The 144,179-nt window shown below is 39.9% G+C and overlaps 1 protein-coding gene and 1 pseudogene across 6 annotated transcripts; both read right to left on the reverse strand.

Moving 5' to 3' along the window:
* Positions 1–16,554: 16,554 nt before the first annotated feature.
* B4GALT6 (beta-1,4-galactosyltransferase 6) lies at positions 16,555–80,573 on the reverse strand. Of its 6 annotated transcripts, none has more exons than XM_016933489.4 (9): positions 80,166–80,573; positions 60,682–60,798; positions 52,386–52,499; positions 39,735–39,859; positions 33,022–33,138; positions 25,336–25,523; positions 21,314–21,436; positions 20,601–20,702; positions 16,555–20,079 (listed from the first exon to the last, which is right to left on the reverse strand). In XM_016933489.4, the coding sequence occupies exons 2-9, from the start codon at positions 60,779–60,781 to the stop codon at positions 19,932–19,934; spliced, it is 1,017 nt and encodes a 338-aa protein (XP_016788978.3). In that variant the 5' UTR covers positions 60,782–60,798; positions 80,166–80,573; the 3' UTR covers positions 16,555–19,931. The 6 variants fall into 6 exon arrangements, with proteins under 6 accessions (XP_016788978.3, XP_523901.4, XP_009432111.1 ...); XM_523901.7 differs by lacking the exon at positions 80,166–80,573 and adding an exon at positions 78,741–79,333; XM_009433836.5 differs by lacking the exons at positions 52,386–52,499; positions 80,166–80,573 and adding an exon at positions 78,741–79,211.
* On the reverse strand, positions 63,724–63,813 carry LOC112206358 (U6 spliceosomal RNA; annotated as a pseudogene).
* Positions 80,574–144,179: the final 63,606 nt, after the last annotated feature.

Genomic DNA, 144,179 nt, shown 5'->3' on the forward strand with positions numbered 1-144,179 from the left:
TAAGATCCAGTCATTTGGAACAAGGTAGATGGAACTGAAGATTATTATGTTAAATGAAATAAGCCAGGCACAGAAAGACAAACATTGCATGTTCTCACTTATTTGTGAGATCTAAAAATCAAAACAAGTGAACTCATGAACATAGAGAATAGAAGGATAGTTACCAGAGGCTGTGAAGGACAGTGGGGGGCTGGGGGGAGACAGGGATGGTTAATGGGTACAAAACACAGAAAGAATAAATAAGACCCACTATTTGATAGTATAACAGGGTGACTATAGTCAATAATAACTTAACTGTATGTTTTAAAATAACCTAAAGAAGGTAATTGGATTATTTGTGACTCAGAGGATAAATGCTTGAGGGGATGAATTTAAAAAGGAAAACAAAGTTTGTAGGAATGAACATCATAGGACTGATTGGGAGAAGGTAGAGGAATCATACTGACATATTTGTAGCAATGAAGATTTGAGGTGATGTGACGTTGCATTAGGGAGGCAGACATGGAAATGCAAGAAAAGGAATGCATGTCAGATCTTAAAATGTATATGTGATGTGAAGAGGTTTGATTTGCATTCCTCAGGGAAAAATCATGAGGTAGATTAAAAAGCAACCAATGCCTTGCAGGGGGATGAATGATGAGGCTCTGATCCCATTTACCTGTCTGGACTTTCTACCTTGTGAATCAATCATTTGTATCCCAATATGAAAACATAAAGTCAGTCTTTGTAAAGAAGCTGTGTGTGCTGTGGGTTTGGTTGACGGTAAATGTTTAACTGGCTCTTTGGAGAAAAAAAGCTAGCTCAAGTTTGTAATGTTTGCCAATTTTCATGGTAAAAACAATCTCACCATGGCAATTTCAAACTACCACCATGATGTCACTAAATGCACAGTTGGGAAGAGTTATACAGTAGTCTGGTGTAGTATTTCTACCATGCAGATACAATAGATAGAAACAGCCTCAAGAGGACAGGTAAGGTAGTTAGGAAGTAATACGATTTGACTATTTGTTACCTTTGTTTGAATGTAAGTTAATGCTAACTTCAATAATCAGCTTACAAAATTTCTGAAAATTTAAAATAAGCCATTAGTTGCTGATTCCAGCACACTACTGCATATATCCTCTGTGTTACAACTCCTTTCTATAACGGTGTGAGTGGGTATGTGTGTGAATATTGAGGGGGAGAGTTTAAACAACAGCGTCATTTAAAAGAAGGGTATTCATTCTCATAAAATGTCCCTGCCCTTTTTAATAAGATGAAAAAGCTACATATGATGTCTATGTAAGGCACACTCAAATAAACATAATATTTGAATGGGACATTAATATGTGAGAGGCTATTTCACAATTACCTCTTCTAAAGGCTCTCCTTTGCCACATATTCTATCTTGAGGGAACCAGGAATCCCCGTTGAAATCAGTGGATGCCCTGAGACTATGAACCTAGACATTACAGGTAAAAATTATTGGTCTGGTCACATATAGAAGTTGATTAGTGATTTTTTCCCATTAACCTTCCTGATATTTCAAGATGCTAGATTGCTAAAGCCGGGAAAATCATTTCTGATATAAGAACAGATATTCAGCAGTTTTGGAGATGGAAGCAATGCCAGAGATGGGACTATTTCTTCTTATTGTTTTAGATGTAAACATTAAAAAAAAAAAACAGGATGCACACTTAGTCCCTACCTCTAAGTGTATTTGTCTCTCTCTCTAGTCATCTTCTCCTCTCCCTTCCCAGAGCCCAGGGCTGTGTTTTGGGAGCTGAGTTAGAAGCAGCTGCGGAGTGGTGCTGCCTAAGGACAAAAGAGAAATTATTGGAGACGATATAATAAATGAATGGAGTCATGTGAAATAGGGGAGGCATGGAAATGAGCACGTGTGGTCAGCACTGCTGGAGAACCCAGGTCAGAGAGCAGAGGGCAGCTTGATGGATGTGGATAGCTCATGCACCTTGCCCCTTGTATGTCAGGCCAGGCACTTTGTTAGTGAAAGCAACGTAGAGGAGTTGTTTCTCCCACATCAATCGCAGGTTTTTAAGCAGAGATGCATCATGTTTAGATTAGTATTCCAAATCAGTGTTTCTTATTTTTAAAAAAATCTATACAATGTGCTATGGTTTGATTGTATCCCCTCCAAAATTCAGGTGTTGCCAATGTGATGGTACTATTTGAATAACCCTTATTTAAAATACTGGGGACCAGAAGTGTTTCAGATTTCAGATTTTTTTCCAGTTTCTGAGTATTTGCATTATTGGTTGAACATCCCTAACCCGAAAATTTGAAGTCCAAAGTGCTCTGCTCAGCATTTCCTGTGAGCATTCTGTTGGAGTTCAAAATGTTTTGGCTTTTGGAGCATTTCAGCTTTCAGATTTTCAGACTGGGGATGCCTGTATTAAGAGGTGGAACTTTTAAGAGGTGATTAGGCCATAAGGACTCTTCCCTCAGGAATGTGATTAAGGCCCTTGTATAAGACAATTCACACAGGCTTCAGCTCTCTTGCCCTTCCCCCCTCCAAAATGTGAGGGCACAGTGTCTCTCCCTTTTCGGAGGACACAACACCAAAGTACCATCTTGGAAGCAGACGCTGGGCCCTTACCAGCTGGCACCTTGATCTTGGACTTCATAGTCCCCAGAACTATGATTTCTGTTCTTTATAAGTTACCTAGCCTAAAGTATTTTGTTATAGCAGCACAAAGAGCCTAAGACACCGTGTTTATTTAATTTTTCATTTTCAACTAGTTTTAGCCTTTCAAAGAAGTTAGAAAAAATAGTACATAGAGCTCTTTACCAAACTTCTCTTAATGTTAACCACTTACATGACCATAGTGCAATTATCAAAATCAGGAAAAGAACACTGATAGAAATACATTTTAGTTTTATCCAACCTGTAACAGCTTCTCAGTCTTTCTTTGCTGTAGTAGTTTTCTAGAGCTGCTGTAATAAGTAACAACAAACAGCGTGGCTTAAAACAACAAGAATTTATTGTCTCACAGTTCTAGAGGCCAGAAGTCCAAACTCAAAATGTTGGCAGAGCTGTGCTGTCTCTGAAATCTGCAGAGAATTCTTCCTTGCCTCTTCAAAGCTTCCTGGGCTTGCAGCTACATCACTCCAGTCTCTGCCTCTGTTGTCACAGGGCAGTCTCCCTGTGTGTCTTTGCCTTCGCATGGCTATCTTTTTATAAAGACACTAGCCACATTGGACTAGAGGCCACCCCAACCAGCATGATATCATCTTTTAAAATCAATATGTATTTATACATATGTATATGTATGCATCTAATTTTTAAAATGTAACAAGAAATTTACCATCTTAATTTTTCAGTGTACAGTAGTGTTAAGTATATTTACATGCTAGCGAAACAGATTTCCAGGACTTTGTCATCTTGCAAATCTGAAACTCTATACCCATTAAACAACAACTCGCCTTTACCCCCTCCCCTCAGCCCCTGGTAACCTCCGTTTTCCTGTTTCCATAAATTTGACTACTTCAGTTGCACGTAAGTGGAATCATGTAGTATCTGTTTTTTTGTGACATATATGACTGTCTTGATGAACTACATCTGCAACAGCCCTACTTCCGAATAAGGTCACACACCGAGTTACTAGGGGTTAGGATGTGTTTATCTGTTTTGGGGGATCACAATTCAACTTACCACACTTGTCTTTCATGACTGACATTTTTGAAGAGTACTGATCAGTTATTTTGAGAATATCCCTCAATTTGGATTTGCCTGATGTTTTTCTTGTGATTGAAATGGGATTATGCATTTTTGGTAAGAATATTATAGAAATGATATTGTGTTTGTTCTTCTCAGTGCGTTACATCTAGGAGTTTATGTTGTCGATACATTATATTCTGTGGCCCATTTTTGATAAACAAAAAGTTTCACACAATCCACTGGTGGGGGTGGGTGAGGTAATCTCATGGTAGCATGAAAAAGGCTGAGAGGGGAATAACACTGGAACTTGGAAAACTACACATGATGTTGTTGCTGATGATAATAAAGGCTGGTGATGATGAAAAACAGGACTTAACTAGAAATGGAAAGGAGAGAATGGTGTCAATACGCTACACAGTCCACATCCCCCAGGAATACACCTATGCGGTTGAATCAGTTGGGTTTATTACTCCTTCCAGCAAGAGAAAACATATTCCATGGGAAACCATGGGCCATCTAACTAAGAGGGTGTTAGAAAAAACCTATTCGAGGACTTGGGCTTTGGTTGGGTGACTTTGGGGAGAATCTAAGGAACTGGGGATAATTCTATGATGGGGTATCTCAAGCACTTCTATAGGAAGGGCAGACCAGAGTAGAGATAAAGGTATGATTTGCAAAGCAGCAGCAGTTACTCATTTTAGTGGGAGGATGACATTTGGTATTTTATGGGTTTCACAGTGATTTCTGTTTTTGTCTTATGCTGTCATGGTCTCAGAGCGACCTTGTTTGGTGTTGATGTCCTGTGAGATTACGTCCAAGGGATCAACACAGCTCAGCTAGGAGAGAGCCAGATTAGCTTGTAATAACATTGAGGCCACTTCTCAGATACCAGGATGTTTAAATATTTCCTTCTTTTCCTTGATGTCTATAGGGGTATTTAGAATAGAAAATCAGCAGATGAGTGATGATAGCTTTGTTGTGGGCTGTGAGAGAACTAGAGGAGTCTAGGAAGCCTCAGGCTTCCGTCCTGGCTAACCGTGTGAATGGATGAGAGAGTAACTGAGCTCAGGGATATGGGCAGAAGAACAGATTTGCAGTCACAGATAATGAGTCCAATTTTAGCCACACTGAGCCTGGGGTAATCAGGCCAGTTTCCAATCTCATAGCTTCAAAGCTGGCACTGTATGCACACACACAACCTGAAAACAAAAGCCACTAATATTGAGATATCTTCTGAAAACAAAAATCACAAAGCCTAATCACAAATCACAAATACCTCCTGAAACATTTTGATAGCACCTGTCAAACAAGAAAATTTAGAGTATTTATGCCTCCAACTGTATTTTGAGCTACAGCAGAGGCAGCACTTTCTAAGACTGTTTATTTCCCACCCAAACACTTAGTTTTACAGCCAATTCCTTCCTCTGACTTCACACTTCATAGAACACACCCCTCCCTGAGCCCCATTACATCTTCTTACTGCCTTTCAAAATGGAAATAAGCTTAGAATCAATTCCATTTTCCTGGCTCCCCATTCTCTCTGGGTTAGAACTGCCCCAGTTAATTTAAAGCCAAAGCAGATGGTAATTCATCTTTGGCAATCAATGCAAGTGCCGAAGGAGAGGCGGGTCACACGCAGGCTTTCTTAAATCAACACTTGTGTGGAGCCTCCCTCCAGGCTCAGCAGTCATCTACCTGCTGTTGCTGCCATTACTTTCACTCCCCAGGAGGGGGAGGGTGGTGGAACTGGGTATAAGGCCTGGTGTGGAAGCGCAGTAACAGGCTTCAGGAGAGAATGCTGAGACTGACCTCAGAGCCTGGGCTGCTGCCTGAAGGACTTGTGCTGAGCTCAATGAACACTACTCTTGGCTTCATTAGGAAAGTGTATTTGGAAAAGATATGGGAATATATTTCTAAGTCTCTGGAGGACAGTGCCTAGCACACAGTCCGTGCTCAATAAATATTTGAGCAGGATGGAGCAGCATTCTTGGAAGGAAGGAATGAGAGGTTTGACTCTAGGTAGGCAAATAGCTCTCATCTAAACCCTTCCTGAGCCCATGAGCTTTATGAGGGTGTTGTTTTTCCTCTTGCTCAGATGTGAGAAATGGCATCATGACCCACCAGTATATGAGAAACTGACCATTTTGTTGGGAAACACTAGAAAACTACCAGCTCTTGTGGGTAACCTTGTTCAAATATCGACTGGCAGTTTCTGCATCTGTGGATTGATTTCAACAACTTAGTTATTCGGAATATTTAAAAATAGAACCAGTCTATTTAAAGTGTCCTTCTGACTAGGGCCAGAATCAAAACAACAAGGGTTGCCTCTTTCAAAACAACAACCAAAACCTGCTAAGAAGGTGTTGATTGAGGGAGTTGAAAGACAGACACCCTCTGCTCTTCTAGGCCTCTTCACAGAGCAGCAGCGAGGGATGGAAGAACTGCCTGGATCCAGGCATTGCTAGGGTAGTTGGGGCCTGCACAGGGAATGGGGGTCCTACATGGGGATTTGGGACCCTCACAGAGAGTCAGCGCCTTGCCTGGGATTCATCTGTAAAAAGGTAAACACAAAAAAAGGGAAATTCACAAATGCTCCATAATGGACGTTATAGCTACACCACCAGCATCCATCCCATTCATTCTTCTCCCACAGAGTAGGAATGAAAATGATCTCAGCCATAGCTCCATGAGGAGGGGAGTGGGAGTGAGGAACTCATTGGTCTAAATCAGTGAAGTCTCATCATCTTTGCCATGCACTTGGTTTAGGGATGGCAGGGATCTAAAATGGCCCAATCACAGGGAAACCCAGGGCTTCTCTTTTATGAATAGATAAAAACGTGGTAAGTCCCCGGGCAAAGGCAGCCCTGGCAGGTGCTGGCAGCCATCCTAGGACTGCGAGGGGAGCCATCCTCGGGAGAGGGGGCAGTTCCAGGAAGGGAGAAAGTCAGTCTTGATGACACTGCTGAGTGGCTGAAGCAGTATTTCTGGAATGTTCACCACATTAACTAAAGAGTTTCCTTTTTAAAGTGAGTTTGATTCAGTTATTTCATTATTTATGACCAAGAATGTCTTAACTGATACAGCTATAAAAATATTCATCATCTTCTCTGTGGTAAGATAAAAGGAAGTACAAAGAAATCAGTAATGGATCTAAAATAGGCTTTCTCCTCACACATAATGTTAAATTGAAAGAGTCAATCCTATGATATATTGAGAATAAAATTGTCAGAATTTTTTCAAAGGTAATTATTTTATTATACTCTTCTTGAAAATAATTTAATGTTAAAGAAATTAAAATTATAGTAACCCATGGTTTTGCCAAAGTAGAATGTTTTTTTATTAATAGATTATAAAAAATGTTTAAAGTTGCAATCATAACTGAGATTATTTTTTATGCTTTAATGATTTTATCATAACCAATTTCCCATGTTTCTCGTACTCTTTACAATCATTTTCATTTTTTGAAAAAATTACCATCTTGTTTATATACTATAATTAGACCACCCCCGTAATGTGATACATACTTAGTTTCAACTTAGTTTTTTGTATTTGTAATTAGTGCTGCAATTAACAGATTTACGAAGCATAAAGCTCTTTCCTTCTGTTGAATTTGAATTATTAAGTGAATGACCTAACATTTCTAGGAGTATATAACTCCTAGACTAAGCAAGGCCTTGGGTATCAAACTACTTGGGAAGAATTCTTGGCTCCATTCTCGCAAATAGTACTATCTTGTCATTGTCTTGTACAGATTACATAAGCTTTCTTTCCTTGTTTGTTTTTTCTTTTTCCATTTGTAAAATGGGAATAATCATAGCACCTACTCCAGAGAGTTACTTTGGAAACCAGTTGTCATAATACATGTCAAGGGACTTAAAACAATGTATGGTACATAATAAGCTCTCAAGAGCTCTATTACTGTTTGGAGTAATATTAGCATATGAACACATTAATATAATAAGTTCTATGGCATTACGGCCTTACCAGTGCTGCTTATTGATAATATTTTGTCATTTTAACAGACATAACATTATATCTCATAATTATCTTAACTTTCATTTAATTACTGAAGGTGGCCATTTCTCCATGTCTTTTATTTTTTGTGTGTATTGTCTATGTCCTTTAATAGACGATTTTATAAAGTATGTCTAATAGTCCAAAGGGACTGGGACTTGTTAATTTGTATAGGTATGTGTATTAGTTTCCTATTGTTACCGTAACAAGTTACCACAAATTCAGTAGCTTAAAGCAACACAAAATGATCATCTTACACCTCTGGAGGTGTAATTTTGGACTTCTGACCAGAAGTCTAAAATTAAAGCGTTGGCAGGGCTGTGTTCATTCTGGATGCTTTAGGGAGAATCAATATCCCTGCCTTTTCCAGCTTCTAGAGGCAACTTACATTCCTTGGTTTATGACCCCTTCTTATAGGAACCCTTGTAATTATATTGGGTCACCTAAAAAATCCAAGATTATCTCCCCAGTTCATGATCCTTAATTTAATCACATATACAAAATCCCTTTTATCATGTAAGGTAACGTATTCACAGGTTCTGAGAATTCGAATGTGGACAGCTCTGAGGGGCAATTATTCAGCCTACAATGGCATAGATGTATTGATTCATTCAACCTACATTAATTGAGCACCTACTCTGTTCCAGGTGCTGGAGCTATAAAGGTATATGGAGACACACAGCCTGTTGGCAAGGAACACTCTTAGCAATGGAAAGAAGGAATGGAAGGAAGGAAGGAAGGAAAAAAAGAGAGAAAGGGAAGGAAGGATGGGAGGGAGGGAGGGAAGGGAGAGAAAAGAGTGAAGGGAGGAAGGGAGCGATGGGAGGGAAGGGAAGGAAGGGAGGAAGGGATTAAAGAAAGAAAAAGAAAGAGAAAGGTGGGGGAGGGAGGGAAAAAGGAAAGAAGGGAGAGAGAGGAAAGAGAAAGGAAGGAGGAAGAGAGGAAAGGAGGGAGGGAGGAGGAAAGCATTGCCATGGAAATACTTAAAATGCTATGGTAGCATAATAGAAAAATGTGTTCTAATTCCTGCGGGCCTGGAGGCTTCACAGAGGAGGGGACAATTGTGTTAGTTCTTAAAAACTAAGTAGGAGGCACCAGGCAAATAACTAGGAAAAAGCCATTCCTGGAGCGAAGAAACTGCAGAGGGACTAAGATTTGAAACAAAACGGCAATATTCAGAGAAAGGTGAGCCAATTCGGTTTAGTTAGAGGCTCGGGTATTTCCTAGCGAATGGCAGAAGACTGAAGGGCTATGCTAAGAAATTAAAGAGCTTGTGTGTCATGGGGAAGCTGGTGAAGGTTAAGAAGGGTAATGATCAGATCTGATCGATGCTTTCTCAAGTGCAGTCTTGTGGCTGGGGGAGACTGAATGAGTGGAGCCGAAAGGCTGTTACAATCGCCCAGTGAAGGGGTGGTAAATTTCCCTTATATTTCTTCTGGTTTTTACTAATATCTAATAAAAAGTAAGGGAAATAAACTAGATGACTTTAAAGTTCCCTCTTGATCTGTGATTTCATGATTTCTACTCAATTTGTTCCCCCAGTGAGATTAATAATTAAAATACTTTAGCTTCTGGGCCTGGAGGGAAAAAATTACATTTACTCCCAGGAAATGACTTTTAAAAGAAGTTTTTAGATAAGTAGCTACTAAAAATCATTATTAAAAAATTACTCCATCATTTCCCCCAATGAGTCCTAATATGCATTTGGATAGCTTTTATTTCCTTATAAAAATATACTATAAAATTAATGCCATATTCTTTTCACTTAGAAGCAATGAAGCCCTTCAGGCTGCGGACAGAAAGGTCAATGCATGTGTGTGTTTAAAACTTTAATGCCCCCCAGCCCTCTACATGGCTTCAAAGTGCTCCACTGTGTGGGTAAACAGAGTTTATTCAACCAGTCCTCAATGGATAAACATTCAGGTGCTTCCAATCTTTTGCTAAACAATGCGTCCATCAACTTGAACATTTGTTGTTTCATATCTATAGAGACGTTTCTTTAGGGTACGTGCCTGAAAGAAGATTTCTGGGACAAAAGGTAAATGCTTTAGTAATTTTGTTGGATATTGCCAACTTTCCCTCCACAGAGGTGGTGACGATACCAGGCAATGTATGACCAGCAATGTGTGACAATACCAGACTCTCCACAGCCTCATCAACAGTGTTCATGAAACATTTGGATTTTTGCCAATCTGACAGGTCAGAATTGATACTTGCAAGTAATTCAAATCTGCATCTCTCTTACTGTAAGTGGAGTTGGTCATCTTTCATACAGGACCATTAACCTCTTTTTAAAATAAATTTTTAATTGAGATGATTGTGGATTCACATGCAGTTGTAAGAAATAATAGAGAGAGATCCTGGACACCCTTTACCTAGTCCCCCTCCTCATGGCAACATCTTGCCAAATTATAGTAAGATGTCACAACCACACTATCGACATTGATACAGTCAAGATACAGAATAGATCCTGACCTTTCTTTTTATGACATTTTTATGTGAGTTGAATAAGATGGGGAAATTCCATTTACTCTTCCCAGTAATGACAAAAAAAAAAAAAAAACCCTACACCCTGTACAAAATGCATAAGTAACCTACCAGAAGACTCTGAAAGGTGCAGTGAAGAAGCACACTGACTAGGAACATATGAACTGGAGGAACCCAGCTGTGAGCAACTTGAGTTTCTTCCGGCCTCCTTAACATCCCAGCCTGGGTGCCAGAGACATCTATCACTTAATAGAACAGCCACACCCCAGAAATGCCAATAAGGCAGGTTTTTTAAAATCCCCCAAGAAAAATATGCTCTAAGTATAAGGACTTAAAACATGATCTAAGAACTTAAAAAAGAGCAGCCCCTTTTTAAAATATATACATATTTTAAGTTATAGAATACATGTGCAGAACGTGCAGGTTTGTTACATAGGTATACCTGTGCCATGGTGGTTTGCTGCACCTATCAACCTGTCATCTAGGTTTTAAGCCCCGCATGCATTAGGTATTTGTTCTAATGCTCTCCCTTCCTCTCATCCCCCAACCCCAACCCCCAACAGGCCCAAGTGTGTGTTGTTCCCCTCCCTGTGTCCACGTGTTCTCATTGTTCAACTTCCACTGCAGTGTTTAGTTTTCTGTTCCTCTGTTAGTTTGCTGAGAATGGTTTCCAGCTTCATCCTTGTCCCTGCAAAGGACATGAACTCACTCTGTTTTATGGCTGCGTAGTATTCCATGGTATATATGTGCCACATATTCTTTATCCAATCTATCATTGATGGGCACCTGGGTTGCTTCCAAGTCTTTGCTATTGTGAATAGTGAAGAGCATCCCTTTTATCCATACCTGTCTGCTCTCCAGAGGGGCACCAGCAAAGAAGCTATGCCCCTCCTCTGCCCCAACCAGCACTGCTGTGGACAATCTGTTTCCCATCCTCACTCACACCCTCTCTGCGGTAACCAGACGAGGCCCCTCCCTTACACAGCCTAAGGTAGAACTCTGGAAGCTTTCCTTCTTTTATGGGACTTGTCCAAGACTTTTGCCCAATTTTCCATCAGGTTTACAAGTAGGCTGTAAAATTTTAGAGGAAAAGGGGGTTGGCCCTTTTGAGAAGCCCGTGGCAAGCAGCTCCCTTTCTTGGTTATGGGCTGCTTGGAAAAAATTGTATCTAATTTACCCCCATTCCCCCAGCACTAAGCACAATGCTGAGACATAGTGTGTTAATAAATGACAAAAAATTATTGGTGTTAGAGAGAATAAAGACAAGGCTACCCGAGTTGCTAAACAGGCTAAAAGACTGCATAATTACCCTATGCAAAATGACATTCATACCAAGGGCAAGGGAAAAAGAGTATAATAAAAGGGGAATCTAGTGACCATAGTGACCCTGTTCTGCTGAAACAAAAACACTCAACAGGATTTAACGAAGAATTAATAACCATCATGATTGTTCCTGATTCTGACAAAGACGGTGGTGGAAGAGAAGGGAGAAGGAAAAGCAGGCAACAGAGGGGTGGAAAGCGGGGGAGAACTGTGTCAAGAACATCTAATAATCCTTGGAAATTAACTAGATACATTGCTAAAACTACCTCAGATGAAAATTACGCTCCAGAGATAAGTTAACACTTTCTCTTTCATAAGCCAAATTAGGTGTTTTCACAGTCTGCTCTGATGTGCTTTCCATGTCATCTAAAATCACACAAACCTGTGAGGAAAGGGACCCTGATTCCTATTTGCTACATTTCTTCTTATGACTATTACTGACAAATTTCAATTGTACACTTTTGCCAGTTTTACTAATTGTTCACATACATAATCACATATAGGGTAATCACTGACTTCATTTTCTAGTTGAATTAAAGAATGCAGTATCATTCTTTAATCTTTCATCAAAATATTAGGGTCATATAACACTGTATATTTTGTGGGAAGGGCGACTTCACTTTTCACGTTTTTTTAAAAAAACAATAAAAATGATCTTGGCAATGAATTGCTATTTTTTCTCTTACATACTAACCTCTATTAACTGACTTAGAAGATACCTTTTAATTTAAAAAAAATATTGAGTATAAAAGAGCCGGGCTCTCTATTCAGATACATTCATAGGTGTGTCACACATTTTGACAATGGACCTTAATAGTCCTAATGAAGGCACTGATCCTACCTAACACAATCAAGTATGAGGTATATGTTTTCTGTTTTCTTTTTCTTTTTTTTTTTTTCTGAGACAGAGTCTCGCTCTGTCGCCCAGGCTGGAGTGCAGTGGCGCGATCTTGGCTCAATGCAAGCTCCACCTCCCAGGTTCCCGCCATTCTCCTGCCTCAGCCTCCCAAGTAGCTGGGACTACAGGCGCCTGCCACCACGCCCGGCTAATTTTTTGTATTTTTAGTAGAGACAGGGTTTCACCGTGTTACCTAGGATGGTCTCGATCTCCTGATGAGGTATATGTTTTAATAGAACAGTAATTTAGAATGCCGTTTAGTTCTTCCCTAATTAGATGGCAAAGTGTTCCCCTGACAGACTCACTCATTCATTGAGCACTATGCCAGATGCTAGAAGTACAAAAATAAATAAGACACTGCTACTCTCAGATAGTTAGCAGTCTTTGGGAGGAAAGAAAATTTGTTAATCAAACACATGCAACAGTATAAGCCATGCTTTTAATAGAGTTTAGGTACTGTGGGCAGAGGTGAAAGGAGTGAGTGGCAAACTGGTTGGCCAGAGAAGGCTTCCAGAGGAGCTTATTGAGTCAAAGAGATATGTAGGCCAAGGTCGGTGGCTTACACATGTAATCCTAGCACTTTGGGAGGCCGAGGCAGGCAATCACTTGAGCTGAGGAGTTTGAGACCAGCCTGGGCAACATAGTGAAACTCTTTCTCTACAAAAAAAAAAAAAACACAAAAATTAGCTGGGTGCGGTGGCATGTGCCTGTAATCCCAGCTACTTAGGAGGCTGAAGCAGGAGAATCGCTTGAACCCAGGAGGAGGAGGTTGCAGTGAGCCAAGATGGTAGTACTGCACTCCAGCCTGGGCAAGAGAGCCAGATCCACCAGATTCTCTGGTGGATAAGATAGGAAAGATTGTGTACAAAGGCAACGGTTAAGAGGCCAATCGGAGCAGCTCATAGGTAGCTAAGGAATGGAAAGAAGGGAATAGGAGTGAGAGGTGAGATACCCGTCTTGGAGAGGCAAGGAGAATTCAGATCATGAAGAGCCTGGTATGAGAAGCAGAAACACTTGGACCTTATCTGTAAGCGGTGGGAAGCCCCAGAAAGATTTTCAGCAAGGTGGCATTTCAAAAGAGACAATTTTTGTGGCAACATGGAAAATGGAGTCAAAGAAGATATATCCTTGCAGTGAGAAAAGATGGAGTGAGGTAGGTGGATCACTTGAGTCCAGGAGATTGAGTCCAGCTTGGGCAATATGGTGAGACCCTATCTCAAAAAAAAGGGGGGGGGGGGGAAGGTTTGGGCAGCTGTTGAAGAAACAAAAGACCCTGGCAGATTGACGACAGAATTAAAAGGTAATGTTGACTGTGGGGAGGAGAAAAAGGGAGGATGACTCAGATTCATGCCTTGACTTGCTAAGGGGATGGGAATACAGGAAAAGACTAGGTTTTGAAGAGGAATTTGATACATTTACCTAAGGACCTGGTGAATTAAGTTTCTGTGAACAAACAGGTGGGGATGACCAATAAATTGATAATGAGTCAGATGCTAATAATAATTCCAAGCTGGAGATAAGGGCTTGGGAATTTCCTGTATATATCTAGTGGGTCCATGGAGTTAAAGCTCTAGAAGTACAAGAGATTGCCTGCTGCGTTTGACTGATTAAAATTTAACAATATCAAAAATTGAGTTCCTTACCCTTACTACTGACATCTCAAATGCTTGAGAGCCACATGTGGCTAGTGACTACTACATCGGACAGCATGGACGTAAAACATCTTCATCATCACAAAACGTTCTACTGGACACTATTAGAAGTGAGTATTGATAGAAAGAGAGGGCGAGTGGAAGGCAGAGGACCTTCCAAGGAAACTGCAGATATGTGTGAAAAGCCAAACCCAAAAGCCAAGGTTGGAGAGAGAGAGAGCAGGGACTCCGGCACATCGGGGATATTTTACTTCCTCCGGTATGATACTGGGAGAAGCTGAGTTACTAAATGCCGTCCATGAACTACATATTGTAATGTGTGCTTCCCATGCCATCTAAAACCACACAACCCAGTGAGGAAAGGGACCCTGATTCATATCTGCTACATTTCTTCTTATGACTATTACTGACAAATTTTTTTTTTTTTTTTTTTTTTTTTTGAGATGGAGTCTCGCTCTGTCGCCCAGGCTGGAGTGCAGTGGCGCGATCTCCGCTCACTGCAAGCTCCGCCTCCCGGGTTCGCACCATTCTCCTGCCTCAGCCTCCCGAGTAGCTGGGACCACAGGCGCCCGCCACCATGCCCGGATAATATTTCGTATTTTTAGTAGAGACAGGGTTTCACCGTGTTAGCCAGGATGGTCTCCCATCTCCTGAACTCATGATCCGCCCGCCTCGGCCTCCCAAAGTGCTGGGATTACAGGCGTCAGCCACTGTGCCCGGCCGACAAATTTCAATTGCATACTTTGCGCCTGGCCGACGAATTTCAATTGTACACTTTTACCAGTTTTACTAATTGTTCACATACATGATCACATGTAGGGTAATCACTGACTTCATTTTCTATTTGAATTAAAGAATGCAGTATCATTCTTTAAATATAAGCCAAGAATGTGCATGAAAGAAAAGCTTGTTAATCTAAAGCTGAAAAACTGACTTAATATGAGCCAAGTTTTTGTTCCCTGTGTCAGGTACTGACACAGTGGCACTCAGTGCTCTACTACAGTTAGCTTATTTTTAATCATTTCAATTATCCTCGGGTAGAACATCATCCTTGATTGAGAGAACAGGAAACTGAGGACAACAGACGTTTGAAAATGTGTTAATGTTTCACAGATAATGGCAGAGGACCCCTGGATTCAAACTCAGATCAGTCTAAGTTATAAGTAAAAATTCTACACTATTTGCTTATAACCCCCACCTTCCACAGAGCCCACCTTATGCAAAATCCTTAAGCAAATTTTTAAGGTCTATTGCAGAAGAACAATTATCTCAACATCTCCTTCTGAAGTACATGTTTACAGCTGAGAAATACGTGCTGAAGAAAAGCTGCTCCTGCAAAGATGCTCAATTAGTTAAACACACAATCAACGTTTGCAAAGGACAGAAATGAGCCCCTCATTTGATAGCATGTGATTCTTCAGGTATTTCTGCTACATCAGTTTTACACAGAGAGGATGTAAACTCCTTGAGGGTAGGTAATGTCTGATACCTCTCAAGATCCTCCAGAGCACATACTTAAACTGATAAAATTGGGAAGATTGTATTAGCAAGGGCATGCAACCAAAATCTGTTAGCGGAATGTGTTGAGAAAGATGCAAGTTTTATTTTTCACACCATTTTTTTTTTTTCTTTTCATTGTATAGTTGAGTGGCAAATCACTTTTCTGAAGTCGCTTAAATCAAGAGCAATACAGTACATGCTCCTTAAGAACAGACTTCTCTAAATAAAATTTTGGTCCAGAACATACCCAACCACCTTAAATCTTTGTCTAAAGATAGCACAAAAAGTGTGTGTGTGTACAGTGTGTGTATATATACAGAATATCAAGGAGGTATATATGATCATATATACACACACATACACACACACATATATATATGATCATTAAATGGAGTTACTATGTTTTCACCAGAGGGCACATTAGTACCATAGTGGGGCAGACTAAGCTGACTAAATTTCACGGCTTTAAATGATTATGATTTTAATGATTGGTTTTAGTTGTGACATGCAGTGACAATATCCCTATAGATCATATTATACATAGAGTAATTACAACTCATTTCACAAATAGTAAGTTGATAAAACTCATGATCTTACAATCTAGTCTCAAATACAAATCTAGTCCCTAGGTATTTTTGAGATTTGGCTCTTTGCCTTAAAAATCATCGATACCTGAAAAACAAGTAGTAAATTGAGCATAACACACCAGCTTAGTTTATTGAAGTTGTGCAGGAAAAAGAAAATTTATGCTAAAATGAATTCTTAAATATTTATCTTGATATAATAGATTACTAATTGTTGTACTAACGAAAAATACTTAAATACTACTTTTTGAGATAAAAGGAATAAGGTGATCTCCACCTGTATTTAAGCTGTGGTTACCTTATGCTTATATTGCAACCCTATTGTCAACCAAGATATTCATCAATAATTCATTTAAAATTTAGGATAACAAACAAACAAAAATCCCAGGTAACCCAAAAAAGTTCCTGAGAGGAAAATAATTACATCTTCACACAAAGTCTTTAGAACATTATATTTCATAAAAGACAATGATAAAAAAGTACAAACATTTCCATGAGAAGCAAAAAAAGAAGAAAAGTGGGATACAAGAAATTACTAGCATTTATTTCAGTGCATTTATGTAGAAGCCTTTCATCTAAATAAATAAAATAATCTTAAGTACACTTCCTCTTTCTGATAAACAATACTATAACCATTTTAGTTCTCTCAACCGGCATACTTGCAAATACAAGACAATAAATCTACAACAGTATGTATTTGAAAAACACATAAAGAAATATATCAAAGACAAGCAAAGGCCAAATAAAATGACAAAATCTGCTTTCACTTGTAGGAAGCCTCCAGAAAGAGAATATTGTATTGGACATTTTTCCATTTTGTTTTAAAATATCAGTATCTTGGCTGGCAAAAGGGTATATAAGGAAATTTTTAATACATAACTGTATCTACTTAATATTATAAAGTTTTCTTACTGAATAACTTTTCACAAAAACAAAAACTTAAATGTAGATTTAAAAAATACTCATAAAACCCTAGTTTTGGCAAAGAATTAACTATCTCCACTGTGAATTATATATAGTTCCAGCAAATGTGTACTCTTCTCCTTTTCTTCTCTACAGACAGGACCATTAGTCATTACTTATTTCTGTAGTTGAAAAGCACCATGTAATTTTCCCAGTTAGTGCCATAGGGACCTCCTATTAGCCCTAGGTCCACATATACGGGTTTCTTGACTTTGAGACTAGGAAATACAACAGATAAGTTATCAGAAGATGTCTTCATAATTTCAGAAAGATCTCAATTTGCTTGACTTCACTTGTTTAGAAATGAAGTAATAATACTCCTTCCATAGACATACCTAGCATTGCACTGGATATGGAATAGGCAATCAATATATGCTCATTAATAAATCCTCCAAACATCCTATAATTTGCATTTGCAATGTATTTGTTAATCTTTATGTAATAATTAATACAATGAAGATAAACGGGGACAGCTCTGTCACTCTTAAAGAAACATATTAAGTTCACTGTTTATAGGCAAAAATAATTTTAGGTCTACACTAAAAAAGCAAAACAAACAAACAAAAAGCAAACTAGGTGGTTTTCACAGGATGACAAACCATATTTCAAAACTGAAAAAAAGGAAAATGTTTATATCTCACTCCTGAAACAAAAATTAACATCAGACTTAAGAAAATAAGGCAGATACTAGTAGTACTAAGTTTTCTTGAAACTGTAAAATATATATAAAAATGAAAAGATACCGAATGTGGACAGCTCCACATTGATCAACAAATGTTAACATTCTCAATCTCTTTCACTGACTTTAAAAATTATGTAATAGAAACAGAAAATGAACTAATACACAAATGAAGTACAAATATCATAATTTTCAGAAGGTTTGATTTTTCATCGAGTACCATAAAAAAACTGAAATATAAATATTTTGGAAATAGTTCTAAGAAATAAATATGAAAATATTTTGTTTGGTATCATAACAGAGAAGCTATCCATTTTCTCAAAATGTAAGGATTCAATTATTTTATGATTTAGTTTGTGGTCATTTGTGTTATCAATATTGCCATAAAAATGACACTTCAAAATAAAACTCACAATCTGAGATAAATAACCATAGTTCTGTTTTAGGTAAACAATCCTTGAGGCAAATATTATCCAAACGTTTCTCATATATAGATTTCTATTGCTCATCATTGTTGTTGAACATTCACTTTATAGATATTTAATTTTTTGTTTAAAATTTGTGAAAATATCAAGATATTTTAAAGAATCTTTATAATTGCTAATTTTCAAAAAATAATACTGTTTGGCTTTACTGTGGAAAAATTCATCCAAAATTAAGATATGTACTTGATATCAGGTAGTAAGACCTTTTTTCAGAGAACAGTCATATGAAGATAACTGGATAAAGCCCTGACACTCATGCAAACATGTAAGATATTACATATAGAAGACATTATGGCATCAGTGCACCAAATAACTCATCATGTATTTTAAGATAATTCTATTAAATTATGCTTTTAGATACTATATATAGAAGACATTATAATATCAGCACACTGAATAACTGATCATGTATTTTAAGATAATTCTATTAAATTATACTTTTAGAAAGAAAATTTTAGTAATTAACACCAGAGATATAATCTCTTAAAAGTGAAAAAAACAAAATATAGTTTGAATGAAACTAACATTCAAGGGTCCCCTCCAAAAGTGAAATTCTACGTCTGAGAACTAAACTTAAAATTTGTTTTTATCTACTAAGTATTTATCTTCATAAAAATAGAATATTTAATTCTTATCTAATAGTATAATTCATTTGTATATTATAAGTACTATTGGGTTTTCTTCCATAGATCATTCTTTTAAAAAAACTGACTTGATATCTTTTTAAATGAAGATACTTTTTTTTGGCTCTTCTGAACTGGAAATAATAAAAGTGCTGTTCACCGTGAATTTAAAAAAAATACAGAGTATAAACACACAACCTTGGAAACATTTTTTGAGGCACAAAATCCCTGACACACCAGAGGTACATGAAAGACATTTAACATAAAGAGATCCTTTATATCATGTCACATCACAACTTTTAAGATTTTTCTTGGTAATACTCATGCAATATGCATAAACAATATGGTTGTGATTTCTAGCAAAATCAGATGAGATTGCAAGCAAGGAAAAACATAGGTAATCCCGGTAGGAAGAAAAGCTATTTAAGTCCTTTCTTCTTTTCCTTTAAAGCCTAAGAAAGCTATGACTTCTTCCACACAAAAGGCTGAGGTCTAAAGCTCAAAACTAGTATAACAGTTTACTGTATTAGTTGGCTGTCAATTATTGACAGTTCCTTCATTTCACACAAGGGTTAACCTTTGTTTAGTGATGTAAATTTAGTGAGTTTTTTTTCATGCAAATAAAAAATGTCTATAAAAGTCCAATAAAGGTATAACCGATTACATGCAAAACTGCAACACATCTAATTTTTCAACAATTTGCACACATTAATTTATATCACATATATACAAAATATGTTTAAACGGAAATAAAAGCATTCTCTTGAATTAAATTATAGATTTTAGTATAAAAATTTTCTCTTCGGAGGGAGCTCTCTTAACTTCCGATCTTAAGTAGTGGCTTCCCGTTTCTGCGGTGCTCGCCACAGGGGTGTGTCTCAGAGCAGGGAGGACGGGTGAGAGAAGGGTGACTGTATATAGTCCCACTCTGTAAACACTGTGGACTGCTGGCTCTTCTCAGAGAAAAGGGCACTGTGACACAGCCAATCACTGACCTCCACTAAGAGTGCGCTCCAAGTTTATGATCCAGCATTGTGGTCTACCTTGCCACGACAGCCACTTCTTTTAATAGTCTTCGACTGGAGCTAACTCTGGCATGAGGTTTACAGATATGTTTGTATACAACCTATCAACCAGTATTTTTGGCCTATATATTAAATTGTTCAATCCATCGATGTACTGACGCTCCTTGGAATACCTTAGTAATTTATACCTACAGTTTTAGAGGAAAAAACAAAAAAGCAACAAAACATGTTCAAAAAGGAAAACTGATAAGGACTGTGTTCAAGGTCATCTTATAATTAAAGCACTTAATGCCCTTTACAATTTCTGGTTCTTGTGCATAATTTAAGAATCTCTAAACCATTATTCTAAATTAGCAATTTTACTACTCAAAAAATGCCACCTGAAAAAATTATTTTGCACTTTTACAATTAGACATCTTTAATAAATAAAACATTATGCTTTATGTTATGTAAATACTTTTACATAAATAGTTAACCGGGCTCTTTAATGTAAATATGTGTATTTATTAATGTATATATACGTATATCTCTTAAAAACAAGCATCAAAAATGCTTCCTTTTGTAAAGATTCCCTTCAGCAAAAAATACTTCCCTTCCATTATGAAAATTCCCTTCAGCAGCTTTTTTGGGGTTCAATGCATTTTTATTTACCTTTCATTTATTCAACAGCTTTGGAAACCTTGGTATCTGAAGATGACATTCAACTTACCGTCCTAAAAACTGGACTTCACCTCTATGGTGATGAGGAATTGACTTGTATTTTCCTAAGTCTCCCTCTGGTCTGGTTACATTATATCCAGCATAGTGAACTCTACAATGCCATATATGGAAATGAAAATATAGAGAAATAAAATATGAAAATGGGTTATGAGTTCAATTTTAAAACACAAAAGAATGCTCTAATCCAGGGTTCCCCAACCCCTGGGCCACAAACCAGTATAGGTCCATGGCCTGTTAAAAACTGGGCCGCACAGCAGGAGGTGAGCAATCATTACTGCTTGAGCTCCACCTCCTGTCGGATCAGCGAATGGCATTAGATTTTCAGAGGAACACAAACCCTATTGTAAACTGCACATGTGAGGGATCTAGGTTGTATGCTCCTTATGAGAATCTAATGCCTGATGATCTGAGGTGGAATGGTTTCCTCCCGAAACCATCCTCCTGGGTCCTTGGAAAAATTATCTTCCAGGAGACTGGTCCCTGGTGCCAAAAAAGTTGGGGACCGCTGCTCTAATTATATGCTGCCAATAATTTCAGAAAGCAGACTTAATGAAAAAAAAGAGAAATATAAAATAGGGTTTAGAAACCTTAAACATAACCCATCCCAAAGAATCTTCTTGGAATGGATAAGTACTACAATTTACCTAATATAAATAAGATTTATAAAAATTCTATTAGTGAACAATTTGTACCTCAACATACCTGTTCCAAAGGTCATCATCTTCTCCTCCCCATCCCCAGAAGGCATTAGGAAAACCATTGATCTTTCTAAATTGTTCCACTGTCAGCCCACTTACACCACCAAAAAATTCTTTATATGGAAGACTAGAAAAGAAAGACACAGTATTCTAAAAATAAAATCATAATAGTTTCCCATGTGAAATGAAGGTTTCAGTCTTTCGTGTGCTTTGCAAAATATGCCCTTATATTCTATATTGACAATTATGTTAGAAAATGTAAAGTACACCAAGACATAAAACATTTTTATATTCTAGTGAAACAAGTACATGTACATGTGTTATGTTAAATGTAAAGCACTTATGGAAACCTAAATTTAATATTTAGTATACAAATAAGACTCAAAATAAAATCTGTAAGGCTCAAAACCCAGTGCCCCAAAATTGCATATTTTCACAACAAAAGTAAACATGATTAAATATATTTATAATGGTCAATGCATGTCAGATGTTCCTAAACTAGTAACACTTAAAAAATTAACTGAATTATAAATGCATTATTTATTACATAGAGCAGGATAAATATCAATTACAAAAGACAATTCTAGCATTTAATTTTCTAGCTACCTACTTTTATAATGATCTTATCTGTTGGAATTATACTCTCAAAATATTCATGGATATTTACAAATATATTCATTTTCAATGCATTGATATTTACAGAAATAACTATATTTTTATTTGGATTTTATTTTCCTTACCCTTCCCTAACTCATACTCCAAGGAATGTGTCAAACGATGCAATGTTTTTAAACTTTTCTAAACTACATTTTTACTTAGCTAAACTGTGTGTTTAGGTATAGATTGGCTTTCTGACATTTAGGCAGCGTCCCTAGACCTGCAATCCTGAATATATTCCCATGGACTGAAACATGCCCCTGGGGAGCAGATGCCAGAGCAGAGAAAACGTGACCACGCACAGCACCCAAAAATCAAGCTGAGGGAAACCTGGCTGCAACCACAGCAAAGCTGTCTCAGAGGAGGGAGCTTTTTGTTAGACACTCGCCTCACATTCTGAGAAGGACGTGCTGTTTGCCAGCTGGGGTCTTGTGTGGCACACAGACCAGGGAAGACTGGTTCCTTCATGGAAGCCTAGGGTTGTAGGAGAAAGCAGTCTTGCCCTCATCCTAGGTCAAAGGTACTCCAAGATGGTAACAGCAACACTGATCCTAAAGACAACCATACTCTCCTGAGACCTCTCAAGGCTCACACTTGGGAGCTTAGTGTTCTGGTATTACAGTAAGACTAGCTGGGGGTTCCACAGGGCCAATAAGCATTCTTGGCACCGTGTACTTCCCACATCAGATGGATTATTCTTGCCCAGGCTAGTAGTTTAGGAAAAACCTGAGATCGTCAGATAGGGAAACATGAATAAATGTGTCTGTGTGTTTATTGACATGTATAAATCAGCAAGCCTATCAATTCCATTTACTGCTCTAAGTGGAAATAATCAATTGTGCTATACGAATAATGGAAAGTTATTAGGTAAAATGAAGGTATAACAGATAAACTAAAGAAGAGAAAACAAAACCCAACAAGTCAAACTCTTGCAGTGTTTATCTTACACTGTAAAAGTGGGAGAGACACTACACCTGAGGGTCTGAGTTCTCTGGTCAGCAGTAGTGTGGCCATCACTGTGGGGCAGGGATGCTTCACCAGGCTTCATCATCCCACAGCTGAAGTCTATGCACTGCCCAGACCAGGCCTTGATCTACTGCCATTCTCCCAGAGCTACATTCTAATTTCTCTACAAACGTCCAAGATGCCTAACCAATCCAGGGACTAGTCTAGATGGATATGAATACAGCTGACGCTTGAACAACACAGGTTTGAGCTGCACAAGTCCACTGATACACAATTTCTTTTTCAATAAAAGTTACATAGAATGTGCCTCTCCTGCCTCGTTTTCCATCTTCAACTCTTGCACCTTGCCACCCTTGAGACCCCAAGACCAACCCCTCCTCTTCCTTAGCCTACTCCACGTGAGGACGATGAGGATGAAGACCTTCAGGATGATCCACTTCCACTTAATGGACAGTAAATATATTTTCCCTCCCTTATGATTTTCTTAATAACATCTTTTCTCTAGCTTACTTTATGGTAAGAATATGGTATACAATACATATAACATACAAAATATGTGTTACTCAATTGTTTATATTATTGGTAAGGCTTTTGGCTAACAGTAGGCTATTAGTAGTTAAGCTTTTGGGGAGTCAAAAGTTATACTAGATTTTCAACTGCATTCCAGTGGCTGGGGGAGGCGGTCACCACTGTAACCCCTGCATTACTCAAGGGTCAACTGTATTTTATTAGAAATTGATATTTTCAAGTTAACAACAAATTATTTAGACAAGAAATTCATTTAGAATTTAACAATAAATTAATTTAGAATTCTTAGTTTATATGCCCTTTATGTTTTTTTTTGTTTTTTTTGTTTTTTTTTTGTGAAAATCGGCTACCCTGGATGTAATGTGATTCTAGCAAACTGACTGAAATCAAGTTTCCAGAAGTGGTAAGAACCAGATTGTTGCCGGGCACGGTGGCTCATGCCTATAATCCCAGCACTTTGGGAGGCTGAGGCGGGTAGATCACAAGGTCAGGAGATCAAGACTATCTTGGCTAACACAGTGAAACCTCGTCTCTACTAAAAATACAAAAAAATTAGCCAGGCGTGGTGGCAGGCGCCTGTAGTCCCAGCTACTCGGGAAGCTGAGGCAGGAGAATGGCGTGACCCCGGGAGGCAGAGCTTGCAGTGAGCCGAGATCGCACCACTGCACTCCAGCATGGGCGACAAAGCGAGACTCTGTCTCAAAAAAAAAAAAAAAGAAAAAGAGAACCAGATTGTGAACCTTGATGGCGTTCTTCAAGGTAACCCCATATTCAAAGTTCAGATATAGAGGTAATAAAGAAAAAGGTTTTCTAATGATAACAATGACCAGCAAAAAAAAAGGAAGGAGGAGGAGGAGAAGGATGAGGTGGAGAAGGAGAAGCAGGAAGGAAGGAAGGAAGAGGAAGAAGGGGGGAGGGGGAAGAAGGGGAGCGGAAGCGGGGAGGGGGAAGGAGGGGAGCGGGAGTGGGGAGGAGGAAGAAGGGGAGCGGAAGCGGGGAGGGGGAAGGAGGGGAGCGGGAGTGGGGAGGAGGAGTGGGGAGGAGGAAGAGGAAGAAGAAGAAAGAAACAAGCATTCTTTTCCTGCTTGTGTCAGACTTTTTGCTTCTCTGTACTCTAGATTAGCACCAGGCAAAATTGTGACACAGGCAACATCTTCCTGCCCTAAGCAAAAAACAGCTTTATTTTCTCTCTACTCCCATTAGGCCAATGAAAACTGTGATCCTTTCCCCATATTAGACTTGCATTCTTTCGCGTCCTTTTAAGTTACTATCTCAGCTCTGATAACTGTTCACATTTTAAATTATCTCCAATTGGAGAAGGAAAAGATTTGTTTTTTGTTTTTTTTATTATTAAAGGGCAGGTCAAGAATGCACACCTTAGGAAGAAGATAAACAGCAGAAGAGAGGGCTTTGTGGCCCTCCAAACCATCACTGGGGGAGAGCAGGCAGGAGTCAAGATGAGTTATGCACCTACCACACAGCAGGCACAGAGCACATGTGATCTCACAGCAGCTCTATGGATGGAATCTATTATCCCAGTGAACAAGGAATACACCTTCAGAGATGCAAGTGACTAACCTATAAGTCCTGGAACTGTAAGTGTGAGAACCCAAGTTTAAATCTGTGTGTGCTTGACCGCAGAAACCAGCCTCTCTTTCCCACCACACCACATTCAAACCTCTGTGTAAGGAAGCACCCAGGGGAACGAAAAGCCACTCTGTGTCCTGGCTCCCCAGGAGGACACAATGGAGTTAACGATGATATTCTTGGGGTTCTTGAGTTCTCTCAGATTTAGGGACATAACGCTGCTACCATTTCAATGCTATGACTGTGCAATTATATCGTACAATATCAGGAATAGTGCACACTACTTACATATACATGTATTTATCCAGCTTTGCAGCAAAATGACGTGGCATTTCTCCACATCCGTAATAGTTCCGGTCATTTTCAGGTAGATGATCCACATCGTGGAAGATTACACAGTCCCAGACACTGTCTTTCATGGCCTCTTTGAAGCCCACATTGAAAAGCATCGCACGGTTAAAAGGTTGTGTGCCAGTCTTCATGGAGCAGACCGAGAGAAAAAAAATAGAAATGTACTCACACTTCATCATCTGACTTTTTTCTTTTTTTTTTTTTTTTTGGTATTTTTAGTAGAGATGGGGTTTCACCATGTTGGCCAGGCTGGTCTCGAACTACTGACCTCGTGATCCACCCACCTCAGCCTCCCAAGGTGCTGGGATTGCAGGTGTGAGCCACCGCGCCCGGCCCCCATCTGACTTTTTTCTATTATTTTTCAAACTTGTTGCATTATGGTCAAATGATTACAATAATTAGACCCAAATGAAATAGACAAATAATAAATATACTTCAGGATTTTCAAATACACTGTTTAAATTTACTTACTATATTATTTTATAATTTAATAACATAGAAGAAAACAGTATCTAGTCCATTGGTACATCAGCACATTTAAATAATTTGTATTTCTGCTCTACTTCAAATACATCAGGATATAGATTACTTGTGGCGAGAAAAAAAAGTCATTAAAAATAATATAGGTTTTATTTTGTTAGTGGAGCTTTCCATATGCTGTCAAGACTAAGAGAAGAGGAAACTGGAAGTGACTCAACAGTGACCCTTCTCTAAAGTACCAACACCAAGGAGGTCTAACTTTCTATTATTAATGCTTATAATAAATACCAAGAACATTTTAGACAAAAAACAATTGGAACTTACTACACAAAGCCCAACTTCCTTTATTACAACCATTTTCCTTTATTATTACAGAAAATACATTAAAGTACATGGGCAATAAATAGTTTCTATTATTGCTTATGATAAAGATTAAGGGCATTTTTAAGGGACAAAAAATAGAATTTTATTACACAGAACCCAACTCCCTATATTACAACCATTTTCCTTTATTTATCAGTGAACATATATTAAGGTGCACCAGCAATAAAAAACCTTCATTCTGCATATAAAGAAAATTAAAGAGCATTTACCAGTGTTTTAGCAACATTTAAAAAAACCATTTCTAAAATATATTTTTAAAAAAAGGATTACGATAGAAGTAAATGAGACACACATTGTAGTCATCATCAGAGCACTGCCTCAAGAGTGAAAAATTACTAATTTTTAGTCCTAGGCCTTGCACTAACTTGAGGTAATAGAAGTCACTTTATTTTTTACAGCCTCTTTTTTCACCAGTGAAATAAAATAAAAAGAAAAGGGAGTTAAATTATAATGTTATGACTAGTACATCAACATCAGCTTTAACAAACTACTTTTAAGGTTTTAAAAATTGTTTTTATTAAATGTTTTATTAAATGTGGACATAATACTCAAAGGCTTATAAAAGAAATAAGAAGTTCCATATCTAATCCATCTCCATCCAAGAGCAATACATTTCAACTCTTCCCATTTATTCTGGTATTTATCTACATATTTTGAGGAAATGAGAGTTCTGATATTTCTTGCTTCTTTCACTTTAAGACACTGTCTCTTGACTTCTTATCATGGTAGTGGAGGAGTTAAACCACCACACCTCCTGCCCCTACCTCTATTCTCCCAATATAGTTTTATCATAATTTTTGGTTAAATCAAGACTTTACATTATTAGGACTATGTAAATATTTAATATTTCTTCAGTGCTGAGTAAACTGTTTTCTTTTGCAAACTGGGAGTAACTACAGTTTTCTATATAACTATTATATTATTACTTTGTACTAAAGGCCCAAGAAATATGCCCTACACCTATTAATAATTGATGTAATCATTCAAACACATCAAATCATCTATCAATTCTTTCTCCATCTCTCAAGCCCAACTCTCCCTTGCCCTCTCCAGACCATGTGTGAATATCACCTGGGTCGTCTTCATTCCCTAAATCACCCACGCCTTTTCCTTGGCTTTCTCAATTTCCTGAGGCACATTCTTCAAGAGCTTGCTAAGTAAAGACCCATGGAAAATAGACTTTTAGCCAATTAAGGACTGAAAATGCCATTAGTCTACTCTCACATTTGTCATTTTGGCTGGGTAAAAAATTCCAGGAAAAAAAAATTTCCCAGTATTGCTGAGAATGTTCATAGGTTTCTGATTCATAATCATTTGTCATTTTTCCTAGAATTCCCAGTACCCCTCATCCTGTGCCTATGAAAGCCCTGAGATCCTGGCAGGAAGAGACACAAGCAGGTGGACGTCGAGAGGAACACACCAGCGATTAAGTTGCTCCTCTACTTAAGAACCTCCAGAAGGCAGTGGGGGGTTTTAAGCGGAGGAGAGACTTACATTAGGTCAGCATACATTAATATAAAACTACCACCTATCACATACATTTAAATGTGAAATATGAGGTAACAATACCAAAAGTGGTACAAGCTGGCATGGAGAACTGGTCTTCAAGTGTTACCAGACCTTCTTTCGGTTTCTAAAACATCACTTTATCCAGTGTCATCTGAAGGTTTTATGTAGAGGAGTGACTTAATCTACCTAACACAGGATAATCCAAGCCCTCACCCTGCACTTCCTTATTTGCTTCTCTGATTTCCTCCCCAGAATGTTCCTCAGCCGGCTGCTCTGGCAACATCGACCTCTTTGCTCAAACACACCAAGTATTCTCCTGCCTTCTCCAGAGTGCACAGCCTCTACAACAGCATGGCGTGCTCCTTTACATCATTCCAGGATGCTCTGATCTCACCTCCCCAGAGAGGCCTTCCCCAAATGCTCTGCATAAAAGAGCACCACTACCTGCCCTTACCACTCTCTACCCTGAGTGCCATGGAGACACTGCAGAATGATTTACTACTGACTGTCCTTCTGGGCCAGCAAAAGAAGGGGACTTGTCTGGTTTGTTCACTGCCATATCCCTTTTGTTGAATAAATGAAACCGGGCTGCAGGGACCTGATAAAGTGACAGGCCGGCCTTTTCCTTTGGAGACCTTCAAATATCAGATCTGGACTCTTTTTCCTGGAGATAATTCATTTCTCTAGCGAAGACACCATTATGCCCTGCCACAGCTGGAGGGGTGGGGAGATTCACACCTGGCTGTTGGCTTCAAAAGGCCAGACGGGGAAAGGCCTGGGGTCCCTAAGGTCAGCATGCAGATTTACTCAATCCCCCCGGTTTTATGCCCTACCACACAGGTGCGTCAGCACTCTCAGCAGCTTCCTGCTACACTTTTTCCACAGGATAAACTGGAAAAAGTTTCTACAAGATACAACAGAGTAATGACCTGGCAGTACAAGTAAAGATGAGCAACTGGGAATGTGGCTGTTTTGTAGTCAAACTTTTAAACAATCTCCTTACTTTAGTGCAGTGCTTCAGCCTACCTTCTGCACTGAGACAGAGGTGTGTCCAGCAAATTGACTCTAGTCTTGTCACATCACCATCTACAAGCATGTGGGTTTGCACATCCTCTGTTCTGCTAGGCATCAGCACTCCATCTGCTTCCTGACTTAACCGAAACGTGTGAAAATCTCTCACCCACGACTTTCTGTCCTTGAGGTTTAATAACTTTTCAAAAGTTTTTTTCTTTCACTCTCATTTTAGGAGTTTGGAAAGAAGCAGTGAACCCATGTCCATCCTCCGTATTTAACTAGAATTCCTGAGCTGCTCTTCAACTGCTTAGCACTCCCTGGGTACCTGTCTAGCAGAAAAATTACTTTTCTATTTCAAATATGGTGAAGATGTTTCTAGCTCAAAATCTCACTCTATCAAATACACGGTCCTGAATTAATATTGATCAAGCCTGAGATTAAGACTTAAAAGGTTTGAAAATAAAAACGCAGACCTTAGTTGCCTTGCAAAGATTGTTTCATCACATACACCAAATAACTGGTGCTGAATTCTCAGGATAATATGCCTTTAAAAACAGAGACAGGCTGCAGTGACTCATGCCTGTAGTCCCAGCACTTTGGGAGGCCGAGGCGGGTGGATCACAAGGTCAGGAGATCGAGACCATTCTGGCCAACCCTGTCTCTACTAAAAATACAAAAATTAGCTGGGTGTGGTGGCACGTGCCTGTAATCCCAGTTACTCGGGAGGCTGAGGCACGAGAATCACTTGAACCCAGGAGGCAGAGGTTGCAGTGAGCCGAGATCACGCCACTGCACTCCAGCCTGGCGACAGAGCAAGACTCCATCACAAAACAAACAAACAAACAAACAAAAAAAACCAGAGACAGCTCTCTCACCTCTCCACACATTATGGGGAATTGAAGTTTACACAAAGGCAACTAGCACTTTCCTAGATCAGTAAAACTGATCTAGAAATCTACAACTACAGCTCCATGAAAGTAGATAAGAATTTTCACTTGTTAGGTAAAACAAGTCACATTTCACAGTACAGATTGTTACATTAAAAAGTACATAAGGCACAAAACTTAAAGAATGATTTACACACACAGAAGTATGGTATGTTATATTAAATACCAAGCATTTCCACGGAGAAAAAGCAGAGGTAAACAGCTGAGAGTGAGAAACAAAACAAAAAACAAAACAAAACAAAAAGGCAGATTTAGAATAAAGGAACTGGAGAAACTATAACCATTTTAGGAATAAAAATTTGAGTATTTTCCAAAAATGAGCCAGGCATGATGGTGGGTGCCTGTAATTCCAGCTACTCGAGAGGCTGAGGCAGGAGAATCGCTTGAACCTGGGAGGCAGAAGTTGCAGTGAGCTGAGATCGTGCTATTGCATTCCAGCCTGGGCGACAGAGGGAGACTCTGTCTCAAAAAAAATTTTTTTTTGAGTATTTTCTATCAAAAGAGAAAAGTATCTAATAATACAAGCCAGGTAACTTTGTCTATCATTTATACTGTTACTTACCTATTCAAAACTAAGGAAATAAAGCCTAGCAGACTTTTTAGTAGAAACTGACAAGCAGAGTCAATGGAACGCAGAGACCAGAAAAAGACCTGCATACATATGACGTGTATATATTAAGTGATTTTCAACAAAGATGCTAAAGCAATTCAATGGCGAAGACAGTCTTTGCAACAAGTGGTGATGAAACAACTAAACGAAACTTCACTCTTAGCTCATATCATATCTAAAGATTAACTCAATGATTAGCCTAAGTGTAAGAGCTAAAACTATTAAGCTTCTGGAAGAAGAGAAAATCATACAGAACAATTTCTCAAATATAATACAAAAAGCCCAAGCTATAAAAACAAAAATCAATAAATTGGACTTCATCAAAATTTAAAACTTTTCAAAAAACAGTCAAAAGAATAAAAAGGCAAGCCATAAACTATATTTGCAAAACTTATGTCTTACAAAAGACTTGTATTTAAAATACATAAATAATTCTTACAACTCAGTAAAAACAAAGACAACCCAATTAAAATATGAGAAAAATATCTGAACAGAAACTTCACTGTAGAAGGTATGTGGGAAGCAAATAAGTGCATGAAAAGATCATCAACATTAATCATCAGGGAAATAAGATACTACCACAGACCCACTGGCTAAAATTAAAAAGACGAACCATACCAAGTGCTGGCAATGATGTAAAGCAATTGGAAAGGTCAGTATACATTAACAGAAAATTACCATCTATCACATACACTTAAATATGAGGTGACAATACCAAAAGTGATACAAGCTGCCATGGAGAACTGGTCTTTAAGTGTTATCAGATCTTTTTTAGGTTTCCAAAACATCACTCTATCCATGTTTAGAAATAATGTAGAAAATTAAATTCTTTTTTTCAATTTATTTTTATTTTTATTTTTATTTTTTGAGATACAGTCTCGCTCTGCCGCCCAGGCTGAAGCACAGTGGCGCAATCTTGGCTCACTGCAACCTCCATCTCCCGGGTTCAAGCACTTCCCTGCCTCAGCCTCCCAAGTAGCTGGGATTACAGGTGCCCGCCACCATGCCCGGCTAATTTTTGTATTTTTAGTAGAGACGAGGTTTCACCATCTTGGCCAGGCTGGTCTTGAACTCCTGACCATGTGGTCCACCCACGTCAGCCTCCCAAAGTGCTGGGATTACAGGTGTGAGCCACCATGCCAGGCCAAATTCTTTCTTTATATTTACACTTTATAGCCTTTAAACAAAGACTACAAAAAGTAAGTCAAGGTCATTTCAACTCTATTTAAATTAAATATGTTAAAGAATTATGATTTATTCAGCTTTGATAGCATCTGTTCAGAAACAAAACGAATAAGCTTTTTTTGACAATATTTTAAAATTCCATTCTCCACCTGGTTATCTCTTCTAAAAGAATCATAGAATCTCAAATTTGGAAGGGATCTTGGGCATCACATAGTTTAGTCTTCCATGCAGTGTATGCTTTTTTTTTTTTTTTTTTTTGACCTGTCAGTTCACTGGATGCATATTTACGTACCAACTGTAGAGCTGGGTCTATATCCTACAACAAAAACAGTCAAGGTTCCTCTACCAAGAAAGATGACTTTGAAAATGAAAAACTGAAAACAGGACAGAAAATGTTTAATGTATACTACTTTTTGTTTTTAGGTTTACTAACTGGCTGTCATTCAGGTGTCTCTGATTACCTAATAAAGTTAATCCAATATTGATTTTCAGGGATAGCCAGCAACTACTCGACAGTACAAAGAAATCCTCAATCGAGAATTAACTATGCTTTGCTATTGTGTTAAAAAAAGAAAAAAACTTTCCTTCCTTTTCTGTAGTTAAATTCATGGGTCATAAACTGAAATGTTTTTTCAAATTAAACACTGAGAATATAACCGAGGTAACTGTAGGGTGCTTTGGTATAATTTAGAAAAGAACTTTGAGTTGTACCAGTTATGAGTCCAGATGTCTGTACATGAGTCTAAATGCTGCCAAGTAGCCTAAATTAGAAAATAAACAGTTTCTCAATTAAATGAAACTTTACAGAGGTTTTCAAAAATAAACATCATAAGCCTAATGAAAACATAAAAAGTAATAATACTACAAGCCAAAGACACATTTAATCCTGTAAGGTAAATATCAGCTGTACGGTTATTTTAAAAACCATAGATTGACAATCCAATATTTAGAATATCATTAAAATATAACGATGCTGTCATACTAAAGTGAAACATGATTGCTGATTAAGTCATTTGACCAAATTACAATTGTTATAAAAGAAATATATGGGCCCAATCCAAAATGTAATTTCACCCAAGTATAAAACTAAGAATTTGGCCGGGCACAATGGCTCATACCTGTAATCCCAGCACTTTGGGAGGCCGAGTGGGGCGGATCACGAGATCAGGAGATCAAGACCATCCTGGCTAACATGGTGAAACCCTGCCTCTACTAAAAATATAAAAAATTAGCCGGGCGTGGTGATGGGTGCCTGTAGTCCCAGCTACTTGGGAGGCTGAGGCAGGAGAATGGCGTGAACCTGGGAGGCGGAGCTTGCAGTGAGCCGAGATCGTGCCACTGCACTCCAGCCTGGGCAACACAGCAAGACTCCGTCTCAAAAAAACTAAACTAAGAATTAGACTTACCTTATTAATCCTAAATATGTTTAATCTAACCATATCTAAGAGTTTAGATTCTAGTATACTTAGTGACCACTATGAAAAGTATTCTCACCTGTTCAATGACATAAAAGGCAAATTCCAGCCGCTGTTTCTGGAGCATTGGAATCAGATGTAAGAAAAAAATTGGAAGATGTTCATGGCGATTACGGAAAGGAATGAGAACTGCCACCTTTAAAACAAAATAGTCATGTATGTAAATAAATATATCTAGCACATCCTAGAGGTAAGGATAAAAATCAATCCTTGAAAACTTCTGATGGTTTTAAAGCCACGCCCTTATGAATTTTCTCATCAGAGATACAACAGGAAGCAAACACGGAAAAAGCCCTTCCTGCATGCTGCTATGGTCTTATAAAGCTGAGAGGTAGAAGGGGCTCTGAAGGGTTTTCTAAAGATTGTGGTCTTTAACCTATGAACATCATGAGAAATTGAGAGTGATAAATCAGATGTGGTGACTGCAAAGACTACTTTGGTGGCGATATGGAGGGCAGACTGGAGAAGACCAAAAATTGACTCAGGGAGCTAGTTAGGCAATTAGTACAGTCGTTGAGAAAACAGGTAATGGTAGCTTAAACTAAGAGGAGGATAAAGGAGAAAAGAAGTACATGGGTTTTCAACACATCTAAGAGGTAAGCTAGCAGGGTTTGGCTATCATTTGGGCATGAAAAGTAAGGGAGGGGAATGTATCATAAGAGTAACGTCTCGGTTTTAGAGTAGATCCTAAATAATAACTTTCTGGATTTTGAATTGAATTTAAAAGACATTTCACTTGAATATCTATTATCTTACACATGGTTTCTCTGTCCTAGAGATATTTTCAGAAATATAATAGAAACCAAAATCTTCACACTCCAGCCACAGCATACAAAAAACCTCAATCATACATGATATTGTCCCAAAATACACATGAAGTTTGATAATTAATATATTTTTCATTTAGTCAAAATGCAGAATTAAGTTTTTGATACATTTTAAAATTTATTTCAGTGGTAGGATAATATTCAGTTTAAAATGAAACTGGTAACAAACCATAACAAGAAAAGATGATGTAAGCAGCACAGACATTTGTCCTTTATCAACCAGAGAAATTTGTTCTCATACAAAAAGTAAAAGAAAAAACATGTATATGGAAATGAAAATAGTTTCTTAGTACGTTAATCTTTCTTCTAATATGAAATAAAAAATCTAATGGAACTCTCAAACCCAACACTTAAAAACACCATTTATATAAAATGTTTTAGTGTAATACAAGAATAAATGGATGATCATCAATCATCACTAATTCAAATCCTCTATTTCTTGGATCCAAACTTTGTCATGTAATCTAGATCTCCTTACAATTTAGATTTTGCCCTTGAAAAACCTAAAGTGTTTTCAAAATTACTTTTCTCAGCAACTTCCTAGCTGAGCTAGCTTTATTATTATTGTGAATTTTCTAATAAAATTGAAATTAAAGCAAGTTTTCTACAGATCATAAATTCCAAAATCATTAGATTTTCAAAAAAACACAACAGTGAAAGTATATCTAACCAAAATACCTCTGTGTTACTCTATAATCTGGATTTTTTAAATATACAATCTAAACTGGTTGTAACAGAATATTGTGAAAGAATATTAAATCCATGATTTACTAAAATTTTACCTATACCAAACAAAGTTTATTAATAAATGAATAAATGCAAATAATTGAGAATACTTAAGTTTTGCACCTAATCCTTTTAAAATCAGGACATATTAGATATCATCAAACGAAAATAATATTTAACCATGTATTTTACGTTACCAGGATCATAGATGGCAGAAATTTTTAAATTATTCAAACAGTTTCATTTATAAAGAGAACAAAAAATGATTTAGTAAAATTGAAGATGTCTAAACTATGAACTCCACCATTCATTTTCCCTTAATGCTGATGGGATAGCAAAAACAAGAGACAATGGCTGCCATGAGGCTGATGTTTTCATGATAATAATTAATCACGGCATATCTATCTGGCAAATGGTAGGAACTAAAGAGGTCTGGTGCCCCTGCCAGCCCAACTTTGGGTCCCATTCCTTTTTGGTTTCCCCATAACGTCTCTCTTGGCTCAGAAGCCTGAGGACCATGAGGCTACCCCAGCAATACCGACCCAACACCCAAGACCTCCTTCCTGCCCCTGCACAATGGCTGCCAACTGTACTGGAACTATATACTGAGGGGGACTTACTGCTGGGCTTCAGCGCCAATGGCTGGCATATTCAAGGAATTCCCGAATCAAAACAACTGCCAAACCAGCTCAGGGGTTTACTTTTAGGATGGGAAAGTGCTATGAAAAGCAAAAGGAGCACAAGAGGTTAGATGGTGAGTACATATCCCACCACTGACCTTACCTAAAGCATATCCATGTGATAACATGTAGCTTAATAAGTCAAGCCTGCCCTTCTTGATTTTGAATTTGGCCACGAGTTGGCCACCTATGACATAATGTCAATGAGCTGTAAAAGCAGTTAAGGCCAATTACAGATATTTGAGGGAAGAAATTATTAAATGGCTGCAGAGTCCCGATTAAAGACAGTGCATATTAATTAAAGACAATTAGACTGAGTGATGAGCTGAACATATAAGGATAAATAAAAGGTAAAGTTCTAGCTCCTAATACAATAATCTCTTCAATGAAGTATTTAAATATCAAGTGTTTTTTCTTTTAATCTCATAAGGAAACTGAGACGGTAATAAAAGAAATTACCAGTGTCTTGGCAAATTCAAATAAGCTAACCTAATGTGCTAACAGCAAATAGATGTCCAAATTTTAATGAGAGGGTTATTAAATATTGTGAATATGTGATAAACCTAAGGCAAAGCTTTTATTAAAATAAAGCTAAACAATATCTTAAAAGTTCATCTGGCACATCAGTTCTTGTGTTTGTGGAAGAATGTCCTCCATAGTTTACAATTTTTTTGTCTAGAAAAGATCTCAGTGTTCTGTGATCATTTATTTTAAGGCTTAATAGCCTGTTTCAGGACATTCTTCTATGTGCCCTAATTTGCTGTTTGAGCCACTCTCTTGCTGATACACCTCCAGTGGAGACCGAGAATATCTGGTCATTATCTTCTGATAAAACAACACTTCATCCTCCTGAATCTCTCCTCACCACCTCTTGATCAAGCAAAATTATTCCATTCAGTTTGCTCCTACTTTAAAACCACAAATCTTGCTGAACATATGCACCATTTTTTCCCTTGCTTATTTTCTCCTATATACACCATGAGGAGATCATCAAGAAAAATGTGTATCACATCAATTTCTCCCACCAAGTTTCTGTCCTGCTTTCAAATTTTCAGCACACCACCAGCTACAGTGTCCCTAAATGACATGGCTTTAGGCTTGGTAACCTTAAGGTGAATCTAGTTATCTGCCACTGAGTAAGCAGAAGCTAGTAAGCCCTCATTCTCCTTCAGTGTTTTTAGTTTCATCTTCCTATTCCTCCTCATTTCCAGTACCTCCAGGAGCAGTTCTCAAACTGGAGGCACTTGGTTAAAAATGCAAGTTCTTGTTCCTTCCCACCAATAGAATCAGAATGTTTGAGGACTGAGTTCAAGAATCTGCATTTTTTTTCTTTTAGAGATGGAGTCTCATTCTATAGCCCAGGCTGGAGTACAGTGGTGTGATCACACCTCACTGCAGCCTCAAACTCCTGGGCTCAAGTGATCCTTCTGCCACAGTCTTTCAAAGCACTGGGATTACGGGTTTGAACTACTACACCTGGCCAAGAATCAGCATTTTCACCATATGCCTCAAGTAGTTCTGAAACAGGGAGGCCAAGACTCATCTTTGAGGTACATTGGACTATAAATGAAACTCCAGGCCTCTGGGTAGACAAGAAGATCAAGCAGCTGCCTGGTTCTTTAAGCCTGGAAGTTATAGACCAAAGTTGTTCATCAAGCCCTCCATCTGAAATCTGAATGGAAAGTCAATGTCACAGGTAAACACTTCACTTTTAATGACCTGCATAGCATTCTCATGTTCTTCTTTAGATACAAGCTTGCCCCAGAAGGTGTCCAACCTGCGCAGATCTTCTACTTAAACCTGCAGCATTCAGGAATACCTAGGAATTGCTGAAATTACTAGTGGTTTTTTGTTTGTTTGTGTTGCCCAGTCTGGAGCGCAGTGGGCACGATCTTGGCTCACTGCAACCTCTGCCTCCCAGGTTCAAGCAATTCTCCTGCCTCAGCCTCCCAAGTAGCTGGGATTACAAGCCTGCACCACCACGCCCGGCTAATTTTTTGTATTTTTAGTAGAAACGGGGTCTCAACAGGTTGGCCAGCCAAAATTACTAGTTTTGAAAGATCTCAGTTCTAATAAATTTGCCATCAACTAACTGCATTGGTATTTTTCTCATTTAAAAAAGGGGCCTCAAATATTAAGAATCAAGTTGATGACAGATGTTTAACATAAATCTAGTTATTTCTTATTTCCCTCTCTCTCCACTGTTCCAATATGAGAATGGAACATTATCAGTAAGCAGGCAGGGACGGGTAGGGGGAGCAACCATTTAACTAAATATTTAGTGAGATGATAGTTATATAATATTTATACGAGTACAGCTCACTTCTGAATCATCTCCAAAATTCCTTTCATACCTGTAGTTGTGTAATTCTGAACTAGAGACTATATTCTGAGAAGGATTTGCTAAAAGTTGAAATAAAAGCAGCATTATCATATAGTTCCTAAATAAAATAATTTATTTTGAGACAGCTTGCCCCCTCACCCAGGCTAGAGCACAGTGGTGCGATCTCGGCTCACTGCAGCCTCCACATCCCAGGTTCAAGCAAATCTCACGCCTCAGCCTCCGGAGTAGCTGGGATTACAGGCATGTTCCACCATGCCTGGCTAATTTTTGTATTTTTAGTAGGGATGAGGTTTCACCATGTTGGCCAGGCTGGTCTCAAACTCCTGGCCTCAAGTGATCTGCCCACCTCAGCCTCCCAAAGTGCTGGGATTACAGGTATGAACCTTAGATCCCTGAATTAGTTTGTTCCCAGGAACTCTTTTCCATACTGTTACCTACTGAATCATATGTAGTTTATAGTCAGTCTACTAATATCTTTAAGTAGGAAATACTCATGTGATACACCTGTCTCCTGGAAAATGAGAAGAAAACAAACAAAAAATTTAAAATCCATCTGGTATAGATCACTGGAAACAGGAGAAGAATACTTCATTTTTCCTATCCTAAACTGTTCTACTAGTATGCTACCCAGAGCACACCTGAGGGGTGTGCTATATTCTGTACAAACAACTATCTGAGCATCAACCTCCATGCTATCCCACAGCCTCGGTGACTGAGTGTGCTTCTTTTTCTATTAGCATTCAATATACACACTCAGCACCCAAGTGTTAAAAATAATTTATGTGCCCAGGCTATTTTTAAAAGGTGGAATGTATGTAAATTGGGCCGCATTTCATATAGCTACAAATGTGAGGAAAATCAATCAAGAAATATGAAGAGATTCATTTGTTAAGTGAATCTGATCTGGGAAATAGTGTAAGGTAATTATAAAATTAAATGTTTTGCTAAAATTGGTACTGGAATCCATTTAAGCAGCTTCACAACTTGTTCAAGGCAATAAGAAAGCTGACCATTTATTGAATCATTTGTAACAAGACCAAAAAGGCTTTTATTTGCCTTATAGAGTCAATTCAACAAAACTGTGTTTAGTGCTTACCTTACACAAGACAATGTGCTCTGTGTTGGGAATACAGATACAAATAATACACATCTTCAAACACGAAGAGTTCATGGTAGATGAAGTCAGAGGGTCTTTTTCATGAGTTTAACAGCATATGATTTTCCTTCCTACTAGTGGTTTTTTTTGGGGGGGGGGGAGGTGAAAATACAAATATTCCAGAAGTATACTAATGTTTTAAAAGATAAAACTGAAACTGTTTCCAGATCAAGGTTATATCACAATCCTTTAGGAAATAACACTTGATTTATCAGTTGTAGTTTTCACTGGAATTACATAAATGTTATTTCTTACTCAAACGTAGTAACATTGGATGAATATGCACTTCTTAACCAATTTCACAGCTTTGAGGGCAAGTCTGGTTTAAATTATGGCTTTCAATTTTTTTAAAGCAGCAGAGGCAAACCCACCCCCTTACAGTTTTTCAAACAAAACACTGAATAGAATTCTGACATATCAAAAAGACTGAAAGCTTGGGCTGTGCCTTCTGAAGCCAAGAAGAGCCCAAAGTCCAACTTTTCAAGTCCCACAGTGATCTCTGAGCAGCCTCTTTATAATCTTGGATTCTGAGAAACAGAGCTTGAAGACCCCAATGTCAGAACAAACTGAAAATCGGGATATTAATATCCTCCCAGTGAGTTCTCACAATTCAGAAACTGGTGAGGCTATGCTTGCAGGTGTCAGTAATCATTAGGGACAGCTGCAGGAGGCAGGGAACTCACAGCCTCTCTTCCAAACAGAACAGAACAACAAAAAAATCTATTTTCCAAGCCAAACTCAAGTCACGTATTTATTACCAGGAACTCAAAGAGAATGAACCGAGCATCTATTTTGTATCTACACAGGTGCATTTACAGTCTTCACACATAACACTTAAATCACATTTGAATTATAAATAGTAAACATTAAAGACAAAACTTTTGATGTTTTAAATTTATCAAGACTTAAAGACATTTGTCTCTGTATTTTGAATCAAGCACATTCTTTCCTCAAATGCTTAGTAACAATCAAATTGCTTATGAAAAGAATTTACCTCACCTTCCATCTGGGTTTACAGTCTTTTGGCCTCCAATGACCCCCTGGCTCAATATCTAAATCCTTGGAGAAGAGTTGATGAATTTCATCAAAACTGACTTCGCTTACATTGACATTGAGGAATCCTCCTAGAAATTAAAAATGTAAAGAATTGTTTTAATATTTTTTGCCTCAAAGATCTAGTAGAACAAATAATAATCAGCAGGGTGATGGCATATCTTAGTTGCCAGGACAATACAGTTTACTCCTGTTACCACCACAAAATTATGAATAGCGCTCCCTTTCACTTTTAGTTTCAATGATAATACATATGGTCACCCTACTATGTTTGGTAAATCGGCCAAAGAAAATCAAATTCTTTTTAAAAACCTTTTTGCTTTTGGGTAATATATTGAATAATTTAGTATTATTTGGAAAATGTCTGCATGTCATTATAACTTAACACTGCAATTTAACAACTATTCAAATATTTTAATACCATTTTTAATTTTAACATTTTCAACACAGGGGACACAATGGCACAGTACTTAACAATGAAATAAGCAGTCAGATTGGCTGGGAACTGATTCCTAGCTTCTGTCTATTGGGAAAATGATTTAACCTCTCCGTGCCTCAGCCTCCTCCCCTGTAAAAAGGACAGTGATGTCTGCCTCCCAAGGTGGTTGTATCCATTCCAAGAAAGGGCATCTGTGTGAAGGATCACATGCCGTGTCAGGCATTAGGTACAACCAACAAATGTTAGCTACTATTACTGTTACCTACTGACATTTCTTAAGAGAGGGAATTTGCAAACACAATTCAAAGCACTGATTCTGAGCACTTACCATATACTAGGCCCCTTGGCATACAAAACTGAAAAACCACTTCTGAGGTATTCCTGGTCTAACAGGCACTCGTTCTCCAAATTAACAAATATATGACGTTACTGGAGGTGTTCTTACTAGTAGCTTTTCTAATGTATACCATTGAAACAGGAATGAATCTTGAATGGAAAACCACTTCCGTTAACCCCAAAAGAGAACTAAGAATCAGGAAGCCTCTTTATCTCCCCCTGAATTAAAATAGCTGCATGATCACTAACATCCCTTCAAAGCAATGCTATCTTCAATGACTTCACTGTTAGAACAGGATGTAAAAGGCTATTGAAACTACAGATCATCTTTTAGCAGTTTTAATGTCATCCGTTAACTTCCAAATAGGTACAAATTGCTCTGGAGCGCCCTCCAGCCAAATTCTTCTCTCTGACCTCATCTCATAAAATACAAACCAACAAATGTTGAGGTTTCCCATTTCGAGTCTTCTGAGTTTCATGTGGCCACAATTTCACATAAAAACACTCAGTTCCTCTCTAGAGAGTCTCTCTGCTCCTGCTATTCTATATTTTAGGAGTTTTCACAATGGCCTCTCTTCCTGTCCCCACTTCATCCTAACCAGGCAGAGCTGTCAGTAGCCTCCACGTAGGCATGCTAGAGTATTTTACATCGAAATACCTGCTTCCCAGAATAAGTGAGAAAAAGAATTGCAATCTTCTAATGCCTGCCTGTTCTACTGACAACATAAGCAGTCTTTTATAACCAAACACTCAGCCTTCAGCGTGACAAGATACACAAACTAGCTAATCTTAGAAAGGTCACATTCATCTAAAAGAAAGAGAAACCTATGAACTTGCAGAGAAAGAGTAAGTAAAATGTAAGATTGATCAGTAAACATAAGTACAGACTATCATGACTCAGCTGACAAAGAACAGAATCTAACATTGTAATCAAATAAAATTTACACAAATAAATCTGATACATTTAATAGTATGCATGATTGCTAAAATGATAGTAATTAGGCTAAATAATAAGCAGTTCATATAAGTAACTGAAGCTGGTATTCTTTCTGCACTGTTAAACCACATTTTTTGTCTTTTTTCCAGCTTTATTGCTTCAACAGCTGTAATCATCATTATTGTCAGCAGTTTTCTCCAGCATCATTTGCAGTTTAATTTCCATCTCCAACGCATATGTGCTGGCAAGAGACAGGCTTTATTTCTTTCCCTCAATAGAGAGGGCTTCCTCTGTCCATCACTAACCCCATGCCTGAGGTATTCTAAGTTCACACTCCTCGGGGTTGTGCGCCTCCCCCACCCCATCCACACCCCTCACAGAGTCCATCAGGAGCTTTCCTATGTGCTTGTTGCCCTTTGCTCCGAAATCCTAGTAATTTGCTCATTGAAGGCTAAAGATTGACCTGGTGGCATGCTACCCATGATAAGAGCAACATCGCTATACTGGGGAGTGTAGGGGACAGGCCTCCCAGGACAGGTATTGCCACCACTGAGAACAGCGAAAGTGTGATCAAAGAGAGAGGAAGAACAAACATTCATCATTGTGGGGAGTGGTATTAGGGAGAAGATCCTGTACACAGGAAGGGAAAGGAAAAGGGCATGTTATAAAAAGAGTGGCCGGGAAGAAGTATGCTGCAGATAAACTAATGATGGTGTGGTTTCCAAACCGTCCTTGGGAAGGACCTCTCTCAGGGATCCTGTGGTTGGAGGAGGGAGGACTCAGGCTCCCCCAACACAGCCACTTTCATCTCTTTCGCGTACTCTTTTGTCCCCTTTAGGTTTCACTCAAGAAAGCCTTCCACTGCTTTAAAAACAAAACAAAAGGCATCGGAAAACCACCTGCTATGAATGAAGCTAGAGAGGGAATGTCCTTCTTGTAAAGAAGGACGCCATCAACTGGGCCAGTCCCCTTTATTTCACTCGCTGAGATTGCAAGGGCAACTGAAGAGATCCACTGAACTCCATGGAGAGCCAATCTTCACTCTCCTCTGTGGTGAATCTGAGATTGGTTGTTGTTGTTCTTAATCCCAGATGTAACAGTATAAATCTGAGATTTTTAACTGGCACAAGTGGTTTCTTTCCCAGTTAGAGATTTAAAGATCAGAAAATAAATATGTTGACTGAAATCCATTTACCCAGCAGTGTAATCACAATCAGCAAATGTAAATAATATAATTTACCAAATACTGAATTTCACTATTTTGAAGGTGGCACTGGGGTTAGAAAGGAAAGAGCAGGAGAACTGAGTGTCTGAAGAGTGGAGGGGCTGCCAAGTACCTAGAGGGTCAAGGTGAAGGACAGGGAACTCAAGTCAGCTGGAAGCTACCTTCCAGTCGTGTGTGCCAAACTGCTTCTGTCATGTGTGAGGGTAACTCAGTTGCACCATTGGTTATGTAGGACATTTACTATAATTTCCTAACGCTGAATTTGCAAGATATGCAGCAATGCTGCCCATCTGGGAAAGCCAGGCATGCATGGGCCCAAACAACAGGCTTATTGTGCTGTGGGTGATAATGTATCACATGACATGATTTAGGATTTTATTTTTTCTATTAAAATATAATTCTTAAAATAACAAATATTCAAAACCTATGAAATACCTACATTTATATTTTTCTAACATTTCAAGTAAAATTTAAGGCATATAATCTCCAGAGAGTTGTTTGCTCTATAAATCAATAGTTTTAAATAACTATTTCATTTTGCTTGGAGCCTATATCTATTTTTTGGTATCTAAAACCTAATTCTGGATATGTTGGCTTTTGTCTGTTTTACCCTCAGGGTTTTAAATGTTCACAGCTCAAAGAGCTGATGACAGTGTCAGAGAAAGACCTGAATTTCCCCTAGAAATGTCCCTTAGGGTAAATTCCTCTCCAAAGCTAGAAAAGCATTTTTATGATAAGATGGGACATTCCCTCCCACAGCCTCTGTGCTGCCTCCTAAGCACAGCTCTGAGGCTGAACAGTTATGAGTCATCCAGCCATTGGTCACCTCCTGTCCTTTCTGAAGCCAACACTAGACACTGCCTATTTCAAATGCTTTACTTAAGCTTCTCGACTTCTAAAATTTTACAACCTCTGCTTAACAAACGATTTCTTACTCAAGTTTTCTTGAAGCAACCAAACCTGAGCATTCTAAACATAAGACAGAGCATTAGTCACACATCCCCACTGCCAAGGGCAATGCCTGGACACAGAATGAATGAATGAATGAATGAATGAGTAGGAAGATTCCTGTCTCATCCCTGCTTCCACCTACCTGCATTTCTACTCCCTGGCTCCATCAGGTGCTAAAATATTTCTTTAAGACATTTATGCAAAACTGTGCATCCAACAAAGGCCTAATATCCAGAATCTATAAGGAATTTAAACAATTCAACAAGAAAAAACAACCCCATTAAAAAATGAGCAAAAGATACTAACTTCTTAAAAGGAAACATTCAAGTAGCCAACAAACATAAAAAAAATGCTCCAAATTACTAATCATCAGAGAAATGCATATTAAAACCACGATAAGACAGCATCAAATACCAATAGGAAAAGCCACTATTGAAAAGTGAAAAAACAACAGATGCTGGCGAGGCTTGGGAAGAAAAGGAGATGCTTATACACTGTTGGTGAGAATGTAAGTTAGTTCAGCCACTGTGGAAAGCAGTTTGGAGATTTCTCAAAAAACATAAAACAGAACTACCATTTGATCCAGCAATCCTATTACTGTGTAAATATCCAAAAGAAAATAAATCATTCTACCAAAAAGGCACATGCACTATTATGTTCATTGCCGCAATATTCACAATAGTGAATTCACAGTGACACCCAGCTCTGTGTCCAGACCCTGAATCACAGTCACCTAGAAATGACTGGCTTTCAACTCTGACACTGCACCCTCTCATTAAAGCCTCTTTCTCCTTCACCTTCTCCCACTCCCCTCCCACGAAGTCCCTCTTCAATTCCATGAAGACTTGAAGTCCTCTCTGCTATATCCACACTGGCCTCCGAATAAAGTGGTTTGCTAATTTTGATGTGTGCCTAAGAATTACCAGCTGTGCTTGTTTAAAATGCAGCTGACTGGCCACACTGTCAAAGTTTCTGTGTCAGTTGAAGCTCATGGGTCACGTTTATGGCCACTGGCTTTAACTGAACACATTTCAACGGCTTGAACTACCCACCATTGAGTCCTGCCTTTCAAAGGAAAAAGCTCGAACCCACTCTCCAAACCCCTCTAGCAGGTAGGAGTGGTCATATGACCAAATGCACCCAAAGTGGTGGCAAAAGCTTCTAGCTTTACAGGAACCAAGAAGTGGCACTTCTGGTCTCCAGACCTGAGCAATGCTGGTAGGAGGTTTAAGCCCTGACAAGTGGCAGCAGGAGATGCTTCAAAGCGGTCTGAGCCTTGTTCTGGCTGCTCAATTTCTCAACCTAATTCTCTAGCCACCCAGGTTGTCTCTGGGCTCTCTAATATATTTTCATGAATTCTTTTTTCTCTTAAATCAGATAAAGTATATTCTGTGGTTTGCAACCAAGAACCCTGACTTTTGCAGTCTAGGGTTTAGCTCAGAGGCTGCATTTTTAACAGGTATCCCAGCTGCATTTTTTTTGAGACGGAGTCTTGCTCTGTCACCCAGGCTGGAATGCAGTAGCGCCATCTCGGCTCACTACAAGCTCTGCCTCCCGGGTTCACGCCATTCTCCTGCCTCAGCCCCGAGTAGCTGGGACTACAGGCGCCTGCCACCATACCCGGCTAATTTTTTGTATTTTTAGTAGAGACGGGGTTTCACCGTGTTAGACAGGATGGTCTCAATCTCCTGAGCTTGTGATCCACCCACCTCGGCCTCCCAAAGTGCTGGGATTACAGGCGTGAGCCACCGCGCCCAGCCCCCCAGCTGCCTTTTTAACAAGTGTAGGTCATCTGAATCACACTTAAGAGAAATGCAGCTCTATGACCTTCACCCGATCACAGCACCTACACACTGACAAACACCTTATCTACCACCCCCTCAACCTGCCACACCTGAGCTACAGGTCCCATCCTTGCAGCGACAATTATCCATGCTCCAATTCTTTACCTAATAAACAGCACTAAAGAAAGCACGTAAGCATATAGATTAATCCCATCATTTGGGTGGCAATACCTAACATATTGCCTCAAGCATAGTAAGTTTTCAGCAAAAACAAGTGTCACTTTTTTTTGTATTGTGACTCCACCAGGGTGGGGTGGGGGGCTCTCTAGGATAATCTGTTAGTCACCTTTTAATTTATGATTAGTTGACTTCACTTTTCATTCCCTATGACAACTTTTTAAATACTTACTCCTCCCTTTCAAGCTGCTCAATCCTTCCTGGCCATCCCCTCAGGGACACACGGCCTCCTGCTTTACTAGGAAAACAGACACAGCAGGCACGAGCACCCTACCTCTCCACCTCATCTCCAAATAAACCGCGGGCTTCCTCAGGGGAGGAGGCATTCCTGAGGCTTTCCATGCTCACTCTTCAACCTGAGGCATTGTCTCCATTCACTTTCTAACCTGGCTCTATGGAGACCTCCCTTGTGCTTCTCCCTCATCTTTCCCAGTTCTCTTCTCTTCATCTTTTTCTTTTTTTGAGATGGAGTCTCCCTCTGTTTCCCAGGCTGAAGTGCAGTGGCGTGATCTCAGCTCACTGCCAGCTCCACCTCCTGGGTTCACGCCATTCTCCTGCCTCAGCCTCCCCAGTAGCTGGGGTTACAGGCGCCCGCCACCACGCCCAGCTAATTTTTTGTATTTTTGGTAGAGACGGGGTTTCACTGTGTTAGCCAGGATGGTCTCAATCTCCTGACCTCGTTATCTGCCCGCCTCGGCCTCTCAAAGTGCTGGGATTACAGGCGTGAGCCACGGCGCCCGGCCTCTTCTCTCCATCCTTTCTTTCCATGATGCCTGCAACATGCTCAAGTCCATCTCTTCCTAAAGAGCTCTTCCCTTACCTCCACCTCCTCCAGATCCTTTACCCCAATCTCCTTCCCTTTGCCGCCAAACTTCTCTCATTTCACCTACAGTCTACATACACATCTGACTCACTTCTCAAGAGTCTACTTTGCTTCTTTCCCAATCATTTTACTGAAATCGTGCTTGCTGTGTTCTCCATTCGTTTTCTGCACCAAATTCAGTGGCCCTTTCACAGTTCCTCACTCTCCCTGCTGTCTGGAGGTGTGTGACAAGACACAGCAGTCTCTCTCTGGGATGTGTTCCTCCCTGGCCCCCCAGACACCACCCTCTGGCTTCTCTAGGTTCCTGTCTCCCCTTCTTCTGTTAACTGCCACTCACCTCCCAAGTACGGATTTTTCTCAGGGACCCACTCTCGGCCTTCTTCCCATCTCACTTCCTCTAATGTTCAGTCCAGATCTCTTACGAAAGGCAGACCCCAAGTTAACCCTCTTGAACTTCAAACAAAACAGCCCAAACGGAACCCACTAACTTCCCCATCCTCCAAATGCGACGGTTACTCTGTATCACACTTCAGTTCATGGTCACCAAGTCAGAAACCTGGAAATTAACCCTCACCCCTCAACTGGTCGCCACATCTGGCCAATGGCACCCTGTAGGTTCTTTTTTGTGCCTTCTCCTCTCTCCAACGCCACAGCCTTGGCACTTGCCCTTGTTGTTGCCCGTCGGCTTCCTGCAGCAAGCTCCTCATTTGGTCTCCTGCTGATCCCAGTATTTCTCCATTCTCACCCATTGTTCAGCTTCTCATCTGAATAATCTTCCTAAAATACAATCCTAGTCCATCATTCACCTGCCTAAAGCCTTCGATGGTTCTCCATTTCCCTAAAGCAGTGGTGTTTTTTGTTTATTTTTGCTTTACTTTTTTTTTTTTTTTTTTTTTTGCCCCTAGACCCTTTGAAAATCATGCACTGTCACCTGAGAGAAATGCATACAGGCTCATAAATCAACTGTCTGCATGTAAGCTCACAGGCTCTTCTCCCTCTGAAGCTCACCTCATGGATGCCTAGGAATGATGGAACCCACGAGGCCCTCAGATTCCTCAGTCCTTTACACAAGACCCTTGTAGCCAGCTTCATTTCCCATACACGCCACTTAACACACCCTCTCTGGGCAGAGCCGACCACTCTCCAGTCCGGGAATACACAGAGCCTCCCTTGTGGTGATGCTGTTCTCTCCCAGCTATCTTGCAAGACCCAGTTCTGATGACACCTCTCTCTGACATCGTCCTTTCCCTTCCAGAATAAACTGCTGTCTCCCTTTTGTCACATTCATAACCTTTTTTCTTTTCTTTTTCTTTCTTTTTTTTTTTTTTGAGACAAAGTCTCGCTCTGTTGCCTGGGCTGGAGTGCAGTGGTGCGATCTCGGCTCACTGCAACCTCCGCCTCCAAGGTTCAAGCGATACTCCACCTCAGCCTCCCAAGTAGCTGGGACTACAGGCACGCACCACTGCACTTGGCTAATTTTTGTGTGTGTTTTTTTGGTAGAGACAGGTTTCACCATGTTGGCCAGGCTGGTCTTGAACTCCTGACCTCAAGTAACCCACCTGCCTCAGCCTCCCAAACTGCTAGGAAACAGGCATGAGCCACCACGCCCAGCCTCATAACCTTTTCATAGCATGCCTTTCTCCAAGTGTGTTACCTGCTCCGAGCTGCCACACACATGACCATGTTCAGTCTTGTCTCTCCCGTGCCTGCTTCTATGAACAACACAGGGACCGCTGCACAGCGGCTGTTCATCAATGACTTGTTGACTCTAAAATGGCTCCCATCTCATTTTTTTTTTTTACAATAAACATATGCATGACAGTTTGTTACATTAGCATTATTTGAGCTTTGCTGACGTTTGTTTGCTTATCTTTTCCTTCTTTGCTGATTTTCATTTGAATTATTTAAATCCATCTCAAGAAGTCCTTGGAGCTTTTGTTATATTCATAAGGTTAGCAACTATAGAAACTATCAGGGTTAAACCATAAAGGGAACTATTCCACAAATAGTAAGAACAGAATATATAAAGGTCACTGCAAACGTATTCTATTTGAATAAGAATTAAAAGATAGGAAAACTAAAGGTAAGTCTATTTTCAGTCTAATGCAGAGTATGCAATTGACATTTTCCATTTCTACCTCACCCATAAAAATTAAAATCAAAACATCCACACTAAGCACTTATTAATTTTTAGCCTTAGACAAGGTGAAACTTCTATTTTACTTTGTTAGCACAAAGAATCTTACATAAATGCAATAAAGCTGAATGTGGATTTGCCCTTTGGAAAATCTATAAATACTAACAAACAAGAAAGAAGTATTCACTCATACTCTTCATATAAAATATACACATTAAAATAGGCTTTATAGTGTAATTGGCCACTATTGAATATGAAACACTGCTGAAATGTATGAAACACATTTTATCTGTATTCTAGTTTGAAAAATTCACTTTATCTTTACAGAAATCCAGTGCCAGTGTTTCCATTGCTATACTAAGTAAAAATCAAAGAAGTTTACAACAGAATAATCAAATACACCAGTGTTAAGCCTTAACTTCACTTTTAGTGACTATAAGTAAATATTACTTGTACTTGAATGGTTTTCATCTAAGTAGATCTAATTCTTACACAAATCCCTTCTAATTATTATTTGGGAAAGAATCATATTCAATTATTTTGTGTAACTATTATAAGATTTTATACTTCTGTATTTTATTGCATTGTTCTCTATTATCAATGAAAACTATCTTTTTAAGTAAAAAAATGTAAGGATACATAGCTAATAATAAAACTTCTAAACTCCACACATTTCTCCTAGGTGTCTCATTTCCTTGACCATTGTAAAGTCTGGCTCTATTATTCAAAGAAGGAGGGAGAAGGAAAGGGAGAATCAAATTAATACCTATCAAACTTTAAGCACTGTGTGCTTCATTCTATCCTTACCACACTCTGCAGATGGTACTGGAATCCCAGGTTTTACAGGTAGGTAAACTAAGCCTCCACTTTGCGGAGGTCACAGGACAAGTGAAGTGCTCTGTCGGGCAGCTCGTGCAAGGCTCTCTTGGCAGAAGCCTCGTTATGTTGGCTGTACCCATGGCTCCTTTCTAAAGCCTTATCTGTATGTGGCTGTATTTTCTACCAAATCACCTTGCCACCATGGCCACCACGGCCACCACTAATTGGGCACAAAATTGGGACAGGACCCAAAGTTGGCAGCCCATGAGAGGGACTGCTGTGAAAAGATGGCTGGCCACACCAGTGTGATCCTCTCTTATAAAAGAATGCAAGGATCCCAGGGAAGCAGAGAGAAGGGGCAGTAGTGCTGAGACCCCTCCCCACCCCCAGTGAAAAGGCAGTGCACAGCAGCCACGCACGACGCAATCTCTCAGGCACCACAACAGAGATGGTACAATGGGCTGTGGGGCGGGAGGAGAGGAGTACCAGAATGAGGAAGTGGCAGACAGATGCTTTGAAATAGAGTTTAATTAGTACTCATAAAGCACTAATTAAAGAAAATGGCAACTAAACCAAGAACAGAAAGATTTCCTGAAACTATAAACCTTGAATATGAAAATTATGAAGATGAAATTATTGTAATCAATATTTCAACAGAACATTACCCAGTGGTTTCAGTATTACACAGACAAAAGTATTCATTTTTAGGAAAACAAGGCTGCAATAACAAAGTAATGACAACCACAAAAATCACTGAGTTCCATTCTTTATTATGGTACAGCAAAGAGACAGCAAGATTAGAATCACCTGAGAATTTTTTTTTTTTCTTAAATACCAGGGACCAGGCCCACTACTCTAGATCAGTGGGTCTCAATACGTGGCCCAAGGCTCAGCGGCAACAGCATCACCTTCCGGGATTTGTTAGAAATGCAGATTCTCAGGCCCGCTCCAAACCTGCTGAGTCTGAAACTCTTGAGAGCTGGACCAGCAATGGGGCTTGACAAGATGATCTGGGTGATTCTGATGTACCCCCAAGACTGAAAGCCATGGCCTTAGATGATACTAGAAGGTCAATCTTTCTATTATTGATATATAATATCTATCCACAATAAACTAAAACAAATCCTACAAATATGATAGGCAAAGGCTAATTTCCTCAATTAAAAAAGCTCGTGTCAAGAATAAAAAACACAGATACAAAATACCTCAGAATATGGATAAATAAGCAATTCAAAAAGATGTTTATTTAAATCTTTATATCAAATCCAAGATACAAACCTATATGTACAAAGTATGCTTAAAAATCATGGGGCAGGGGTAGAAGATACACACAAAAAAAAGCTAAAATAATAGCCGTGTGGCTTCTGAGTGTTGACAGTACAGTATAGTGTTTTTTTTAAAATAATGATAATGTATTATCTTCATAATTTAAAAAATATATATTTAAAGTACAGTAGCTTTATCACTACCACATATTACACACAAAGGTTAAAAACAAAATAGTAAAATCATTAGAAGGAAATAAAGGTATTTATCTGTATGGCCTCTGGGTAAGAAAAGGTTTAAGACCAAAAAAAAGCAAAACACCTAAGTAAAGTTATTAAAAAATTTGAAAAGGTCATAATTTTAAACTTCCATAAAATAAAAGACAAAATAAAACAAGAAGCCTGGGAATGTGAAAAGATACTTACAAAACACATAGCAGACAACAGGCCACTGCCAGAATATAAAGAATTTCTACAGATCAATACCAACACACAATAACCAACCAGGAACTGATAAAGCCCATGATGCAGCAAGTCACAGGAGAGAAAATTTAAAAACACAAACATCGGAAAACTTACTCAAACCCACCAGGAATGAGGGAAGTGAAAATTGAAACAACGAGAAACCATTTGTTAATCTTTCAGATTAGCAAGAATTTAAAAGTCCATCAATATCAAAGTGGTACATTCATGCTTTGCTGTTAGGGATATAAATTGGTATAGCTGCTTTTGAGAGCAATTGACAAAATCTGGAAAACTTGAGCCAACCTACCCAGCAATTCCACCACTAGCCATCAACCCTCAAGTACACATGCATATACGCACAGGAAAACTCACACTCTGTTGTTCTTTATACATTATATATATATATATATATATATATATATATATATTTTGCTATTTTGTGATAGCAAAAATGTTGAAACCACCTAAATGTTCATCAGTGGGGAAACAGGTAAATGAGATGTGATACATTTATACAAAGACGTACCACACAGTAATAGTTAAGGGAAAAAAATTAGATCTATATGTAACAACATGGGTAGTTCTCAAAAAAGTATGTAAAAAAGCAAGTTACAAGAATGAAATGTACTTTATAGACCAATTTACATAATTTCTCCTTTGAAACAATATCTATTTTCTATACAGACATCTATCTATGTAAAAAACAATTTTCATAACTGGAAAGAATACTCAGCAAACTCTCAGTAGAGGTGAGGTTACTTCTGAGGAAGGAATGGGGAGCCAGCACTGGGGATGGTGGTCAAAAAGGACTGGCTTAATCAGGAACATTATAACATATTCAAAAGGAGACTACACATTAATTGCTCTCTTAAGCACTGTTTTAAAAGAACTTGGACATAGGTAAGCCGAAGTATTAGTTTTTAAAACTGGTTGGGAACAATATGGGTATTTGTCATTTTCCCCCTTTGTATTTTTCTTCAGCTTTTCAATCATCCCCCTTCAAAAAGCACTTTGCCAAAAAATAAATAAATAAATAAAAGTTCAAATAACATGCTGCATAATATAAACATTTGCACCCAGGTGCACATGACCTGCTCCTGCTGCACTCAAATCATGTGGTTTTTATGACTGTATTGTAACACAAGTAAACAGTTAAGTCAAAATTAGATGACGACTTACGCATATAAGGCAGCTTTTCTGGACAGGGGAGGTATGGTGAGTATGTGAAGTTTTCCGGGAGATACGTTGTTGTTTGAACAAGATAATCACTTGAATTATTGCCTTCGGGATAATCTTGGAAAGAGAGAAAAGAGTTACAAAAAAAAAAAAAGGCCTTTTGCTTTCTCCCTGGAATGAAATACGTCACTATCACTGGGAGAAAACTACAATATACAATCTACAGAAGTACTTAAAATCAATTATCTTTAAGGAACTAGAGAACAGCAAACTGCTGTGGGGAACAGACCTCTCAGCATGATTTCCCAAGAGACATCTAGAGAGCGGCACACCCTTATCCTTGCACACAGACGTAGCAGTCCCATTTGCAACCATGTGAGAACACCTGCTCCCGTCCCTCCCCTGGCTGAGCCCGATCTAAAGGGAGTGTGAAAGTACACCAGGGAATCCCCTCCACTATGGCACAGCCAGGGGTGTTCCAAACCGCTGCGTGCTGCTACTAGCATCCACAGAGCAGAGGGGTGGGAGTAATGTTTTCTTACCACCTCACACTGTAGAAACTGAGATTTACCCACTCAACTTACTTTTGTAATACAGCTCATTCTAAACCTTTAAGTTAGTCATTCCCAGCTTGTGGGCTGCAGCCCCGGGGGAGCCCTGGAGCTATTATTACATTAGGTCCATTATCTTTAGAGTCAGCAAATTAAACTGCATACAGGGCACCAAAGTCAAATGCCTGAGTTCAAATCCTTGCTCTAACACACTGTAGCTGTGTGATACAGGGCAGGACACGATGTAGCTTGCCATCTATGCCTACTTCATACTGTCATTTTTAAACTTCAATAAGACAAAATGTGTAAGGTGCTGAGAACAATCCCTGGCCCATAGAAATAGCTAATAACTGTAGCTATGAGCGATTAGAGATGAGCACCTGACCCATGAGACAGTCACAGGCTCAGGATTTTTGAATGTGGAACCAGAGAGATCACATTTCAGTCCCTTTCTGGAGCAAAGTTCTGAGACGCAAATCTAGACACACAGGTTTCCTGCTATGTAGGGAAGCTGGCCTAAGAGAATGACATCAACATGCAATGAGTGAAACGAGAGATGGAAACAGCTCATTAAACTACCGTCTGTCTCCTGGATCACAAACGATATACTACAGAAAGTGAAACTCTAGCAGACACTTTAGGAAAATGTGAAGATATTCTTTGAATCTTGAGTAATCTGCTCCAATGAGAGACAATGTAGAAGCTAAACCCTCTGACCATAGGGAAATGACAGAATCCTGCGAATTAGATAGGAAGTATGTGAGAGGAGCCAAAGAAAACTAAGCACCTCCCTTGCACACCTTTACCTAACATGAATATTCAGTCATTGTCACAATGGAGTTGGTGGGGATGCTGCCTAGGAGTCAGGACAGTACTTCAGGGCAGAGACTCACGCCACCTGCAAGGCTGCTGAATGAAAGAGGCCCTGCCACGGCTGCTAAGCAGAGGGTGTTGGGACGGGCAAAGGTTCCAGGCTGGGTATCAAGGAAGAAACAGAAGCCACAAGAGAAGGTCCAATTCCAAAGAAGTGCACGGAAACCCCAGTTACAAATTTCACAGGGCATCAGTAAGGTGTTAAGGTAAATGCATTCCCAGAAAACCCCAACATAGTAGAGACCAATGATGGTACAACTGCTAAGGCCTATCCTACCAGAAGTGGGAAAGCCCCAATGAGACAATCCTCCCCACTCTCCCTGGGCGAGTGCTGGAAAGCGTCTGACAAGGAAAATCTTCCAAATAACAAGGGGAGGAGAAATTCAGTGAACATTAATTGTTTTGTATGCCCAGTGACACCCCAAGACCACAGACAGTACACTGGTAGCCCACGCTCAATGTATTACCCATGTGTCTAAAAGATTTAAAGATACCAAGCAAAAGCAAGTGCAAGGAAGTCCAATAAAGTTCTGATTCTTTTCCTTTTTTTTTTTTTTTTTTGAGACAGGATCTTGCTGTGTCACATAGGCTGGAGTGCAGTGGCATGATAATAGCTCACTGCAGCATTGACTTCCTGGGCTCAAGTGATCCTCCTAGCTCAGCCTCCCAACTATTAATAGCTGGAACTACAATCATGCACCACCACACCCAGCTAATTTTGTATTTTTTGTAGAGACAGGGTCTTGCCAGGCTGGTCTCCAACTCCTCAGCTCAAGCAATCCTCCCACCTCAACCTCCCAAAGTGTTGGGATTACAGGCGTGAGCCACCATGCCTGGCCTGATTCTTTACTTAAGATGTTTTAAATATATATATCTACATATATACCAAAATTCTTGTTTTTTTGTTTTTGTTTTTGTTTTTAAAAAAAGGGCTTCTCTCTCTATGAGGACTCCTACTTTGCTAGTGGTAGCAGCAAGTGCAATAAGCATGAATTGGGTTTCTGTCACTCCCACCAAAACTGCTTAAGATTACTATTGTTATGAGTTTTGTGACAGTGTCTAGTCAAGTTCTTGATTTATACCTTAGAGTTACTTATTTATCTTCAATATTCCTGGAAAGGAAGATAAGGCATTCTTATTTGAGGGAGACAGTAACAGTAAGAAAAGAAAAAAAAAAAAGAATTCTTAAAAATAAGTTTGCCAAAATTTAAAAAATCAAATCAAAGCATTGTAGTAAAAAGTCAGAGCAATCTCCCAGAAAGATAGAAAGGAAAGAAAAAGAATTGAAAAACGAGAGAGAAATAATACATAATAGGAGTTCCAAAAAGAAAGGAAAATAACAGGAAGACAAATTATCAAAGAAATAATATAAAAATATTTTGGAGAAATGAAGGGTAAGATATTCCATACTGATAGTACTGCTCCCAGCAAGAGAAGAAAAACAAAGCTCCAAGATGCTCTTTGTAAAATTTAAAAATACAAAAAGATCCCAAAAGTCTCCAGAAAAAACTGGTCCATGAACAGTAACTGCCATCAGGATGGTCAACAGACTTCTCAAAAGCAGCACTGGAAGAGAGAAGACAATGGCATGGGAATTTTGGAAACCCCCCCTTAGCGTGGTCAACTCATGTGCCTAAGGGAAAATCAGCGATAGATTAAGAAGGCTCTGCAAATTGGGGGGAAAAAGAGTTAACAAGTAACATCAACAAAAATAAACAGATCTACAAAACCAACAATTACAACTAGACTCAAGAAAACAAACCATTATCTACATTCTCTTAACAACATCAACAATACCCATTTGAATTTAAATTGTGACATAATCATATTGGGGATAAGGATAGGAAAAATTGGGGTGAGACTATAATACTAAATGTCTTTCTTCCATAACAGTAGTTTAAATTGATAAATCAAGAGACAGCAGGATAGAAACATAAAGATAAATACAGAATAAATGGTTAGTTCTCTGAGGATTGGGACTCAGGGAGGAGTGAGCTAGGAGACTGTTATTACATTATACCCTTTTCTACTTTTAAAATGTAAAAAGTTCTACTTAAAATAAAAATGCAAGAATATGAATAAATGAGCAGTTAAAACAATAAATATTGAATGGCAAGTTCTTCATTAATTAGCTAGTGTGCGCTCTTGCTCTCTCACACACACACACACACACACAGAGCTCATATTATAGCTCTTGTTGCACATACCACCAGAAAAAAAGATGGGCTAGCTATATAGAGATGATAATTTTTCTGAATCTCTTCAATTTTTATTAAGGACATACTATACACTACACATTCACAGGAATGAGACAATAAATAAGGTTGTCCTTGGATGTACAACCATGATATAACAATATTTTAAAATACAAAAGAAAAAAAAGTAAGTTTGTCCCTGGGGGTCATCTGCCTTGAGATGTTACAAGGCTCATTTTCTTATAATCCTGAGGCAGAAAAATATCTACATTTTCATTCAATCCTTTTGTTAATGTCATGCATTAACTTTAAATAAGAGTATTTCCTTACTCTGCATAATTTATTAATTTTATCATTAATGCTTGGGCTCCTTCTCTTAGCCACATGCTATGATTCTCTGAACCCACATCCAACTCACAGAAGTGCTCGGCTCTCTAGACATTTCTGCAAAACAAACTATTAACTCCTTCTGGGGAGTCAGATGGCAACAGGAGGGCCAGAGAGAATTGTTCTACTTTTTATTTTAGTGCTAGAATGACTGAATCACAAAAGTAAACATTCCATCACTTTTATCAGTTTTTAAAGAACCACATTTAAGTGCCTTCAAGTTACGCAATATCATTATATTCACTTCATTGAATACAAAGTTTTAGAGCTAAACATGTGCTATTCTTGGCCACCTCCTAAGGAGCTCAACTCACTGCCAGACTTAGAGAAACACCTCCACACTCCTTCAGTACTCTGTCCAGTGGTATTTGTGTCTTCCCAATGTATTATGTGTATATAGTCTATCCGCCACCCCGGCCATTATTCTGAATATCTCTTTTAATTGAAATCAAATTATCTTTGATTTCTAGCACCTAATAAAAGTACCTACAACATAGTAGGAACATACTATAAATAAACACCTCACAAATGATAATACAGCCAATAATGATTTAAGCTTTTGGAGATTTTACTGTAATAAACCCACAAAATTGGCTGGGCGTAGTGGCTCACGCCTGTAATCCCAGCACTTTGGGAGGCCGAGGCGGGCGGATCACGAGGTCAGGAGATCGAGACCATCCTAGCTAACACGGTGAAACCCCGTTTCTACTAAAAATAGAAAAAATTAGCCGGGCGTGGTGGCGGGCGCCTGTAGTCCCAGCTACTCGGGAGGCTGCGGCAGGAGAATGGCGTGAACCCAGGAGGCGGAGCTTGCAGTGAGCTGAGATCGGGCCACTGCACTCCAGCCTGGGCGAAAGAGCAAGACTCCGTCTCAAAAAAAAAAAAAACCCCACAAAATCATTATTCCTACAAAAGTTGTTAGGTGAGCAATGTCCATCATGTATAACCACTGCTTTCAAAGTCAGGAAGCATTTTAAAAGGTTATGCATGACAGATGCATTTGGGAACCACCACAACTGCTATAAAAGGTAGACATTATTTCATCTAATGAATGGATAAAAATAAAATGAGCTCTGGGCCCCCTGCTTTCTTCCTCCCTTCCAGAAACACAACCAAAGAAAAGGCAAACAAACAATGAAAACTGCCAGATGGATCCCCTACTAATTCTCACTGGACCTTATCACATAAAGGAAAAGGAGAACAGCACCAAAGAAAACCTTTTAATGGCTTTATTTTCCTGCGAAACAGCAGCTTAAAACAGGTGTTAGAAACCGATGAGAGTCCTAGTCTGTTTCCCACTAACCTGTCTTGTCAGTCTGGCAGTGTCTGGGGGCCTCAATTCATGTACCCATCAAATGAGGAGGCATGCTGGGTTATTTCCAACAAACCTATCCACTCTAACATTGCATGGCCCTTATCTGCTTCAGTAATTAGATGAATTCACTGAATACATCTTGTTTTCATAATTTGACTGGCTCTGTGGGCTACATGGCACCATCTGATTATGAGAGTACATAATTTATTTACAAAAATAGTATACATCTATTTATATTTGATGCCACAGAAAGTCAGGTACAGGATTAAAAATCCCTTTTGGAAATCAAATGTGCTTATAACTATCACAATCTATTTATCATTTAGTGTTAAATTGTAAATGAGCCACTGCATATTAATCAATTCTCCTCTAGAGCTCAGTTAGCTTTTTGTACACCTCATAGGCCATTATCTTCTTTCTTGGATATTATATCTATAGAAGTCTATGTAGAAATAACCAGTTGCATTATAAATAACTTCATGTTTCCATCTCTCCCAGAGGCCTAGAGATCCTCATATTAAAGAAGACTGTTTTTCTTAATATTGTGTCTCCAATATCTGATTAAATATACTAACTATAATAATTATTTGTAAATGTTGGCTAAATGAACATGGCAGAGCCTCATTGCTGACTCAAACTCCATTCTTCCCTTTCCCCGTAGGTAACAGAATGCCAGTTTCACTAGAGTTCCAGCATACTCTGGTCAAGACTATATTTCCCAGTGTTATCGCATGTGGCCATGCAATTAAGTTCTAGCCAATTAAATGTACGAAGAAACACTGTGTGGGACCTCTGAGAAGGCTCCAGAAAAGAGATACCTTATTTGTTCTTCTTTGTTCTCGCTTTCCTCCTTCCTACTGACCCAAGTTCAAACACCAAGATGGCACCCAAGCAGCCATCTTAGACTATGAGTTAACCATGGAGCCACATGACAGATGGCAGAAAATGAAAAGTGTGTGATGACTTACTTTAAGGAGCCTCCAAAACAGCCACAGATATCCAACTTGCAGAGTTCTTTCACATGAGAACAGAAAGCCTCATGTGTTTAAACCACCACAGGCAGGTCTCTGTTACATCCAAACCTAATCCCTAATGTATACAATGACTGTTTCCTGAGAACAGTTTTACCATTAGTAAAGGAACCCTATGAAAAGTTTTCAAAGTTTCATAAAAGTAAGCAAACTTTAATCAAAGTATGCATTGGTTCTTTGGTCTTTATTGAAACTATGACTTGGTGAGAGGAGGAAAGGATTTTCCTTTTTTTTTAGTTGCAGGATACTATGGGGAAAGATTGTCTTGCCCATGTAATCATTCCTCCTAATCAAGCTCAACATCCACACATATACCTTATTCATACCCCCGGGAAAACAAGCTGATATGCACAAATTTTTAGCACTCACACAAATACACCAATTTAAAGATGGCTATTTCCTTTCAGTTGAACAAACTTTCAGTGAACATTTTTACAATCAACTTATTCAACCAGCACAAATCCTACAGAAGCTTTTAAAATGTTTAAACTTCTAAAATTGACCTACTATTCAGAAGACTCATTCATGCTAAAGAATAGTTAATGAGACTTTTACTGTAGAATTAAAACATCAACTATGTTGAGACAGTTCTTCTAAAAAAATTCCTTCAAGGTTAAAAAATTAAAATAAAACAAGAGTGTTTTGATTTGTGGCATCGTAAACATATTAGGCAAATGACTAGAATGGATTTTATAGAAGCACATGTGATATTAAATTGAGATCAATATGTCACAGTCTTGAATTTTTAGAAGGGTCTAAAACTATCACCCACCTTGACATACATTTAAGAAAGAACATCTACAGCTGAAAGACAGACTTTCTCTTAGTAGAATGTGTAGGTTTACAGTGACACAAGGAAGAATTACTAACACAAATTAAATCTTTATTTTTAACTGTTCAAAGTGAGACCATAAAGGGTACAACAACTGACAACCCCACTGAATCCTTTAAAGTAACACCTAACAATACCCTGGCAGACACTGTGGCAACCCTGCCATAAAAGAGCATTCACATTCTTCCACAACAGTGAAATCTATTTACATCAATTCTACCATCATTAAATTATCGGTTCAGCCTATTAGATTTTAACCTCCCGGGATTCTAATGGAGCTTCTACTTCCAGGTAACATTTTAAAGACAAGAGTAGGCCGGGCGCAGTGGCTCATGCCTGAAATCCCAGCACTTTGGGAGGCTGCAGCGGCCGTATCACGAGGTCAGGAGATTGAGACCATCTTGGCTAACATGGTGAAACCCCGTCTCTACCAAAAATAAAAAAAAAATTAGCCAGGCGTGGTGATGGGCGCCTGTAATCCCAGCTACTTGGGAGACTGAGGCGTGAGAATGGTGTGAACCCGGTAGATGGAGCTTGCGGTGAGCCAAGATCGCGCCACTGCACTCCAGCCTGGGCAACAGAGTGAAACTCTGTCTAAAAAAATAAATAAGTAAAATAAAAAGACAGGAGTAGCTACCAATTTCCAATTTTATAAAATTTCTCCTTTAGCTCCTTAAAAAGGCCATAACACTGTTAACAATCTTCTATAATTAAAAACAACTATTTTCTAGACCTAGCTGGAAGAACAACTTAGGAACTAGAATGAACATAAAGAGGGATGGTAGTATGGCTTACTAAGATGAATAAATTATTCTCTGGTTAATCTCTCTTAAATACAACATATGAATTGAAAAAGTAGAAGTTGCTTTCTATATTTTGTTTGCAAGAATTAACTTAAGTGTCTGTACAAAACCTCATCGCTTTTGTGACCACACGTTCATACATCCTAAAATAGGTAACAGTCTTGATTTGCACAGTAAAATAATCTACCAGGACGCTTAGGGGAAGATACCTTCTTCATCTTTAACAGGAAGTTACCTGAAGGCAAAACAGACTGTAAAAGATTTGGTTTACTGCTTTGTAACTACAAGGGGTTAAGCAGGAAGTAGTCTTACCTGTACCGTTGAGCGTACTGTTTTTATTTGTGTACAGCCTGATCATATGACCTATTGTTTTCACATTTTCTCTCAACATTATACCTCGAGCTTGTACCATAAAGAGATACGTGTTGGCTATAAAAGAAAAATAGAGAAAGAATGTCATAACTCAGTAAGCTTTTTTTATTTAATAAAATAATATTCAGAATTGGGGAAGTGCCCAATAAACATAAACTGACTCAATCAGCACGTCCAAACGCAAAACAGAAATATAAAATATTGCCTACTATAAAAACTGACAAAAACAAACTGATTTTTTAAGAACAATAAAAACAAAAAAAAGTTGAAATATCCACCTATCAAATAGAATGAAACTAACTGAACAAACTAAAATATCATAATGAACCCCCACATCTGTGATTTTCTACTATAAAATACACTTAGAAATTTCAAAAAGGCATTTTATTACAGATGCTCAATCCTACAGTTACAAAATTCAGTTTCTCTAATTATATATTAATTTCCTCCTACCAAAAACTTCACAAAAGCTAGGATTCCTTATAAATCCCATAATATCTAGTAGGAATAAAGATCTTGCAATGGTCCTGAAAATTCTTGATGTGTTTGCGGGGAGGGGTGATCTAGGATCAGTATCTGTTTGGGTCATTTCTAAGAGTTAATTAAACTTTTACACTCCCTTTCAATCACAAATCTTTCTACCAGGATGGTAAAAGCAAATAAAATCAAAATCAATGTGTATTTTTAAAGCAGCTCAATTTAATTATTCACAATAAGTGCTTCAAAAATAGGCCCCAAATTTCTTCTGCTGGGAGAAACTGGTAAATTGACAAAGCTTTATCGCAAAAATCCCTAACTTTTGAGATGTCCAGACTCCCCAGAGGCATAGAACTAAGTCAGAAACTCCTTTCCTGGTCCCAATTCTGTTAGTGCTGTGCATAACTTTGCACAGCTCCTTGGATCTCAGTTCCCTCGTTTTCACAAGGCAGGTGTGCAAGTAGTGCATTCTTCTTTAAAGTCTCTAAACACAAAGCTAAAAAATCATAAACTCCATTCAGATGAGAGGCAGAGGCTCACTATCATGGCAAAAACCAAGAAACTGCAAGCCTCAGTTAATGACTCAATTTTAAGATAAGCTGTCTCTGAATACAGTAATGACACTCTCCAAAGATGAATGCTGAATGAAAAAAATTAGGAATGCTGACTAATTTTCTAAGTGCTGCTCCAGTTTCTCAAGATGGAATAGAGGGATGAGAGAAATTTAATGTTTACTACCTTCTTTCCCACTTTTTATGTAAATGTGAACTTGCTCAAAGTACACATGAAGAGAGCATAAATTAAACTACTAGAAAAGCAGAGTAAAATAAAACTTTTCTTTCACCTCCAGAAAAAAGAGACAAACAGAAATCCAGGTTTCACGTAAGCTTTACAGATACCTTTTTTAAAAGCATGTCTACAGGCTTTCTAGAAAGTAGTCTTATAATTAGATTTAACTTGCCTACACCTGAATTTACTATACTAGTTTACAAATACAACACATTTTGACTACATTTTTGTACTTAAGTGGACTTTAAAAGAATGAAGACTCACGCCTGTAATTCCTGGGAGGCCGAGGTGGTTGGATCATGAGGTCAACAGATCGAGACCATCCTGGCCAACATGGTGAAACCCCATCTCTACTAAAAATACAAAAAAATCAGCTGGACGTGGTGGCGCGAGCCTGTAACCCCAGCTACTCAGGAGGCTGAGGCAGGAGAATGGCTTGAACCCCAGAGACAGAGGTTGCAGTGAGCCGAGACTGCGCCACTGCACTCCAGCCTGGGCGACGGAGCAAGACTCCATCTCAAAAAAAAAAAAAAAAGAATGAAGAACACAGTCATAAAAAAGAACAAAATCATATGCTTTGCAACAACATGGATGCAGCTGCAGGCCATTATCCTAGCGAATTAACACAGGCACAGAAAACCAAATACTGCATGTTCTCACTTGTAAGTGGGAGCTAGACACTGGGTACTCATGAACAAAAGATGGCCAACAACAGAAACTGGGGACTACTACAAGAGGGAGGGACAAAGCGGGGCAGAAGTTTAAAGCTACCTATTGGGTACCATGCTCACTACCTAGGTGGCAGGATCAATTATACTCCAAACCTCTGCATCATGCAATATACCCATGTAACAAAGTTGCACATGTATGCCCTGAATCTAAAATAAAAGTTGAAATTATTTAAAATAAATAGACCATATGGGGGAAAAACTTATTCATACAATTTAAATATATATTCATAAGTAAGGTTTGTGGGTTTTTTGCCATCTATGTTTTTGTTCTTAATGTTAGTTTCATAAAATAGACTGTACACATTGCTGTCATTTTCTTAACTCTGAAACAACTGATATAGTGTGGCAGATATTAAGCCCTTAAAAGTTTGAATTGACTTCTCATAAAAAGTCATCTAAAAGTTGTAATCTGGCCAGGCGTGGTGGCTCATGCCTGTAATCCCAGCATTTTGGAAGGCCAATACAGGCGATCTCTTGAGGTCAGGAGTTTGAGACCAGCCTGGCCAACATGGTGAAATGCCGTCTCTACTAAAAAATACAAAAAAAAAAAAACTAGCCAGGCGTGGTGGCACACGCCTGTAACCCCAGCTACTCGGGAGGCTGAGGCAGGAGAATCACTTGAACCCAGGAGGCGGAGGTTACAGTGAGCCGAGCCAGGACTGGGCCACTGCACTCTAGCCTGGGTGACAGAGCGAGACCCTGTGTCAAAAAAAAAAAAAAAAAAAAAGTTGTAATCAGACACCTGTTCCAATTCCTCTCTGTCCATGTATCAGTTTGTTGATTTGTTGAATGCCTGCCCTCTGCCAGAAACTGTATTAGGTGTATTTCAGTTTCTATTTATTCTTGATACAATTTGGAGTATTTTGTCCCAGAGATTCAAAGTTTCACTGAGATATTCAAATTAGGTAAAGTTGTGCATAACTTACATAATTTTTGAATCTCTTCTACTTTTGATTTTTAATTGTGTTTTCTCCCCTTTTGTATTTAAAATTTGAAAATAAACATGTCATCCTTGTGCAGGGGCCATGTTAATCTCTGTATTGTTCCCATTTTTGTATATTTGCTGCCAGAGCAAGCACTCCCTTTTATTTTTATAAGACTTGTCATATTTGTGTATTCCGTTGCTTATACTTAATCTGTCTTGAATATCTCAATTCTTTTTTCCTCTATTTTTAAATGTATTAGTTCCTGATCTTATTCTTGTATAGACTTTTTTCTAATTTCTTAATCCATATTAATTTTTTAATAATGAAAGTATCTACAGCAACAAATTCATCTTTGGTAACTACAAAAACATGGAAGAAAAGAGATGAAGAGAAAAAAGAAAACTAAAAGAACAGCCAACCAAAAATGCAGGAAAATGTTCAATAGAAGACAAGCTAACATTAACAACTCTGCCTAAGTGAAGACCCAAAGTTCAACTGAAATTATGTGGGCGGGGCAGCATCACATAGATTACTAATGACACCTGGTTTGCAGCACCTTGGATTATTTAATCCTAAAGTTACATATGAAATTTGTTGTCAGTAATATAAACATCTTATATTTGTGCTACACCAAACTGTGAAAAGAAAACCTGCCACAAAGTACTAGAACTCAGCCTAAGGCAAAAAACTTGTACTTCCAGGACTGACCCTGGCCTAAGAAATGAGATGCTAAGTAGAAGCATTATATGCATTATTATGTTTCCTGGAAACAACTTTTTAAATTATACAACTTGTAGGTAACAAAACTGTTAAAAATGATTATTATTATTTTTTTTTTTTTTGAGACAGGGTCTCACTCTGTCATCCAGGTTGGAGTGCGGTAGCTCCACCTTGGCTCTCCGTAACCTCCACCTCCCAGGCTCAAGCGATCCTCCCACCTCAGTCTCACAAGTAGCTGGAACTGCAGGCACCTGCCACTATGCCCACCTAATTTTTTGTATGTTTTGTAGAGACAGGGTTTCTCCATGTTGCCCAGGCTGGTCTCGAACTCCTGAGCTCAGGCAATCCGCCCGCCTCAGCCTCTCAAAGTGGTGGGATCACAGGCATGAGCCACCGCACCAGGCCTTTAAAATGATTTTTTATGGTACCTCTAACAAAGGTGAATTATTTACCAAAAGAGTGCATTTACTATTCATTAGATGAATGAAGACCAAAATTAAGAAAAGCTACACACCAATTTCTCCAAATAGAAAATCTATTCCTTTATTCCAAATCATTTACAGCTAATTGAGTTACATTCCTCAGGTTAATGGTCCTCATGGGTTTAATCCCTAAAGACCAAAAGCCATTAGGGAATGAAGCTGTGTTTAAACAGAAAGTGGCTGTTAACCGGAAGAAAGTGCTATGTCACAGGGTTGCAAGACACACTAAACCAGCATGAGAATGGTTCCAATTGTCTGCTTTCCAAACATAAAACTATGTTAACCCAGACCCAAAACTTGCTTATTAGTAGTAGTATAAAATGTAATGTCTTTTATTATTATACTTTAAGTTCTGGGGTACATGTGCAGAATGTGCAGGTTACATAGGTTTACACATGCCATGGTGGTTTGCTGCACCCATCAACCCGTCACCTACATTAGGTATTTCTCCTGTTATCCCTCCCCTAGTCCCCCAACCCCCGAGAGGCCCCAGTGTGTGATGTTCCCCACCCTGTGTCCATGTGTTCTCATTGTTCAACTCCTACTTATGAGAACATGCAGTGTTTGGTTTTTCTGATCTTGTGATAGTTTGCTAAGAATGATGGTTTCCAGCTTCATCCATGTCCCTTCAAAGGACATGAACTCATCCTTTTTTATGGCTGCATAATTCCATGGTGTATATGTGCCACATTTTCTTAATCCAGTCTATCACTGATAGACATTTGGGTTGGTTCCAAGTCTTTGCTATTGTGAACAGTGTCACAATAAACATACGTGTGCATGTGTCTTTATCATAGAATGATTTATAATCCTTTGGGTATATGCCCAGGAATGAGATTGCTGGGTCACATGGTATTTCCAGTTCTAGATCCTTGAGGAATTGCCACACTGTCTTCCACAATGGTTGAACTAATTTACCCTTCCACCAACAGTGTAAAAGTGTTCCTATTTTTCCACAACTGCTCCAGCATCTGTTGTTTCCTGACTTTTTAATGACCACCACTGTAACTGGCATGAGATGGTATCTCATTGTGGTTTTGATTTGCATTTCTCTAATGACCAGTGATGATGAGCATTTTTTCATATGTCTGTTGGCTGCATAAATATCTTCTTTTGAGAAGTGTCTGTTCATATCCTTTGCCTATTTTTTGATGGGGTTGTTTTTTTCTTGTAAATTCAAGTTCTTTGTAGATTCTGGATATTAGCCCTTTGTCCGATGGATAGATTGCAAAAAATAAAATGTAATTTCTTATTGGCAAGTCTTTAGGTAGAGAAAATCCTTGTCTAAAATTTCTATTCCAATTTATAAGAAACCCTCATTTCATAAAACTAATAGGGAAACCTACCACTGCTTAATTAAAACCATGCTGTGTGTTCTCTAATTTCATTCATTTTCTATTTGACTCTGCTTTGTGAGACATAAATCTAACTTCTTTACCAGTTCTGCTTCCCAGAGGGTAACAACATCAGAAAAAAATTTAAAACATAGAAAGAATAAAACCTATCTTCAACAGTTTATGAAAGCTTTTAGGCCAGGCATTCTATCCTGAGTTTATGAGGCAAACTTGTCTAATTCTTCACTTAAGAAAATTAAGGGACACATCTGCTATAAAACTGTGCCTCCCAGCCCCTTTCCACATCCAGCTTTGCTCACTAACAGTGCTGTAAGGATTCAAGATAAGAAGAACATGCCTGCCTGCAGGGATCTAGAACTGTTTCCTGGGCTTCGCAGGACACCAACGCAGTATCCCTGTGATCCTGATATCTCTGTTCCTAGCTGCTATGACATGCTGCCACAGTTCCCAGGTCTCTTAACAAAAGTCTAGTGAATAAATGATTTTGAGAGGGAGATGATGATCTTGGTCAGGCAATCTGGGATGCAGTTATAAATGTAGGACTGAAGCTACAAGAGGGCTAGAAATACCATTTGGGGAGACATTCGATAAATGTAAAACCTGGAACTATCGTGATAAATTCCCAGAGGAAAAATTATCCAAAAAGGAGATAAGAAGGTGAAGATCTGATGTATGAAGACAGACCACAAATAGGCAGCACAAAGATAAAAGATCCCCAAGTGAATTAATCTCAGCTTGAACACAGTGAAAATGCTAATGGACTAAAGAAGAGGGAGAGGTAAACCACGTGAAATGCTGCAGATGCTAAGGAGAAGGACTTAAAAACAACAGCTTAAAAAAATTCAGCATACTCTCTTTGTCAAGCATACTTTACATATACTAACCTATTTAATCCTCACAAGCAATTCTATAAGGCAGGTACTATTATCCCCATTTTTCAGATAAAGAAATTGAAGCATGGAGTTGCATAACTTGCCACAGGTCACAGAGTTGTTAGTAAGTGGTGGAGCCGGAATTCAAATCCCAGCAGTCTGGCTCCAGCAAGCTAGCCCTTGACCATCACACCATTTAGCCTCTTTAAAAAGCCTACAGGAGATCACTGTAAGCCTTCAAGACAGCAGCTTCAGGAAGCAGTGGAAACCAAAGGAAAATAGTAAAGATTTCAGTGGATACTGACAAAGTGAAAGCAGCAAGTTTCAGAAAAGGAAAATAAGTGATTAGCAAGGTCAAGGGAAGGTTTTCTGGAAGAGCAGGGCCCTGAGCATGTCAGCAGCCTGAGTGGAAAAAACTAGAAGAAAGGGTGAATAATTTCAGGCACTAAAAGAAGCAAGAGGAAGGAGAGAAAACCATTCTGTTGGTGGGAAAGTTTAAGCAGAGGCTGAAGTGCACAGGGGCAGTGCACACCCAGGGAATGACAATCTGCCCTGAGTGGAGATGGGTAGTAACGGAAGTTAGGAAGGGTCAAGCGGATGGAGAGTTTAAAAAAAAAACAAAGGAGAGTGAGAGGACGAGAAGTCATTGTGAGGATGAGACATAACTGTTAACAGAGGTGAGAAAGTTCCAGAAGCAGAAGGTTAAGAAGGCTGTGGTCTGGAGAGGTGCAAGGGAGAGCAGGCCACAGCTATGCTGACACCCAGGGCATGCCCAGGCGGAGTGAAGGCAGAAGACAAGAGCTAGACATCCTGGTGGTCAGCAACGAGGACGGACGCGGGGGACAAAGTGGAAGGCAATATTCAGAATTGAGCACTGACTGCCGAAATCTTCCAGGGATATAGAATCTTGGCAGGCATAGGTTTCTGAAGAGCAGAAGATGAACTAACATTTACTAAGTGCTGAGTTTGGTCAGGCACTGAGCTGAAGTCCACATATAAATATATGTTAAGTACACATACACAATTATATTTCCTTTAATTCTTACAACCACCTGGAGTTGGCTGACTGGAAATCCCCAAAAAGATATGCCCACACCCTAATTCCCAGAACCTGTGAATGTGACACTCGGAAAGGGGTCTTTCCAGATGCAATTAAGCTAAGGATTCTGAGACGAGGAGATCATCCTGGATTACCCAGGTGGACCCTAAATCTAATGGCAAGTACTCTTCTAAGAGAAAGGCAGAGATTTCACACACTCTCACAGACACACACACACACACACACACACACACACACACACACGAAGGCAATGTGAAGACAGAGGCAGTGATGTGGCCACCAGGCACCTGAAGCTGGAAGTCGCAGAAGGATTTTCCCCAGAGCCTCCAGAGGGACTGTCCTGCCAACACCTTAATTTCAGACTTCTGGCCTCCATAATTCTGAGAAAATAAACTTGATGTTTTAAGCCAACATGTGGTAATGTGTTATGGCAGCCTTAGGAAAATAACACACCACCCCATAACAGGTACAACTTTCTCCATTAGAAGATGAGAAAACTAACTCAAAAGAAAGTTAACATAAGTAGAATTAAAAACTCAGGATTCAAGCACAAGCCGGAGTGACTCTGAGGGGAAGGGATTTGGAAGAAACGTTGGTTCAAGGCCACAGACGAGAGGGAGAGACAAGGAAAAAGAAATCTTCATTGTAAAAAGTTATGAGGGAAGTGAACATATGAGAGATAAACCAGATTTCCTTTAATACAAAGAGGAGAAGAAAGCCAGAAGAGATCCTTAAAAGTTACAGAAGAGAAAATTATTTCCCATATTATCTACAGAACACTGGAAATAATATGGACAAAAGTGAAAAACTTAATGCACCACTCAATAATAACTACAGATATGTGAATCAGGTATCTCTTTCTAAGAATTTCTAAGAATTTATGATAATCTTCTAAATATCTGTTTCTGATGCTGAAAATTTTTCTTCTTTCCCCATCTAGCCTCTTGTTCAATAAATCCCAAGAATTACTCATCCATGTGGGTAAAGGAAAATATGTTATCTTCAATAACAATGGTGTAAACCCCAAAGTTAGGCCAGATTATATATGAAATATTATTCATACTACACCTAGGACTAAGGAAGGTATTACTTGGATTAAAAACAAAAAATAACAAATGTCAAGGATGTGCCAGGCTGTTTAAAAAAAAAAAATTCTTTTATGTCAAAGTACTATTTGTCTGACCATGGTGACAGTAATTCAAAACCATGTATGAACTCAAGGAAATCTGCAGTGCAAATTATTACTAACATATAATATCCTTACCTCTACTTTTCAAGTTATGAGCTGACAGAGTCTGCAAGAATTCTGTGTTCAGAGCCCCACTTTATCAAACAACAAATACAATGATCACATACAGGAGATCTATTTCAGATCTTAGCTAACAACTCAAGCTTTGCAGATGCAAATACTAAAAACTGACAAGAAATTCTTTGTAACAGGTGTCTTTACAATTTCCACTCTGCAGTTTAACAATTTTAAGTTATTTCTGGAGAATCTTTGTGTTTGAATACTGATCAAGGTTAAACATTTTTAAATGAAAACTGACTTTTCCAATGATCTTACTAAAAATGTTCAGGGTGGAAACATGTTTATCCACGTTTATTGAGTGTTTGCCGTTTACCAAGCAATGCCAAAAGTTAAGGGGCCATCTGGCTTCCTCTGTAAAGAACCAAGATCCTGCAAAGGCACAAACTGTCTAAAACATCAGAAGGACTTTTGCAACAACCAGATCATTAGTTCAGCCTACTTTAACCCTAGTTGATAATTCAAAAAGTAGACTCTGAACCTAGTGATATGAAAACACTATCTAACAAAAGATAACTATCAGCCTTGTCACCTGCTAAGGCACTGTGTAATTCACTTAAAATAATAACTATATAGCTTTTTTTAAGCATGACAGGAACCCTAAGAGAGTTATGAATCACACTGGGGAAAGTGGAATCAGGAGGAAATGAAGAAATCAAGGAAGGAAGAATGCAGGAAATTAAACAGATCTTAAAAATTTAATCAGGAAACTAACTTAATGACATTACAGACTAAAAGACCAAGCTATAAATAAGCAGGCCCAGGAAACATTATAAAGTTGTTGAAAATTAGTGATGTCAGAGTATGTAAGTGTACAGTGTATAAGAAGTCTATCAAAATGAAGTAAAATGTGAACTATTTGAATGTTTTATAATCATCTGCAATTTACTTGTGTTTTCACAATTAAAATACCTTTCAGAATTCCAACTTAGTATTCATGAAAGGAAAATGAGCCTAAAATGAGAATGAGAGAAGGGAACTGGGTAGGAAATGAATTTCAAAGACTTCCAAAGCATATTTTCAAATCAGTAAACAAGGCACCTTTTAATTCTCTACCTTTGGTCTCTTGATTCAAACGAAAATAATGTCCAATTTCTCTTCCTATGAGTCAAACTGAAAATTGCACTATAATTAGAAGTCATAATTTCTGAGCAATTAACTTATCAGGAAGGCAACATACGTAACAAGATTTCAGTAAAATCATATTAACACTTGCCTCAAATATATAAAAACAGGCCACAGTATTCAATCAAGATATCATGTCATAGTAACAAACTTCACATAGCTACTTCAATATACCACTGTAAAGATACTATAAAAATGACTTTTCTAGCCAAATGCTAGGAAATGCTTTGAAATTACTTCCACTGAGTAACCTATAATGCTATCCAGTTTGATAAGTTTTATTGATCTTAAGTAAATTACGATGTCTCTAATAATTAAAAACACTAAATAACAAATTTAGGATGACCTAGGACCCAATCACCTAGTCACTGCAGACTCATAAAGGAACACGTGATCCTGGTTGGTATGAATAATGTATCCGTCCATTTCTCTTCTGAAGGAAAAGGTTCTTCACCATGATAGCCATCTCTATTGCCAGTAAAACATGATGTTATAAACAAGTTAATCTGGTTTTCAGTAAGATTAGTTCTATGAAATATCAAATGATGTAAGATAATCAATTTAGAAAAGTATGTAGCACTATTTTTTCCCCACCATTTGGGGTATTTTTCAGAAACATCGCTCCCAGTGTGCAGAAACATCTGGGTATGTGTTAAAAATTAATCAGAATCAGAATCTCCCATAAGACCTGGGAAATAAGCTTATTAAAGCATATCACCTTAAATAAACCTTAAGCACATTCATATTTGAAAACTATTTCTTGTAGTAATTCTCCACACATAACATTTGTAACAAGTAAAACAGTAGACTCTTCCTTCCAAATCAGTTTAACTTACATTAAATATATCTTCTTTTACATAGCTTTTGAATATACCACAATTCATTTGGACATAAGAGTATCTGTGTTTCATCCTTAATGAACACATAACACAACAATTTGGTGAAGCCAAAGACTTTCACTAATTCAAGTAATTAAACATAAAAACAAAGATGCAAGCAAAAAGCCATACTACACTTCTGGAGGCAAAAAAATAAAACATTAAGATTTGAAATTACTAAGTATATTTTCCTAAACATTTTGCTGTGCTTCACAGCCAAAAATATAATTACTGACATAAACATCCTTTAAGCTAACTCTCCTATTTCAACTGAGAAGGGGGTATTGCTGTAGCTTAAACCAAACTCAGCTAAATTTTGCTAAAACCAAAAACAATTATGTCCACAGGCAGTCTAACCATGAAACATAGCAAATCAAACTGGCCTAATACAGGATGTAAATGCTGAAGAAAAACAGAATTGAGTGCCACCTGAAAGTTTCCAGTGGGCCCAAGATATGAGGTAAAAATATCTCATTATAACTGGAGTAAATGCTTAATTTTCCAAAGGCATGTTAAAGGCATTATGGGTATCCTCAGAAAACCTACTCTCAATCTTCACTTGAATCGATCTTCAATCTGAATCACTGTATTACTTGTATATTATTCTCTGTTATTATACTGACAAAAGGCAGAATTTGAATGAAAACATCTTTTAAATATTAAATCACCGTGTCCTTCAGGAATTAAAAAGAAAACACGAAACAGATTCAGAGGGACAAGGGGAAAGGAGAAAAGAGGAAGGGAAAGAGGTGGGGACAGCCAGCTTAGGCTGGCAAACCGCAGGCTCAGGCAGTGGTGACAAAAGCCAGCTTGGTCCAAGGCGGCCAAGAAAATGGACTAGAAAAAGAATGTTGCAAACATACAGGCCTGAGGAGCTCCCAATGGCAACCTAGGAAACCCAAGCTCTAGAAAAATCACTCCTCACACATGTCTCACCTCAGCCTCCCCTCCTACCTCCACATTTCTACTTAAGACAAACATGAAAGGCAGGCTTGAAAGGGAAAAGGAGTCACAAAAGACAGTGTGGGTGGGGGACAGGTAGAGGAGCAGGTCTGCCCTTTTGCAAGGTAAGCCAGGGTGCTGCAGAGTCTAAGCACACAGTATAAACACAGCACTGAGCAACAGTGTTTAAGGGAATCCAAGAGGTCTGTCCAGTATCCCAAACAAAGCACCCTCTCCAGGGTAATCACAGCTTTAAGAGGCGGTCATCTACCCTCACCTCACAATGTGTAAGGAAAGGAGCACTTATAAGGCCACTTATTTCACTGATTGCAGGTCAGTCAGAAGACTGGTCTTTTTTTTTCTCTCTCTCTCTCTTTTCAATAAGCCTCAACTCTGCCTCATTGTAATTACCCTCACTGCTAACTTAGGCTATCCAAAAAATTTCATCGCTCGTCTATACAGTATTCCTTCAAACTGAAGAAAAGAGAGCTTTTATTTCCCCAGAATCTTCCATTGTCCAGGGCAAAAATAATTAGTTCCTTCAACTCGGGCACAGTAGAATGAGTCAGGAATCCTAAGGTGTACATTTCAGCTCTTCCAACAATGATGTGTGACACTTTAGGCAAGTGGCCATCTTCCAGAGCCTGTCCTTCCTTCTCTCATTTCACAGACAAGGCTAGCCCTACTGGCAAGGGGTCAGGGGTGTGGCAGGGAAGACATGGATCTCCAAATATGGACAACGCGGTGGGGTCTCTTTGGGATTCTGCTCTTGGGGCTGCTCTGCTCATAGCTCTGGCTCCAGAAACCAATGCTTCTATGCCCAAGTTTCCCCTGGCCTTGGGCCCTTGGACAGGGGGGCAAACGCAAGGGCTCTGAGGGTGAGAGGAAAAGCCACAGCTAGAACCATCAGAGATGAGGCCCAGAAGGACAAGTGCCCTGAGAAGCCCTGCAGGACAACCTGTGAGAAACAGGCTTTCCACAGGACGGGTTAGGAAATTAACTACTGTGTACCACACTGCCTCAAAAGGAAAATGCATTTTAGTCCCAACCAAATTACAAGTAGTGTTTGGAATACCTATTACACACAGACACTACAAACCTAGGTGAGAAGTTTCTCTTCTAAAAGTAATCACAGACATGGCTATTTTTATCTTTAATAAACATTATAGGCAGTAATGATAAGCACTGCTGCAGAAAAAAAACACATCTCTGCCTCACTCTGCCACATTGTTTAACAGACTTCAAATGTATTTGTAAAAGGAAGGCTAAGGTGAAAAATAGCAGTTAGCATTGCCAGATTTCAATGAATCAAGTTTCCCTTCAATATTGCCTAATTTCCCACAAGGCCATGGGATTTGGATTAGTTTACACTGAAGAGATATAGCTGAGTTACATATGCTACTTAGGAATGGCAATCTGACTGTGGAAACAATCTCTAACTCATCTCTCATCTCTTGAGTGTGGAATGGACCCAATGACTCTTGTAACAAAGCTAGGGAGTGAGAAGGAGAGTAGCAAATCCCATCGGATACTTTCAAACTATACTTGGTCTTCCTCTGTATTCCAATTTAACCCGTGATTCCATGTTTCAGAGGAAGTAACACAGTGAGTCACTTCCAGTTGAAGAAGTGAGTTTTATTACTCAGATGTGTTGGAGGATAAATAAATACCATTCACCTACATGATGAAGACAATCAAATCTCTCTCCTGGGCAGCAAGCCCTTACTTTCATCTGCCTACCTACTAATTCTTCCTGGGTATCACACAGGGATCCCAACTCAATTTCTCTAAAAGCAAAATAGCCCCCCAAAGACGTGACTTTCTATACTCCCTATTAATAGCTACCTGAATGTCTAAGCTAGAATCCAAACCTCATGTTAAAGCTGTTCCTGTTTCTTCAAACCCACTATTCCCATCCATTCAACTCTGCCCTGATGAACTACCAATCTCGACAGTTCTAATCTTCTATTGTCCATTGCCCCCTATAACCCATCCTTCATGCTAGAAGGGTCACTCTAAGACAATGGACTGCATCGCTTTCAAAACTTCTGACATTTCCTGTTACTCACAGGACAAAAAAAGCATGGGACATGTGGCCAGTAAGGGAGGCCCAGAAAAAAGAGATGCCCAATACCATGGCCCTCCATGATATTCGGATACCAAATCCGAACTCCTGAAATGGGCCATGCAGATCAGAGCACTGGGTGAATAAAACTGAAAGACCTTTGTAACAAAGCAGACTATTAACAGCTCCAAAGAACACAGCCAGGCCCACTTGCCAGGGCCAGGAGGCTAAAGGGCTATGATAAGAAAGCTGCAGGGTTAACTAGCTACCTTCTGTGCTAGCCCAGGAAGAACCCCAGCCAAAATGCCAGAGGGACTCTGAGGAAAGGACCTAAGATACCTCTCCCACAACACACATGCTTGCACATAGACCCCACACTTTGACTACCCATCGCCATCAGCTCCACCATTCCCAGCAGGGCACACACCCCAGGGAGGCCCAAATAACAAAGCACTCAGCCAGATAATTCCTCCAAGGGCCCAGAGGAAGTCAGACCGAAGTGGCCCAACCAGATTTCACCTCTACCCAGAGAGCAAAACAGCCCGTCAGTGTGTCTAGGAAAGGTCAGGGCTTCTGGTGAGTCAAATGGACAGCGAAATCCCCACTCCCAGGGAAGTTATGTAATCTCCTCCCATTATATAGCCCCACTGATTACAGGCACTATCAATTTATTTTGTAATCACAGCAGCTTTGATAAAGCTGTATGAACAAAGACCAGTCTCTCTCTGCCAGGAATTTTAGAGACCTCCAGCATCTGAACACCATGGCTGGACACTGGAGCCCCAGAGACCTTTCATAACCTGGCCCATGTGCCACTCCAAGCCCTAAGCAGTAGCTGGATGGAGCTACTCCCATTTTCTAGAAGCTTTGCTCATGCTGTTCCCTCTGACTAGGATCCCTTTGCTCAGTCCAGATAAATCTCATCCATTACATTTCAACCACTTTCTCCTCTGGAAATCCTTAACCAGCCCTCACTTCACACCACATGCCTTCCAAGGATTTACTACAGCCGTTTTATGGGGCTCAGCCCATTGTACTATGACGGAAGAAAATGAGCCTTAGTCATCTATCTTCCATACCTCAAACAATGTCCAGCCTCTCTTGGGTGCACCACTCCTATTGTTGAATGAACTTGTAAGTCAGCTCATCTTTGATATGACAGCAAGAAAATGACTACGTTATATTGGAAGTTATATTAATAAAGGTTTCCTATTAAATGCAATTCTGTTCTCAATCCAGCCAAGTCAAAACCTTGGAGAGAAACTGCACTCATCTTTGCAATCATGCACAAAGGTAGACACAGAATAAGAAATAATTTATGGCTCTGGCCTCTAGGAGTGGGCTAGAGCAATCTGTCCATGGACTTCCTGTGGTGTGGTGATGGGGCAGGTGTCTGCCATCCAGTTTCCCTGAGTACTAAGGTTTATAATGTAAAGACTATCCCTGTGTTTCCTGTATGCATTAGACACTCCAAGAAAAATGGTTCCTTGAAAATAATGAGCTTTGAGTTCTATGGAACTCACTGTAGTTGACCCAAATAGTCCAGAAATGCTGAGGAACATCTGAAAACACTGGAAACTAAACAGATTACGCTGCCTACAACTGTGTGATGTATCTGCTCAAGATGGCAAAGAAGAGGAACTAAAATGACAGAAGATCTACCTGGGAAGAAGGCCCATGACATACACAGGGCTCAGGATAGAAAAGAAGTAGGGAAAGAGAATTAAAGTTTACCAAACAGGTTGATATGGTAGGATTAATAGGAATTTCTTAACAGAGGAGATTTGAAACACTTTTTAGGGCACATAAAAAGTACTTACAACATATATTTTAGTCATAAACACATTTTGCCCCAAGATGTAATTCAGGCTAAAATATGAATTATTTTCTTGAAGTTATTATTTCAAGAAAAATCTACATACATCGAATAAAAACTAGTTACAAGAACCTAATTACTTCTGGATATGTCTCATAAATAAGAAATCTGAAGCACTTGTGCAATTGATTGATTGCTGCAGTATGGACTCAAGAAGCCACATTTTTCATGGAACATCATTTTTACTTGAAAGAACAACTGAAAAACTATGGTTAAACTTGTGCATCTGACCTACATTTTCTCGAAAATGAGCAAAGTGAGGCTGACACTTCAAGAAAAACTGACAGTATTTGTTGCCAATGATAAAATTCAAACTTTCAAGCGAAAATCTGAATTTTGGAAAACTGCTTCCCAATACTTAAAGATACAAAAGATTTAAAAGGAGGCTTTTCTTGGCTAAATGGTACAGGGTTTTGGAAACAGATTCAGCTTGACAATTTCACAGCATTTTGTAAGTTTTTGGTTTGCACTCTTCTAACTGGTTTTAATAACTTATTATCATTTATAAGACCTACAAAAACAGAGTAGGTTAAGCCACATCAATCTAATTGCCTACAAGACACGTGCCAACATTTTTACATTATATCAGTGACCGTTCTATGGCAAACATTAAGCATTCAAATAAGGAAAATTTATTAGTATTTCACACAAGTTGAATTAAGAATCTACAAATAATATACTGACGCACTAACTTTAAAAAAAAAGGGATGACTAGAATTCTGATTTCCTTTGGTTAGCTTTTTGAGTAATATAACTTTAACATGTTACTCATAATACTAAGAAAGTGGGAAAATTGTTATGTAAGTGTGAAAAAAACTTTTTCTCCAAAATCTTTCAAAGTTAAATTCCTAGTAAAAAAACATACCCCAAAGATGTCCAAACTTTTAAAGAGTTACATGAGAAAGTAAAAATTGCTATAGAATGAAGAGTTAATTTATAAGACTCCAAAATGGCAAAAAATAAAGAAAGCTCTTGTTGAGTATCTAGATAATATCAAATCCACTAAGCTACCACTGTCATTTGTACTATAGGCTTCAAGGGGTAGGTTTTTGTGAGGTTTTTTGTTTTTTCTGGCCTAAAGGAAAACTGCAATAATGTTAAAATATTCTTCAAACTTTACCCTAAAACTTCTATTTTGGGATACATCAACGTTTCACAATGCATTTCTTCTGAAACATCATCATCTGAGTTTATACATCTCACTGAATCCAAAAATTAATTATTAAAGAAAAAGTCTCATAGTAATTTTAAGAAATGAAGCAGTCTGGATTATGTTTCCATCTTCCTTCCCTGCTGCAATTCACTGCAATAATCTACTACATTCAAGACAATGCCCTGATCATTCCATCTGAAAATTCTGCAGGTGTTTTCACTCTGTAAGGGGCATTACATTTTTAGCTAACTCGGAACAAACAGCACTGGCTCAAACGACCAGTGTGTAAGGAGAAATGAGAGGAGATGCTCACTGTTACTAAGTAATTGAACATTAAATACGTAATAGCCAGGAAAAACTCAGAAAAGTTTTGGAAATATGACATATTTTAATATGCATGTGAAGTTCATAATTCTCATTCACTAGAATTAACGCCGCATTGGCTCCTTTTCAACAAAAGGGGGACGAGGAATTCGGATATTTAATAAAGAAGTTAATTCAAGCAGTTTTACAAAAGTGTATTTTGCACCAAAGGCCAAAAAATGATAAACCGGTTAACATTTTAAACTACAAGTTCCCTTAGATAATGGTTATTTTAATCACTATTTTCTCAGAAGTCATCCTAACAGGTAGCAAAGGCAACGTACCCTTGAAAATCAGACCCAAGCAGACTAAAATAATGGAGCATTGTTTTTACAAGACAACTCATCGCCTTAAAATTCCCCAAGTATGGCACAAAAAGAATGGGGTCCACTGACCCCATTCTAAAAAAGCGACCTAGGACCCTAGAAAACACACAGTGTTGGACTCAATCACATTCCCTGCTGCTGGCTCCTCCATATTTTTACAACCAGTTCTTATACCCGAGAGTGTTTGAATAAAACTACGATTAAGCACTCAGTTTAGGCTTAAAGACTTAACATTAAATGGATAAAGCTGTCATGAACACTCAAGAAAGCGACTAGGGCATCCCGGGCCATCACACTAATTTTGCTATGTCTATTTAATGCAATCTTTTACGTTATTAACAAACATGCATTAACAAAATGCATGCATTAACAAAACTCACATACCAAAGCCATGCCCTGAAGCAGTTTGACACGTCTGAAATAACATTTAAAACAAAACGCTTTTCTGCGGGCCCCTGTTTAAACAGCTTCCAAATCCCAGAAGTAACATCCTTAACAGCCTGCGCTGGCTGTGGTGTGACCAGGGGAAGCGAGGGTGTGTCTCGGTGCTTACCGATGCCTGGGGCCACATAGATGAAGTACAGACAGGACGAAGAGAGGGAGAAGAAGAAGATGAAGGCGAGGAGAGAGCGATTGGAAACCCGCATCATCCGCCTGAGCACAGACATCTTCCTCTTCCCTGCCTGCAGCCCAGGATGCGCTCTCAGGCCGGACTCGGGGCCACTGTCCAGGCCCTAAACTTCCATAAATGTGCTGAGAACCCCGAGACTGCAGCGGGGTCCGCGCGGGGAGGCTCTGGGGAGAGGGCCCGAGCGGAAAAGAGGAAATGGGAGGGAGCGGACGGAATGAATGGGAGGCCAGAGAGTCGGGGGAGGGGAGGCGCGGAGGCCGAGGGGGAAGAGGTGGAGGGGGGAGAGGGGACTGGGGGCTAGGGGCCCGGGGACGGCAGGACAGAAGAAGGCCGGGGAAGGGCGAGGAGGAGCGTTTTCTCCGCCAAGCAGCGGCGGGAGGAGGGGCTGCAGGTGGGAGGAGGCGCAGGCTGCGCGCCGCGGCGCCCCTGCGGAGAGGGGCAGCTAACTGCAGCACGCCCGGCTCCGCTGCCCGCGCCCGGCGGGGTCCCGCCGCGAAGCCCCGTGCTTAGGGTCCGGGCCGCCCGCGTCCGCTCGGCAGGCCTGCGCCGCCTCCTGCTCCGGGCCGCGGCGTCTCGTGCCTGCGCGGGGCTAGCGTGGGCGCCGGGGCCGCAACCAGCGCGCGCCACGCGCGGGGGCCCGCGGGGGCCCTGGGGGCCGAGGAGCTGGGCGCTCGCCTGCACCGAGCCGCCTCCTCATGCCGCGCCGGGCCCCGGCGCCCCGCGGCCGCCGCGGGAGCTGAGCACAGGCCAGGGCGGCGTCCCGGCCAGCGACGAACGCGCTCCGACTCCGGCCGCCGCCAGCTGCCTGCCTGGCCGCAAGGGCGGCAGCGGCATTACCGCCGCGCGCCCGGGGTGAGGCGCCCCCGCCGGGCCCGCGGACACCAGACGAAGAGCAACCGGGCGACGCGCGCTGCGGGCAGAGCCGGGGAGCCGGGGAGCCGGAAGAGCAGAGGCCGAGCGCCGTCGGAGCCGCGTCTGGTTGGAGAAAGAGGCGGACGTGAAGGGGCGGGGGAGCCGCGGAGGAAAACCGGGACCGGCGGGCACGTCCCGAGACCCCTGCGCGCTTCGCGCGCTCGCTCGGAACTCGGCAGGCGGCGCTGCGCCGGGCCCCGAGGAAACCTGGAGGTCCCCGCCCTCCCCGCGCCCGAAACACCGCGCGTCCTGATAGGCCCGCGCCCAGCAGCCCCCTCCCCGCGCCCGCCGCACCGGGGCCCCGCCGCCTCCTGCGTCACCGCCGCCCCCGCCCGCCCGGGGACCCCACGGTGACCGCGCTGCTGGGGGCTGAGGGACGCGTTGCGAGCCCCGGATACATTGTACCCTGGGGGTACATAATGAAGGATGCTGTACCTGAAAGGAAAAGGGCATCTCCAAAAGGGGACTTCGCGGGTGGAATTTCCTTCCAAAATCCTCGAGGAACAAGGTGTATTTCCGACCTGGATTAATGAATCCCCCCTCCTATCCCGCACTTCCTGTGGAAACAGTGTCAGGATGTGGCGCGGACCTATGTGCGTCCCTTATACCAGGACTTGCCTTCAACGCTGAAGGTGAACCCTGGGTCATCCCCGCTGTATTCAGGCGGCGCTGAAAAGGCTTCTGGGCAGCCAATAGGCCCTTGAGCGCCTCGGCCCCATCTTGCTTCAGTAGGCAAACGGACGGGTGTCTTCATCCACCTCCTAGGCCGTGGTCTACCCTTCGTTCAAATGTTTCTTCCTGCTAGCTGACTGTCCAGGTCCTTAGCTGTATCACATTGTTCACATGTGTGTGCGCAGGTGTTTCTTTTTCAACTAATCATGCAGGAAGTGGCGGGATGCCTTACTGCCATTATTTGCTGAGTATTTCCAGATGGAACTGTAGTTGATAGCCAATAAATTTGGTACGTTTTTATCGGGATGCGCATGCCATAGATCGTCCCTGAGATAATGCTTTGCAATGTGGAACCTGAAACACCTATTTATAAGCCCAAGCCTTTCATTAATATTAACTGTGAGACCCCTGGAAGCTACTACTTTGTGTGAGCCTGTTTTCTCCGCCCTCAAACAGTGGATATAATACCCCCTTGCAAGGCTGTGAGATTAAATGGGTAACTGTGCATAATGCTAAGCATGGTGTCTGAGACGTAAGAGGTTCCTTATACCCATTAGTTCACTAGGTGGGATCACCAAGTTGAAATTCATTTTTTAATATTTTGCTTGTTGGAGTACTCACAACTCAACTTCTCTGGCTAATTTGATGTTTAATTTGAAAGGTAATGACACTATTTTGTAACATTTTTAGATGCTTAAGGGAAATTTGAAATGCAAAGTGGAACAACATTAAAAGGAAACTCACTTGTAAAATAAAAACAAAATCTATGCAAGCCAAAGAAGTCATGAATGCTGAGGAAGCAAAAATTGTGATTTTCCCCTCTCCAATCCCACTGACTTTTCATTTATCTTTATTTGCATCAGTTAGACTGGTTGTTTACAAAGCTAATACCACCATACCACTAGTCAAAAGAGAGTTCCATACCTTTGCTAACCTAGTGGTAGACCATTCTTCTCAGGCAAGGTTGGCTTTTTCAAAGGAAAGTTTACTATAAACTGAGAGAGAAGTAGTAACATTATAGAATTTGATGATTCATCTATAAGAAATCTGAAGACTGTACAGATGAACCTAGCTGGCATAGATGACTGCCATCGGTATCTCTCCTAATTTTAACCCTATCTCTTGATTTCTCTTGTTCGGCAAGTGTCCCCCACGGTACTTGTTAAGACTGATTAGCTCTCCCCAGGAGTAGACTTTTATCTGTTGTACCAGAAAACAAGCCTAGTCGGTGCAGCCATTGTTGTGAGGATTAAATTAAATGAATTAATGCCTGTAAAGAGCATGGAAGAGGCTGGTACATGGTAAGTACTATTTGAGTATTTGTAAAATATATTTTTAGAAATCTCTCCTTGCAGTCACTCTCTGTCCACAGTAACAAATGATGGTTGTCTCTTTCTGTTTAAACACCAAATTTCCTAGTGGGTCACCCATTAAGTCTGTCTCTCATAGTCTGAGGGATGCCTCAGGGTCTCAGCTCATGTTTAAAACAGAGATAGATTAAATACTCAGTGCACAGGAAATGCTAACTGAGCCTTTCCAAACCCACAATATCAGCTGATATTTCCTCAGGAGCCAAGTAAGCCCCATAACAGAGGAATGACCTTGCAGAAATCTAAAAGTCTATTTTTTAATGCCGTTAAAAAGACCTTAATCCTGTAATAGTAAGACATAACTTACAACAGTAAGACAAATAAATTTTATTTAATGGCTTTGTTCTAAGTTTATTACCACCAAGTATTCCTTTTATTATTTTCTGTCCACTAGGGACACCGTGCTCTTAAATATTTGGGTATCAAACTGAATAAATTAAATCATAATTAATGGTTTTCTAGTTGTATTAATAAGAAGTATACACAGAGATTGCAATTGAAAAAAGAAAAATGTACTTGTTAATGAGATGGATGATATTTTACTTAGTCTGTGCTGACTGAGTGAGGATAAACAATATACACTGTGTTTTGAATTTGCTTGTGAGCATGGTAAAATAAAAATATCTAATTTTTTTCAGTGAATTGGGGGGAAGAAATGAAAGAAAATAGTGTATAGAATCTCTTTTATGGTAGCTAAAGATTCAGATCTTCATGTTAAAATCACTGATTAAAAATAGTAATTATGTCTGTTTAAATGCATGGTCTCCGCATCTGAGACTCAGCTAAAGAAAATTATTAGGTTGATGAATTATGCTTAGACAATTGAATTTGTATTTATATAATTGTAGATCATATAAAAGACATTGGCATGATTCATAAAATGGAATATTTATATACATATAATTGAGTATATATATATATTATATATATATATATATACACACACACACATATGTAATTCCAAAATGTTGTGGTACAGATACTTCTCATAAATAAAAATTTGTATTGTGAATATGATCAGATCTCTGGTGAGAAAAAAGATATTGGTCCCTGTATCTTATTTAGATTATATAAAAGAAATTTTAAATGTCTTATATTTCAGAACAAATATGATCACTTTAAAGCCAAATTTTAATAATTCTATATATATGAAATAATATAGAACTGTATGATAATTCTGTATTGTAGTTAAAATTTTAAAAGAAAACCACTGTAGTGGTAGCAGCCCTACTTCAGCATTTGACCCAAATTTCTTACTAATCTCAAAGTGCCTGAACTCTTTGATCTTAGATCCAAGATCATTCTTTCACATCATGCAAATGTCCTAGCATTTTCAAGCATTCCAACCACTTTGATATCATTTTCACAACATCCCTTTGGGGTTGGTATGGCAAGTATTATTATGTCCTTCTGAGATGAGGAAACCAAAGCTCGGGAGGTAAAATACCGGGCCTGAGGTCACACAGTATAAAGGTAGCAGAGCTGGGAAGAAAGCCCAGATGTTATCAGCCTACTTCAGTGCCCTTACTACAAACCACACCAGCTCTTATCTTCACACACATTATTTTGCCTATCAGGGTAAGTGTTTTCTTCGTGTATTTTTTTTCATTTTTTAGAAATAAATATATGTAATCCATCTTCCAAACTTTCTTTACCAATTTTGCCTTAAACATCTGTGCCAAGAAACTATATAAAGTGTACTACGTGGTACACTGACAGGGGAAAAACTGGTACATAAAGTGAAGGCCCGACTACTATCTAGTCCTTGCTTGTCATCAGTTGGTAAGTCAAAACGAGAAAATTAATGGATGGTGTTAGCTTTATTCATTCTTTTTCTCAGCTTAATGCTAGGTTTATTCAGTAGATTGCTGGTTTTGCCTTACAGGGAATCTGAGCTGCCAAACAATAGCCACTGACTGGACTCAAGGCCAGCAAATCCTAGGCTGACTGGAAAAAGAAGCCAGCCCAACAGAAATGAGAATTTGTTCAGAAAACTATGGGGGTGGAAGGTGGGAGGGCAGACAAGGAGAAGCAAAGATGAAAGATTGATAGAGTCCAGTCACACAACATGGTGCCCAGTGCCTTCCATGATAAGGGATGATACTTAAGCATTCACCAGGGTAAATAGAAGAGGCTGGGCCGGGCGCGATGGCTCATGCCTGTAATCCCAGCACTTTGGGAGACCAAGGCGGGTGGATCACGAGATCAGGAGTTCAAGACCAGCCTGGCCAATATGGTGAAACCCCATCTCTACCAGAAATATAAAAAATTAGCTGGGCATGGTGGCGCACGCCTGTAGTCCCAGCTAGTAGGGAGGCTGAGGCAGGAGAATTGCTTGAACCCGGGAGACGGAGGTTACAGTGAGCCGAGATCGCACCACCGCACTCCATCCTGAGCAACAGAGCAAGAAAAAAAGAGGCCACCTTCACCAGCTTGAGGCTTAAGCTGTGTGGGTCCCAGGCAGCCCCCTGAAGGTTGAGGGAAATCAGTCTTGGCACCTATGTAACCCAGACACACAGGGCACCTTAGGTATTGTGCATACCAGCTGGGCAACTCAACCCTAGAGAGAAAGTTCGTAAACTTGGCTACTGAACAGACAAAACAATATCCACAATACTAGATCTTCCTTGAATTCGACGCAGTGTTACTCCTGAGAATCTCAAGAGATAGCTTTCTTGTGGACACGTGCATCTTTATTAAAAGGATAAAAGAACTATTACTTGACACAGTTCAAAAGAATTAACTTATTATGGCCAAAATAGCCTACCTTCAGTCATTTAATGTTTTGGGAGTTTTTTGTTTGTCTGTTTTATTGAGACAGACTCTCGCTCTGTTGTCCAGGCTGGAGTGCAGTGGCATGATCTCTTGGCACACTGCAATTTACGCCTCCTGGGTTCAAGCAATCCTCCTGCCTCAGCCTCCCGAGTAGTTGGGATTGCAGGTGCCCACCACCATGCCTGTCGAATTTTTTATTTTTAGTAGAGACAGGTTTTCACCATGTTGGCCAAGCTGCTCTCAAACTCCTGACCTCAGGTGATCCGCCTGCCTCAGCCTCCCAAAGTGCAGGGATTACAGGCGTAAGCCACCATGCCCAACCCCTGCAGTCATTTAATATTTTGTTGTTTTTGTTTTGTTTTGTTTTGTTTTTGAGACAGAATTTCACTCTTGTCGCACAGGCTGGAGTACAATGTCACTATCTTGGCTTACTCTAACCTCCGCCTCCTGGGTTCAAGCGCTTCTGCTGGCCTCAGCCTCCCAAGTAGCTGGGATTACAGGCACCCACCACCACACCCAGTTAATTTTTGTATTTTTAGTAGAGACGGGGTTTCACCATGTCGGTCAGGCTGGTCTCAAACTCCTGACCTTAGGTGATCTGCCTGCCTTGGCCTCCCAAAGTGCTAGGATTACAGGTGTGAGCCACCATGCCCAGCCCCCAGTCATTTAATGTTTTAAAAAGTCATTTTCTTACTATGTAGCCATAAAAAAGAATGAGCTCATGTCCTTTTCAGGGTCATGGATGAAGCTGGAAGCCATCATTCTCAGCAAACTAACACAGGAACAGAAAACCGAACACCGCATGTTCTCACTCAAAGTGGGAGGTGAACAATGAGAACCCAGGGAGGGGAACATCACACACCAGAGCCTGTCAGTGGGGTGGGGGGCAAGGGGAGGGAGAGCATTAGGACAATTACCTAATGCATATGGGGCTTAAAACCTAGATGACGGGTTGATAGGTACAGCAAACCACCATGGCACATGAATACCTATGTATACCTGCATGTTCTACACATGTATCCCAGAACTTAAAGTAAAATCTTTTAAAAAGTCATTTTCTGAACATGATTCTATTTTGATGATATGTGTTACTATCCTAGAACCTAGTACAAAAACAGGGCAATAAATAATTATTGAATCAGTGGATTAACATAGTCTTAACCTCTTACATAATTTTACATATATATATATATATATATATATATATATATATATATAGCTCTGGGTTTTGTGTAATGGAATACAAGTTAGTTCACCTTAACTCATCCAGAGCATATTATCAAAAGAGCCATCTTCATAGGCGAATGACTCACAAAAGCAAAAGATAAAATATATAGATGAAAGATAGTATACTATGAAAGTGCCCTTTTATCATATCAAGAATCTTATACCTGTAGCCAACAGAAGCAATTCAAGAAATGTAATTATGATACAGAGTATAGTTTTTAATGAAGAATATTTCTAGACCATTTTGTATTCATTTATTATCATATTTAATGTCATAAGGCTCATAAGATTTTCTCAGTCTGTTCTTTTAATGACTAAATCATTCTGGGGGGAAAATAGTTTCTAAGCTTTAATGGGTTAATATTGAATTAAGATATAGGATTCAGGTAAATTTGATAAAGGATTTCAGTATTTCTGTGTCTGAAATGTTTCTGTGTCTGAAACAGGAATTCTGGACTAGCAACGTCGTCTCTTAAGCTAAAATCCACAAGTTTATGGTCACAGGAATGATTTCAGTTACTGTAAAAAATAAGAAGTTTAGGTATATCAGAGTTATTCAAAAGAGAGAAAGAAACTGACCTTTTCAGTCAGCAAAGTATTAATAATACCAATTTGCCATGACCAATAAGGAACAACTAGAAATGGAAGCACCTGGCAACATTAAGCAAATTATTAACATAATTCAACATATTAGGTCAAAGAAAAAAATACAGTATCTTTTCTTTTTTAGAATAATTGTATAAATATTCGAAATATCTATTATCCTATTATTTGTTAATGAACATTGCTTTTCAATTTGAGTCAACAATAAATAGAACTACCGTAAACATATGCACATGTGCATGCATTTCTGTTGGTTATATATTTAGTAGTCAAAATTGTAGATTTTATGATGTGTGACTACTCAGATTTAAGAGATGCTGGCAAACACTTTCCCAAACTGGTTTTACCAATTTATTCTCCCACCAGCAGCATTTAAAAGTTCAAGTTGCTCGCATTCTCTTCAGTACTTTCTATAGTCAACCCGATTTTACTGTTACCATTTCAGGTAGAATGTAGTGATGTCTCATTTTGGTTTTGATTTGCACCTTTCTAAGAGCTAATGGGATTGAGCAATTTTCATACACTTCTGGCTTACAATGTCTTTTATAGAGGCTAGGAAGCATTTGATATGATTAAACAATTTCTGATATTAAAACTCTTCATAAAATAGGGATAAAAGGATGTGTTCTTATTTTGTAAAGAGCTATCTTAAACAAGTTACATCAACATGATTAGTGTAGAATCATCTCCATTCAAATAACAAAAAAAGACATGATTGGTAAGAATTAGCTAATGCATATGGATGAGAAAATTAAGAGGTAAAAGTAAGGGAAAGAAAGTTATAAAAATTATTGTTATTTGTAGTTTGTGCTCTTACCCCCAAAAATAATTCACTAGAAAACTCATTAGAACTAACAGAAGAGATTGATACAGAATCAATCAAGAAACATATGCACACTTACCCAGTTTAGCGTGGGGATACATTCCTAGATGTTAGGGCTCTAACTGAACTTACTTATATGGGGTCCTGTAGTTTCTATGGAGATGTAATATAGGTATTGTACTTAAGTGATTGCTTCATCCTCAGTTTTTAGCAGTGTTTAGAATGTCCTTCAAAATGTCAAAGACTTCTACCAATCTCCTAATTTTCTTTATTCTCTGCTTCCTCAAATATTTCCTTAAAAGCATCAAAAGTTGGCAGAAAATGTGTGTCCTCAGCTACCTCCTGATTCTCTGCCTTGTTGGTACCATAACTTTGGAAGTCAATGCATATAAAAATGATTTACTAGAACTCAAGACTGGAAGGAGAGGCTCAGGCAGAGAACACGAGAACACAACACACATTGTGGAACCACTCAGCTCAGGATGGTTTGGCCTTTGTTTATTGCTTGTGTACACCAGTACACAAGTACACCAGTACATCACTGGTGGAACATATGATGGCACTCAGTGCATGGAGAAAAGTCCTATTAACAGAATGTCATAGATGAATATGTAAATAGCTGTTACACATATGGCATATTCTACTTTTTAAAATATCATAAAGACAAACAGCAAATGGGGGATATAATATACCTAATTATATTACAAAATTAATAAAATATTATAGCTTACTTTATGCAAATGTTAACATGAGATCATATAATAATAACCAAAAGATCCTAAGTGCAGTAGCAACAAAATATACATAATACTATGAATAAACTGAAAAGGAAATATACAAAACTAATGTGAAGAAAGAACTCAACAAAGTGAAGACAAAAAAGAAGGCTTGAAAATGAAAAGGGCTGGCTGGGTACAGTGACTTATGCTTGTAATCCTAGCACTTTGGGAGGCTGGGGTGGGAGGACTGCTTGAGCCCAGGAGTTCAAGACCAGCCTGGGCAATATAGTGGGACTCTATCTCTATAAAAAATGCAAAAATTGCCCAGGCATGGCAGTACACGCCTGTAGTCCCAGCTACTCAGGAGGCTGAGGTGGGAGGGTCACTTGAGCCTGGGAGGTCGAGGCTGCAGTGAGCCATGATTGTGCCACTCCAGCCTGGGAGACAGAGTGAGGCTCTATCTTAAAAAAATAAAATACATAAATAAGTAATGAAAAGGATAGGAAATTCAATACTATAAAGATGTTAATTCTTCCTAAATGTAACCATGAATGTTGGAGAGTAACCAAGCTAGAGAATTATAATCACTTATCTTAAAATAGGTAAAGGCAAGACAGTAAGCATGCCTCCGTGGCAAGAGACAATACCCTTACCATAACAATATTTACAATCACGGCCAATTATGTTTCCAATATTCTTCACCTGACTAGGCATGAATAATATGCCTGAGAAAGAAGATTATCTATAAATAAATGAAGTCTTTCCTTCAGGAAGATGTAAGCAGGAAGAGCTTCCAGACTAGTCTGCTAGAGTCTGAAACAGAGATCAGTACATATAAAGACTTGCCTTTGAAGGTGGAAGTACTACTGCTTGCATTAAGCACAACACTTCTTTCCTTACCCAGAACACAAATGTGTCCCAAGCAAGACTGAATATCTTTAAACACACCAACCTCTTCAGGACAATGGAGCACCAGATAAAGAACAATCGCTCAGAGTCTCTCTAAACTCTGCAGTTAGTTGAAACAGCCAGTGTACTAAGGAGAGGCCATGAAGTGACTTCAGTCAAAGGCCTTTGCTATAAAGAACGAAAAGTGCCTGTAGGACTTTTGTTCACAGGATATTTGCAGCAACTGGCCATTATTACTGAGTTGTAATTGACTTAGGTTGTAGTCCTGATATAAGTTGTCTTAAAATAACTTCTTTCGATAGAAATGTTCCCTGTTTTTGCTATATGATAGAAAATTTTCAACTGAAATATCACTTTACCAACATGAAATTTCAAAAAAAGTGTGTAACTGTGAAACCAAGAGTACAAAACAACTCAAATTTTACCCATCTACATTTCACATACTAGTTATCCCAGACCCTGTTTGTCTTTAAACTGTTAATGGTAGAATAATTTTAGAAATATGAATTGCGTAGTGATTAATACATAGATATTTCATTTTAAACATTCTTGATTGAGTTCCTGACCCCTGTCTATAAAATGACGTTAAAATATTCTAGGAGACTTCATTGTATAACAATTCTTAAGAATCACGCTATACTACGGAGAAGGAATATTAATGCCATGAAGTACAAATCATTAAAATAAAGCAGGACTGACTTTTTTCCTATCTTTGAGAAAAAAATTTTCCCACTGCCACAGAGAAAATAGGCTAGAACAAAAGTATTACACAGGTAGCAGGAGGAAAACTTGTTAAAGGAGGGACTGGCAGAAGGTGGTTTCTAGTTTAAACTAATGAAATAAAAATAGTTCTGCCACTTCTCCTCCCTGAAATTAAAAAAAAAAAAATCTTCAAAGATGCCAGAAAATGCCTAAAATCCTGAATAATTATGTATGAAGAAAGCCTGGGAATATTGTCCCCACAGTCAGGGAGAATGCCAGATGAAGATTCCTGCTCAGTACACTTGGGACACAGCAGAATTCTTTGTAGTGGAACCCCCCAGAGGCAAAACAGCCACTGCCTCCTGTAGGAGAGGCCATATCTAGGCTGCCTGGACCTCTCTGACCTCTTTTGACAATGCGGGAAGGGAAGAAGTTTTCAACCAACAATGCATAGACACAACATTTCTGTAAGAAGCAAGCTACTGATGTGCAATGAGAGGCAAAACCTTGGATCATCTTACAGCCCTGAGCTGCCAATTTTTGTAACCTGAAGAGTAGTGAAAGCTAAGGCAAAGGTAAACACACTAGAAAACTATGTCATATGGAGATTCATGGAAAAAATAGTGCAACTTCTTCCAACCAGGTTAGAATCATGCCACAAGGCAAAATGTCAGTGAGAAAACCTTCACAGGCAACATCTTGTAATCCAGCTGCTCCTCAGGTACACTCCCTGGCCCATACCTCCAAATAGACCAGGAATAACTCCATTCGAAGCAGAAATAACCAAGAAAGAGCCAGGATAAGACACAAAAAGAAGAGGAAGAAAAAGAACATGACATATGAAAGGTAGATAGCCAAATGCCAGAAAGATTATATCAAGAATGAGATTGAAATCGATTTTTTTAAAACTTCAAATGAATTTTATACACACACAGACACACAATCTCTGGGAAACATGGAGAGAGAGTTAGAAGGGTTCACAAAAGCTGATGCAAAGAGAAGAACAATATCATCACAAAAATCATGGGCACATGGAGAGCAGACATAAAAAGGTAACATGTTGCTGAAAACACAATTAGATGTGAGATAGCAGGCTTGAGATAACTGAGCAAAGTAAAATGATAGAGAAAAAATAAATATGGAAGACAGGTAACATGATCCATCATACGTGTATTTGGCATTGCTGAAGAAGAAAACAAATGCAATAGAAAAAAGTTCAAAAATACAATTAAACTAAAAAGAAGGAGGCCCTCCATTCCATTTAGATTCTCTTGGCTTATTTTATTCCTATCAAGTCTTGCCTTTGATTTATCAAGTTTTACTTCATTGCCTTTTCTTCTTTTTCACTTTTCTACATTCTATTATTTTATTGATAATCTTCAAATTTTTAATGTGTAAATTTTTATTATTTTTAAGTAGTTCTAAAATTATTGGTGTCTGTTTCTCAACCAAAGATATAGAACAATTTAGCTTCTCTCCAAATAGTCTCCATTCCATATAACATGCCATGCCTACTATTTCATTTCAATTTGTTTTAAACACCATCAAATTGCTTTCAGGAGTAATAGGTAGATTTTTCTAAGAGGTTTTACCCATTTCTCTTCTCACTATGGCATTTTAGATCTGTTGCTTCATGTGGGCTTATTTTCTTCCTTCCTGCAGTATAGCCTTTATAGTTCTAATAGTAAAGGTCTGTGGATATTAAACCCTGAGTCATTTAACGCAGAAATGTGTCTTTATTTTGCCCTCACTACTAATGATTGTGTAGTTGAGTCCAAGCTCGTACCACTCACAGCACAACAGCCAATTAGTTGAGAGACAAAGTGTTGTGGCAAGGCAAGTGACTTTAAGAGAGCCAGCTAGGCCAGGCGCGGTGGCTCATACCTGTAATCCCAACACTTAAGGAAGCTGAGGCAAGTGGATCACTTGACCCCAGGAGTTAGAGACCATCCTGGGCAGCATGGCAAAATCCCATCTCTACTAAAAAATACAAAAATTAGCTGGGCATGGTGGTGTGCACCTGCAGTCCCAACTACTCAGAAGGCTGAGGTGGGAGGATCACCTGAGCTTGGTAGGTAGAGGATGGCTGAGATTGTGCCCCTGCATTCCAGATTGGGCAATGGAGTGAGACCCTGTCTCCCCCACCCTGAAAAAAAAAGAGAGAGAGAGAGAGACAGAGAGCCAGCAAATGGAGAAGATGGCAGGCAGACTAATGTCCTAAAGAACCATCATGAGTTAATAGAAATTTCAGACTTCTTTAATGTTAGAGGAAGGGGGAAGAGGGAGGGGGTTGAGGTACAGAGGTGACCAGTGATCACAGACATCTGGGTGGCAGCGAGGGTCGGGGGTGGGTTGAGAAACTTTGTCTTTTGTCCTTGCTCCTAGAAGTCTTTAACATAACATTGTTACTTATTGTTACTTGTGTGTACACTCCCGTTATCTCTCCGGGTTAGTTTAGGGGGAACTATTATCATCCTTGCTTTAAAGTTAAACTACAAACTAAATTCCTCCCATAGTTAGCTTGGCCTATGTGCAGAAGAAAGAAAAAGCAGTTAACCTAAAAATATCACATGGATGAGGGGGCTAGGAACAAAATGGAGTTAGTCATGCTAAGCCTCCTTTTCACTGTTATACATTGTTAGCTTGGTATAGAAATGTAGGTTGATGGGTTTTTTCCCCCAACCTTTGAAGATATTATTTATTTGTCTTATGGTATCTATGGCTGCTATTTGTCTAATTATCATTCGTTTGTAGATAATTTTCTATCACTATTACAGTTTTTTTTCTGATGTTCTGTGGTTTCAATATCTTGTTTCTCAATAATGTGTTTTCATTTATCCTGGTAGAAACTCAGTGTTATGATGTCTTTCTTAAAGTCTGGAAAGTTCTCAGCCATTAGTCCTCTGAATATTGCTTTCCCCTCATTCTCTCTATAGGCTCCTTCAGGGATTCTATTTGGCGTATGTTGGATCTTCCTATTCTCTGCCTGTCTTTTGCCTTCTCTTTTAATTTTCCATCTCTTCATCTCTATATGCTTCATTCTGTGTTAGATTCTCAGCTGTATATTTAATTCAATTATTGCCTTACTTTTCTCTTCTTGTTTTTGACCTTTTGACCTTGTTTTGACCTATCAAGAGGAGGCTTCCCTCTTAAATACTCAGTCTACCATCTTACAAGAAGTTGAAATCTTAAATCAACAGGCTCAAAGAACACAACATTGGCCAGTCACAGTGGCTCACATCTGTAATCACAGCACTTCACTTTGGGAGGCCGAGCAGGCAGATCACTTGAGGTCAGGAGTTCAAGACCAGCCTGGACAGCATAGTGAAACCCTGTCTCTACTAAAAATACAAAACAATTAGCCAGGCATGGTGGTGCACACCAGTAATCCCAGCTACAGGAAGGCTGAGGCAGGAGAATCTCTTGAACCCAGAAGTTGGAGATTGCAGTGAGCCAAGATCGTGCCACTGCACTCCAGCCTGGGCAACAAAGCAAGACTCTATCTCAAAAGAAAAAAAAAAAGGAAAAAACACAACATGTCCCAAGAAAAAATTAATATAGATTGATGACCACTAACCAGTATACTCAGTAAATAGCAGAAAGGAAAGCATCTTAAGGGCATCCAAGCAAAAAAAGGTCAGCTCATTAAAAAGAAAAAGTAAGGCCGGGCACAGTGACTCATGCCTGTAAAGCCCAGCACTTTGGGAGGCCAAGGTGGTTGGATCACCTGAGGTCAGGAGTTTGAGACCAGCCTGGCCAACATGGCGAAACCCTGTCTCTACTAAAATACAAAAATTAGCCAGGTGTGGTGCACGCCTGTGGTGCCAGCTACTTGGGAGGCTGAGGCACAAGAATCACTTGAACCAGGGAAGTGGAGGTTGCAGTGAGCTGAAATGGCACCACTGCAGCCTAGGTGACAGAGCCAGCCTGGGTGACAGAGCAAGACTCTGTCTCAAAAAAAAAAAAAAAAGAGAAAAAGGAATTCTTTTCTGGCTTTAATGGCTCAGACTTCTCTACAGGAACATTGAATTCTACAATAATTTTCAGAAGTAGTCATCAGGGAAAGAAAACATCATGTAAAAATTTTATACCCACACATATCGTTGCTTAGAATAAAGGCAATAGACAGATATTTCTTTCTTTCTTTCTTTTTTTTTTGAGACAGATTCTTGTCCTGTTGCCCAGGCTGGAGTGCAATGGTATGATCTTCATTCACTGCAACCTCCACCTCCTGGGTTCAAGCGATTCTCCTGCCTCAGCCTCCCAAGTAGCTGGGATTACAGGTGCACGCCACCACGCCTGGCTAATTTTTTGTATCTTTAGGAGAGACAGGGTTTCACCATGTTGGCTAGGCTGGTCTCAAACTCCTGACCTCAGGTGATCTGCCTGCCTCGGCCTCCCAAAGTGCTGGGATTACAGGCGTGAGCCACCATGCCCGGCCTAGACAGATACTTTCAAACATCTAAGAAATCAGGAAATACACTTCCCATGAGTCTCTTCCTGGAAAAAAAAAAAAAAAACCTGCTATACGAGAACTGTGGCTCTCAAAGCGCTAAAAGAAGAAACAATGGTGAAGAGAATAATGGTGACCATTGAATCAATAGAAATTTAGAACAAACAAAGACTGAACAATGAGGTTATTGTATATAAAGTGTAATAACTCAGCTCACTAAAATAGGGAGGAGGAAGCAAAGAGAAGATAGACAGTAGTTATGTAAGTTTATTGGTTTCCCCATCTATCATAGAAGGAAGAAAAGGAATTGTTTAAAGCTGATTAGTCAAGTAATAGAGATCTAATGTGTTTGAAAATAAAGAGGAAATTACAAAATAATTATTTTAACCCAGCAAAATCAGATAGTGGGAAAGAAGAAGGATCAAAAACAGGCAAAACTAATCTATGAATTATTTTTGGCAGGTTACTAACTGGGAGAGAGCAAGAAAGCATCTCCCAGGATCCTGGTGGTCACACATAAAGAATCATCAATCTCTACTCATAAGAGGTGTGTCCTTTACTGTATGTATATTATAACTCAATACATGTTTTTAATTCAAAGAAGTTAAGTTCTTAAAAACTGTTCAGCAAAACTAAAGAAATGAAAAAAATAGAATAGTAGGAGAAATATAATTTATTCTCCTTAATCTAAGAAAGCCACGTAGACAAGAATAAGATATAGAGGAAGCAAATGATATAATCAAGCATGTAGATCTAACTAAAATATATGTGAAACTTCATACTCTGTGAAAGAGAATATACTTTTGCTTCAAGTGCTTATGGGACATTTATAAAATTGACTATTTGTGTGTGTGTGTGTGTGTGTGAGAGAGACAGAGTCTCGCTCTGTCGCCCAGGCTGGAGTGCAGTGGCACAATCTCAGCTCACTGCAAGCTCTATCTCCCAGGTTCGCGCCATTCTCCTGCCTCAGCCTCTCAAGTAGCTGGGACTACAGGTGCCTGCCTCCACACCTGGCTAATTTTTTGTATTTTTAATAGAGACGGGGTTTCACCGTGTTAGCCAGGATAGTCTCGATCTTCTGATCTCGTGATCTGCATGCCTCGGCCTCCCAAAGTGCTGGGATTGCAGGCGTGAGCCACCGCGCCCGGCCAAAATTGACCATATTTTAGTTAGACTACAAGGATGGCCTTTGGTGTCATAAGATCAGTGCTGCCTGTATCAACCTGGATCTCAGAGTGACGATGTGGAGCAAAGACCCACCCCACACCCATTTGCAGCAACCAATCCACATTGATATAGAGTCTGAGGGAGAAATGGACCTTCATTTTATGAAGCAACTGATATTTCAGGAATAATTTATATCATGGCATAGCAAAGCCTATGACAACTAATAAATTAGATTAACAAAAACAATGGAACAAAATAGAAATTCAGAATTAGACCCAAATAAACATAGAAATTCAGTATATATTGATATGGTTTGGATCTGTGTTCCTGCCCACATCTCATGTTGAATCGTAATCCCCAATGTTGGAGGTGGAGCCTAGTGAGAGGTGATTGAATTATGGGGACAGAGTTCTCATGAATGATTTAGCACCATCTCCTTGGTGCTGTTCTTGTGGTAGTGAGTGAGTAAATTATCACAAGATCTGGTTGTTGTAAAGTGTGTAGCACCTCCCTTCCTCTCTCTTGCTCCTGCTCTGGCCATGTAAGACATTCCTGCTTCTCCTGCACCTTCCATCATGGTTGTAAATCTCCTGAGGCCTCCCTAGAAACAGAAGCTGCTATGCTTCTGCACAGCCTGCAGAACCCTGAGCCAATTAAACTTCTTTTCTTTATAAATTACCTAGTCTCAACTATTTCTTTGTAGCAGTGTAAGAACAGGCTAATACATATATAAAAGTGGCATTTTTTTCAAGTCATGGGGAAACATAATAATAGTCATAGAGAAGGAACAATGCTAACATCCGGAAGAAACTAGACCTGCTTAATTTCTTATACCAAAAATGTCCACAGTTCAATGTTTTAAACATAAAAATGTAAAAAGTAAAATGGTTAAAATACTAGGAGAAAGTGTGAATCTTTCTATTGTCTCAGGATGGGGAAGGTCTTGCTAACAAAGAAAATAAATGATTGACAAATGTTACTATACAAAATTTAAATTTTCTTTATTGGAAGTGTTTCAAAAGTTAAGTTATAAATCAATGCAATATGAAAATAAATATTTGAAATGCATAAGAGAGACAAAGGATTAATTTCCTTCATATTTAAAAAAGCACTTACATAAGAAGAACATATTACATAATATTTTAAAAAGCACTTACATAAGAAGAATATATTACATAATATTTTAAAAAGCACTTACATAAGAAGAATATATTACATAATATTTTAAAAAGCACTTACGGAAGAGAAATAGGGAAGGAGTCTCTCAGGGAAAAAATCATTTTAACTACATGGAAAGTTGTTGTACATCTTAAATTTTGAATATGCAAATTAAAATGGCAATAAGATACTTTCTTGCACCTATTGGTTTGGCAAATAATACGCTATAATGGCAAGACACTGTCAATGGTAGTATAGACTAATACAGACCTCTAAGTGGCACACTTGTCAGTACTTATTAATGTTTCAAATACAAATACTCTTTGGTGTAGCAATTATTATTTTTAAAAATTATCCTGCAGTTAACACTTATATATATGTGCAAAGATACAAGCACAGGGATCTATGTTTGCAGTAAAGTTATACATAGGGTGACTGGAAACAACCTAATTGCCACCAATAAGGGACAGAATAAAGAAATTACATCAGTGCAACTGGAAATTATGCTTATAAAGGCCTCAGGTTGATTCCATGTAAGTTGATACAGCCTGACAGCTAAGCTCCGGAAAATCATACATCTGATGCTCCCATTTGTATCTTTGGGATCCCTATAGGCAGCAAATAGCACAGTCATGCTAGATAATCTGAGTTTTAACAGGAGACTGTTTATAAGTTCTGGGTGGGGTGCGGAGAAACCTCTAGAGATAGGATGAGGCACTGTAACCACAAAAAGGCCTAAACAGGTGAAGGAAAGGCACAAATACCATAAATGGAAGAAGAGAGTAGCTGGAGAGAGCCACAGTGGTATCTCAGGAAGCCAGGCCAAGGCCCCACTTCTCTTCTCTTCGCTCATCTTCCAACATGAAGCCCAAGGTGCGGGAGCCTGAGGATGAATCCAAGGGGAGCTCTAAGTGAGGAAGGAAAGGTCAAGAGTGGATATGGAGGGGAAATGGGAGGTATGCAGCACAATACTTTTCAAAACATGGGGATATAGACACACTTATGTTCCCAAGAAACTGCCACGAAGAGATGCCTTTGAGTAAGAACCATGAGAATTAGGGCCTTTGCAGTATGGGATGGAAGGAAATCACACTTTCTCTGCATTCTCTTTTTTACTGTTGCAAGTTTTTAAATCTTATGCATGCATTATTCTTTTGATAAAAAAAATAGCTGGTGGCAGAATTTATTTTAGAGGGAAAACTCTTTGGTTTAACAAAGCATCTTGGTAGTCATCTTAGCTGAAGAAAGGGAGGTCTGAAAAGCAAAGGAGCAAGGAAAAGAGGGGGGAAAAACAATTCTTTCTTCATAAGAATGGGCAGAAAGTGGGGAAAAGTGAAAAATTTGAGGAGAGATACAAGGGCTCAGAAAATGTGGGGTAGCTGGGGTCTGAGGAGAAAAAAAATACAAGAATGACACAGATTTCTAAGTACAAGATTTTTCAGTTTTATATTATGCCTATCCTTCAGAAAAGCCAACCACATCTACTGCCTTGTTTATAGTATGTGGTCAGTTAGGGTCAGTGGGAGAAATTAAAGGAATAGGGACTCTGCTTCCTGTTTGGATTGTTTTAGGACTGAGAATCAAAAAGAGCTACTGTTAGATCAATGAGAAAGAGAAATTTCATCCTCAACCAGAAATTGGGACAGAACCTGACTTGAGAAAACATAAGCCCCTAGAAAGCCTTCAGCAGTATAGGAGAGATGCAGATTTTCACCATATTTGAGGTCGGAGGTTAAGCCAGTATTAGGAAAAGAATGAGCCTAATAGCTGATGCTTTGAGAATGTCTGGGGAGCTGTGTGATACATAGAGAATTAAAGCAGAACCAAACAAATGCATTCAAGGACAAATCTGTCTCAGGTGTTCCCACAGATGTCTAAGAATCCATATGGAGAAATATGTAGAGCTCTGAGCTCAAGTATTTTGCATTGGTTCTTTTGCATATGTATCAGCATGGGTGAGAGGTTTAAATATTATTCGGAAAGTTAATAGTCAGTGCTTTATGATTCAGAAGAGGCTAACCATCAGACTGTCTTTGATCACAATAAAATCAGGATTTTAATCCTTTTTTGTTATCTCCATTTTCCACAAAAATAACGTTAATGACAACAGCAAAAACTTAATGTGAAAAATTGGTCTTAAAAGTTTTGCAACAAATATAAAAACATCAAGTACATATAATAATAATAATAATTTTATAATTAGTTACTAATGTGAAGAGGACTTCAGGATATCTAGAAATAATATAATTGGTTAGGCAAGACCAATATCTTTTTATGAAAGAACATGAGATTTTTTTTTTTTTTTTTTTGAGACAGAGTGTCACTCTGTCACCCAGGCTGGTGTGATCTCAGCTCACTGCAACCTCCACCTCCCAGGTTCAAGCGATTCTCCTGCCTCAGCCTCCTAAGTAGCTGGGATTACAGAAATGCGCCACCATGCCCAACTAATTTTTCTTTGTATTTTTAGTAGAGATGGGGTCTTACCAGGCTGGTCTCGAATTCCTGACCTCAGGTGATCCTCCTGCCTCAGCCTCCCAAAGTGCTGGGATTACAGGTGTGAGCCACCACACCTGGCTGCAATCTTTCTTATATCAAAGGTCTGCATCTATTTTTACTACGACTTTTGTCATACCATATTCCAAATATATAAAATCTCTGACAAACACTCAGGTATTTGGACTTGTTTTTCTAAGAGTAATGATGGGTTGCATTTTTAGAGGATACAATATGCAGGGTTTTGCTCTCTCCTCACCAACAATACATACTTGTGAATTAACCAGTTGGTTTAAGGATACTAGCAATGGCCATGGAAGAGTTTTTTTCATATTAAAGTTAAACCACCTATAATAGGCTCAAGTGTGCAATACATACAATAACCAACTAGAGTAAGTGGCTCAGAGTCTTAGGAAAATGAAAAGACTCACGTGGTTAATAATTAATTTACAGTTTCAGAGATATATGTAGAGAAATGTACATAGGCATACAAAGTTAAATCTTTTTTGAGGTAACTATATTAATATTCTATCTACCTACCAAAAGAATTTGACGTAACTTGTAATTTAAAAAAATCACAGACACAATATAATGCCAAATCAGGCAAACAAGACAAATAAGACAAAAGTCAGGTAATAAATATGAAACTAGACAGATACAGTTATTCTGTTTTTATAGATAGGAACATAGACTAGAGATGACCTACTCAAATTCATGTCTTTTTACTGCCATATATGTTTATGTGATTTAACATATTTAAATCTGATTTATTTGCTTAACATTACCAAGTGAAAGAGGATAATACACGTACTTATACAATAGGGTATGTTAAAAGTTATCATCTAAAACTTGAATATAAGGCAAGGAGAGTACCACATGTGCTTTCAAAGTCCTGCTAGGGCATTTTTTAACAAACTCACTCGTGGATTACTTAATTAACTAGGGCAACTTTCCTTTGACTTTCATTTACTTATTTATTCATTTTGAGATGGAGTTTCAATCTTGTCGCCCAGGCTGGAGTGCAACGGTGTAATCTCGGCTCACTGCAACCTCCACCTCCTGGGTCCAAGCGATTCTCCTGTCTCAGCCTCCCAAGTAGCTGGGATTACAGGCACCCACCACCACGCCCAGCTAATTTTTGTATTTTTAGTAGAGTCAGGGCTTCGCCACATTGGCCAGGCTGTTCTCGAACCCTGACCTCAGGTGATCCATCTGCCTTGGCCTCCCAAAGTGCTGGGATTACAGGCATGAGCCACCACACTCAGCCCCTTTGACTTTTATGTGGACCTTTTTGTATGATTTGTACAAAAATTAAGAGCTTAGACTCTGTGGAATTTTATGGTAACTTGTATTAACAGATAGATTCAGTGGAGCTACAAGTAATTTCTGTAAGGTAGAAAAGATAACCTGAAATGTTATGGTTTTTTATTGCCCTATAGAACAATCTTATTCAACGTTTTTCTCAAATGCCTATACACACCCAGTTCCTCAAAATACTCTTTAAACCAGTTTGTCATTTCGCTGATTCCCTCATTAACGAGTTAATAAAGCTTTAACATGTGCTTCTTCTACATTGGAATGAGAATCATGCTTTTAGCTTTTTGGAAATTATATTTAGACAGGTAGTTATGCTGGTTAAATGAGATAACATGCCTAGAACATAGTAAATGTTCAATAAATGTTAGATTTTAAGTTTCATGCCCTAATCCCTCCAACATTATAAGAAAAAAATACAGCTCTGTTTACAGAGGGAATAAATACACATATGTATATGTATAAATGTGTTTGATGTACATGTACATAGATATATTCATAATACATACAGGCAAGAGGAGTATAGGTAATATATATTACATATGTGTGTATATAATATATAGATGTATTTATATTTATCAAACATTTACTATGAAGAACATCATATAACTTTTTGGCTTTGGGAGGCCGAGGCAGGCAGATCACTTGAGGTCAGGAGTTCGAGATCAGCCCGGCCAACATGGAGAAACCCTGTCTCTACTAAAAATACAAAAATTAGCTGGGCGTGGTGGTGGGCACCTGTAATCCCAGCTACTGGGGTGGCTGAGGCAGAAGAATCGCTTGAACCCAGGAGGTGGAGGCTGCAGTGAGCTGAGATGGCGCCACTGCACTCCTCCAGCTTGGGCCACAGAGTGAGACTCCATCTCAAAAAAGAAAAGAAAAAAAAGAACATCATGTAACTTCTAAAGACTCTCTTCATTTCCATAATTTTATGGTTAATGTTTTATAGCAAAATGTAACATTAATAACCAGTAACAATGTATTCCAGCCTGATTTTCGTTTAAGATCCCCAGCTGAAAGAGCTTAAATAGACCAAATCAGAAACAGCAATAGCAGTGTCATAAAGATAACTTCCTAAGAGCTGTGCTATTTCATCAGAGAAACTTACTGAGTGCTCTGCGAGAATTCTAAGACATTAACCATGTTAATATACCTAAATTGCAGGAGTTGCTTATCTATAAATACCCATCTTGAATGGACATTTGTCTGCCCCTGATATGTGTGGGGGTGGGAGGTGTAAACGCCAGAAGGAAACGACACAGAGAAACATACATTACCTATACTACTCTGTCCTTTTTCTCTCTTCATAAGAAGGACCACACAGCAGAGTGTCTGGGAAACTATTTACCTTGCAAATAAAAGTATGGTCAACTTTTTCCAAACTTTTTACTCAGAGACTCAAAATTATTAACCATGCCCTATCTGTGAGAAATGGTAAATTTATTTTAAAATTTCTTTTCTTTCTTTTTTTTTTTTTAACATTTAATGACTTGTAGGAAAACTGAACCTATTCTCCATCTCCAATAAAATATTCACTCACATTCCAAGATACTCCAGTGTTAGTATGTAGTAATATATTTCAGGAGTGCCTGTGACCCAAACAGTGTATCTGTCTTGAAAGATGATCATTTTATTCTTTCTCTTAGGAAAGCTAGTCAACTGATCTCATTACAAGTTGTAGCTTTTGCCACAAAAAAAGGTGAGCAGTGAATTTTGTTTTCTTTCCTGTTCTAGATGAAGAGGTTAATTTACAAGGTAAGTTAAACATGTGCTATCTGTAATTTAGAATGGTCGAAAAGAGTAAGCTCAAGGAGAAGATGAATAAAACATTTTTACAGTGGTAAATTATTTAAATAGTGTTAATTAATTTACTCTTCCCTGACATTGTCATTTAAGGACAGAAGCTCCTAGGCAGTTTCTTATTTTAACACTTCCCCCCCACATTATGCATGGTTCATAATAGACTCAGTATAAAAATTCAAAAATGGAACTATATTGAGCAGAAAGTGGAAGTCCCTAATACCACTGTAGAACAATGGCTCTATATTCTTTCTGATATTATACATATATACATACATATTCACAATATGCTATAATTGCATGTATATGTTATGTGATATATATTACAAAATAAATGAAATCATCTTAAATCTATTATTCTTTCACCTGACCTTTTCACTCAACATATTATGGACATTTACCAATGTCAATTCATATAGATGTACATTATCTTTTTGATGGCTGCATAGTATTCCTTTGCATGAATCTATCATGAGTTGATGCATTAATTAGCAGACTTCAGTGTGCATTATGATCACCTATGAAATTTGGTCATTCTCCTCTTGCCAGTGTCCAGCTTCTACAGAAGGTTTGGCATGAGGCTCAAACATTCATATTTTTAGGAGTGTTTGGAGGAGACTCTGAAACACACCAAATTTTGAGATCTACCTATTTAATGAATTTGTTGTTGACAGGCATTTCATTTCTTTCTAATTTTTAAAAACACAGCACTACAGCTGGGTGTGGTGGCTCATGCCTATAATCCCAGCACTTTGGGAGGCCAAGGCGGGCAGATCACTTGAGGCCAGGAGTTCAAGACCAGCTTAGCCAACATGGTGAAACACCACCTCTACTAAAAATACAAAAATTGGCCAGGTGTGGTGGCGGACGCCTGTAGTCCCAGCTACTTGGGAGGCTGAGGCAGGATAATTGCTTGAACCCGGGAGGCAGAGGTTGCAGTGAGCTGAGATCGTGCCATTTCACTCCAGCCTGGGAGACAGAGTGAGACTCGTCTTAATAAAAAATAAAAATTAAAAAAAAACCACTAGAATAATACTGACACCTGAAAATAGAAAAAGTAGAAAGCTGGAAGGGGAAATTATATTTTTCTCTCTTCCCTTTATTTTTTTCCACCTTTCTTCCTGTTTCCCTCCCAGAGTCTGAACTTCCCACTTCTCATTCCATAGAAGGAAAAATAAGAAAAGATTAGATAGATCTGGGGAGAAAATTAGAAAAATGCAAAATGGTGATGGCAGTGGGGGAGAGAGGCCATCCTCAGGTTTTGGAATAAATGAATGAAAAAGGATGAAGCCAGGTTTCTCATTCTAGGTGCGCCATTAGGAAACAGGAATGCCAATTTTCATTTTGTCAGTGCTTCTGTCTATGTACTTAACTTTCACAATTGTTGCAAATTTAATTGTAAGCAACAGAGGTGAATGGAGCAAGCACTAGACTTTAGTGCTGTCTCTTTCACTCTCTAGCTGTGTGACCTTTGATATGTCAACCTCTCTGTGCATCAGTTTCCTTGTCTGTAAAATGTGTGAGCTAGATTAATCTACAGTCCCTTTCAGGTCTATCATTCTTTAATTCCATGAAAGAACATTTTGTTTCATTTTGTAACCAACCCCATTTCAGAAAAAGAACTTTTAAAAATTCTAATTTATGTATTTTTTTTTATTTTTTAGAGATGTGATCTCACTATGTTGCCCAGGCTGGTCTCAAACTCCTGACCTCAAGCAATCCTTCCTCTTCAGCCTCCCAAGTAGCTGGGATTACAGGCATGCACCACCATACCTGACACCTGACTAAAGCTAATTTAAAAACCCATGGGCATTAGAGTATGTGACAATGAACATTCTGCAATTCATACATATATATATATATATATATATATATATATATATATATATATGGTATATTCTCTTGGCACTCTGTGTTTCAGAATAACATATGGTATCCAATGTACCTTGGATGAGAAGGGTTACAGTAGGATCAATAGGATATATATGTGTGTGTGTGTGTATATATACATATATATATATATATATATATCTCCTTCTATGTAATCCTGCATTGATTGCATGAAGGTTTTAATACTTCAGTGGAAATCAATCTGTAAAGACTAATAAGTGGGAAAATGATGCTCTAAGATACCAACAATTTAAAACAAATTCCAGACAAATAGGAAATTTAGGCTCAAACTCAAAGACTGTAGTCAGGGACTTCTCACCTTTCAGAAATAAGAAGTGTGGCCAGGTGTGGTGGCTCATGCCTGGAATCCCAGCACTTTGAGAAGCCAAGGCAGGCCGATCACCTGAGGTCAGGAGTTCAAGACCAGCCTGGACAACATGGTGAAAAACCCATCTCTACTATAAATACAAAAAATTAGCTGGGTTTGGTGGTGCACGTCTGTAATCTCAGCTACTCGGGAGGCTGAGACAGGAGAATTGCTTGAACCCGGGAGGCAGAGGTTGCAGTGAGCTCAGATCGTGCCATTGCACTCCAGCCTAGATGACAGAGAGAGACTTTATCTCAAAAAAAAAAAAAAGAAAGAAAAAAATAAGAAATGTGTTCATGATAACTATGCTTTTCTGATTCAGACAATTGTCTGGTAACAATAAAACCAAGTCACACAAGTATAAAATGAAGTCCTGCCAAGGCTAAAATAGACACCAAGTAAGTGACAAATACTTGAATAACAGTGAAGCATAAATTGATATAAATAAGAAATGCAGTGATCACATGATATCGGCTAGATTTCTGCCTAATGTCTTACCATGACTCCTCTTATGTGGGTTAAATGGTGGCCTCCCAAAAAAATATGTTTACCGGAACTTGTGGACATTACTCAATTTGCAAAAAAATGTCTTTAGAGATGTAATCTGCAATTTAGAGTAGCCCTAAATCCAATGGCAACTATCCTTACATCAGAGGAGAAGGCAACGCGAAGACAGAGGCAGAGATTGGATGATGCACTCCAAGCCAAGCAGTGCCAAGGACTGCCAGCAGCCACAAGAAACGAGGAGAGAAGCCTGGACTAGGCACTCCCTCGTAGCCACCAGAAGAAACCAACCTGCAGACACCTTGATTTTGGACTTCTGGAATTCTGGTCTCCAGAACTATGAGAGAATAAATTTCTGTTTTAAACCATCCAATTTGTGGTAATTTGCCCTGGCAGCCCCAGAAAAACTAATGCACCTTTTTAAAAATATAGTTTCCAAAAATACTAATCTACTCAGTTTCCTGAATACACCACACACACACACACACACACACACACACACACACACTATAATCCCCAAATCTTTTAAGGATTAGGTGATCTTGGCCTAAATCCTACTTCTATGACCTGTGACGGCCAAAACCCTCCTCCATGTGTCCTGTAAATTTCCACGCATACTTCCTCATGTTTGGGGCTGCCACATTGAGTTGTACAGACTCCCTGGCTAGAAGACCTTCTGTAATGCACAGCCTGCAATCTACAGGCACTCTGCCCTCAAAGCTATGCACCCTGCCATGAGGCTGCAATGCATGTTTTTCACACAAAGGTGTCACTCTGTCCCAAAGAGGTATCTCTTAAAAATTTGTACAAAAATGGCATGTCACAAGCAGTGGTTCTCCCTGTCCGCTCTCTTGCCATTGATCCTTGCCACAGCTCTCCCAGGACTGGTATCCACAAATCATTCTTTTATTTTAAATTTTTATTTTAGGTTCAGGGTACATTGCAGGTTGGTCATACAGGTAAATTCATGTCACAGGGGTTTGTGGTACAGATTATTTTATCACCCAAGTACTAACTTTGTACCCAATAGTTATATTTTCTGATCCTCTCCCTCCTCCCACCCTCCATCCTCAAGTAGACCCGTGTCTCTTGTTGTCCCCCTCTTTGTGTTCATGTGTTCTCATCATTTAGCTCCCACTTAGAAGTGAGAACATGCAGTATTTGATTTTCTGTTCCTGCGTTAGTTTGCTAAGGATAATGCACAAATAATTTTTAAACCTAGTGAGATTACCAGAGGTTGCACAGAAATTGCATCATATACCATACAATTTCATCATCAAGTTTAGTTTTTCGTTCATGTTCTCTCCTTTCCAATGTCCTGAAATTCTTATACATGACTTTCCTACTGATATAAGCCATACTATCAACTCTATCTGTGCACCAAATTCTGGAGAATAAAATTTTCCCCATCTTCTTTCACTATTTTAAGTCTCAGGGCCTTTGAACATGCAGGCTCCTTATCCCTTTTTCAGAAATAAACTCTTGTCTATTTATCTTTCAAACACTATTGCAAAATGAAAGAAATTGAATTATTAAAAAGTAAAGACCACAAATTCACCAGTCATTGTCTATCTCCCACAGACAGGCCTCTGTTCTCTCCTGCCTCTCCCCAGCTGGATGATAGCTCTATAAGAGCACAGCCCTGATTACCTGCTCCTCCCACCCTGCATTTAATCACACACTCAAATGTTTGTTTTCTAAGCACTTTTCTCATAATCAGATATCCTAAGAGGAATGTAGTCAAATGACTATAATCAAGTTTAAATTCCTGTCATTTTCCAAAAATCAATAACATTAAAAGTCTGACAAATTCTGCTGGCTACCACTCTTTCTAGTGACTTAGACACAGGCTATAATGGAGTCTTTTTCTTTTTTGCATGAGATGTCTGCAATAGTTCGGAGTTGCCCTTGTTTTTTGCACTTCTACTGGGACGTTATTTTTTTTAATTTTTATTTTTTGTAGACAGGGTCTCACTCTGTCACCCAGGCTGGAGTGCAGTGGCGTGATCTTGGCTCATTGCAACCTACACTTCCTGGGTTCAAGTGATTCTCCTGCCTCAGCCTCCCAAGTAGCTGGGATTACAGGTGCCCACCACCACGCCCAGATAATTTTTGTATTTTTAGTAGAGAGAGGGTTTCACTTTGTTGGCCAGGCTGGTCTCGAACTCCTGACCTCAAGTAATCTGCCTGCCTGATCCACCTGCCTCAGCCTCCCAAAGTGTTGGGATTACAGGCGTGAGCCACCGCACCTGTCCAGTCACTTGGACATCTTTCCTTTTGCCTTGCTCGCATAGTATCTTTTAGCAAGAACACTTTGATTTCTTCCTTCCTAATCCTTTGGTTGTGCTCACATTTACATCCATTGCCCTATTTTTCAGGGCTTTTGGTGGTGTTATGCTCCTTCTGAATTTGATTTCTTTTTCATTTCTGGCTCCTTACCAATTCCAAATTAAGAATGCCGCTAAGCAGCGAACATCATCTTGACAAGCTCAAAATGCAGTTACATTTTTGCATGGTTTATTAGATTGTGACCCATGAGATTAACCCAGAAATCATATAAAAACAATATTTTATTTTATTCCTTCTTTATAGGCTGCAGCAATTTATTTTTGATGTATTAACAAAAAAAGTCTGTTTTCCTTGCACTGTTTGGTTCTTACCAGTTTCTTTCCAAAAGTAACATTCTTATCTAAATATAAAAATTATAAATGGGCCAGGCACAATGGCCCATGCTTGTAATCCCAGCACTTTGGGAGTCTGAGGCGGGTGGATTACTTGAGCCTGGGAGTTCAAGACCAGCCTGGACAACATGGTGAAACCCTGTCTGTACAAAAACACAAAAATTAGCCAAGCATGGTGGCACATGCCTTTAGTCCCAGCTACTCAGGAGGCCAACGTGGGAGGATGGCTTGAGAACAGGCAGTAGAGGCTGCAGTGAGCCAGGATCATGCTGCTGCACTCCAGCCCGGGCAACAGCGTGAGACTCCATCTTTAAATATATACAAAAATAAGTTACTTTCTAAATTTTAAGTTTATTACTGAGCACGGACCTTAAGCACTTTATACACCTCATTTCATTAGGGCTTCATAATAGCAATACAAGGTCCCTACCACTACAGGTTTGATGCTGCAGATGGAGAAATTGAGTTTCTGAGAGGTGAAGGGACTTGCCCAAACTTGTCAATTTAGAATGTGATGGATCCAGCATGCAAGCCTGCTAAGACAGTTTGAAGCCTCTGCCTTCCTGTACTTGGCCTTTTTTTAGTTAGTCTGGGAGAGGCACCTTCTAATTGATATCTATCTCAGACACCTCCTAAGGTCCAAATTCCTAAAGCAAAGTTAGGAGTTTAATCTTTTTCATACAGATGAAACCGAATTTTTTTCAAGCAAGGATTCCCCAAACCAAATGCCTGTGGCAGCCAGGCAGGTAAAATAAATGGGAAAGCAGGCAGAGTGCAAAGCAAAACAAAAGCAAAATAACCGCTGACAAGCTCGAGTTAATTGGTGCGTCACAGCATCGTTGGCCCGGCGTTGCCAGGCAGCCTATTATTTTCAAAAGAAAACAGAAATTCAAGTTTTCATATGAAATCTCTCAATTATTAAATGTCAGCATCTAAATCAGATTTGTTTGTTTTTCCAACAGTGCAAACTAAATATGTCTATGAAGCCCACAAATTGCCAGCCAGTGAGTGGCTCTAGTATGGACTTGACCTTGGCCCATAAAGCACATGTCCAATATGGTAGCCATAGGCCACATGCAACTATTTAAATTTACATTTTAATTAAGTGTAAATAAAATTAAAAATTCAATTCTTCAGTCGCACTAGCCACATTTCTGGTGTTCAGTAGTCACACGTGGTGTGTGGCAACTATAATGGACGATACAGAACATTTCCATCATTGCAGAAAGTTCTATCAGACAGCACTGAACTGGAGCAACAAGAAAATCAGAGCTGCTTTTTTGTCCTCCATCATGATCACCAGCTTGTACTAGAACGCTAAAGTTACTGCTCCCCCAGGACCACTCCGGACCCTTCTCTTTCATCTGAACAGACAGAGGTTGCACAGACAATCCCACCTACTCCCCTGGGGTCTGACATGAAGCCAGGTGGGGATGCACAGATGGGCAAGCCTGGGAAGAAGGCAAAGTGTGTCTTTAGCATTTCCCAGTCCCTGCTTTGGGACTCTGGGACTTACAGTCAGGCCACCACCCTCCCCTCTCTACAGAGACCAGAGCCTAATAATCTCTTTGCCCACTCTGGAAAACTTATGTCTAGGTCATTCAACTACAGTAAAGCGCAAATAATGGATATGTACCTGAAGTTTCTACCCCTGCCTTGGAAGTTGATATTTACAATGTAGAAAATTCTAAGAGTAAGATGTCAGGCCTAGGGGAGATGGTGAAGCAGGGTTTTATATTCTCATAGCAGAAGACCACGATCATCTCCCTGAAGCATCTGAAATCTTACCTTGTAGGCTGTCAGCTCATTTCCCTGGCTCTATGGCAGGCCCTACTCAGGATCTGGGTCAGTAGTCTCAAAAGCAGGTTGCTCATGAGGATCACCTCCATAGGCTTGCCAGCTTTAACAAGTGAAAATACAAGATTCCCAGTTAAATCTGAGCTTGAGTTTCAGATAAACAATGAATTTGTTTATTATAAGTATGTCCAGTATGCTATGCAATGTGTATTTTATCGGAAATTTTACACCTATGGCCCTTTTTATAAAGATACTTTCTTGCTGGACCCACAGATTCTCAAGCTCACTCAGGTTTAGGAAGCCTGATCATATTTAACTCAACTGCCTCTGGGAAGTGTTTCATTTCTTAGTCAATTTCTGTCTCCTTAGAACTGTCTTTTTATTTTATTATTTATTCATTCATTTGTTTTTAGCGACAGGGTCTCGCTCTGTCACCCAGGCTGGAGTGCTGTGGCATGATCACAGCTCACTGGAGCCTCAAATTCCTGGGCTCAAATGATCCTCCTGCCTCAGCTTTCCAAGTAGCTGGGACTACAGGCATGTACCAGCACACCTGGCTAATTTTTAAAAACTTTTTTGTAGAGATGGGGTCTCACTGTATTGCCCAGTCTGGGGCCTCAAGCAATTCTCCAGCCTCAGCCTCCCAGAGTGCTGGGATTACAGGCATGAGCCACAGCGCCTGGTCTGGAACTGTCTTTTTTTTTTTTTTTTTTTTTTTTTTGAGATGGAGTTTCGCTCTTGTTGCCCAAGCTGGAGTGCAATGGCACGATCTCAGCTCACTGCAACCTCCACCTCCTGGATTCAAGCAATTCTCCTGCCTTATCCTCCTGAGTAGCTGGGATTACAGACATGTGCCACCACACCTGGCTAATTTTTTTTTTTTTTTTAGTAGAAAACAGTTTCACCATGTTAGCCAGGCTGGTCTTGAACTCCTGACCTCAGGTGGTCTGCCCACCTCAGCCTCCCAAAGTGCTGGGATTACAGGTGTGAGCTGCCGCGCCCGGCCAGGAACTGTCTTTTTTAATGGAATCACAGTTTCCTGTAGTGGAACATCAAGCTACTCATGACTATTACCTTCATTATGTCATCTGATCATCACAACAACCTGGTAGAGTAAAACAGGCAAAAAGTATCCTTACCTTGTCAATGAGAAAACTGAGGCTTAGATACTTAAAAATTTCAGGTAAAATTCTAATAAATGGCATACCTAGGACCCAAACTCAGGTCTTCTGGGTTCCCATTTCAATATTTATTGAACTATTCAGTGCTGTGAGTGAAAGGGGATGGCAAGGATGAGGAAGAGAAAAAGAGAAGAGAATTTTTCGTTAAAAGTATGGCTACCTCACCAATTACCACCCTTTTGATTCACACCTTTCCAGCCCACCAATCAATTCTAAAGCAGAAGGAGAAGACCAGGGATCCAGAATTCAAAAAGTCCCACATCTCCAGGGATCAAGGAGTCTGAGAGAAAGTTCAAACTGGATAATGCAATCAAAATAATCTGGAAATTGGCTTCTGGACTGGTTATGGCAGTGACAACAGAGAATGTCTGAAAGAACTGTTGTTACACTATGTAATGAGATACTATACCTGTAATTTACCTCCACCACCTAGTTCATACCCTGGAATTTTCTTACAGTAACGTAATGAGTAAGCTCTGTGCCTCATCTAACTCCACTTGCTACACTGCAGTGAACAGGGTCAGAGAAAGGTAACCACTATAAAAGGAGTGGAAGTAGAGAGAAACCATAGACCTAGGTTCTAAGGTCCAGAGGGCAGATAACTAACTACCCTGCCCCACTTGAATGCCTGGGGGTGGTGGCAGAAGTTGATCTACCCTGGAACTCATCTCCATAAGCTCTTTGCTGTTGAGAGCAATCTCTTGGAGGTACCCCAAGTCATCACACATCCACAATTACATGGGGCATTAATGTGCTAACAGAGAAGATTCATTCAACTTTAAGAAATAAAATTAGTAGGCCGGGTGCCACTCACGCCTGTAATCCCAGCACTTTGGGAGGCCGAGGCAGGTGGATCACTTGAGGTCAGGAGTTAGAGACCAGCCCAGCCAACATGGTGAAACCCCACCTCCACTAAAATCACAAAAATTAGCCGAGCGTGTGGTGGGCGCCTGTAATCCCAGCTACTTGGGAAGCTGAGGCAGGAGAATCGCTTGAATCTGGGGGTGGGGCGGAGGTTGCAGTGAGTGGATATCGTGCCACTACACTCCAGCCTGGACGACAGAGTGAGACTCTATCTCAAAAAAAGAAAGAAAGAAAGAAAGAAATGTTTATAGCAGTTTTATTCAAAATAAGCAAAAAATGGAAATAATCCAAATGTTCAACATAGAATGGATAAATTATGATATTTATATACAAAAGAATACTACTTAATCAATTATACCTTAATAAAGCTGTTAAAAATAAAGAATAAACAAAAGAATACTATTTAGCAATAAACTCAAGAAATTAAAATAGCAGTTGTCTCTTTGAATGAAAGGTACCTTATGGAATTGACTGAAAAGAGGCACAAGGGGAGTTTCTGGGTGCTGCAAATGTCTATATTTTGATTTGGGTGATGGTGACTTGAGTATGTATACTTGTGAAAACTTATCAAATTGCATTTTCTGCATATAAAACATATACCTCAATAAAGGAAATAAATGGCTAGTTAAAAAATAATAAAATTACAATATATTCATACAATGAAATAAATTATGATGTAGATCTATATTTATTGACATAGAAAGATGCCTATAATATATTATTAAATATAAAAGCAGAATCCAAAACAGAATGGAGAATACCATTTTTGTAAAAAATATGATATTGGCGGGATGCGGTGGCTCACACCTGTAATCCCAGCACTTTGGGAGGCTGAGGCGGGCGGATCACCTGAGGTCAGGAGTTCGAGACCAGCCTGACCAACATGCAGAAACCCCATCTCTACTAAATACACAAAATTAGCCGGGCATGGTGGCACATGCCTGTAATCCCAGCTACTCGGGAGGCTGAGGCAGGAGAGTCACTTGAACCCGGGAGGCGGAGGTTGTGGTGAGCCGAGATCGTGCCATTGCACTCCAGCCAGGGCAAAAAGAGCGAAACTCCGTCTCAAAAAAAAAAAAAAAAAAATGATATTATATATTGATATGGGTATGCACAGGAAAAGGGAGTCATGCATAAATAAAGCTGCCGAGATATTAAAACTGGTTACTAACATTTTATGATGAGTTTTAACTACTTCAAACAGAAATCATTAAGAGAGTTCCACATTTTTTAAAAGCACAACATTAAAGCATTGCAACGACATCAAAATAAGACCAAGGTCTAAATTTGTGTTTCTCAACAGAGGTGATTTGTCCCCCAGGGGACATTTGGCAATGTCTGGAGATATTTTTGGTTGTCTCAACTAGGAGGGAGTGATAGCAACATTTAGGGTAGAGGCCAGGGATGCCGCTGAACATCTTACAATGCACAGGACAGCTCCAACAACAGCCATCTGTACTAAAATGTTTATAGTGCCAAGGTTAAGAAACCCAGGTCTATCTAAATGGACGCAAGATAGGGCCTGTTTATAAGACAGTGTTGACTTATTTCTTTTATTTCAAACAGTTCAGAAGTTGCCTGTCATTCAGAGTCTCCATAAATCCCAGTGGCAACCAGCCTTCTCCTGCACCTAACACAACGCTCTCCACATATCTGGAGGGCTGGTGCTTGGAGAATCAGTTGTGCAGAGTCACTAAGAGCCAGCCCCGACTTCCATATCAGAAAAGAATATTTATAGAGGCAGAAACCTCTAAACTGGCCATGAAGAGCCAAAAGGGAGGGTGTGATATTCCACCCCCTGCCTCCTCTCCACTCCTGAGAGAAGAAGCCGCTACCAGGAAGGGCACTGATTCCTGGAATGACCAACTCCATCACATTAACCTCCTTATGGGCCCTCATAACCAACTGCTTCCTAGAAAAGAGATTGACATGTTGGGTTTTTGATAGCATAAGTAGCATTTTTTGAATCCTCAGCAAGACGCTACCAAGATAGATAAAAGTTTTTTGGGAAATGTGAGGGTTATCTGGCTGTGACATATGTCACCCCATTAATGGCCAGGATTGATTTGGCTGATCTGGCTGGCTAGGTGGGTGTCCTCTTCCTCCCTCATCCCTACATGTGCGTCCCTCCTGAAGCTGCATGCTCGTTCCAAGAGGATGACCATCCCCAATAGAGGAGGACCGGTCTTTGGTCAAGGGTATACGAGTAGCTGCACTCCCCTGCTAGAACCTCCAAACAAGCTCTCAAGGTAAGAGTTTTTTGGAGAGATAAATAGTTTTCTGCATTCTTTAAATTCCAATTGGTATATCAAGATTTAGACCTTGCTGACTTGACCATTAAGCCAGGAATAGGGAGAACTCAGGCTATGCTGTAAGGGAGACCTCTGCCATGTGGGAAGGGTAGAGCTGACATAATCCATTCCCAGAGCAGGGGGCAAGGAGAAAAGAGATGGGGGAGCAAAAAGAGGCAACTCATCTGGCAACCTGCTCCAGACCAAATTCCCGGAGGGGAAAAATCAATGGACACATCTAGGCAAATATGAAGGAAGCTTGGGGCTAGTTGTTTTCTTCACCCTGTAAAACCTAAGGGAGCTGAGAGCCTCAAGAAAAAGATCATGCCCTGTCTGATGGTATAACCACCCAATCTGTTCACCTTGCCCACTGCCTAGACAGAGACAATTTACCAAGACAGGGGGATTTCAATAGAGAAAGAGTAATTCATGCAGAGCCAGCTGTGCAGGAGACCAGAGTTTTATTATTACTGAAATTAGTCTCCCTGAGCATTCTGGGATTAGAGTTTTTAAAGATAATTTGGCGAGTAGGGGTAGGGTAAGTGGGGAGTGCTGTTTGATCAGGTAGGAGACGGAATCATAGCGGATCAAAGTGAGTTTTTCTTGCTGTCCTCTGCTCCTGGGTAGATGTGGCAGAACTGGTCGAGCCAGATTACCAGTCTGGGTGGTGTCAGCTGATCCATCAAGTGCAGGGTCTGCAAAATATCTCAAGCACTGATCTTTGGTTTTACAATAGTGATGTTATCCCCAGGAGCAATTTGGGGAGGTTCAGACTCTTGGAGCCAGAGGCTGCATGACTCCTAAACTGTAATTTCTAAACTTGTAGCTAATTTGTTAGTCCTGCAAAGGCAGACTGGTCCCCAGGCAAGAAGGGGGTCTTTTCAGAAAAGGGCTGTTATTAATTTTGTTTTAAAGTCAAACCATGAACTGAATTTCTTCTTAAAGTTAGTTTGGCCTATGCCCAGGAATGAACAAGGACAGCTTAAAGGTTAGAAGCAAGATGGAGTTGCTTAGGTCTAATTTCTTTCACTGTCATAATTTCTTCAGTTATAATTTTGCAAAGGTGGTTTCAATAAGAAGAAAGACAGGTGGATGAACCTGAAATACCGCTCCTAGTCCCTCACTTCTGAGCAGAGTGTGCTGTGGATCCAGACACTGGTGTGTTCCCTGGGAAGGGGCAAAGAGGTGCTGAGATTACCAGCAGGCTCCCTGAGGCCTGGGCTGGAGAGATGTCAAGGACTGCAAAATTGTGGGCAAATGGCAGGACTTCAGCTATGGGTGCCATTGTGATATCCAACACCACAAGGTACAACTAATCAGTAGCGCTTCAAAGGACACCAGACCTGGAGCAGGAACCAGGGAGTTCCCAAAAGGACTGACACCCACCCATGTGGATTAGAGGTCCCTCAATTCCCTGTCCCCAAGAGGCCCCTTGAATGGGGGAAAGAAATTTGAAGATGGAACATTGACCTGAATGAGACTGTGTGGATTGAAATGGAATGAAATAATGTGAATTGGCACGTGTGTCACCCTGCTCACCTTGGCATGTGTGTCACCCTGCTCACCACCCGTGCCATAGGGTCCTCATGACCAGAGTTAGGCCTGTCAAGCTAAATAACAAACAGAAAGAGACTCTTCAAAGATAATAAGCTTATTTGGGTGTGCACAGAAGATTTGCAAATCTGGGATATGCAGGCTTTGGAGACTGTAGGCACATCCAAAGTGGCTGAGGCAGGGGGAAGTGTTTAAAGGCAAAAGGAAGAAGTATACATCATTTGTTTTAAAACAGAGAATGTTGGTTACAGGGGATCATCACAGGAGTTGACACTGGTTCATTCGTGGAGACAGTGTGTCAGGCAAGTGTTCTTGTGCATCCCGCTTGCTGTCCTTGTGACTCATGTAGCAAGCTGCACTTTAGGAAGTTCTTGGCAGAAGTTCTCGTTACAGGCGTATGTGCATGAGAGTCCTTCAGAAAGTCTTTGTAACAGCGTATGTCCACCGGGCCCTGTCGGGGGGTGGGGGGCTGGGTGGGGGATAGCATTAGGAGAAATACCTAATATAAATGACGAGTTGATGGGTGAAGCAAGCCAACATGGCTCATGTATACCTATGCATCAAACCTGCACGTTGTGCACATGTACCCTAGAACTTAAAGTATAAAAAAAAACCAACAAAAGTGGATGTCAGCAACTTCATGTTAAACATCTGTGTTACATTTCCATAGTAGAATGCCTAACATATACATTATAAACCACCATAAATCAAAACTGTAAAAAATAAAAATAAAAACTTCCAAAAAAATAATGTGTGTCAACTTGACTAGGCAAGGGTGTGCAGTTGTCTGGTTAAACACTAGTCTAGGCATTGCCATGAAGATATTTTGTAGATGTGGTTAACATCTTTAAGCAGTTGACGCTAAGTAAAGCAGGCTACCCTTGATAATGTCGATAGGTCTTATCCAATCAATTAAAGGTCTTAAGAACAAAGACGAAGGTTTCCCAGAGTAGAAGGAATTTACCTCCAGGCTGAAACATAGGTGTCTTTCCTGAGTTCCAGCCTGCTAGCCTGCCCTACAAATTTCAGACTCAAGACTACAACAATAACTCTTGCCTGAGTTTCTAACTTGGCATCCTGCCTTACAGATTTCAGATTTATCATCCCTCACAATTGTGTGAGCCAATTCTCTCTCTTTCTCTCTCTCTCTCTCTCTCTGTGTGTGTGTGTGTGTGTGTGTGTGTGTATGTGTGTATGTGGGTTCTGTTTCTCTGGAGAGCCCTGATTGATACACTTGGCAGTATCTATCAAGTTGCAAAGGCACATACCCTTCGAACTAGGAATTCTACACTAGGAATTCCACCCTCAGATGTACTCATGCATAAGTGAAATTATGCATACACAAGATTCTGTAGTACTGAAGAAATAATTAAATGCCCTTTACTGAAGTATTTAAAAATTATGGTATACACATAGCTAGAATAATTTGCAACCATAAACAAAAAAAAAGCTTCCTCTATTCTTTTATAGAATCTCATCCAAGATAATATTAAGTGAAACCAAGATACAGAATTGAGTATATGGATACTACCATTCATATAGAAGGAGGAAGGAGCGAGGGTATTGTATACACAACACACACACACATACACACGTATTCTCTGGAAGAATACATAAGGAATTGGTAATATTGGGTAACATTGATTCTGGAGAATAAGAATATATTTTTGTAACTTTAGAGCTTGGTACCATATATCATGAAAACAAATCAATTGTGAGTGGAATTAAAAGGCACACCACATAACATTTATAAGGAAAGGATGCAGAATCCTGGGTGGCTGCTCACATTACAATGAGTCTTCCTCAGTAGTGCTCTCAGGTTTGTGATTGTTCTGCCCCCTAGAGGCGGCTTTGAAAAGTGCTTGAGATGAACGTCTCTGTGACTCCCTCATCAGCAGGCTCAGCTTAGTCTAGGAGCACAGGCCTGAAGTGGGTGCTCACAGGATGGTTTTCCTCTGCCTACTTGCCTTCATTTCATCTGGCAACAGTGGTTCCGGTAATGTTGGCAGTCAGTGGCTATCACGGTGGGAAGAATCAGAACTTGAATAAACCACAGCGCTACTATGATCCCGTTCTTAGTGGCAGAATCACACACAATAAAAGAGAATTTGAGGTCTTCAATCACTAATGAAATACCAAGACCTCTTTATTACTCAATTTGGGTCAAAAAATATCAACTAGAAAAGGAAGTTGGGAATTATTATTCACGTTTATTTATGAGTGTAGCCGCTGACATATAAATGAATTACATACTAATCATGAGGTTGGATTTTAAATATTGGCGTACTCAAAATGTACAGAAAAGACATGTTTTCACTGCAGGCTGCAGCTGAATAATGAAATATGAAAAATACATTTTTGAACTATTTAATTTTTTGAAATTTAAACATATAATTTAGCAATATAGCATACATATTTCCACCATCACACAATGTTAATATTTTTCTTATTGGCTTCTAATTTCTTTTTTAATTATTGTTTTATAATAGATCCCTTTTATTGAAAGTTCACTGTTTGCAAAGCAGTCTACATTCATTATCCCATGAAATCCTCAAATAACCCTAAAAGGTAGGTGTCAGTACCACCGCACTTTGTGATTGTACCAATCAGTAATAAGATAGGTAAGAATGGCTACGGGGGAAGTCAGCTGGGTTCTAGTTATAGTCGCATCTCAGAAAATTATTTAACATGCTGACTTTAACAACCTAAGCGTCTTCTCCCTGTGTGCACACAGGGTAGACCTCTGAAGAGTGGCGCTGTAGCTTCTAGGGTAAAGGCTGTGTTAAGTCAAGGCAGGATGACAGTTCAGCTTCCTCCCAGGCTAGTGCAAAGGGCTATTCACTAGGATTAAAGGCCTTCTCTCCCAGACTGAATTGCTCACCTCCCAAAACCCCTCCTACAGAAAATTTGGAGTCCTCGTTTATTCCCTGGCAGCCCCTGCCTAATAGGGTGGTGAATTAATTAGCAAACATGCAACAAAGGATATCAAAGGTTTGGCGAAAATGGCAACATTTTGGAATAAATGACCGTAATGTGTGCTCTGCCTGCCACCCTAACTGGCGCACATTTTGCAGGTCAGTTGCTTTCCCTATGGCCAAGAGGAGGAAAAGCATCTCTCGGATTTCAGCTTGGAGGAGGAAGAGTTCAGGCTGCCAGAACTGGACTGGCACTTCTGAATATCCCGAGGCAAGGTCCCATAACTTCCTTGGGAAGCTCTGCCGCACCTCCAACCCACCCCACCCCACCCCACCAGGCTGCTGGAGTCTTGGGACCGCAGACCCCGCGGCCCAAATTCTTCCTCGCAGAGGGGAGGGGAGGGGTGTTCCGGCCGGGCAGGGCGGAAGGGAGGCTTGGGCTGGATTGTGGGATAAGATTGCCCTGGTGATGCGGAGCGGATCTGGACCCGAGCCTAATAAAGGCTGCGTAAATAAAGGTGTAGTTAATAAAGGACGGGATGGGGCGCGCGGTTGCCAGGGGCGCCAGCGTCTCGGGGCTGCCCTAATGGCTCCCGCTCAGTGCGCGGCGCCAGCGCTTGTCTTGTCCCGGCTGCGTCTCTGGGCCCCACGGGCCCCTCCTCACATGGCAACTATTGTGGCTACTAGTCCAGGCGGCTTAGCCTCTGGAGTGGGTCCAGGACCCGCTCCAGCTGACCTCTGACTCCCTGGGGCCAACTTAGCCCTGGTCTTCCCGCTCCTCCGATCTCCCACGCGAATCGCCGCCATGAGCTAACTCCCCACCCCCGGGCAGACCCGGGAGAGGTTTGATTACCTGGGGTCTTCTGCTTCCTCCCAGACGTCAGCTCCGCTTCAGGAATCGACTGAGACTTTGGCTCAGAGTTTGGTTCCAATCCTGGACACGGATTCAGCTGGAGAGCTGCCCCGGGGCCAGAGCAGTTCGCTGCTGCACACTGGGATCTGAATGACAAGCTGACTCGGCACAGAAGTCTCCCAGAGGTGGTTGCAATGCTAGACTGGGATCAGAACCAGGCCCTAGCTCGGCCTCTTCGCCTCAAAAGTAAGTTTCTAACTGTAGATCTAGATCAGGCTGCAGATCATCAGGCACATGAAATATTTGTTCCACCTCTAGACAGAAATCAAAAGCAAGGAACTTTACTGTTTCGCCCAAGAACCGGAAGAAAGATCTAGCTCAGCATCAAAGGCTTGCCAAGGTTGTTGTTGGAACTCCATACCGATTTGTATCAAAACCTCAGCGTCAGAAACAAACTCTGCAGAATGGGTATTTAGATTCAAGTATGGATATACTGTATCTGGGCAGCCTGCCTCCAGGACTCCAGGTGAACTCAGATGAGCCTCCAGGGCCTCCTGAGCAAGCTGGACTTTCTCAGTTCCATCTAGAGCCTGAAACTCAAAATCTAGAAACCACTGAAGAGATCCAGTCCTCTACTCCAGCAAGAAGCTGCAGCGCAGCTTCCACAGCTCCCTGAGGTGGTAGAACTTTCTTCAACCAAAGCTGGAGGCCCCAGCTCTGCCTTCACAGTCCCTTGAGGGGGTCCACTCTTCAACAGAGCAGAAGGCTCCAGCACAGCAGCTACCTGCCTTTGAAGAGATCCTAGCTCCACCATTGATACATCATGAGGTAAATGTTCCATTGAAAAGTTGGAGTGAAGTTCAGCACTCACACTTGCCCAGTGTCACAATCAAACCTGTGGACGTGGAGCTTACGGTAACTCCAGAGCCAGGTAAGAAACTTACAACAAGCCAGGAACAGGCCCCAGCTCAGCCTCCAGAACACCCCAAAGAGGTGGGCTCTTCCTCAACCCAATTATAGCCCCCAGCTCAGACTCCAGACCCCCCTAAGGAGGTAGAACTTTCTCCAGTCCAGCAGAGTTCCCAGATGAGCCACCAGAGCCCCCTAAGGAGGTTGAACCATCTGCAACCCAGCAGGAAGCCTCAGGTCATCCTCCGAAGTCCACTGAAGAGGTCAGTCCTCCACTGCAGCAGGAGATACCAGCTCAGCCATCAGAGCCACCTGAGAAGGTCAAACCATCTCCAGTCATAAAGCAGGCCCCAACTCAGCTTTTAGAGCCACATTCAAAGTAATTAACTGGTATTATCTGTCCAAGAGATTGGATGGATAGGAAGTTAAACTTCTGGGAGATGCCTCATTGTTTGTACCAGTGGCTCCACATTATTTGTTGATTAATTGTGCAGACTGAGAAGCTGATAGCTAGTTTTTCCAATTCAAGAGTCATCATGGGGATGTTCTCAATTGTTGTAAGTGGGACTTGTGTTGTTTCCATGTTGAGATATTGTAATGCCGGTAATTTAAACAGATAATAATCTCCAATAGTTGTCAGAGGATTGCGATTGAGAATTGTTAGTGGTGAAGGTTCGAGATAGAAGCTCTTCTTGCTGTCCCTCCTGCTGCTCCCTTGCATAGCACCAGTGCTGGAAGTTTCTGAGAGCAGTCTGCAGGTGCTGAACATCATACTTAAACTGGTCAACCCGAAGTTTGGCATTCTGCCTTTTGTTAGGGGGCTCCTTGCTGGACAAAATCTCCAGATGTTCTAGATGACTGAATATCTGGTCTGTGCTTGCTTGGATTTCACCTTCTACTAAGTGCACAGACTGCTTGTCTGCCGTCTCCAGGTGTCCCATGTGAGAATGTATCTCATGAACCTGCTTGTGCGTTTGCTGGTTCAGGGGCTCCATGTCACCGGCCCAGCTGGCCCCAACTCCAGCTCTGGCTTCCTTGGAATATGTCCTCGCAGCCCTGCTTCTAATTTATTTTTTTAAATTAAGATGCATTGGTTTTTTGCTGATCAAAAATTCTGACATATGGCCGGGCGCAGTGGCTCACACCTGTAATCCCAGCACTTTGGGAGGCCGAGACGGGCGGATCACGAGGTCAGGAGATTGAGACCATCCTGGCTAACACGGTGAAACCCCATCTCTACTAAAAATACAAAAAATTAGCCGGGCATGTTGGCGGGCGTCTGTAGTCCCAGCTACTCGGGAGGCTGAGGCAGGAGAATGGTGTGAACCCGGGAGGCGGAGGTTGCAGTGAGCGAGATCGCACACTGCACTCCAGCCTGGGCGACAGAGCGAGACTCCGTCTCAAAAAAAAAAAAAAAAAATTCTGACATATTACTGACAATTTCAAAAACAGGAAAAGTCTGACAGTATTAATAGGGTTGACTAAGACAATATGAAATTGACTAAAATAAGTGGACTGTTTTGCAATTAAAAAATTTTAAGTCAATGCAAATATTTATAACTTTTAAGTCTCCTCTAAAAGATAACCAAAGAGCTTATTTAATCCTGTTTAAATGATGTTAAATTCTTTGCAGATTATTACATAGGATATATTTTAGTAATGATTTAAAGGAGGAAGAAGCAGCCTATTTTCTGTTCATTGTAAGTGTTTCTAATAATCATCATTGAATGGTATTAAGTAGCCAGGAGCAGAGATATTGGGGTTATGGTGCTCTGTGAATCAAGTTAATGACATGCCCTTTGATTTTCCAGAACATAAACTCTCATTGCTAATACCCCTCCCTCTGACCATTGCTTTTCATCAAAGTTCTTTCCTAGATGTTGTGTCCTCTACAAACTGTCAGTGATGGTTGTTGCATTCCCCTGGTTCAGTGGTCACTTGCATGCTGGTGACACTGGACTCCAGGCTTGCTGGAGCTTCCAATATGGGTATCCCTGGGAGTATCAAACTCAATGTGTCTCTGCACTCCAGCCTCGGCTACAGGCTGGAATTTTGTCTCTAAAAAACAGAACAAAACAACAAACTCCATGTGTCTAAAAGTGAAATCATTCTCATTCCCCCAAAATTGTTCCTTCATTCACTATCACTCACTTAGTCAACCAGGCACTGGGTTCTATGCTATTCTCCTTCCTTGCCTTCATGTCAAATTCTTCAATCCTGTCCAATTTTTCTACCTAAAATGTCAAATTATCCTGTGCTAGATCGGACCCTAGACACCTCTTACCTGCACTATTTCAATCATTTCCTGATTTCTTAACTCTTCCTCTCTCCAGTCTTTCCTCCCTCTGCATTCATCCACAACGTAACCAGAAGGATGGATCCAAAACGCAGTTCTGGAGACAAACTATCACTTCTGGTCACACAACTTGGTATATGAAAAAGCATGAAGCCAAATAACCCTACTATATCTTCTGATTTATTAAATATACGTGTATTTCAATATATGGAGAAGTTTGTAACATATAAGCAGAAGTTTCTAAGACAGTTTTCTACATACCATTACCTGATGCATAAATGTCTCTCACCCGGACAGAGATGTCTTATTCAGGAGTTCACCTCACCTCCACATTGAACAACTCCAGACACACTGAATTCTGAGGGGTTCCCCTCTAATAAGAACAGTTCCCCTTAGAATCGGCAGCAGAGCAGTACTGCCCGGAGGCCCCCTCTCTTCTGTGCCAGAATTGTGCCTTCGCATCATGTTTACTTTCCTTTTCCTTCCACTGCTGAGAACAGTGGGGCTCTCTGTCCACTCATGATATTCTGGGGACTCTTGTGTGATTCCCTACTACCACTTAGGTCACCAGGATCCACCAGGACCCTCTTTAACTGCACAGGGCTCCCTCGGATGCCACAAGAACTCTAGGAACCTCACTGCTGCTGTGGAGACCCTATAAAAACAGCAGAACCAGAGTGGGCTATATAAGGAGCTGTGATTTGGCCCCACTTAGTGGAACCCAGAATTAATTTCCTCCCAGAAATAATGCGGTCATTCTGGTTATGGTTTGTACTACTGCTACTACCATCATTAAATTCAGAGGTGCTGGCGGGGCGCAATGGCTTACATCTATAATTCTAGCACTTTGGGAGGCTGAGGCAGGTGGATCACCCAACGTCAGGAGTTCGAGACCAGCCTGGCCAAAATGGTGAAACCCTGTCTCTACTAAAAAATACAAAAATTAGCCGGGCATGGTGGTGCATGCCTGTAGTCCCAGCTACTCGGGAGGCTGAGGCAGGAGAATTGCTTGAACCCAAAAGGCAGAGGTTGCAGTGAGCCAAGATCGTGCCATTGCATTCCAGCCTGGGCGACAAGAGTAAGACTCCATCTCAAATAAATAAATAAATAAATAAATTCAGAGGTGCTAAATAGGACTTTGGGTTCATTCTAAGAAATTAAACTACTACAGAAGCACTATGGGCTGTAGGAAAATGTGCGCTGAACTGACTTACCAGGGACCATTTGGAGTGTAGTTGACCAATATTTGAGCCCAAATAAATGAATCTTAGAATCAGGTTAATGTTAACTTGATTTTTTTAAAAGTCCACTGGAGGCACTATAATACATGAACTATAATATCCATCTTTTTTTTTTTTGCATTATTCATTTTATTTTGCTTTATTTCTTAAGTTCAGGGGTACAAGTTCAGGTGTGTTACATAGGTAAACTTGTGTCATGGGGGTTTGCTGTACAGATTATTTCATCACCCAGGTATTAAGCCTAGTACCCATTGGTTGTTTTTCCTGTTCCTCTCCCTCCTTTCACCCTCCTACCTCCAATAGGCCCTACCCATCTATGTGACCATGAGTTCTTATCATTTAATTCCCACTTATAAGTGAGAACATGTGGTATTTGGTTTTCTGTTCCCGCATTAGTTTGCTAAGGATAATGGCCTCCAGCTCCATTCATGTCCCTGCAAAGGACATGATCTTGTTCTTTTTTATGGCTGCATAGTATTCCATGGTGTATATGTACCACATTTTCTTTGTCCAGTCTATCATTGATGGACATTTAGGTTGATTCCATGTCTTTGCTATATAATATCCATCCTTACCAGTACATGTATTCTCAGATGTTTTCTCTAGCACTGTAAAGCAATGGACATGGCTTGCTTGTGTAGGTCATCGTATTCATGTCATAGGGCACACCCTGAGATGGAATTTCCAATATTTTGAGGGAGTAGCATAAATAAAGCTGACTATCTGAAGTCATTTTGTAATGTTATTCCTCTTGCACCTTTACTCCAGCCTCACTGGCTTTCTTGCCATTGCTCAGACACACCAAGGTCATGCCCAGCTTAGTGTATTCCTATTGTTTGGCATGTACATCTCAAGATTTTGCTTGACTCTCCCATAGCTGCTTTTGTTCTGTTTGCAGAAAAACCACAGCTGAGTGCCCAATTTAAAATAGCCTCCTCCTGCCCAACTCATCTAATCCCTTTGTTCTGCTATATTTTTCTTTAAAACATATATTTATTGTAAATATATAGGTTATTTGTTTCCTACTCCTTCAACTGTTATGTAAGACCTATGAGGATAAAGAATTTCTCCACCTCCTTCACTGCTGAAAGTGTCCAGCATAGCATATAGTAGACATGCCATGTATATATATTTTGAAGGAATGAATGAATAAATTAGTCAGTCTTAATATTTCATCTTCTCTCTTTTCTTGGTCAGAATTGTTACAATTCATCTCTTCCAAGTGCAGTGCACTGCAAAGAACAGTGCAGTGGTTAGAACAGACCTCTAAATTTGGCTAGAATTCTGGCCTCAGCACTTGCTAGCTTTATGGTTTTGGACAAACTATCTCACCTCTCTAAGTCTCCATTCCTCTTCTATTGTATAGAGATAACCAAAGAATTTTCCTCCCAGGATGTGATCATTTTTAAATGAATTCATACATATAAAGCTCCCAACGTGGTGCCTGCATATTGTTTAAGTATTATTAAACTCATGGTTTCATTGGTTCTAGTGTATATTCGTGTGTGTGTGTGTGTGCGTGCACACTCACACACACAGTAGTTTGCTCCTTAAATAATACATTTCTACCTATCTTTTAAAATGTACTTGTTAGTATGTTGGGGTGGTTGTTAATATTCTAGATTCTATATTCATAGGTGGCCATTTGCTTTACATTTTCAGCTTCGTCCTCTGAATGCTAGTCTTGCTCAAATGTCTCATTATTTTCCATTTATTGCCTATTTTAATAAATAAAAGGTCAGACATTTTCCCAAGTGTGGTTGGTAGAATATCAGTTGCTTTTTTTAAAAGAGGGGGAAAAAAACATTCCTAGGGCCTCACTATTGAACAAGAGCCTCCTGGGGTGGGGCTCAGGAGCATGCCTTTTAAACAATGTCTAGAGGAGTCTTATATGCCCTAGAATTTAAGGAGCACCAAAGGAGGCTTCTGGGTATTGGCTGCTGGTGCAGATTTGCTCAGCTTCTGTAGGTTAGTGCACTACTGAATGAAGCCCTACTCTCTCCTCCTCCTCATGCCATCTTTCCTCTGCAGAGGGCTGCCTGCAAGAGTTATCTGTGCTGTTTGCACCAGGTGAGCCCAGAGGACCATGCCACAACCTGCTTCACTATATGTTGGCCTTGATTGGTATTCCTGAAGTGTTTGGGGCATTTCTCTTCCACTGCTCCCTTGGTTTAGAGGAGGAAAAACTGGCTCCTTTGATTAAAGGAGAAGAAAAAATTGTTTGACTGAGGAGCTCCTTTTACTTCCAACACTGTTTGGTGGATAAATCTACCCTCCTACCCTCCAGCTCTGTCAGTCTTGGCATCTTCCATGAAGAAAAAAACTCCGAGGAATTTCCTATCTTTGCCAAAGCTGTGCGTCTAGCCCTTGTGCCTCTTAGGTGAGAGGAATTAGCAGGAGACCTCAGTATTACCCCCACGTGCCTCCTACCACCCAGCAATGTACTAAACATCTGTCCGGCTGTGAGTTGACTGCTGAAGTCTTTCATTTTTGTTCAAATTGTGCTTTACTCCTTGTGGTTTATTGTCTACTCTTCAGCACTTTGTTGGCTTCATCCCAGGTATAATTTTCTCCTTTGTTATTGCTTCTTTGGAGAATTTTCAATGACTATAGGGAAAATATTTATTTGATCTCTGTTAACACTACCATCTTTCTCCAGACAGCAGTTTTTAGAAGATAAATCTCCTGATGGAATCATTTCATTGCTGTTTATTTATTCGTATCTCAAAGAACTAGTTACTGACCAAAAGAGGAAAGAGCTATGCAGCCTCCATTGCAGTCTCCAGAGACCTTAGGAGTCTCTGGAAGGAGTTGTTGCTGCCTGGAGGGAGCAGGAGGCCTCAGGTCAGAAGGCATGCTGCAGACCACCCGTGAGTGATTCACGTCCAAAAAAGTTTCTATCTCCAACCCTGAAACCTGAAACTGAAGGGCTTTTGCCTGCAAAGACCATCTGAGAGCAGCCCTGCTGGTTAGTGAAAGGTTTTGGGACAGGCAGATTTAGAGCTGTTAGTAAATTTGGGAGAGTCTTAGACTCCGGTCAATATTGACATCAGATAGTCTTATTCATAATGTAATTATTACCCTTTTGAGAAATAAAAAAAATCTTGAGACAAATGAAAATGGAAACACAACATACCAAAATTTGAGGGATACAGCAAAAGCAGTTCTAAGAAGGAAGTTTATAGCAAATAAAAGCCTACATTAAGAAGAAATAAGATCTCAGATAAAAAACCTAACTTTATACCTCAAAGAACTAGAAAAAAAGAAAAGACTAATCCCAAAGTCAGCAGAAGGAAGGAAATAATATCAAAGCAGAAATAAATGAAAGACAGAGTAGAAAAACAATAGAAAAGATCAATGAAACTAGGAGTTAATTCTTTAAAAAAGATAAGCACAATGGACAAACTTTCAGCTAGACTAAGAAAAAAGAGAGAAGGTGCAAATAAATAAAATTATAAATGGAAGAAGATACATTACAACTGATATCACAGAAATAAAAAAGGATCATAAAGACCAGACACAGTGGCTCACATTGGTAATCTCAGCACTTTGGGAGGCCAAGGTGGGCAGATCACTTGAACTCAGGAGTTCGAGACCAGCCTGGGCAACATGGCAAAACCTCATCTCTACAAAAACTATAAAAAAATTAGTCGGGCATGGTGGTGCTCCCCTGTGGTCCCAGCTACTTGGGAGGCTGAAGTGGGAGGATCATTTGAGCCCAGGAGGTGGAGGTTGCAGTGAGCTGAGATCACACCACTGCACTCTAGCCCCTGTGCCAAAAAGAAAAAAAAAGGATCATAAGTGACGACTGTCAACAATTATATGCCAACAAGTTGGATAACCTAGAAGAAATGGATAGATTCCTGGAAACATAAAACCTAGCAAGTCTGAATCATGAAGAAACAGAAAATCTGAACAGATCTATAATGAGCTAAGAAATTGAATCAGTAATCAAAAACTTCTCAACAAAGACAAGCCCAGGACCCAACAGCTTCACTGGTGAATTCTACCAAATATTTAAGGAAGAATTAATGCTAATCTTTGTCAAACTCTTCCAAAAAATTGAAGGAAAGAGAAAACTTCCAAACTCACTTTAGGAGGCCATTATTACTCTGATGCCAAAGCCAACAAAGACACTGCAAAAAAAATTACAGACCAATATCCCTGATAAACATAGATATAAAAATCCTCAACAAAATACTAACCAAATTCAACAACATATTAAAAGAATCATATGCCATAATCAAGTGAGATTTATCCCAGAGAAAGGGTGGTTCAACATATGCAAATATGTAAGATCACATGAACAGAATAAAGAAAAAAAATTATACGACCATTTCAAAGATATATAAAAAGCATTTGACAAAGTTTAATATCCTTTCATAATAAAAACTCTCAACAGATCAAGTATAAAGGAATATACCTCAACATAATCAAGGCCATATATGACAAGCCCACAGCTAATATCCTCCTTAATGGTGAAAACCTGAAAGCTTTTCTTCTAAGATTAGGAATCCGGCAAGAATGTCCACTGTTACCACTTCTGTTTAATATAGTACTGGGAGTCCCAGCAAGAACAATTAGGCAAGAAAAAGAAATAAAAGGAATCCAAGTTGGAAAAAAAAGAAGTAAAATTATCTCTATTTATAGATGATATGATCACATATACAGAAAATCCTAAAGACTCCACCAAAAAAACCTGTTAAAATAGACAAATTTAGTATAGTTAAAGGATACAAAATCAACATAGAAAAATCAGCAGTATTCCTATACACTAACAACAGACTATCCAAAAAAGAGATAAAGAAAACAATCCCATTTACAGTATATCCAAAAAAAAAATACTTAGGAGTAAATTTAACCAAGGAGATGAAAGACCTGTACACTGAAAACTATAAAACACTGATGAAAGGATGAAGAAGACACAAATAAATGGAAAGATACCCCCATGTACATGAATTGGAAGAATTAATATCGCTAAAATGATCATTGGCACCAAAACAATCTACAGATTCAATGCAATGCCTATCAAAATTCCATGACATTTTTCCCAGAAATAGAAAAAGAATCCTATGAAACCACAAAAGACTCCAAATAGTCAAAGAAATGTTGAGCAAAAGGAAGAAAGCTGGAGGTCTCATACTACCTGACTTCAAATTATACTACAAAGCTATAGTAATCAAAACAGCGTAGTACTGGCATAAAAACAAATGCATAGACTAAAGGAACATAATAGAGACCCCAGAAATAAGTTTATGCATTTATGTTCAGTTGATCTTCAACAAAGGTACCAAGAACATACAATGTTCAAGAAAGCACAGTTTCTTCAATAATTGGTACTGGGAAAACTGGATGTCCACATGCAAAAGAAGGAACTTAGACCCTTGTCTCACCCATGAAGAAAAATCAACTCAAAATGAAATAAAGACTTAAATGTAAGGCCTGAAATTATAAAACTACTCAAAGAAAACATAAGGGAAAAGCTCCAAGACATTGGTCTGGGAGATGATATTTTGGTCATATATGACCCTTGATACACAGGCAACATAGTGAAAAGAGAGAAATGGGATTGCATCAAAATTAAAAGCTTCTGTACAGAATAGGAAACAATCAACAGAGTGAAAAGGCAACCTATGGAAGGGGAGGAAATATTTACAAACTGCATACCTGACAAGAGGTTAACATCCAAAATATATAAGGAACTGAAACAACTCAATATTAAAAAGATAAATAATTCAATTTTAAAACAGGCAAAATACCTGAATAGATATTTCTCAAAAGAAGACACTTACAAATGGCCAACAGGTATATGAAAAAATGTTCAACATCACTAATGATCAGAGAAATGTAAATTAAAACCACAAAGAGATATCACCTCACACTGGTTAGTATAGCTATCATCAAAAAGACAAAAAATAGTAAGTGTGGGTAAGGGTGTGGAGAAGACAGGACCCATGCACACTGTTGGTGGGACTGTAACTTGGCACAGCCATTATGGAAGACAGTATGGAGCTTCCTCAAAAAAGTAAAAATTGAACTACCATATGATCCAGCAATTCCATTTCTGGGTATATATTCAAAGTAAATGAAATCATTATGTCAAAGAGGTATCTTCATTCCTATGTTCATTGGAGCATTATTCACGATAGCCAAGATATGGAATCAACCTAAGTGTCTGTCAAGAGATAAATGGATAAAGAAAACGGGATATATCTATGCAATGGAATACCATTCAGCCTTAAAAAAGAAGGAATTCCTGGCTAGGTGCAGTGGCTCACGTCTGTAATCCCAGCGCTTTGGGAGGCCGAGGTGGGCAGATCATGAGGTCAGGAGACAGAGACCACCGGGTGAAACCCCATCTCTACTAAAAATACAAAAAATTAGCTGGGCGTGGTGGCAGGCGCCTGTAGTCCCAGCTACTTGGGAGGCTGAGGCAGGAGAATGGCATGAACCCAGGAGGCGGAGCTTGCAGTCAGCGGAGATCATGCCACTGCACTCCAGCCGGGGCGACAGAGCGAGACTCCGTCTCAAAAAAAAAAAAAAAAAAAAAGCAAAAAGAAGGAATTCCTGTTATTTGCAGCAACACGGATGAACCTGGAGGACATTATGCTGAGTCAAATAGGCCAGGCACAGAAAGACAAATACTGCATAATCTTACTTATATGTAGAATATAAGAAAGTTGAAATCATAGAAGTGGAGAGTAGAATGTTGGTGGCCAGATGCTGGGGCAGAGTGGGGCTGGGATGGGAATGAGGAAATGTTGGTCAAAGAGTACGAATTTTCAGTTAGACAGAGGGATGAAGTTCTGGGGATCTCTTGTACAGCGTGGTGACTATAGTTAATAATAATGTATTGTCTACTTGAAAATTGCTAAGAGAATAGATTTTATAATGTTCTCACCACAAACTAAGTATGTGAAGTGATAGATATGTTAATTAGCTTGGTTTAATGGTGTCACAGTGTATACATATATCAAAATATCACATTGTACACCTTGAATATATATAACTTTATTTGTCAACTATATCTTAATGAAGCTGGGGAAAAAATCAATAAAAAGTAAACACACACACAGGACAACTGAAGATCACTTTTTATTTTGTAGAGACAGAGTCTGGTTGTGTTGCCCAGGTTGGTTTCAATCTCCTGGCCTAAGTGATCTTCCTGCCTTGGCCTCCCAGAGTGCTGAGATTACAGGTGTGTGCCACCATGCCCAGCGGAATATCACTTTTACTTAGGAATATAGGTCAGAAATATTTTTTTAACCAGCAAATCAAATCAAACAATATATTAAATAATCAATTTAACAAAATAGGATTTAATTTAGGAATTCAAGAATAGTTCGAGCACTGGAAGAACATGATTTAATATTTTAAGAAATGGAAAGAGAATAAAAACATGATCATAATAACTGAAGCTACAAATTCAACCAGACACTTTTGCATTCTTTAAAACTCATTTAAGATAAAGAGAAGCTTCCAAACATGTTGAAGTTTATTTCCTACAAATCAATCATAAACATTTCAAATAAACACAAATTATTTTCATTAAAATAGAAAAAAGAAGAATGCTGTCTACTACCCCTAATGGTCAACAGTCATTGCAGGGAGTATAATAGATAATGTGGTAAAGTAAGAGAAATAAATATGTAGTTTAAATATGGGGGAAAGCCTGTTTGATATCCTTTTCTATTTTGATTATAAATGTGCTTAGGTTCCTCAAAAGACGTGATCTGAGAGTAGCACATATTAAGGTCATGTCTTATTACTACAGGCTGTTCCAGAAAGGCCATGGGGCTTTCTCTGTTTATGGAAACAGCTGAATATGATCAAAACTGGATGGGCCAAGTGCATAGGGCCTGTGCTGCCAAGACATGCCTTCAAAAATAGGAAGTGAAAATCCAGTCCCATGCTTACGTATCAAATATAGCATTGGCCCTCAAGTTCAAACTGCTAGAGTATACTCAAATTGCTTCATTCAGCTAATTTTGGGAGTATACTAATGACCAAAGGACACTTTACTATAAAGTGACATTTGTTAATAGAGTTCCAGACTCCAAAATGCAGTTTCCAGGATACTTGTTAACAGAACATAGGGTAACCTAATAATTCTACCACTTAGTCACAAACCTATTTAATCCAACATTTTTTCGAATTCATTTACTTAAGAAATTAGATCATTCATTACAATTAATTTGGCAAGCAAAGACAGCCAGCTGCTCAAGTGAGATCCCAAATTTTCTAACAAATTGAATAAACACTAATTTGTTTATTTGTTGATATGATTATGGAATTAGCAAAATGGCCTATTCCTCAGCATGAAAAATTCAGGTCCAAATTGTTTCATTGAGGCTTATTTCTGTTACAAGTTAAATGAAAAAGAGAATCTATTATTCACAAATTTTTTTTAAAAAATCATTATTAAAAATAAAGACCATCTGAGCATAATTTGAAACTTCTAACTGCAGGTTTTCACCTCCATGTGGTCTTCACTTTTTCTCTAACGTGGAGCCCACAGCATACTTTAAATGGCACTCATCCTTCTGAGACCTCTAGTCTCAAAGTGCCTTCCCCATATTATAAGAATATTTATTATTTATTTATTTATTTATTTTATTTAAAGAAACAGAGTCTTGCTCTGTTGCCCAGGCTGGAGTATAGTAGTGCAATCATAGCTCACTGCAGCCTCAAACACCAGGGCTCAAGTGATCCTCCTGCCTCAGCTTCCCGAGTAGCTAAGACTATAGGCATGCACCACCATGCTCAGCTAAGTATTTTATTTTTTGTAGAGATGGGGTCTTCCTATGTTGCCCAGGCTGGTCTCAAATTCCTAGGCTCAAGAGATCCTCCCACCTAGGCCTCCCAAAGCGCTGGGATTACAGGCATGAGCCACCACACCCAGCCAGAATCTTATTTTTATTTATGTATTTATTAATTTATTTTGAGACAGAGTTTCACTCTGTTGCCCAGGCTGGAGTGCAGTGGCGCAATCTCAGCTCACTGCAACCTCTGCCTCCCGGGTTCAAGTGATTCTCCTTCCTCAGCCTCCCAAGTAGCTGGGATTATAGGCACACACCACCATACCTGGCTAATTTTTGCATTTTTAGTAGAGATGGGGTTTCACCATGTTGGCCAGGCTGGTCTCAAACTCCTGGCCTCAGATGATCCACTGCCTCGGCCTCCCAAAGTGCTGGGATTACAGACGTGAGCCACCTCACCCAGCCTTTATTTTTAATAGGATAAATTTTCATGAAGACCTTATATTGTATACCCTTTATACACATTTCCACTATTTGCTATAGCTTTTCATAATTTCAGGAAAATGCTAAATAAGCTTTATTGTTTCTTATCATTTACATTTAAAGCACATTAATTTACAGAAATGATACATTTTGCTCCAAAAAATATTTTTTGTGCATCTGAGGAAAGGGAAATGCTTATTTTTATAAAGAGAAGGCACAGTACTGAAGAATATTTCAAACTTCTTTTCAATGCTTCTAACTCCCTGCTTTCCTTGAGACAAAGACAGACTTACCTGTTTGGAGATAGAGGGGGCAAATAATGGGTTCATGTTTGGTTCTCTCTCACTCTTGCTGCAGACTCATTTCTCTTCTAGCTCACTGCCAAGCCATGAACAGTGAGCTACACAGTGAGTGTACCAGGGAAGGGCCTAGGGCTGCTGCCAGGAGCTCAAAGCCCTGTGCAGTGGGTAGGTCTTGAGGCAAGCTAGGATTTTCCATATGACTGGAGAGACAAGTATCTTAATCCCAAATCAGGTTGAATGGGTGCAAAAGCTCTAGATTTGTGGTAGGACAGGAATTTAGGAAGATCGAATCCAACTCAGCATACTTATGTTTGGGGATAATTATTTGATGTTGTTCTCAGCCTGTTAAATATAGTGAACTCCATGTTCCTCTTCAAAGAATCAGTATGTCAGTATGTTCAGTTCTCTTACTCTGTGTTCTCCATTTTAAAGTTTAACTTTCTGGTTCTCTTCGCCCCCTTGCCTCTAGCTTCAGTAAACAACTTTCCTGCCAGTTCTAATCAGTAGTTCACATCTGTTCCCCTGGTCACCGGCTTTAACCTGAGTCACCCCTGGTCACCTGCTCTGTCCTGACTCATCCTGAGTCACCCGTTCTGTAACCGCCTTTCCCGCCAAACTACTCACCCCGCCACTCTGGCTCGTACCCCTGCTCTCTTTAAAATAGCCAATGGGAATTACCTTAGACTGTGTGGTCTAACCCTAGCCAATAAGGGAACGACACAGCAGTAGGAGCTACCTGTGTCAGGAATAAAAACCCCTTCTCCTCCCTTGTTCAGGTGTGCTCTTGCCATTGCTCCATCTGCCAGTCATGCCCTTCTATAGAAGTAAAAATTGCCTTGCTGAGAAAATTAACTTTATGTTAGAGTGCTATTTCTTTGGCAGCACCGAAAATTTATTTATAACAAGCCTCATAGGGCTCCTATGTCATTTTTTTTCCAAATTTATTAGAAGGCCAGAAGACGTATATTTATGTTGGCACAGGCCCACCCCAACCCCTACACGATCACCAAATCACCCACTTCATAGTCTTGAAGAGTCCAAATTAAAAGACTACTGGAAATTATATCTCTGCATTTAACCTTAAATAACACTGGCCAAGGGGGGAGGAACAGATTACTGAAATTCTGAGTAAGCATCTAAATTCAACACTAGATGTCTCTATCCTGATATTTTGAATTATATGTAAAACCTTTTTTTTCTGTTTTATATTCTTCCTAAAAAAAAATAGTAATAAATGCCAGATATTTCACCCTAGATTATCATTAGCCAGATGACTTTTTTTTGGAATGCTTCTCCTTGCCATTCGTCTAGTCTCTGAGAACATAAAGTCTGAATCACTGCAACCATGTAATGTTTTGGAGCAAGGGTTCTCAATCTTGGTTACACATTAAAATAACTTGGCAAACTTTTAAGAAATACTGTGCCTGATTCTCCCCCAAAGATCGGATTTAAATGGTAGATGGTAGAGTCTGGACAGAAATATTTGTTTAAAGTTCTGTAAACCAAAATTAAATTTCTAAGACCCCTCCCCCACCCCCAACTATCTGAATGTGATACGGCTCCGTTGTCTGGAGAAACATCCAGGGTCCTTTGTCTCTCACCAAGAAAATTAGTGACATGGACACACATGGAGTGGTTTCAAGAAGTGGAAAGTTTAATAGGCAAGAAAGAAGAAAACTGCTCCCCTGTACAGAGGGAGGGGGGCTCCGAACGGAAAAACCCCACGTGCAACGGAAAGCAGTCAGTTATATTGGGAGGCTGGAGGAGGCAGTGTCTGATTTGCATAGGGCCCGGGGGATTGGTTTGACCAGGTGTGTCATTCAGGTAGCCCGTGAAAAAACTGGTCCTGCCACCCTAGCCTTTCATATGCAAATGCGGTTTGCCATGATGTCCTGCACACGTGGCTTTATCTGGAGGTTGCCATGACACCTGGCACACATGGTGACAAGATAAAGAGGGCAGGAGACACCATGTTGAATGTACCTGGCTTCTAGCCGCCAGCATTTGCATATCAGTGTTTGCTAGTCTGGTTTTTTAAGTCGCTTTCTGTTAGAAAAAAAATGCTTTTGGGGTTGCTTTTCATTAAAGGAAAATTCCACTGAGAACTTTCACCCTTTCTGGCTGCCTAAAAATTATTTCTAAATAACTCCCATACTATTTCCACCATCTGGGGAAGTAAATCTAACTGCTGTTAGGGGGTGTTGGATGACAATTCTTTCTGGCTACTTCCTGCTGAAAAAGGGGCATCCTGTGAGGGACAGCAGTTGGGCCTCCTCCTGAGGTTGATGTAAGGGTTCTCAGAAGAATGGCGTGTCCATGTGAGGTTCTGTCTGCAACACCATTTGGAGTTTGATTGCTTCTAGATGAAAAGAGATGCATTTTATAAGAAGGTTTAAAATGTAGAGTTAGAACATGAATATTAAGATTACCACTGTTGGCTGGATGCAGTGGCTCACACCTGTAATCCCGGCACTTTGGGAGGCCAAGGCGGGCAGATCACCTGAGGTCAGGAGTTCGAGACCACCCTGGCCAACATGGAGAAACCCTGTCTCTACCAAAAATACAAAAAAAAAAAAAAAAAAAAAAAAAATTAGCCGGGCATGGTGGTATGCACCTGAATTCCCAGCTACTCAGGAGAATTGCTTGATCCCAGGAGGCAGAGGCAGTGAGCTGAGATCATGCAACTGCACTCCAACCTGGGTGACAGGACAAGAATCTGTCTCAAAACAAAAACAAAAACAAGATGACCACTGTTAGTGGAAGTCTTATAGACCCTAACTATGACAGTAGAGTTTGATACCTGTTACACCAATGGGTTGTAATACTGGCTTGCCTCCACTAGATGGCGCTGTACATTACCAGAAACATTAATATAAAAGTAACATTTTCCTTGAGAAAAGCATACATTTCCCCCTTGACTTGCCAGTAGAGAACAATTTTAGGCTTAGACCATTTTGTAACTTGCAATATGATTGGGAGAAATACGTTATTGGGTGGCTACGATAACTTTAGTGTTAATCTTGATAATTCCTTTCCTTTAATTACTAAACTCTTTCATGACTGAATTTCACAGACCCTCTTACAACATACTCAAACTTTCTGACCTGTTCTAAACACCCTTCCTTTAAACAACCAGTTATTTTCAGCTGCAGTGAGGGTCTGACTTAGGAGCAACATAACACCCCTCCATGTGAGGTCAAATACCTGAGTTAAATTTTGGAAAGTTTCTATATACCTATCAGGGTCTTTAGAAAATCAGCCTAAGTCTCCCTTTATTTGCCTAAGGTCCTGTAATAAGAAGGGAACTTGAAGGGGCCCCAAATAAGGGTGATCCTCAGATGATTCCCCTGGAAGTTGCTTCTCTAATTTGGGGGAATTAATCTCTTTGGGCCTGCCCAATATGACTGCTAAAAGAGCTGGGTTGATCTTACAACACTTGTAAAGGTTTAGTAAAAATGTCATTCTCTTGTGCAAAAAAAAAAAAAAAAGCCACTTTTCTCTTCAAAGTTCTGAGGTTAAAGAAGTTCCAGTGTTTCAGAGTGCACTCCAGAGGGGTGCAAGCTGAAGATAATCTGTTACCCATCTAGAAAAAGAAGTGAGAGAAGGCATCCCTGTAGTCTCCTTCCTTTCTGTAAGTGACCCAGGGTGGAGAAGAAGACAGTGGGAGCATCCCCTCAACTATTTTCCCTCCCTGGTTCCTGGGTCCCGGCACCCTTTTAAATGTGCTGCCCATGGTTGTAGGCATGACCCTCCAAGCCATGGCACCAGAGAAACTAAGCTTTGGGGGCTAGTCATGCTCACCCTGGTAGCTCTAGTCCTCTGCTTACGATTTCCCTTTGACTTTCTAGATTTGTGTGACCTGCGTGCCTCCCTAAAAAAAATGCATCTTGGGAAAGGCAAGGCCCCTCTAATGGAGGGAATGTGGTAGATTGCCTGCTATTATGGGCTGTGCTAAAGCATTTACCCTGAGAAAAATGGTTCCAGTTAACTTCTGGACTTAAAATCCCTTTACTAATTAAGTACTGTCTTAATCAGAGACAGAGTAGTTGCCTTAAGGGGCCATGGGGACCTAATGGGGATTTCCCTGCTGATGGGACAGTATTGGGACCACAATTTGGCTGCGGAGGACATATTACTCCTAATTGTTGAAGGCAGAATTTTCTCATTCACAGGAGCAGCATGAAGCCTGGTTTCCAGTAGAAAGGTGCAAAAAGGAAAAATTGGGAAGCTGCAGTGTACCACAGAGGACCAGCAATGTGTCTTATAAAGAGGATCTCTATTTCCACTATGTAACACTGTTGGCTTAGAAATACCATGTGCTGGGCCAGACACGGTGGCTCACACCTGTAATCCCAGCACTTTGGGAGACCGAGGTGGGTGGATCACCTGAGGTCGGGAGTTCAAGACCAGCCTGGCCAACGTGGAGAAACCTTGTCTCTACTAAAAATACAAAATTAGCCAGGCATGGTGGCACCTGCCTGTAATCCCAGCTACTTGGGAGGCTGAGGCAGGAGAATTGCTTGAACCTGGGAGGCGGAGGTTGTGGTGAGCCGAGATTGCGCCATTGCACTCCAGCCTGGGCAACAAGAGCGAAACTCTATCTCCAAAAAAAAAAAAGAAGAGAGAGAGAAAGAAAAAAAGAAATACCATGAGGAATATTAGCAAAAAACAAATATTAGCGAGGAATATTAGCAAAAAAAAAGAAATACCATGAGGAATATTAGTGAGTGACCTCACTGTGGGGGAAGGGGAGACCTCTGTTCCTAGATTACAACAGCATTTCTCTGAGCTATATCCATGGTTATTATAGCATTTCCTGATTTTGCCTAACGGATTACTTCTTCCCTAGGCTGTAAAAATTCCCACACATTTGACACACAGAGAGAATAAGAGATATAACGACCGCTGATAGAAAAAGAAGGAAAGTTTTGGCCTGGCGTGGTGGCTCACGCCTGTAATCCCAGCACTTTGGGAGGCCGAGGCGGGTGGAACACCTGAGGTCAGGAGTACAAGACTAGCCTGGCCAACATGGAGAAACCCTGTCTCTACTAAAACTGCAAAAATTAGCCAGGCATGGTGGCCGGCGCCTGTAGTCCCAGCTACTCGGGAGGCTGAGGCAGGAGAATCACTTGAACCTCGGAGGCGGAGGTTGCGGTGAGCCGAGATCTCGCCATTGTACTCCAGCCTGGGCAATAAGAGTGAAACTCTGTCTCAAAAAAAAAGGAAAAGAAAAAGAAGGAAAGTTTTGCAATAGGATAGCTGGGGATCTTTTACCAACACCCAGAGCAGGCTGTCAGAGGCTGGGTCCAGTCCAGAAGCCTTTGAATAACACCAGGGTGTGCCCCAGCCAGAAACTCTCAGTTATTTCAGAACCTTTCCTGGCCTCGCACAATGGCAAAGTTTCCCTATGAATAAAAACTGGTTTGAAGCATGGCCAACATTCCCAATAACCTATGGGTATTGGGGGGTTCTCCATGTCCTCCCCAGCAAGTCTGACATCCTTTAAGTCTTATAAGAATGTCAGCCACAATAAGGATATCTAGACAGCCGACAGATGCCCATTAATTGATTTGATTTAAAAACAGAGGCCAAGAGCCTCGGAATGATGGGATAGATTTTGAGTTTGCTCCTCTACTCACCGCTCCAGTGAATGTTGTACCTTGGATTCCCAGCCAATGCACCAACATGACATGGCTCCATTGTCTGGAGAAACACCCAGGGTCCTTGGTCTTGCACCAAGAAAATTAGTGACACAGACACAGGTGGAGTGGATTTAAGGAGCAGAAAGTGTAATAGGCAAAAAAGAAGAAAACAGCTCCCCTGTACAGAGGGAAGGGGGGCCTCTGAATGGAAAAAAAACCCACGTGCAGCAAAAAGCAGTTGGTTATATTGGGAGGCTGGAGGAGGCAGTGTCTGATTTGCACAGGGCCCAGGGGATTGGTTTGACCAGGTGTGTCATTCATGTAGCCAGCGAAAAAACTGGCCCTCCCATCCCAGCCTTTTAATATGGATATGTGCGTCGCCATGATGTCCTGCACATGTGCTTTATCTGGAGGCTGCCGTGACACCTGGCACACATGGTGACAAGGAAAAGAGGGCGGGAGACACTATATTGAACGTACCCGCGTTCCAGCCACCAGCATGTGCATATCAATGCTTGCCAGTCTGGTTTTTCAAGCCACTTTCTGTTAGAAAAGAAATGTTTTGGGGGTTGCTTTTCATTAAAAGAAAACTCCACTGAAAACTTTCACCCTTTCTAGCTGCCTAAATATTATTTCTTAATAACTCCTGTATTAGACGGACCCCTCCTCTCTGCCAAGGATATTCCAAAGTTAACCTGCAGTACTAGTTTAGACCATGATGAGAAGGGGGTAGTCAGACATGCCTCGTTATACGTTCTTCCCTTTTGGAATTCAAGAAAAGCTGACCAGCATTAACATCAACACAGACCTTAAGTCTGATAAGAAACATTTACAATTTATTCGCCCTGGAGCCTGCTACCAGAGGCTTCATCTGCATGATAAAACTTTGGTCTCCACAAATCCTGATCATTGTAACCTAGACATTCCTTTCTATTGATTCTAGGTTGTTAGAAAATAATGAACTCTTTCAAACAATCACCAACCAGAAAATTTTTAAATCTACCTGTAATCTGGAAGCCCCCGACTACCTTGCTTCAAGTGCCCCGCCTTTCCAGATTGAACCAATGTACATATTACATTGTAATATTACAGGTTATATTGATGTGCATGTCTCCCTAAAAAGTATAAAAGCAAGCTGTACCCCAGCCACCTTGGGCACATGTCATCGGGACCTCTTGAGGCTTTGTCACGGGCGTATCCTTAACCTTGGCAAAATAAACTTTCTAAGTTCATTGAGACCTGTCTCAGATACTTTTGAGTTCACAGTTCATTGGGTGGCTCTGATGTGAAGCAAAGATTGAAACCCTCAAAGTTGGTGGTAAATGGCTTCTAAACTTAACTATACATTCTAATCACCAATGAGGTCCTCAACAGACCTACCGTAAGATTGGAAAAACCCTGTACTACACTCACACTCAATACACTTCTGTGACCAGATGTGGGAGTTTTCCCCACACTGATCAGTTCTCTGACACCAACTGGGTGTCCTACAATGCAATTCAGTTCTGACACTAACTGGAATCTGTGCAGACCCCACAGGTTAAAGGTCCAGTCCCACACAACTGTCCCCCAGTTCCGATGACAGTTCCAAGTAGTAGGTCCCCAGGTTACCCACAATTTCTCTCTGATTTGGCTACAAATCAGAAGTTCCCACAACCCCCTTCTTGGGTTCAATAATTTGCTAGAGCGGCTCACAGAACCCAGGAAAATCGTTTATCTACAACTGTCAATTTATTACCAAGGAAATTTTGTTTGTTTGTTATTTACTTATTTTTGGGAGACAGGGTCTTGCTCCGTCACCTAGTCTGGAACGCACTGGTGTGACTATAGCTCACCGCAGCCTTGAATTTCCAGGCTTAAGCAATCCTCTTACCTCAGCCTCCTGAGTGGCTAGGATTACAGGTGCATGCTGCTGTGCCCAGCTAATTTTTAATTTTATTTTGTAGCGACACAGCCTCACAATGTTGCCCAGGCTGGTCTAGAACTCCTGGGATCAAGCGATCCTCCCAGTTTGGTCTTCCAAAGTGCTGAGATGACAGGTATGAGCCACCACACCCAGCCACAGAGGATGTTTTAAATGATATAAATCAACAGCCAGAAAAAGAGACACAAAGGGCCCAATCTAGAAAGGTCCCAAGTACAGGAGCTTCTGTCCTAGTAATGTTGGGGTGTGCTACCTTCTGAGGATATTGATGTGTTTGCCATCCACATAAACTCTCCAAACCCCATGGTTCAGGAAGTTTTATGGAGGCTTCATCACACGGGCACAATCAATTACCACCTCAAATCTCCAGCCACTCTCCCTTTCCTGGAGGATGGGGTTGCGACTGAAAGTTTCAAGCCTCTCATCATGGCTTGGTCTTTCTGGAGACCAGCCCCGATCCAGGAGCCTACCAAGTGGTACCTCATTAGAGCAAAGACACTCCTATCACCCAGGAAATTCCAAGGGATTAGAAGCTCTATGCCAGGAACTGGGTCAAAGACTTATTAGAACAAAAGATATACTTAGCACCACTATTGCTCAGGAAATTACAAGTGCTTTAGGAGCTCTGTGCCAGTAACTGGGCCAGAGAACAAATATATACATTTTTCATTATGTCACACCTACTCAATCAAAATTTCTGGTACGAAGCCCGAAATCCATATTTTTAAATGATCCAACTGAGACATGCCCCGGCATTTAAGAGTCACCAGACTGGTTTCCACTTTAGCCTATCCTCCAAGATCTTTTCAGACGTGCTGTCATCACACCTTCTCTTGGATCTCCAATTTAAGTCCCAGTCTCTTCATATCTAGATTATTCTAATGAGTCGGTGTTTTCCCTCCTTCAACTCCTCTTGAACGCTGCCACAAGATTTGCTCCAAAAATGTGACTTTACTGCAGATATTTTGACAGAGGTTTCATTTTGCCACTGTGCCACATCAAAGGATCCTATCAAAGCATAAAGTCACTTTTTACAAAACAGTTTAATACTAAGTCCAGAAGTTTACCAGGCAGTCCTGCCCCAGTCCCTTTCTAACCTTCAACAAGTTGACTCAGAGTCTTCTCCCAGCTCTGTCCCTTATTCCTCACTCGGATCCATCACTCCTTCCCTAATTCCATTTGGAGCCACCTCATTCCCCACTCTCACCCCTGACCACCACCCCAGGGATACAAATCAGCAATCATGTGAGGCTCAGGGATGGGGTGAGGATTGATATTTTGCAGATTATCAGTGACCTAAAAGCCTAACATTAGTGATTTTTCCCCCTAGATTACACCAATGGCCCCCCTACCACCAGTATCCAAGGTTCAGGCTCCACATGTCCGATCAAAGCCACCTGTGGTCCAAGGAATAATTCCAGGTGAACATTTGCCATTCTTTGAGGGGTAAAGCAAGCCATAGTATGAGGGATGTCTGGTCACAGAAGTAGAAAGGGCCATTTTCAAAAGAGAGAAGCTTGGAGAGCATGTGAACTCAAGCCAATGACGATGCCAACCATTGCTGCAGAAAGCTGTGTAAGTGACAGCTTAATTCAACTGCTTGCACAGGACTCACTCAGGCTTCTCACTGCAGGGAGCCCTGTGTTCCTGTGGGCCTCACTCTCTGGTCCAGCAAGAGCAGCATCTGGCGCTCCTGAGGTAGCTGCTCCATGTCTCAGATGCCCTGGCTGCTTGTGTATTGGCCTCAGCTCCTGCGGCAGCCTGATGATTTTGCTGCCTCTGTTTACTTCTCAGACTCACTCCCTACCACAGGCAGACTTCCTTTAGGTCATATGGAATGGAAGTAGTGAGAGAAGGCATCCTTGTCTTGTGCTAGTTTTCAAGGGGAATGCTTCCAGCTTTTGCCCATTCAGTACAATGTTAGCTGTGGGTTTGTCATAGATGGCTCCTATTATTTTGAAGTATGTTCCTTCATGGCCTAGTTCATTGAGGGATGTTGAATCTTATCAAAAGCGTTTCTGCATCTATTGAGATAATCATGTGGTTTTTGTCTTTAGTTCTGTTTATGTGATGAATCACATTTATTGATTTGCATATGTTGAACCAAACTTGCATCCCAGAGATAAAGCCTACTTGATCATGGTGGATTAGCTTTTTGAGGAGCTGCTGGATTTGGTTTGCCAGTATTTGGTTGAGGGTTTTGGCATCTATGTTCATCAAGGATAGTGGCCTAAAGTTTTATTTTTTTGTTGTGTCTCTGCCAGGTTTTGGTATCAGGATGATGCTGGCCTCAAAAAATGAGTTGAGGGAGGAGTCTATCCTCAATGTTTGGGAATAGTTTCAGTAGGAATGGTACCAGCTCTTCTTTGTACATCTGGTAGAATTTGGCTGTGAATCCATCTGGTCCTGGGGTTTTTTTGGTTGGTAGGTTATTTCTTACTGATTCAATTTCAGAGCTTGTTATTGGTCTGCTCAGGGATTCAATTTTTTCCTGATTTAGTCTTGGAAGCATGTATGTGTCCAGGAATTTATCTGTTTCTTCTAGATTTTCTAGTTTGTGTGCATAAGGGTGTTCATAGTAGATGCTGATGGTTATTTGTATTTCTGTGGGGTCAGTAGTAACATCCCTTTGTCATTTCTAAGTATGTTTATTTGGATCTTCTCTCTTTCCCTTATTAGTCTAGCTACTGGTCTATCTTACTATTTTTTTCAAGTATCCAACTCCTGGATTTGTTGATCTTCTGTACGGTTTGTTGTGTTTCACTCTCCTTCAGTTCTGCTCTGATTTTCGTTATTTCTTGCTTTCTGCTAGCTTTGGGGTTGGTTTGCTCTAGCTTCTTTAGTTCTTCTAGCTGTGATGTTAAGTTGTTAATTTGAGATCTTTTTAACTTTTTGATATGGGTGTTTAGTGCTACAAATTTCTCTCTTAACAATGCCTTAGCAGTGTCCTAGAGATTCTGATATTGTACCTTTGTTCTCATTCGTTTCAAAGAACTTCTTGATTTCTGCCTTAATTTCATTATTTACCCAAAAGCTATTGAGGACCTTTTTTTTTAATTTTCCTGTAATTGTATGGTTTTGAGCAATTTTCTTTGTATTGAATTCTATTTTTATTGTGCTGTGGTCTGAGAGTGTGGTTGGTATGATTTCAGTTTGCTTTTTTTTTTTAATTTGCTAAGGATTGTTTTATGTCCAATTGTGTGGTTGGTTTTAGAGGAAGACATACATGCAGCCAAAAAGCATATGAAAAATGCTCAACATTACTAAACATTGGAGAAATAGCAAAGACATGGAATCAGCCTAAATGTCCATCAACAGTAGACTAAATAAAGAAAATATGATACATAGTCTGGGCACAGTGGTTCATGCCTGCAATCCCAGCACTTTGGGAGGCCAAGGCAGGCAGATCACTTGAGGTCAAGAGTTCGAGACCAGCCTGGCCAACATGGTGAAACCCTGTCTCTACTAAAAATACAAAAATTAGCCGGGCATGGTGGTGGGCACCTATAATTCCGGCTATTTGGGAGGCTGAGGCAGGAAAATTGCTTGAACCCGCAAGGTGGAGGTTGCAGTGAGCTGAGATCATACCACTGCACTCCAGCCTGGACAACAGGAGAGACTCTGTATAAAATATATATATATATATATATATATAAAATATACAGCATAAATATGATACATATACCCCATAGAATACTATGCAGCCATAAAAAAGAACAAGATCATGTCCTTTGCAGCAACATGGATGGAGCTGGAGACCATTAGCAAACTAACACAGGAACAGAAAACCAAATACTGCATGTTCTCACTT

Source organism: Pan troglodytes, chromosome 17, assembly GCF_028858775.2.
Source record: "Pan troglodytes isolate AG18354 chromosome 17, NHGRI_mPanTro3-v2.0_pri, whole genome shotgun sequence".
Taxonomy (NCBI): domain Eukaryota; kingdom Metazoa; phylum Chordata; class Mammalia; order Primates; family Hominidae; genus Pan; species Pan troglodytes.

Bases quoted from the DNA above. Each gene is read 5' to 3' on its own strand.
- B4GALT6 (XM_523901.7), bottom strand. From the start codon at position 78,855: ATGTCTGTGCTCAGGCGGATGATGCGGGTTTCCAATCGCTCTCTCCTC. The intron at 21,437-25,335 runs GTAAGTAGTGTG...TTTCTTTTCTAG, and splicing joins CTGGATAAATACATGTATAT to TCTTCCATATAAAGAATTTT. The intron at 20,703-21,313 runs GTATGTTGAGGT...ATGGCATTGTAG, and splicing joins GATGATGACCTTTGGAACAG to AGTTCACTATGCTGGATATA.